Raw genomic sequence first — 144,179 nt, 5'->3', positions numbered from 1 at the left:
AGCTAACCCCCCTCCTCCTGTATATAGTTAACCCCCTCCTCCTGTATATAACTAACCCCCCCTCCTCCTGTATATAGTTAATCCCCCTCCTCCTGTATATAGCTAACCCCCCCTCCTCCTGTATATAGCTACTCCCCCTCCTCCTGTATATAGTTAACCCCCCTCCTCCTGTATATAGCTAACCCCCCCTCCTCCTGTATATAGCTAACCCCCCTCCTCCTGTATATAGTTAACCCCCTCCTCCTGTATATAACTACCCCCCTCCTCCTGTATATAGTTAATCCCCCTCCTCCTGTATATAGCTAACCCCCCCTCCTCCTGTATATAGCTACCCCCCCTCCTCCTGTATATAGTTAACCCCCCTCCTCCTGTATATAGCTAACCCCCCCTCCTCCTGTATATAGTTAACCCCCTCCTCCTGTATATAACTACCCCCCCTCCTACTGTATATAGTTAATCCCCTTCCTCCTGTATATAGCTAACCCCCCTTCCTCCTGTATATAGCTAACCCCCTCCTCCTGTATATAGTTAACCCCCCTCCTCCTGTATATAACTAACCCCCTCCTCCTGTATATAGTTAACCCCCCTCCTCCTGTATATAGCTAAACCCCCCTCCTCCTGTATATAGCTAACCCCCCCTCCTCCTGTATATAGCTAACCCCCCTCCTCCTGTATATAGTTAACCCCCTCCTCCTGTATATAACTAACCCCCCCTCCTCCTGTATATAGTTAATCCCCCTCCTCCTGTATATAGCTAACCCCCCCTCCTCCTGTATATAGCTACCCCCCCTCCTCCTGTATATAGTTAACCCCCCTCCTCCTGTATATAGCTAACCCCCCCTCCTCCTGTATATAGCTAACCCCCCTCCTCCTGTATATAGTTAACCCCCTCCTCCTGTATATAACTACCCCCCCTCCTCCTGTATATAGTTAATCCCCCTCCTCCTGTATATAGCTAACCCCCCCTCCTCCTGTATATAGCTACCCCCCCTCCTCCTGTATATAGTTAACCCCACTCCTCCTGTATATAGCTAACCCCCCCCTCCTCCTGTATATAGTTAACCCCCTCCTCCTGTATATAACTACCCCCCCTCCTACTGTATATAGTTAATCCCCTTCCTCCTGTATATAGCTAACCCCCCTTCCTCCTGTATATAGCTAACCCCCTCCTCCTGTATATAGTTAACCCCCCTCCTCCTGTATATAACTAACCCCCTCCTCCTGTATATAGTTAACCCCCCTCCTCCTGTATATAGCTAAACCCCCCTCCTCCTGTATATAGCTAACCCCCCCTCCTCCTGTATATAGCTAACTCCCCCTCCTGTATATAGCTAACTCCCCCTCCTGTATATAGTTAACCCCCCTCCTCCTGTATATAGTTACCCCCCTCCTCCTGTATATAGTTAACCCCCTCTCCTCCTGTATATAGCTAACCCCCCTCCTCCTGTATATAGTTAACCCCCCTCCTCCTGTATATAACTAACCCCCCTCCTCCTGTATATAGTTAACCCCCCTCCTCCTGTATATAGCTAACCCCCCTCCTCCTGTATATAGCTAACCCCCCTCCTCCTGCATATAGTTAACCCCCCTCCTCCTGTATATAGCTAACCCCCCCTCCTGTATATAGCTAACTCCCCCTCCTGTATATAGTTAACCCCCCTCCTCCTGTATATAGTTACCCCCCTTCCTCCTGTATATAGTTAACCCCCCCTCCTCCTGTATATAGCTAACCCCCTCCTCCTGTATATAGTTAACCCCCCTCCTCCTGTATATAGGTAATCCCCCTCCTCCTGTATATAGATAACCCCCCTCCTCCTGTATATAGCTACCCCCCCTCCTTCTGTATATAGTTAACCCCCCTCCTCCTGTATATAGCTAACCCCCCTCCTCCTGTATATAGCTAACCCCCCCTCCTGTATATACTTAACCCCCCTCCTGTACATTAAAGTTAAATTGCTGCAGAGACAAGAGCAGAAGGAACATGGCATGAGCGGCCGGCGCCGTGTGTTCAGTGGAGAGGGGAGGGGCCGATCCATGCAGCTAACCCCGGCTTCAGTATTGTGAGAGGAGAAGCCGATTCATTGGCTGCACGGATCCAGCCCCCTTCCTCTCTCCACTGAACACAAGGGGGGACGATCTAGCGGCGGCGCCGGCGGCCATTTTGCTGGAGCCAGCTGCTCCAAAAATGAAAAAAGCAAACATTCCCGATTTCCCTGGGCAAAATCCCGAATTGGGACAGCCTCCGATTGGGACGAGGGTCCCAAAATCGGGATTGTCCTGGGAAAATTGGGACTGTTGGCAACTATGCTGTCTTCAGTTCCAGCTTGTTCTTGGGGCATTTTCCTTTCAGTTTTGTCTTCAGCAAGTGAAATGCATGCTCAATCAGATTCAGGTCAGGTGATTGACTTGGCCATTGCATAACATTCCACTTCTTTCCCTTAAAAAACTCTTTGGTTGCTTTCGCAGTATGCTTCGGGTCATTGTCCATCTGCACTGTGAAGTGCCGTCCAAAGAGTTCTGAAGCATTTTGCTGAATATGAGCAGATAATATTGCCTGAAACACTTCAGAATTCATCCTGTTGCTTTTGTCAGCAGTCACACATCATCAATAAATACAAGAGAACCAGTTCCATTGGCAGCCATACATGCCCACGCCATGACACTACCACCATCATGCTTCACTGATGAGGTGGTATGCTTTGGATCATGAGCAGTTCCTTTCCTTCTCCATACTCTTCCCATCCCATCACCCTGGTACAAGTTGATCTTCGTCTCATCTGTCCATTGGATGTTGTTCCAGAACTGTGAAGGCTTTTTTAGATGTTGTTTGGCAAACTCTAATCTGGCCTTGCTGTTTTTGAGGCTCACCAATGCTTTACATCTTGTAGTGAACCCTCTGTATTCACTCTGGTGAAGTCTTCTCTTGATTGTTGACTTTGACACACATACACCTACCTCCTGGAGAGTGTTCTTGATCTGGCCAACTGTTGTGAAGGGTGTTTTCTTCACCAGGGAAAGAATTCTTCGGTCATCCACCACAGTTGCATAAAGAATTAAGAACAAAGATTTTATCCACCAATTGTTTATCCAGTTATTTTCTGTGGTCTTCCACGTCTTTTGGTGTTGGTGAGCTCACCGGTGCGTTCTTTCTTTTTGAGGATGTTCCAAACAGTTGATTTGGCCACACCTAATGTTTTTGCTATCTCTCTGATTGGTTTGTTTTGTTTTTTCAGCCTAATGATGGCTTGCTTTACTGATAGTGACAGCTCTTTGGATCTCATATTGAGAGTTGACAGCAACAGATTCCAAATGTAAATAGCACACTTGAAATGAACTCTGGACCTTTTATCTACTCCTTGTAAATGGGATAATGAGGGAATAACACACACCTGGCCATGGAACAGCTTAGCAGCCAATTGGCCCATTACTTATGGTCCCCTAAAAAGTGGGAGGCACATATACAAATTGTTGTAATTCCTACACCGTTCACCTGATTTGGATGTAAGTACCCTCAAATTAAAGCTGAAAGTCTGCAGTTAAAGGACATCCTGTTCGTTTCATTTCAAATCCATTGTGGTGGTGTATAGAGCCAAAAATATTATAATTGTGTTGATGTCCCAATATTTATAGACCTGACTGTATATGGACTTTTAAGGCCTTTTACATTTGACCAGGGCTTTTTTTCTCAGAGAATAGGTTCAGGAACTCCCCTTTTCAAGTCACTCCTTGTCTTCGCCCCCTATCCAACTCTAAGCACTGTCCTTTGGTTCCATCCTCTACCCACCTTCTTGTACGGCCCTTTTTAGAGAATACAGAACCAAGTATAATTTTGTGGTGCTAAGTAATTTGTATAGATTTTATTAATAAGCATTAAGATATACACCCTTCTTTCAACAATAGATCCTCCCTTTCAATAATAGACCCCCTACAACAAAATTACCCTCCAGTAACAAAAGATTCACGCTAGTAACAACAGAGCCACCCCAGCAACAATAGACCCCTGTCAGCAACAACAGATCTCTCAGCAGCCAACATCAGTAGACCCTCCAGCAGCCAGCAACAGTGATCATCAAAAAATAAAACCATGAGGTTTATCTGCTTTATCATGGGGATGACCCAGAATCCATCTACCTCTATACAGTAAGGCCTCATGTACACTGCTGCTGTTAAATTACATTTAGGAGCAGTTGGGCATTTTTTTCAACTGCTCCTGAACTCTCCTCTATGTTATCTTATCAGTACATGTACACAGGGTCGTTTATAGTGGTTTCTGGGCAGTTGCGTTTAGAGGCTTTTTTTGGAACCCAAAAAAATGCGTTCCAAAGCTGTGTTTAGAGGCATTTCAAACGCCAAACGCGGCTAAACACGGTAACTCGCGTTTAGCTGCGTTTCGTTTACAGGCGTTTTTCATTTTTGGTTTTTGGAAAAAAAACATTTTTTTCAAACGCTTCTAGACGCAAACGCGGCTAAACTCGACCAAATGCGGCATGTAAATGAGGCTAAACGGCCGTTTTTAGATGCTGGTTTCTAGCTGTCAAGTTAAATCATTCAGGAGAGGTTGAACAACGTCCCGTCATAGGCATCCGCAGAACTTTATTCGGGGGGGCATAATTTTCGGGTCACCCATGCACCGCCCCTTTTCAACAATAATGTCATTATCACATTATCATGATCAGAGACTGCAGACGTAGTACAGTCCCTAGGATAAGTAATGAATATTGGCCAACAGACCCTTTTTCCAGACCCAGCGAAACGACAGCAGTAATTCCTCCGGCTGGAAGATCGCTCACTCTGGGTTCCCGGGGGGCAACTCTGGTCAGTAGTGTAGCATGTCTGTACCCTGGTAGTGTCTCAGTCTTTCTCTCTCTGGTGGTGCTGGGCAGCATGGTTCTCTCTCTGGCTTCCGCCCAGCACACTCCTCGTTCTTGGTCCTGTAGCACTCTCTCCCTCAGCTTTTTTCCAGGCCACAGTCCCTCAATCTCTCTCTTGATCGAGCTGTAGCCTCCTCCCTGTGGAAAATGGGGCCGCCAATCTGTGGGGCTACATGTCCCATAATGCTCTCCTCTCCTAGTCTCCTTTGATTGGCCCTCAGTTATGGCCAATAGGGAAGGAACGGAGCGGGCAGGAAGCTGGGCGGGGAACCTGGTGAGAGCCGCCGTCTCTTCTCCCTGACAGGAGAAAGGGGGCGTGAGCGGGGGAAACCTCTGATAGCCCGCAGCTCGCCTTTCTCCTGTCACAGCGCCGCTGAGTTCTCTGCTGGACTGAGCAGGGAAAAGAGTCCGAAGTCAGATCACACTGATGGGTGGGCTTGACAGCACCTTGATGGTGTTACCCCACTGGCAGTTGGCACCTGGGTGCGGGCTACTCGCACCCCGATAGCGAAGCAACTGTACTGAATTTAAGATCCGATCCCTGATTTCAGGGGGGGGCACTTGACCCCCCTTGCCCCTACCTGCGGACACTCATGTGTCCCGTGTACATGAAGCCTAAGTCTAGTAAGTTATTTTGTGCAACCTAAGGCCTCATGCCCACGGACATTTTTACAGCCGCTTTTATGAGCGTTTTTTTGTGGCTTAAAAATGCCTCTTCATGTTAGTCTATGGCCCATGCCCACCATGGCATTTTTGAGCTCTAAATGGCATAGGCGTTTTTAAGCTGCAAAAAAAAAACAGGACCAGGGCATTCTGAGGCGTGGCGCTAGAGCTGTAAAAACGCCAAGTGTGGAAAAATGCGCAAAAACGCTGCATCGCCGTTTTTGTGCGTTTTTGAGCTCCGGCTTTTTAAGCTGTAAAAATTTTATTGGACACTGTAATCTCTGTAAAAACAGGAAATTCCTGTCTGGACATTATATTACCCAACAGTCCTTTGCACAGCCGTGTGACTGTGGGTATGACAGAGGAGAGACCAAAATAAGATGGCAAGTGCTGTGTCTCAGGTGGACCTGATTAATGCTTTTGAGGCCCATCCTGAACTGTGGGATGTGGAACATCCACTACATGAGACAATCAGAAGGATTGCCTCATCTATCTTCTGGACGACAGGATCCATACGAAAAACTCGGAAATATCACCTAAACGCAAAAAGACTCCAACAAACTCTCAAATGCTCTCTCCTCTCTCTCCTACCAAAATGGCACTGACACATACTCTATAACATATTTTATCTGATTTCTGTGGCATTGTGGGCAATTTGGGAGTGTAATATAGCTGAGAGATGTGTTTTTCTTAAAAAATGCTACTTAACACTAACGTGCAAAAACACTAATGCAAAACGCGGTAAAAATCTGTTTTTTTAACGCTGCTTTTTCCAGGCGTCGGTACTAGCTTTACAGCTCGTTTTTAAAAACGTCCGTGGGCATGAGGCCTCGCCTGAGATGCAGAACAGAGAAAAGTGTTGTCATGAAACAAATCCCCCCCAGGATCAGGATTAGTCACTGGTAACATGTGTACTGCAGGTAGGGAGGCTTGGGTGGGTGTAAAAAAGATGTCTGCTTGGCGACTTCAGACTGTAGGCTTAGTGTGGACGAGTGCGGGGTGTACCAATATGGCCATGACGGAAAACTGACGGGTCGCCTAATTTGATGGAACAACGAGGCTTGAATCTCAGAAAGTGTATATTTCCAGAACGAGGCTTGGATATCAGGAAGTGTATATTTCTAGAACGAGGCTTGGATATCAGGAAGTGTACATTTCCAGAATGAGGCTTGGATTTCAGGAAGTGGATATTTCAGAATGAGGCTTGGATATCAGGAGCTATAATACTCCAGAATGAGGCCTTTGAGCAGGCAATGAGCCCCCCATGGAGTGTTTTGCAGTTGCAGTGACTGCAGGAAAGGAACTTGGCGACCTTTGGAGGTACTGTGAATGTTTTATTGATTTTACAGAGAGCTGACCAAAGGCTGTTTTGTTTTTGTGAGGGTAGCACTGGTGAGCTGGAGTGACATGAGACCGGGGCACCAATGTAATTACTAAATCACACTGGTGTGATGCGGGAAAACTGCAAATCCACTGCGGGTTCCCACATCGCACCCGACTCGCAAGCCAGGCCGCACTGTCATATGCGAACTGCTGGGAGTGTCAACCCCCAAACATTATATATATATATATATATATATATATATATATATATATATATATATATATATATATATATATATATATATATATATTTTAGCAGAGACCCTAGGGAATAAAATGGCAATTGCTGCAATATTTTATGTCACACTGTATTTGCCGAGCGGTCTTTCAAATTTCAAATGCAATTTTTTAGGAAAAAATGCACTTCAATGAATAAAAAAAAAAACCAGTAAAGTTAGCCCAGTTTTTTGTTTTGTTTTAATGTGAAAGATGATGTTACGCCAAGAGAATCGTGATCTATCTTCTAAGCAAAAAAATTGTGATTCTCATTTTAGCCAGAATCGTGCAGCTCTAGTATGTATGCCTTTTTTTTTTTTTTTTGTTTGCTTTTTTCATTAACCACTTCTGGACCACCCGCCGCACATATACTACAGCAGGGTGGAACGGCTGCGCAAGCTAACGTACCTGTACATCCGTTCGTGCATTAGATACAGCGGTGAAGAGAGGCAGAACGGGCATCTGTCAATGTAAACAATGACCCCTAGCGTTAACCCCTTCCCTGCCAGTGCCATTTATGCAGTGATTAGTGCATTTTTATAGCACTGGTCATCAAAATAGTGTCACTTGGGGTCAGATTTGTCCGCTGCAATGTTGCAGTCCCGCTAAAAATTGCAGATCGCTGCCATTACCAGTAAAAAACAATAAAAAAAATTAAAAGTCCCTAAATCTTCCCCCTTTTTGTAGATGCTATAACTTTTGTGCAAACCAATATACGCTTTCTGCGATGTAGCAGAATACATATTGGCCTATATGAATGAATTAAAAAATATATATGTGTGTGTGTGTGTGTGTGTATGTGTATGTGTATGTGTATAATATATTTTAGCAGAAGGTAAAAAATATATATATTTTTTTTTTTTTCAAAGTTGTTGGTATTTTTTTGTTTATAGTGCAAAAAATTAAAAACCGCGGAGGTGATCAAATACCACCAAAAGAAAGCTCTATTTGTGGGGAAAAAAAAGGACATCAATTTTATTTGGGTACCACAGCGCAATTGTCAGTTAAAGCGATGAAGTGCCATATCACAAAAAACAGCCCGGTCATTAAGGGGAAAATCCTTTGGGGTTAAAGTGATTGTATTGTCCACTGGGTGACTTTTACCTACAGGTAAGCCTATAATAAGGCTTACCTGTAGGTAAAAAGAATATCTCCTAAACCTACACGGTTTAATGCCGCTTTAATCGTTTTACACCTTTAACATATATTTAGACGTTTCACATTGAAAAAAAAAAAAAAAAAAAAAGAAAATTACATTTATTTAATTTGTAAACTAACTTTTTCAATGCTTTCTACCATTACCGACAGCTGAAGTGTAAACAAGAGTTGCAGTAGGTATCGGTAATTGGTCAAGTCAAGCTTTATTGTCATTCTACTACACGTAAGAACATATAGTAGAGCGAAATGTTGTATCTCACAGGGCCACGGTGCTACATGGTATCGGCGATTACTAAAAAACAAAAATACCCTAATATAACTTGAGCCCACGTTCACATGGCATGCGATTTCATATGCCAAATCGGCGGCTATTGCTGGTGTTCTGCCGAGAAAGGTCCCCCGTCGGATAGTGTCTGCCCTGTACTGCGCAGCGCTTGCGCAGTACGGAGGACAAAGGAGACGCCGAAAGTCTCCGAACATGAACAAGCTGTTCATGAGCTGTACACGGCGCCTGCGCAATTAAGACTACATTGCGCCACACGATCCCGATGCTCGTGCAACTTTGCAAGGGAAGGGTGTAGGGGCAGATGCATACAGAAGAGGCCGCATGATGGGCAGAGCTGCAAAACCCACCCTGAAGTAGTAAGATTAGCTTTGAGTGGGGGCGCTCGCAAATAAGACCCGGACATCGATATCCACCTGTCCCTGCAGAGGGTTATATCTGCAAGCTCGTATGACCTCGTCACAGAGGAGGTCCAACAAGTGCGATAAGGGTACATCCATTACTCCTCTCCCGCAAATATCGGTGGCTTGGAAGTGTTTCTACATCTTTTCACTCTTCTATCCTGATGTGACACACCAAAGGAACGGTTCATCCCTTCATACACTTTGTTTTTACAAATTTGTCTCTCATGGACTGAATGTGGTGTTTTTCAAGCGATTGGGGGTCCTATCGCACGTTTGAACTTTCATTTCTTTTTTCTTTTCTCAATTTTTTATGGAGATGTATTATAATTTATAATTTTTAATTTGTTGTTTTGTCATTTCTTTGCACTGAAATACAAATACATAGCTCCGGGTATTATCCCAAGGAGCTTTTTAGTCGCAAACGTCACTATATGTTATATTCATAGTTTATATGTTTTTTTCACTTTATGGATATTTGAGGTATTTTGTTGCAGCTGCACTTTGTAAATTCTAGCATTTTTTATTCACTTTGTTTTGCTCATTAGCGCAGATTTTTTTTTACCTATTGTCTAGTTGTGTAAACACGCCCTGCAAAGATCTGCCCATTTGAGAAACCCACCCCCACTAGCAACGGGAGCGTGTGGCACACTGTACTCTTTATTGCGCAGGCGCCGTGTAGAGCTCATGAACAGCTGTTCATGTTCAGAGACTTTCTTCGTCTCCTTTGTCCTCCGTACTGCGCAAGCGCTGCGCCTGCGCAGTACAGAGTGGACACTATCTGATGGGGGACATTTCTTGACAGGACACCGGCAATAGCACCTTCCGAAATGGCGCAGCGCCACTCAGATTCCCAAAAGTAGCTCTGCACTACTTTTGGCAACTTCTAGAGCGATTTGAATAGACTTCTGTGCATGAACCCGCTAATGGTAATTTTTTTTTTTTTTTTTTTTTTCTTATTTCTTTACACATTACATTATTTTTCATTACATTTCTTTATTGATTGACGCAAAGAGTATTATGTCTTATTTTATTGCCATCTTGTTTGATGACCTAATGTTCAGGGGTTGTAAATCTTTAACATAAGAAAGTTCTTCAGAATCGTGATCTTTATTCTAAGCAAAAAAAATGTTAGATTCTCATTTTATCCAGAATCGTGCAGCTCTAATAATTACTGTGTAACTATGTATTGACTATACCTGGCCGATGCCCCTGGAAGCTGGAAATCTCTGTAGTAGACATCAATACTCCAATGATCTCCAGTTCCTTCCGGGCCCAGTGCTAGGTGGCTGCTTTGCTGCATTGTAAACACAGGAGGTCGAACGCTCAGCATTGGCTACCATTCAGAGAATGCTTTGCAAATTGCGTCCATTCTCTGATTGGATGAAGTGGAGCAGTGAGCCCTCATTCACACCTGTGCAAATTGTCATGCAATTTGACAGTTCCAAATCGCATGACAAGTCGCACCTCATTGTTGACAATAGAATCCTTCAAATTGCTGCGACTCAGAAAAAAGGTTCCTGCACCCCCCCCCCCCGATTTCTATAGAGTTAAACCAAAAGTATTGGGACACCTGCCTTTACACGCACATGAACTTTGAGCCCCCGTTCACGCCTATGCGAATTAGATGTGGATTACACCGCATCCAATTCGCAGGACATTTTAAAATACTTTCATTTGAATGCATCTGGTTCACATATGTATGCTGCATTCGCACTGTGCATTTCAGAAAAAACGCGTGCGTTTTCTGGGCATTGCGGTGCGAATTACAAGCACATTATCTTCTATGGAAACGCATCTGATGTTTACAGATGCATTCTGTTCTGAACACAAATTCTCTCCTTCTCCTCACTACACCTCCCCCCTCTCCCCCCCCCCCCCCCCCTCCCTGATCCGCAGCTAAAACGCAGAGGAACCTCTGAACAACTGATTTTTATCTTCGCAGTGAAACCGGAGCTTCAACGCAATGCACATGTATGAACCCGGGCTAAAGGCATCCGAGTCTAAGACCCCACGCACACACTACTAGATTTTCTGCAGATTTTTGTCTTTAGATTTACCAAAACCATATAATATGAGGTCAAACCTTAAGAGTTTAAATTTGTATGCAATCAGGCAGGCCCTTGCACGACATGGTTTTGGTAAATCGGAAGACAGAAATCTGCAGAAAATCTAATAGTGTGTATGGGGCCTCCGTCTGTAGTAGGGTTCAATATTGAGTTGGCCCACCCTTTGCAGCTATAACAGCTTCAACTCTTCTGGGAAGGCTGTCCACAAGGTTTAGGAGTGTGTCTATGGGAATGTTTGACCATTCTTCCAGAAGAGCATTTGTGAGGTAAGGCACTGATGCTGGATGAGAAGACCTGGCTCGCAGTCTCTGCCATAATTCATCCCATCCCATCGATAGCAAGCCTTTCTTGCATCAAAAGCTTGTAGTGCTAAGAACCGGGTAAGAGAAAAAAGCGCTCTGGGGGTGTGGCCGGCAGCTGAGGAGATGGCAGCCTAAGGAGAGAGCTCCGTGAGAATCCAGAATAATCCAGCGACCAAAAGCAACACAGAAAGGCAGCAAACGGTGATATCAATAGCTTAAACCCTCAGCTATCATCTGATACCAGTATGTTTAAAAGAAAGCTCGAACGGGGCCCCAAGAAGCTGATGGACTTTTTTTGCCTAGCCACGAGCTACGGGCCTCAAGATGGCGGTGCGGACTTCTCCTCACGGCACAGCCATGGAGTCAGAGTAGGCTCAGGGAACGATCACCAGCATCCTTCCCAGGAGCAAGCAGCAGATCCTCACCAAGCGGGACCCCTGTGCACAGCCCACAGAAGGCAACACAAAAAAGGTCAGTGGAGCACACATATCCGGGCGAACTGTGGGGGACATGATACTTCACAGGACAGTACAAAAGAGTTCATAGAACAAATGCATGACTTCCCCACCCTGGATCAGCCACTAACTGACACTATGATGAAACTATTTTCCGTTCCGGCGACGAGGAGAGAAGACATCCGAGTGAGTGAAAACACACTACACACTCAGTAGAACATGCCAGGCATACAAAACACCCCCCTTTACCCCCCGATTTCCCCCCCCCCCCAATCACCCCTCCCCCCCCCCCAATCACCCCTCCCCCCTTGTCACACTGACACCAAGCAGTTTTCTCCCCTCATCTTTCAGGACAGCACCTGGAGAGAGCGCAGCTCCACCCACTTTTCCCAGGAAACACTGCAGTCAGTTTTTTCTATAAAGACCGGACACTTCCACAATGGCCTCAGTTGTAGTGTTTCCTCTGCCATGGTGGAAGCGCTGCAGGGAGCCAGGGGTGTGCTGCGCTGTCTCCAGGTGGAGAGAGTTTGGGGCATACCGGTATTTGTTTTCTTTCTGTTTCACAGGCCAGCCCAGCTTCCTCCCTTTACGTGCGGGGGTTGCTCCGGCGTCCTCCCCTCTTCATACCCGGCGAGGGTCAGGCTGCTGGGGGTCCCCGCTCCTTCAGACCGGCGGCTAGCTTGGGAGGAGCGGCATCTCCTCTTCATTCCCAAAGCTCAGCCTTCCGGGTTCCGCATCACTACGGCCGGGGGCGGGACCTCGCGCGGCTTCCGGTTCCGGCCGCTGGAACGCAGGAGGGGAGGGCAGGGCTGACGTCATTTCCGGCCCTCGCAGCGACGAGTGGACCGGGAAAATTTAAAAACAAGCACCAAACGCCATTGCAAATCCTGACAGTATGGAGGAGGAACAATCGGTGGTGGCAGGAGCCACACAAGTCAGCCAGGCCCAGGTAAGCGGGGACAGCGTGTCTCTGTAACTTACTCTATGGGCATGTTTTAGTTCCCTCTTTGTTAAATTCTAGAAACTTTAAAGAGCCTGCAACACTCTTCCTGTGTATTGAAGCAGGAAGTAAGTGTGTTTTAAGATTGTGAATAGGGATGAGCTTCGAGTTCGAGTCGAACTCATGTTCGACTCGAACATTGGCTGTTCGCAAGTTCACCGAACAGCGAACAATTTGGGGTGTTCGCGGCAAATTCGAATGCCGCTGAACACCCTTTAAAAGTCTATGGGAGAAATCAAAAGTGCTAATTTTAAAGGCTAATATGCAAGTTATTGTCATAAAAAGTGTTTGGGGACCTGGGTCCTGCCCCAGGGGACATGGATCAATGCAAAAAAAAGTTTTAAAAACGGCCGTTTTTTCAGGAGCAGTGATTTTAATAATGCTTAAAGTCAATCAATAAAAGTGTAATATCCCTTTAAATTTCGTACCTGGGGGGTGTCTATAGTGTGCCTGTAAAGGGGCGCATGTTTCCTGTGTTTAGAACAGTCTGACAGCAAAATGACATTTTGAAGGAAAAAACTCATTTAAAACTACCCGCGGCTATTGCATTGCCGACAATACACATAGAAGTTCATTGATAAAAACGGCATGGGAATTCCCCAAAGGGGAACCCCGAACCAAAATTTAAAAAAAAAAAAATGACGTGGGGGTCCCCCTAAATTCCATACCAGGCCCTTCAGGTCTGGTATGGATATTAAGGGGAACCCCGGCCAAAATTAAAAAAAAAAAATGACGTGGGGTTCCCCCTAAATTCCATACCAGACCCTTCAGGTCTGGTATGGATTTTAAGGGGAACCCCGCGCCAAAAAAAAAAAAAAAAAACGGCGTTGGGTCCCCCCAAAAATCCATACCAGACCCTTATCCGAGCACGCAACCTGGCAGGCCGCAGGAAAAGAGGGGGGGGCGAGAGTGCGGCCCCCCCTCCCTCCTGAACCGTACCAGGCCACATGCCCTCAACATTGGGAGGGTGCTTTGGGGTAGCCCCCCAAAACACCTTGTCCCCATGTTGATGAGGACAAGGGCCTCATCCCCACAACCCTGGCCGGTGGTTGTGGGGGTCTGCGGGCGGGGGGCTTATCGGAATCTGGAAGCCCCCTTTAACAAGGTGACCCCCAGATCCCGGCCCCCCCCCCCCTGTGTGAAATGGTAAGGGGGTACATAAGTACCCCTACCATTTCACGAAAAAAGTGTCAAAAATGTTAAAAATGACAAGAGACAGTTTTTGACAATTCCTTTATTTAAATGCTTCTTCTATCTTCCTTCATCTTCTGGTTCTTCTGGTTCTTTTGGCTCTTCTGGCTCTTCCTCCGGCGTCCTCGTCCAGCATCTCCTCCGCGGCGTCTTCTATCTTCTTCTCCTCGGGCCGCTCCGCACCCATGGCATGGGGGGGAGGCTCCCGCTCTTCTCTTCTTCTCTTCTTCTCTTCTTCATTTTCTTCTCCGGGCCGCTCCGCAATCCATGCTGGCATGGAGGGAGGCTCCCGCTGTGTGACGGCGCTCCTCGTCTGACAGTTCTTAAATAACGGGGGGGGCGGGGCCACCCGGTGACCCCGCCCCCCTCTGACGCACGGTGACTTGACGGGACTTCCCTGTGACGTCACGGGGAATGCCACAGGGAAGTCCCGTCAAGTCACCGTGCGTCAGAGGGGGGCGGGGTCACCGGGTGGCCCCGCCCCCCCCCGTTATTTAAGAACTGTCAGACGAGGAGCGCCGTCACACAGCGGGAGCCTCCCTCCATGCCAGCATGGATTGCGGAGCGGCCCGGAGAAGAAAATGAAGAAGAGAAGAGCGGGAGCCTCCCCCCCATGCCATGGGTGCGGAGCGGCCCGAGGAGAAGAAGACAGAAGACGCCGCGGAGGAGATGCTGGACGAGAACGCCGGAGGAAGAACCAGAAGAACCAGAAGAGCCAGAAGAACCAGAAGATGAAGGAAGATAGAAGAAAGAAGAAGCATTTAAATAAAGGAATTGTCAAAAACTGTCTCTTGTCATTTTTAACATTTTTGAAACTTTTTTCGTGAAATGGTAGGGGTACTTATGTACCCCCTTACCATTTCACACAGGGGGGGGCCGGGATCTGGGGGTCACCTTGTTAAAGGGGGCTTCCAGATTCCGATAAGCCCCCCGCCCGCAGACCCCCACAACCACCGGCCAGGGTTGTGGGGATGAGGCCCTTGTCCTCATCAACATGGGGACAAGGTGTTTTGGGGGGCTACCCCAAAGCACCCTCCCAATGTTGAGGGCATGTGGCCTGGTACGGTTCAGGAGGGAGGGGGGGCCGCACTCTCGTCCCCCCCTCTTTTCCTGCGACCTGCCAGGTTGCGTGCTCGGATAAGGGTTTGGTATGGATTTTTGGGGGGACCCCACTCCGTTTTTTTTTTTTTTTTTTGGCGCGGGGTTCCCCTTAAAATCCATACCAGACCTGAAGGGTCTGGTATGGAATTTAGGGGGAACCCCACGTCTTTTTTTTTTTTTTTAAATTTTGGTTCGGGGTTCCCCTTTGGGGAATTCCCATGCTGTTTTTATCAATGAACTTCTATGTGTATTGTCGGCAATGCAATAGCCGCGGGTAGTTTTAAATGAGTTTTTTCCTTCAAAATGTCATTTTGCTGTCAGACTGTTCTAAACACAGGAAACATGCGCCCCTTTACAGGCATACTATAGACACCCCCCAGGTACGAAATTTAAAGGGATATTACACTTTTATTGTTTGACTTTAAGCATTATTAAAATCACTGCTCCTGAAAAAACGGCCGTTTTTAAAACTTTTTTTTGCATTGATCCATGTCCCCTGGGGCAGGACCCAGGTCCCCAAACACTTTTTATGACAATAACTTGCATATAAGCCTTTAAAATTAGCACTTTTGATTATTCATGTTCGTGTCCCATAGACTTTAACGGTGTTCGCATGTTCGAACGAACTTTTTTCCTGTTCGCATGTTCTGGTGCGAACCGAACAGGGGGGTGTTCGGCTCATCCCTAATTGTGAAGTGAATCTGTGGGGGGATTTACTGGCTGAGTGAAGGAGAGGGGTTAAAGTGTTAGCTCCTCCAGTTCTTTTTCAGCATGCTGTTTGTTTATAGGTCTATCTGCTTATGTATTTCAGAAGGCAAAAGAAAAGACCAAACATTCTTCTTTTTCTGTTAAAAGAAAATGTCCATCTTGTAAAAATGTGCTTAAAGAGTCCTGGGCAAAAGTGTTATGCAAAGGATGTATTGCAGACTTAGTGAAGGAGGAAACCACTCCTAGTGCACCTGTGATTCAGCAGGATTTGCTGAGCTCTTTTAGAAAGGATTTGGCTGATACTTTTGAGTCATTTAAATCTTACCTTGACAAACGTCCAGCTGCAGGCAGCTCAGTACCTCGTTCCCAGTCTTCTGTTTCTGTATACAGAGGTGACAGTGACTCGGAGGAGGAAAATCGTAGCGTGGCTACGGATTCTGAGGAAGAAGCAGAGGAAGAGAGAGAATCTTCTTCTTCTTCTTCTTCTTCTTCTTCTTCTCAATATAAATTGTCTCTAGAGGAGGTGGATGATCTGCTAAAAACTATCCACACTACTCTAAATATTACAGAGGATAAAACCCTGCTGTCGTTACACGACAAAATGTTTCAAGGCATGGGTGAAGTGAAGCACAGGGTGTTTCCGGTGCATAAGTTTCTGTCAGAAACAATTAAAAGAGAATGGAAGGACCCAGAGAGGGCCCCTTTCTTTTCTAAGTCCCTCAAATGCAGGTTTCCCTTTGAGGAAGATAGCACACAGGTCTGGAACAAAAAGCCTAGACTGGATGCGGCCTTCTCTCAGGTGTCAAACACCGACCTTGCGTTCGAGGACATGGGTATCCTCAAAGATCCCATGGATAAGAGGGCTGACTCCCTGCTGAAGAAAGCTTGGGACTCCACCCTAGCAAATCTAAAGCCAGCTATGGCCTCCACAGTGGTGGCCAGAAACCCAGAGCACTGGCTGGAACAATCTGAAAGCAGTTGGATATATAGCAGATGCTTCGGCTGAATCAGTTAGGATGTCGACCAGATCATCTGCGCTAATCAATTCAACGTGCAGAGCTCTATGGGTCAAGACTTGGACCGGGGATACAGCCTCTAAGACCAAGTTGTGTGGTCTACCCTTTGAAGGGGATTGATTTTTGGCCCAGGTCTAGAAGCCATTCTGGAAAGAATGGCTGATAAGAAAAAGGCCTTCCCCATTAAGAAAAAGGTGCTCCCTCAGGGCAGTAAAAATTTTCGTCCGTTTCGGAAAACCTCAGATACAAAGGAGACAGGCTATAAGAGACCTTGGAGGTCTCAGAGAGGCAGGGGCAAGTCAGGAGTGCTATTTTGCCCCCCTACCCAAAATACAAAGAGCCAGTGACTGGCCTCCGTCTGTGGGAGCAAGGTTACAGGCCTTCTTCCCACAGTGGCAGAGGATAACAGACAGTCCGTTTATCCTCAAGACGATAAGGGAGGGTTACGGACTGGAGTTTGCCCAACTCCCTCCGGTTCGGTTTTATATAACTCAGGCTCCCAGAGACCCAGAAAAGCTTACAGCAATGTCGGCAATTCTTCAGGAGTTAATTCAGCAGAAGGTGATAATAAATGTTCCCCCCAAAGAAGTGGAACGGGGTGCTATTCGCACATCTTTCTGGTAAAGCAGCCTTCAGGCAAGTTCAGATTAATCCTGAACCTGAAGATTCTCAACAGAGCGGTCAGGTACAAGAAGTTCAAGATGGATACGATCTTTTCGGTAAAGGGTCTCCTGACCCTAGACTGTTTTATGGTATCCATAGACCTGAGAGATGCATATCTCCATGTGCCTATAGCCCCAGCATCACAAAAGCACCTCAGATTTGCAATCAGGATGGAAGGGTCTATCATACATCTGCAATTCAGAGCTCTCCCTTTCGGGCTGTCATCCTCTCCGAGGATATTCACGAAGATTCTGGCAGAGGCCTTAGCCCCTCTCAGAATAGAGGGAATCTCGATTGTCCCATAATTAGACGATCTTCTATTATTTGCCAAAAAAAGGCACATATTAGAGAAGGATCTACAAAGGACAAGAAGTCATCTGGAGAGCCTGGGGTGGTTAATAAACAAGGAAAAATCGAACATGATCCCATCACAGGCAATAACGTTTCTAGGTTACACTATCGATTCCATACAGGAGAGAATCTACCTCCCAGAGGAGAAGATAGTAAAACTTCAGAATGCGGTAAAAAAGACCCAGACAAACCTGCCAATTTGTATCAGGGCAGCGATGTCCGTCTTGGGGCTCCTTACTGAAGCAATACCGGCAGTACAGTGGGCACGTTTACACGCAAGGGATCTTCAACAGACAATTTTGAAAAATTGGTCCTATGGAGAGTCCCTAGAAAAAATGATAACAATATCCCCCCGAGTTCAGAGGAAGCTCTGGTGGTGGAGGAGTCACTCCAATCTGGACAAGGGCCTGCTCTGGTGTTTTCCCCAGGAGAGGAGATTAACAACGGATGCGAGTTCCTGGGGTTGGGGCACCCATCTGGAAGGACAGTTGGCTCAGGGGAATTGGACGAACAGGGAGGCCAGGAGATCCTCCAGTTGGAGGGAGCTAAGGGCTATTCTCTTAGGACTATGGGCTTTTGAGAAAATAGTCCAGGGTCACCATCTTCAAGTGCTATCAGACAATGCCACAGCAGTGGCATATGTTACAAGACAGCGTGGCACGAGAAGCAGGGTCTTGCTAGCCTTGTCCGTTCAGATGCTATCTTGGGCGGAAAGCAACTTAAAGTCCCTAACAGCTGTACACCTAAAAGGAGAGCTGAATCTAGTAGCCAACTTTCTAAGCAGAGAAAGGATACTAGAGGCAGAGTGGAGTCTAAACAAGGAGGTATTCCAGAAATTAACAGAGGAATGGGGAACTCCTCAGATAGACCTGTTCGCATCCCACAATAATTCAAAGGTGAAGGCCTATTACTCACTAAACGGGCAAGATCAGGTGAAAGGATTGGATGCGCTGACACAACCATGGAACTTCCACTTGTGCTACGCCTTTCCCCCCTTTCAAATGATCCCTTTGGTGTTAAAAAAAAACTACAAAGAGAGACCACAAGTATGATCCTAGTGGCTCCTTTTTGGCCCAAGAGGCCCTGGTTTGCAACCATACAGAGGATGGCAATGGAACCACATTGGTTTCTTCCACTTCGAAAGGATCTATTAACCCAGGGACCCCTTCAGCATCCAAATATCAACCAGCTCAAGCTGACGGGGTAGTTACTGAAGAGCAGCTTCTAAAAAGAAGCGGCTTCTCCGATAAGCTGGTGTCAACCCTGCTAAGTAGCCGAAAAAAGGTTACCAGGGGTATTTATTTTAAGACATGGAAGCGGTTTAATTCCTGGTGCATGAGTAAAAAATGTTCACCACAGGAATTGCCCTCAATATTAGAGTTTCTCAATTAGGGCATGGAGATGGGGCTGGCAGCCAGTACCCTGAAGGTTCAGGTGGCTGCCTTGTCGGTGTTTCTCGAGAGAAAGTTATCTCAAGAACCATTTATAGTTAGATTCTTCAAAGCATTGGCCAGGCTTAGGCCGGTACCTTTCAGATCTTTTCCTAAATGGGATTTATCACTGGTGCTACAGGGGTTGAACAAAACACCTTTTGAGCCCCCACAGGAGGCGACTTTAAAATTATGGACGCTCAAGCTAGTTCTTTTGGTTGCAATTACCTCAGCCAGAAGAATAAGTGAGTTGCAAGCTCTGTCTATAATAGAACCTTTTTGTTTGATATTTCCAGACTGGGTAGTGCTGAAAACTGACCCGGGTTTCTTGCCAAAAGTCGCAACCTTCTTTCATAGGGTACAAGAAATAGTTTTACCTACTTTTTGTCCTACACCATCCAACTCTAAAGAGGAGGCTTTTCATACCCTGGATGTGAGAAGATGTTTACTTCATTATTTAGAGATCACGAGAGAGTTTAGGAAGACAAATTCTCTTTTTATTCTTTTTTTTCTGGATCGCGCAAGGGTCATTGTGCTTCCAAAAGTACTATAGGCAGATGGCTAAGAATGGCGATCAGTGAAGCCTACAAAGCTTCTGGGGCTGATCCTCCAACAGGGGTAATGGCCCATTCAACAAGGGCAATAGCAACGTCCTGGGTGGAAAGAGCAGGGGCCTCTCCAGGTCGGATCTGTAAAGCGGCCACGTGGACAAGCTTCTCCACCTTCACCCGCCACTACAGGTTGGACTTGCTATCAGCAGCGGAACAATCGTTTGGCAGGAAGGTCCTGCAGGCGGTGGTCCCACCCTAGAGTAAGTACTCTTTTATCATCTCCAGGTGCTGTCCTGAAAGACGAGGGGAGAAAACCCTAGTTAGACTTACCGGTAATGGTATTTCTCCGAGTCTTTTTCAGGACAGCACCGATGACCCGCCCTAATTGGTTTATAAACATGTGGTGTTATTGCTATGTTCTGCTTATCTAATTTCAGCATGGCTGGAGGTACTCTATGAACAACTGAGGCCATGGTGGAAGTGTCCGGTCTGTATAGAAAAAACTGACTGCAGTGTTTCCTGGGAAAAGTGGGTGGAGCTGCGCTCTCTCCAGATGCTGTCCTGAAAGACTCGTAGAAATACCGTTACCGGTAAGTCTAGGGTTTTTTTTATTTATTTTTTTCTGATTACTGCATGGTGTCAGTTTGTGACATTTACTGTGTTAGGGCAGTTAGGGTTAGCCCCCTTTTAGGTCTAGGATACCCCCCTAACCCCCCTAATAAAGATTTAACCCCTTGATCACCCCCTGTCGCTAGTGTCACTAAGCGATCATTTTTCTGATCGCTGTATTAGTGTCGCTGGTGACGCTAGTTAGGGACCTAAATATTTAGGTTCGCCGTCAGCGTTTTATAGTGACAGGGACCCCCATATACTACCTAATAAATGTTTTAACCCCTTGATTGCCCCCTAGTTAACCCTTTCACCACTGATCACCGTATAACTGTTACGGGTGACGCTGGTTAGTTCGTTTATTTTTTATAGTGTCAGGGCACCCGCCGTTTATTACCGAATAAAGGTTTAGCCCCCTGATCGCCCGGCGGTGATATGCGTCGCCCCAGGCAGCGTCAGATTAGCGCCAGTACCGCTAACACCCACGCACGCAGCATACGCCTCTCTTAGTGGTATAGTATCTGTACGGATCAATATCTGATCCGATCAGATCTATACTAGCGTCCCCAGCAGTTTAGGGTTCCCAAAAACACAGTGTTAGCGGGATCAGCCCAGATACCTGCTAGCACCTGCGTTTTACCCCTCTGCCTGGCCCAGCCCAGCCCACCCAAGTGCAGTATCGATCGATCACTGTCACTTACAAAACACTAAACGCATAACTGCAGCGTTCGCAGAGTCAGACCTGATCCCTGCGATCGCTAACAGTTTTTTTGGTAGCATTTTGGTGAACTGGCAAGCACCAGCCCCAGGCAGCGTCAGGTTAGCGCCAGTACCGCTAACACCCACGCACGCACCGTACACCTCCCTTAGTGGAATAGTATCTGATCGGATCAATATCTGAATATATATATATTATACTTCAGGTGGGTTACCCTCTTTTCTTAATCCTTGTTCGATCAAGGCACCGTCAAGGTGGACTCCCAAACTTCCACCATAAATGGATAAAGAAAAGACGTGGATCGATGCTTGATGCAAAAAGTGTCCTTTACTGGAAATTTTTCAATTACATAATCTTAAATGCAAGCCACTGTACAGTTCCGAGCGCAAGTCGCTCTTCATCAGGCTTTTCTGGCTGTGTGTGAAAAGCCAAACCACATCACATTCTCTTATCGGCACCCAACCTAGCTCACACATGTGTTTAACTAATTACTAGAGACAAGCTACTTGTACACATTCAAATAATTAACCTCTATTCTATAAACTATATATGTGTGTATGTGTGTATATATGTGTATATGTATGTATGTATGTATATGTTAATTTCACATGACTTATATGATTTTTTTGTTACCAACACATACCCGTATCCCGGTTTTATATATATACTCCCTAAAATCCATAAGGATAAACATTCTCCACCAGGACGCCCGATTGTATCGGGGAGAGACTCGATTTTTGTACCGACGGCCAAGTTATTGGACAAAGTGCTATCACCTTTGGTGAGAAATACCCCATCCTATATTAAGGACTCTGGTGACTTTTTGTCTAAAATTAGGGACTTACCACAAATCCATGACAAATTCATCCTTGTCACTTGGGATGTAACAAGCCTATATACATCAATTCCACATAGAGCCGGCGTTGAAGCAGCGATGAGCCTAATCAAGGACTGTCATGAGTACTCGGAAGCTCAGATCTCTTTTTTTGAAAAATTATTTAATTTGATTTTACATAACAACTACTTTCTTTTCAGGGATCAGTACTATGTGCAATTGACGGGGGTTGCTATGGGCTCCAATGTTGCCCCGCCATATGCATGTTCATTCATGCACGATTTTGAACAGAAACACATTTTTGTCAATGAAAGTTTTCGGAAACATTGCGCCACCTGGTGGCGCTATATAGATGACATTTTTGCTATGTGGCGGGGCAACATTGAATCACTCAAGGCCTTTGACGAGATTATCAATAGCTTTTCACCGAACATTCAGTTTAAAATACACATCGGTGGTGACTCGGTTCCCTTTTTGGATATACGGGCATATACTAAACAAGGACGGATTGAAACTGATATATACACCAAGCCCACTGATAGGAACCAGTTGTTAAGGTATGACAGTTACCACCCCCCCTTGTTTTTGGTTCGATCATTAGAAGCCAACTTCTCAGAGTGATGCGGATTGTGAGTGATAATACAATAAGGGATCAAAGATTTGATGAAATGTGCTGTAAATTTAAGGAGCGGGGTTATCCGGAAGGTTTGATTAGACAGGAACTAAATAAGATTCTGAAGCCCATTGGTAGTTATAATAAGAAAAAATATCAATCTGACAGACCTAGGATTCCATTTGTTTTCCAATTTAACAGTTACAGTGATAAGATCTTTAATGTACTAAGGAAACATTGGACAATACTAAAACGATCATACCCACAGATAGAAGAGTTTCAACAAACGCCTTTGAAAGCATACCGGCGCAATAAAACTTTGCGCAATTTTTTTGGTGCGATCTGAATTCAAACCTGATATTCAGGAGGAGAAAAGAACGACTTTTCTCGGTAACACAAGGAAGGGTTGTTACCCTTGTCTTAATTGCATCCAATGTAACCTAATGCTTAAGGGTAATCATTTTTTCCATCCATCGAAGAATAAGATAACTATAAATGGCTTCTACACATGTCAGTCATCATATGTGATCTATATCCTTATGTGCCCATGCAATCTCCTATATGTAGGTGAGACGACCCAGAAAATCAAAGATCGCATTGCGCAGCATCGCAGTACGATCCGTCATCCTCAGTCTGGTCTCCCTGTGTCGCGTCACTTTTCTGAGATGGGACATAGATACCGACGTACGATTTATGGTACTAGAAGAAATTCCTCGCGATAAAAGAGGGGGGGGGGGATAGGATTTTGAAACTAAAAAAATGTGAGGTTTGGTGGATTAACAAATTACAATCCTTCTATCCTGATGGTATGAACAAGGATTATGATTTATACTTGTTTGTATAGGAATTGGATACTGGGTATATAATGATTGTAATCATGGTTTGCATACATTGTATTCTTTTTAGATCGTTTGGAATGAACTCCCGTTGGGAATATTACATAGCAGAATATCAGCTGGAATCTTTGATGAGATCTGAGACACGATCAAGAATGTCATTATATTTATGATATCTGTTGAATGAGATTTATTTTTAAATATATGAGAGAGTTTATTTACTCCATAATAATATGATGATGGAAGATGATATACAATAGGATGAGTAATGGATGTAAATAATTTTTGCATTAGGGAATATAAGATAGTTCACCTTTATTGGGTTTATAGAATAGGGGTTAATTATTTGAATGTGTACAAGTAGTTTGTCTCTAGTAATTAAACTAACACATGTGTGAGCTAGGTTGGGTGCCGATAAGAGAATGTGATGTGGTTTGGCTTTTCACACACAGCCAGAAAAGCCTGACGAAGAGTGACTTGCGCTCGGAACTGTACAGTGGCTTGCATTTAAGATTATGTAATTGAAAAATTTCCAGTAACATGCCATGGGAATATGTGAAATTACACCCCAAAATACATTCTGTTGCTTCTCCTGAGTATGGGGATACCACATGTGTGAGACTTTTTGGGAGCCTAGCAGCATACGGGACCCTGAAAACCAAGCACCGCCTTCAGGCTTACTAAGGGCGTAAATTTTTGATTTCACTCTTCACTGCCTATCACAGTTTCGGAGGCCATGGAATGCCCAGGTGGCACAAACCCCCCCCAAATGACCCCATTTTGGAAAGTAGACACCCCAAGCTATTTGCTGAGAGTTATAGTGAGTATTTTGCAGACCTCACTTTTTGTCACAAAGTTTTGAAAATTGAAAAAAGAAAAAAAAAAAGTTTTTTCTTGTCTTTCTTCATTTTCAAAAACTAATGAGAGCTGCAAAATACTCACCATGCTTCTCAGCAAATAGCTTGGGGTGTCTACTTTCCAAAATGGGGTCATTTGGAGGGGTTTTGTGCCACCTGGGCATTCCATGGCCTCCAAAACTGTGATAGGCAGTGAAGAGTGAAATCAAAAATTTACACCCTTAGAAATCCTGAAGGCGGTGATTGGTTTTCGGGGCCCCGTACGCGGCTAGGCTCCCAAAAAGTCCCACACATGTGGTATCCCCATACTCAGGAGAAGCAGCTAAATGTATTTTGGGGTGCAATTCCACATATGCCCATGGCCTGTGTGAGCAATATATCATTTAGTGACAACTTTGTGCAAAAAACAAAAACAAAAATTTGTCACTTTCCCGCAACTTGTGTCAAAATATAAAATATTCCATGGACTCAACATGCCTCTCAGCAAATAGCTTGGGGTGTCTACTTTCCAAAATGGGGTCATTTAGGGGGGTTTTGTGCCATCTGGGCATTTTATGGCCTTCAAAACTGTGATAAGTAGTGAGGAGTGAAATCAAAAATTTACGCCCTTAGAAATCGTGAAGGCGGTGATTGGTTTTCGGGGGCCCCGTACGCGGCTAGGCTCCCAAAAAGTCCCACACATGTGGTATCCCCATACTCAGGAGAAGCAGCTGAATGTATTTTGGGGTGCAATTCCACATAGGCCCATGGTCTGTGTGAGCAATATATCATTTAGTGACAACTTTTTGTAAATATATATTTTTTTTTTTTTTTTTTTTGTCATTCAATCACTTGGGACAAAAAAATAAATATTCAATGGGTTCAACATGCCTCTCAGCAATTTCCTTGGGGTGTCTACTTTCCAAATAGGGTCATTTGGGGGGGGTTTGTACTGCCCTGCCATTTTAGCACCTCAAGAAATGACATAGGCAGTCATAAACTAAAAGCTGTGTAAATTCCAGAAAATGTACCCTAGTTTGTAGACGCTATAACTTTTGCGCAAAGCAATAAATATACGCTTATTGACTTTTTTTTTACCAAAGACATGTGGCCAAATACATTTTGGCCTAACTGTATGACTAAAATTGAGTTTATTGGATTTTTTTTATAACAAACAGTAGAAAATATCTTTTTTTTTTTTTTTTTTTTTTTTTTTTTTTCAAAATTTTCGGTCTTTTTCCGTTTATAGCGCAAAAAATAAAAATGGCAGAGGTGATCAAATACCATAAAAAAAAAAAGCTCTATTTGTGGGAAGAAAAGGACGCAAATTTCGTTTGGGTACAGCATTGCATGACTGCGCAATTAGCAGTTAAAGCGATGCAGTGCCAAATTGGAAAAAGTCCTCTGGTCCTTAGGCAGCATAATGGTCCGGGGCTGAAGTGGTTAAAACACCGATATCAGATACAGAAATTTTAGACACAATCAAATCACTCCCAGCACATCTCCTGGCAGTGATGGGTTCTCTGCAGAATACTATCAAACATTTGCAAAAATCCTTTCTCCGCATTTAAAAAAATGATTTAACTACACTGCCTCAACTGCCTCTTTTCCCAAGGAAATGCTGGAAGCCACAATTGTAGCCCTACCAAAACCAGGGAAGAAGCCGGACTGCCCACAAAATGTTAGACCTATTTCGCTGCTCAATACAGACTTGAAATTGTATGCAAAACTAATAGCTAACCGCCTTGCAACAGTAACCCCCCAACTAGTCAAAGCGGACCAGGTAGGCTTTGTAAAGGGACCTCAGTCTCCAGATAGTACATGTAGACTATATAATTTGATACACATAACAGAAATTTGTGGAACCCCCACTTTAGTCCTGGCGATAAATGCCAAAAAGGCATTTGAAAAGGTGCACTGGGGGTACCTAAGCGCAACATTGAATAAGTTTTTGGCATAACTGGTCTTATGTACTCTGCAATAATGGCTTTGTACACTAAGCCCTCAGCTAAAGTATTTACCTATAATGTTCTGTCAGACAAATTTTACATTACCAATGGTACCCGACAGGGCTGCCCTTTATCGCCCTTGATGTTCTTATTAGTGATGGAGCCCCTGGCGGAGACCATTAGAGCTTGTGATGCAATATCGGGAGTCAAGATAGGGGAATATTCCCATAAAATCAGGCTATTCGCCTATGACATTGTTTTAACACTAACTAGTCCGGCTTCCTCACTGGAAAAAGTTCAATCGATTTTAAGTGAATTTGGGTTAGCATCTTATTATAAGCTCAATTCAAACAAGTCTACCATCCTACCAATAGGATTGACCCGTCAACTAAAAGAATATCTCAAAGCAACACTTCCATTTCAATGGGCGTCTAACAATTTAACATATCTGGGGGTCACACGGACGTCGCCATCAACTTCCACATATGCAGCAAACTTTACTAAAATAGAAACTAATTATCTAAGTTCGAGTTGTCCTGGGTAGGGAGAATTGCAGCTCTGAAGATGATTCTTCTTCCCAAAATAATATACCATTTTAGAACTATACCAATAATTATACCTGACCGTTTCTTTACAGAAGTGGATAAACTATTTAAACAATATATCTGGGGTAAAAAAATGGCCAGAATCTCATATTCCCTACTAGGAAGGCATAAATCTAGAGGGGGGTAAACGTCCCCAATCTTAAAAATGACTACTTAGCGACCTGTTTAGATCAAATCAAAGCGTGGTTTGACCCACGGTCGGACAAACTGGTTCCGGATCGAGAAAGTGTGGTGGGAAACAAACATTTGCCTACCCTGCTGTTGTCGAGCTTGACCCATATGAAAATAAATTGTAAGGCTTTTCCAGCAATAGACGCCAATATATTAACATGGCGCAAATTACATACTATAGTACCACGAGAGGAAATAGATACTTGTACTGATTTCCCATTACAAATCTACGAATATATAATTCCTAATATGAATAGTCAACCATGGATCAAAAAGGGAATACTGACTTATAAAGAGCTGTTATCTAAACAACCTAATCCCACAACATTTTTACATATTCAAATCACATATCTTCACAAGAATAACCCAAATATATCTTATAACATTCATAGGGAAACTTGGTCATACTTGCTGTCTAGTCATGACAACCCCAAAGGGCTCTCATGGTTCTACAACATACTACAATTCAGTGGACCCTTTCAAAAATCTTCCAACTTGCAAAACTGGGAAAAAGAAATGGAAACTACATACACCCAGGGAGAATGGAGTAGTGCCATACAGTCTCACTTCCGATACTCCCACTGTGTAAACCATTGGGAAATTATGCTAAAAATGATGTATAGGACAAATTTAACTCCGGTCAGACTGGCTCAGATTTACCCAGGCTCTTCTCCCACCTTTTGGAGAGAGTGTGGGGAAAAAGGGTGGAATTTTACATATTCTATAGAAGTGCAAAGGAGTGAGAAGCTTCTGGAAAACAGTATTCTCCCTAATCACTAAAATCACAGGTCTAATCATTGTTCCATCACCACAGATGGCCATACTGAATATAGGAATACATAAAATACCCACACAATTTAGACCCATAGTAACACATGTTCTTATAGCGGCAAAAATAACTATTACCTCTAAATGGAAATCTTTAGAAGCCCCTAACCTATCTGAAGTAATTTACAGAATTAAAATGCAATACTTGTACGAAAGATACTTCGCCAAACGGTCCCAAAATTTAACCAAATTTACACTTCATTGGGATTCATGGATTGCGAGCTACCGAAGTGATGATTAGAGGCTTATCCTAACAATACTCATAGATTGGTATGGTACATGTTTCGTATTTGAGTTAATAAACTTGTTTGTTTTTTCTTTCTTTTTCTTTTGATTGTTCTGTCTCTGAGTCGTCGTTAGAGAAAACTTGATTATACAGAGATAAACAATTACATAGTCAAGATTAAATACTATAAATGGTGCGGCTCAGTACTCCATGGCGCAGCTAGTTCCCTTTATGGGGTGACTGGAGTGCTACAGCAGCACCGATAATGAAAAGTAGCAAGGCTCTAGGGCGCATGCGCGGAGTCTAGCGGAACGGACATGCATTGCTAGAGCTCCGCACTGCTGAGGAGAGGAGAAAAGGATAAAGCGGAGACGGCAGGCTGAAAAGGTACCCAATTGAACCTCTTTGCCCCTGGGAACAAACTGTGAAAGTTTGGGCAGGAAAGATGGTACTGGGAGGAAGCCGTGGCAAAAATAAAAATCACCTCACAAAGAGCTCACAGGTGCACACCGCATCTACAGCGGCACCAGTCACCTCACTATATACAGCATCAGTGCGCTCTCACAGACAGAAAATGTCACAGCAAGACTCTCCATTTGAGTCAGATACAGAGCAAATCCTCTCACAAAATTCTCCACAAGCCTCTTCAGCATCCCCAGTAATACTATTACAATTTTAAAAAATGCTCCATAAGGCTTTAAAACAAACTTCAGAACAAATAACAAACAGCCTAACTAAAGAAATAAGAGAGCTGGGAAACCGCACCGCAGCCTTAGAAATAAAAATGGATGAAATTGAAATTACAACTCAAGAAAATATAACAGAATTGGAAAACCTAAAAGAAGAGAATTTAATACTTCAAACTAAGCTCGAAGATTACGAAAATAGAGCCAGACGTTCCAACTTGCGCATAAGAGGAATTCCTGAAACAGTGACAGACTTGCAATCTACTATTACTGCTCTATTACAAGAACTAAAGCCAGATATCCCCATTGAACGTTTAGAACTGGACAGAGTGCATAGAGCCCTCACAGCCGAAAAAAAAAAAGATGGACCCCCACGTGATATAATCACAAAATTCCATTATTACTGGACAAAAGAACAAATATTAACTGCTGCAAGAGAAAAAAAGGAACTTAATTTTGAGGGTCACAATTATCAAATTTTTGCTGATCTATCCCAACTCACTATTACTAAAAGACACTCCATGAATCCCCAACTAATGGAACTGCAACGCCACAACATTCTGTATCAATGGGGTTTCCCCTTTTCTGTCAGATTTACTTACCAAGGTACAATTTACAGAAGCAGATCTGCAGATGAACTACAACAGACCCTTTTAAAATTAAATCTGACAGAACCCACAAGCAGCAATTCCCCTTCACGCAGAAGAATGGCGTCATCTTCACCTTCAAGCAGTACTCAGAAAATTTCAGAGCAAAATGTGAATTATCATTCTCACAAAAGAGGCTGTTATGCCACAACATCCATGGACCAAGAAGATTCAATGGACTGACAACATAAATCCTAGTTTCTCTTCATTATACTCAATTGAGAGATGGTTCTCTATAAAAAAAACCTGTAATTGTAACTGAATTTAACTTCATTCTGATAGTCACACACTATATGGAGTCATGTTACATTCAAGTTATATTTCATACTACTGCTGATTCCTTTAGCTTTAAAATATATAAATGTAATAAGGAAATCCTTATACAGTTATAATTTCTGGTAAAATAATAGATAAATTACTTTATAGGACAAATGTGAAAAAACGAATCCAGAAGTAATAGAAGCCTTTTCTTTTTTTCCTCAAAACATATATATTATTACCTAACTAGTTCCTAGAATTTTGTTTTTGTTTAATCTAATATCTGTCTCAATACAACCTCAAATCTATGAGTTAATGTATTTTAACCACTTCCCGCCCGCCCTATAGCGGATTGACGTCCGGGAAGTGGTTCTGTTATCCTGACTGGACGTCATATGACGTCCAGCAGGATAACATGCCTCAGCGCGCCACCGGGGGCGCGCATCGCGGCGATCGGTGGAGCGGTGTGTCAGTCTGACACACTGCTACACTGATCTTGGTAAAAAGCCTCCGGCGGAGGCTCTTTACCACGTGATCAGCCGTGTCCAATCACGGCTGATCACGCTGTCAATAGGAAGAGCCCTTGATCGGCTCTTCCTCACTCGCATCTGACAGAGGCTGGCTCTCCTGGCAGGGGGGGTCTGCGCTGATTGTTTATCAGCGCAGCCCCCCCTCAGATCACCCCACTGGACTACCAGGGATGCCACTAGGACCACCAGGGAAGGGGCAACGTGGATGGCCAGGTATGTACCCCATGGCCATCCACATGTGCCCAATCTGTGCCAATCAGTGCCCACAAATGGGCACTGATTGGCACTATTATGTCAATTATCTGCCCAGCAATGCCCAGATCTGCCCAGCAATGCTTTATCAGTGCCACCTGTCATTGCCCATCGGTGCCACCTGTCATTGCCCATCGGTGCCACCTGTCAATGCCCATCTGTGCCCACCTATCAGTGCCACACATAAGTACCCATCAGTGCCACACATCAGTGCCACCCATATATACCAATCAATGCCACCTACGAGTGCCCATCAGTGCCGCCTATGTGTGCCCATCGGTGCCACCTATCAGTGCCCATCATCAGTGCCCGTTAGTGCCACCTCATCAGTGCCACCTCATTGTTGCCACCTCATCGGTGCCCATCAGTGCCACCGTATCAGTGCCCATCAGTGCAGCCGTATCAGTGCCCATTATTGAAGGAGAAAGCGTACTTATTTACAAAAAAATTTAACAGAAACAAGGAAAAACTTGTTTTTTTTTCGAAATTTTTGGTCTTTTTTTATTTGTTGCGCAAAAAATAAAAACCGCAGAGGTGATCAAATACCACCAAAAGAAAGCTCTATTTGTGGGAACAAAATGATAAAAAATTTGTTTGGGTACAGTGTAGCATGATCGCGCAATTGTCATTCAAATTGCAACAGCGCTGAAAGGTGAAAATTAGGCTGGGCGGGAAGGTGTCTAAGTGCCTGGTATTGAAGTGGTTAAACAATGGCATATGATTAAAATATGTAATTGTTTACTCTAATAGGGTTAAAATCCCAAAATTATACAAATTATCTTAATCCTTACCAAAGCTACAAACAGTACCTTTTTTTTTTTTTTTAACAGAATTATTTAACCTAGAGTTATATTAATCATATACAATCACCCTGGGTTAACTAATTCTAACAATATATTATATCCTGCACTCCAATTATTGAGTCATCATTTTGATGCTTTCTTTATAGCACTTCTCTCCAGTAAGCGGAAGATCCATGTACCCCCATTAGCCTTCCTCATTCTCCCAAATATACTATGTGGGAGTATGACAAAGGTACTTACTCTCCTGAGAGAGATATTTACTCTCTTTCACGGGTAACTTGTGATTACTTGCAAAATATAATTTATACAATGTATCACTTAATCTCATATGTTTTTTTGTTTACTCTTTACTCCAGAATTCACTGGATTCTTTCCTATCTTTTCATCTCTTTGGTCCACACAGGTTGATCTGCGCAGCCAGCATTGCATAATGAAAAGTAAGTCAAAACTATTTAATCTGATACCATGGCACCATTGAATATACTATCCCTGAATGTTCAGGGAATAAATGTTCCTCAAAAAAGGACCAAAGCTTTCCGTGCTTTCCATAACAAGAAGGCTCAGATAGTGTGCCTCCAAGAAACACACTTCACCAAAGATTCTACACCAAAATATATATCTCCTTTTTATCCACAAATTTTCACAGCTTCAGCCTGTAACAAACAAAGGGGAACTCTAATTGCATTTCACCGATCCACACCATTCACCTTATCATCAGAAATTAAAGACCCAGAAGGTAGATACCTGATACTCATGGGCTATATAATGGATACTGCAGTCACGGTGATTTCCTACTACGCTCCTAATAAACAACCTACACCATTTCTCTCACATATATTACAAGTGATTAATATGCACAAAATGGGAACAGTGATAATGTGTGGGGATTCGAACCAGGTCCTCCTCCCATTTCTAGATAAATCACCTTTTACACCATCCAAAATAACCTCTAGATTACCTTTTTTCCCAACTTCTTTCCAAATACAATCTGGTAGATTTGTGGAGAGAAAGTAACCCAATAAAAAAAAAATCACTTATTTCTCACATCCTCATCAAACCTTTACCAGAATAGATCATATTTTTCTAACAATAGGATACCAGAAATTATTGCATCAGATATAATTCCGATTCCTTGGTCCGATCATAATGCAGTATACACTACTATAGCCTCAGCCATACCAAAAGCGCATGACCCAACTTGGTACCTACCGGACATAATGCTCAAACACCCAGTACATCAGAAGGCCGTTGAACAAGCTTTAAAGGAATATATATCAATCAATAATACACCAGACATTCCCCCAATAACACTGTGGGAAGCACACAAGCCTGTCTTGCGTGGTGTAATACAAAGACAAATGGCACTATTTAAACGGGACCGCAAAATTCTAGCAAAAAAGCTAGAACTAAATTATAATGCAATGCGGATGTTGTCCCCGCACTAGGGTGAATCTGTCCAATTATGAACTGGCTGTTGGTCTCCAGGAACAAAGAGCCCCAGGTGCTGGCTAATGCTAGTAAAGGCTGTGTGCAAATGGGAAAATCCGGACAGCCGTACTCCAGGAAATTATAATCCAAACTTTTTTTATTTTAAAATCAGGAACATGTCATACAGTACATCAAAGGCAGAGTGTACAGACAGGCAGCTTACGCGTTTCGCACTATATCAAGTGCTTACTCATAGCACTGAGCTATGTATGACATGTTCCTGATTTTAAAATAAAGAAGTTTGGATTATAATTTCCTGGAGTGCGGCTGTCCGGATTTTCCCATTTGCACACAGCCTAAATTATAATGCAGCCTACATATCATTCCAAGATAATCCATCTCAGAGTACAAAATCTCACCTGGAAAAAACTAGATTGGAATACGATCTATTTCTCACAGAATCAGTAGATAAATCCCTCAAACGCTTTAAACACAATTTCTACATGAATACAAACAAACCAGGCACATATTTGGCTCGTGCCATTAAATTCAAATAACAAATCTTTCAAACCTATACGTTTGAAATTATCAAAAGATGTTTATACTTGTAATCCAGTTAAAATAGTCCATACATTTCACTCACATCTTGCAACCTTATACAAGTCAAATAATGAATTTAATCCTACAGATGCTGAATCTTTTTTCTCAAAAATTACCTTACCTGAGTTGTCTCAGTATAAAAAAAAAACAGCTTGGAAGAGCCTATAACTATAGATGAAGTTACTAACGCCATTAAAGATCTAAAACTTAACAAAAGACCAGGCCCAGACGGATACTCGGCTTTATACTATAAAACATTTTCAGAAATACTCTCTCCTATTCTCACTGAAACGTTCAACAAACTTTTAGAAGGACATTCTTTTCGGCAAGAAACACTAATGGCAATTGTATGTATGATTCCAAAACCTCTTTCTGATGATACTTCCTGCGTAAATTATCGGCCCATTTACCTATTAAATCTTGATATCAAATTATTAGCAAAAGTAATAGCAAAACGCCTCAACAGTGTTATAGGAAAATTAATACATAGAGATCAAGTAGGCTTCATGCCAAATAGACAGGCAGGGGATAATGTACGCAGGGCAGTGTTATTGGCACATATTGCTAAAAAACAGAAAATCCCTTTTATGTTTTTTATCTCTCGATATTAAGAGGGCATTTGATACAGTATCCTGGCAATATATGCAATATTCGTTACAAAAATGGGGTTTTGGACCCCACTTCTTAACATGGATTACAGCATTATATAATAAACCCAAAGCCTATATAAAATATGCTGGATACAAATCTGATGCTTTTAATATCGAAAGAGGCACCCGACAAGGTTGCCCATTATCTCCCTTATTATTTGCCCTTATACTCGAACCCATTGCCCAATACATTAGAACAAACCAAACTATAACTGGCATTGAAGTAGGAGGTATTATACATAAAATATGTATATTTGAAGATGATATATTACTTTTTCTATCACCACAGGTTTCTGGTCCTAATCTAATGCCAGTTCTTGATGGATTTGCAGCCCTCTCCGGCCTTATGATTAACCCTAAGAAATGCCTAGTGCTCAATATTTCGCTCACAAACATGAAACTGATTCTGGCTAGGGCTGCAATCCCATTCACATGGGCAGAAAAATCAATCCCATATCTTGGAATTCAATTAACAGCATCTCATTCTGACTTATTCTCAACCAATTATCCTCCTATATTAAGACAGATCACAAATCTATTAAAACAATGGTCGCAACTTCCTTTATCCTGGATAGGAAAGATTAATGCAATCAAAATGACTATTCTACCCAAATTACTTTACCTATTTAGAGTTCTCCCTATTCCAATTCCTTCCTATTTTTTGAGATTAGTGCAAAAAAGAGCAACATCATTTATTTGGGGCTCCTCTAAACCACGTATACCTATACACACACTACATCTTCCCAAAAATAAAGGAGGCCTGGGATATCCTAATTTTACAAACTATTACAGAGCAGCTCATTTGGCCAGTCTCTCCAAATACCACGCAAAACAGGAAATCCCACTATGGGTATTTATAGAGGCTTCAGAAAGTGACCCTCTATTAATATCAAACTTGTTATGGCTTGAACCTAAAGATCGCTCCAAAATTCAGATTTCCCATAACTAAACACTTTTTATCTCTCTGGGATAAACTAAAATCCAAATATCAATTACAATCTCCACACAATCCTCTCCTTTCTTTTATCAGAAATCCGGCCTTTTATCCGGCATGGATCTACCCGAATTCATTTAAAGCTTGGACAACATCAGGTATTCAGACACTAAACGATTTCATGGCATTTAAATCATTCCTTTCATTTCCAACGCTTAGAGAAAAATATGATCTACCAAACTCTGAGATATTTAGATATCTCCAAATCAAAAATTTCTTTACACCATTCCTAAATGAGGATATACCATCATCCCAATTATCCATTTTTGAATCAATCTGTGCAAAAGATCCATTCGCTAAAGGAATAATTTCTTCCCTCAATAGTCAACTATATGCAGTCATAAATTTCAATAAACCTACTTATGTACAGAAATGGGAGGACCTGGGGCGTATTTTAGAAGACACGGATTGGTCTAGTATATGGCTCACATCTAAGTCATCTTCACCCAATATTTTAGCACTGGAGGCAAATTATAAAGTCCTAACTAGTTGGTACCTTGTACCCGCCAGAGTGGCTAAATATTCACCTAATACCTCAGCTCTTTGTTTTCGAGGGTGTCCAGACATAGGCACACATTTACACATATGGTGGACATGCCCAGTAATCCAAATCTTCTGGAAGGAAGTCTTTGTGATTGCATCTAAAATATTTAAAAGAATAATACAACCAGATCCATTCATAACTTTACGTAACCTAAAACCGGAATGGTTAACATTTTCTCAATTCAAACTTATGATTAGGGATGAGCTTCGAGTTCGAGTCGAACTCATGTTCGACTCGAACATTGGCTGTTCGTAAGTTCGCCGAACAGCGAACAATTTGGGGTGTTCGCGGCAAATTCGAATGCCGCGGAACACCCTTTAAAAGTCTATGGGAGAAATCAAAAGTGCTAATTTTAAAGGCTAATATGCAAGTTATTGTCATAAAAAGTGTTTGGGGACCCGGGTCCTGCCCCAGGGGACATGGATCAATGCAAAAAAAAGTTTTAAAAGCGGCCGTTTTTTCAGGAGCAGTGATTTTAATAATGCTTAAAGTCAATCAATAAAAGTGTAATATCCCTTTAAATTTCGTACCTGGGGGGTGTCTATAGTATGCCTGTAAAGGGGCGCATGTTTCCTGTGTTTAGAACAGTCTGACAGCAAAATGACATTTTGAAGGAAAAAACTCATTTAAAACTACCCGCGGCTATTGCATTGCCGACAATACACTTAGAAGTTCATTGATAAAAACGGCATGGGAATTCCCCAAAGGGGAACCCCGAACCAAAATTTAAAAAAAAAAATGACGTGGGAGTCCCCCTAAATTCTATACCAGGCCCTTCAGGTCTGGTATGGATTTTAAGGGGAACCCCGCGCCAAAAAAAAAAAAAAAACGGCGTGGGGTCCCCCCAAAAATCCATACCAGACCCTTATCCGAGCACGCAACCTGGCAGGCCGCAGGAAAAGAGGGGGGGACGAGAGTGCGGCCCCCCTCCCTCCTGAACCGTACCAGGCCACATGCCCTCAACATTGGGAGGGTGCTTTGGGGTAGCCCCCCAAAACACCTTGTCCCGATGTTGATGAGGACAAGGGCCTCATCCCCACAACCCTGGCCGGTGGTTGTGGGGGTCTGCGGGCGGGGGGCTTATCGGAATCTGGAAGCCCCCTTTAACAAGGTGACCCCCAGATCCCGGCTCCCCCCCTGTGTCAAATGGTAAGGGGGTACATAAGTACCCCTACCATTTCACGAAAAAAGTGTCAAAAATGTTAAAAATGACAAGAGACAGTTTTTGACAATTCCTTTATTTAAATGCTTCTTCTTTCTTCTATCTTCCTTCATCTTCTGGTTCTTCTGGCTCTTCTGGCTCTTCCTCCGGCGTTCTCATCCAGCATCTCCTCCACGGCGTCTATCTTCTTCTCCTCGGGCCGCTCCGCACCCATGGCATGGGGGGAGGCTCCCGCTCTTCTCCTTCTTCTTTTCTTCTCTTCTTCTCTTCTTCATTTTCTTCTCCGGGCCGCTCCGCAATCCATGCTGGCATGGAGGGAGGCTCCCGCTGTGTGACGGCGCTCCTCGTCTGACAGTTCTTAAATAACGGGGGGCGGGGCCACTCGGTGACCCCGCCCCCCTCTGACGCACGGGACATGACAGGACTTCCCTGTGGCATTCCCCGTGACGTCACAGGGAAGTCCCGTCAAGTCACCGTGCGTCAGAGTGGGGCGGGGTCACCGGGTGGCCCCGCCCCCCCGTTATTTAAGAACTGTCAGACGAGGAGCGCCGTCACACAGCGGGAGCCTCCCTCCATGCCAGCATGGATTGCGGAGCGGCCCGGAGAAGAAAATGAAGAAGAAGAGCAGAAGAGGAGAAGAGCGGGAGCCTCCCCCCCATGCCATGGGTGCGGAGCGGCCCGAGGAGAAGAAGATAGACGCCGCGGAGGAGATGCTGGACGAGAACGCCGGAGGAAGAGCCAGAAGAGCCAGAAGAGCCAGAAGAGCCAGAAGAACCAGAAGAACCAGAAGATGAAGGAAGATAGAAGAAAGAAGAAGCATTTAAATAAAGGAATTGTCAAAAACTGTCTCTTGTCATTTTTAACATTTTTGACACTTTTTTCGTGAAATGGTAGGGGTACTTATGTACCCCCTTACCATTTCACACAGGGGGGGAGCCGGGATCTGGGGGTCACCTTGTTAAAGGGGGCTTCCAGATTCCGATAAGCCCCCCGCCCGCAGACCCCCACAACCACCGGCCAGGGTTGTGGGGATGAGGCCCTTGTCCTCATCAACATGGGGACAAGGTGTTTTGGGGGGCTACCCCAAAGCACCCTCCCAATGTTGAGGGCATGTGGCCTGGTACGGTTCAGGAGGGAGGGGGGGCCGCACTCTCGTCTCCCCCTCTTTTCCTGCGGCCTGCCAGGTTGCGTGCTCGGATAAGGGTCTGGTATGGATTTTTGGGGGGACCCCACGCTGTTTTTTTTTTTTTTTTTTTTTTTTTTGGCGCGGGGTTCCCCTTAAAATCCATACCAGACCTGAAGGGCCTGGTATGGAATTTAGGGGGACTCCCACGTCATTTTTTTTTTTTTTAATTTTGGTTCGGGGGTTCCCCTTTGGGGAATTCCCATGCCGTTTTTATCAATGAACTTCTATGTGTATTGTCGGCAATGCAATAGCCGCGGGTAGTTTTAAATGAGTTTTTTCCTTCAAAATGTCATTTTGCTGTCAGACTGTTCTAAACACAGGAAACATGCGCCCCTTTACAGGCATACTATAGACACCCCCCCAGGTACGAAATTTAAAGGGATATTACACTTTTATTGTTTGACTTTAAGCATTATTAAAATCACTGCTCCTGAAAAAACGGCCGTTTTTAAAACTTTTTTTTGCATTGATCCATGTCCCCTGGGGCAGGACCCAGGTCCCCAAACACTTTTTATGACAATAACTTGCATATAAGCCTTTAAAATTAGCACTTTTGTTTATTCATGTTCGTGTCCCATAGACTTTAACGGTGTTTGCGTGTTCGAACGAACTTTTTTCCTGTTCGCATGTTCTGGTGCGAACCGAACAGGGGGGTGTTCGGCTCATCCCTACTTATGATCCAACTAATAACGGCTGCAAAACAAACAGTGGCCAAGGCAAGGAAATCCCCTACATTGGTACTAGCAGAAACAATTCAAAGAATGAATAACACAATGTCTCATGCCAAGATGGTAGCTATTGATCAAAACCAAATTCCAAAATTTGAAAAACTTTGGCATCCTTGGATAAAACAGTTTCTGTCAAATTTTAATGACTCAGTCTTTTTGCCATGGTAGCAGATTAAATGACTTTTATAGAGACATCCATTTTAAGGCTTCAGGGAGAAGCTAATGGATAATAAATAGACGAGCGGAACAACCTTGTGGACCATACCTCTGTCTTTCTATCCTTTTTTCTTCTTTTTCTTTCCTTTCCTCCAACTCACATTTAAAGCTCATTATCAGAATTTATTTGACCTATACACATATTACCTGTAAATAATATGTATAGAAGGTATAAATCATTTAAATACCTACAAAGGAAACTAATGTAATAATTTATACCTTTTATTTTAGGTTTATGTGAACCCAATATTTAATATTTGAAATTTCATGATACATACTTATACAAACTTTACTGTAAAACAATGAGCTTGCTTTATAGATCCTTGTAAACTTACTTCATGTATCTTTATATTATTGTATACTCAAACTTCTTTTGACAAGGGGAAAAAAAAAAAAAAAGGAGAAAGGCTCAAACAAATCGTTTGACTAATAAGTAACAAGATTCTTTTATGTTATTTGCCTACTATAATGATCTACTGTATCTTCTAACGACAATTCATTTGTCTATTATGTTCATGTTGTACAATTCTTGTTTTATTGTCAAACTCAATAAAAACATTTGAAAAGAAAGAATTTGATAAATGTTGGTGCGTTTTTCGATTCTGCCTAAAACATCAATTATGTTTTTGAGTCTTTTTTTTTTTTCAACACCATTGATGTCTTCCTTGATCTTCTGTAAATCCCGATTGCACACCATGATCTCCCCGATGAGGACGTGTGCGCTTGTGAAATGTGTTTCTTCTTCAATAACATTCACATCACCTAAAAAAAAAAAAAAAACCCACCATGTATTATAAATATGCAGGCATCTATCTATTACCTGAAGCTGTCGTCTCAGACACTCACCTGTTGTGGTCACTATTTTGTCCACTTCATAAACCTCTCCTTCCTCCACATCCTCTGGTTGTTGTTTTTTCCCTTCTTTAGGAGGTTGGGGGTCCCTGGTGACCTCAGACATCCCAAGTCTTTTCTCCCCTATGTGAATAAAATAAAGGTATACTTAGCACTAGGGATGAGCTTCGAGTTCGACTCGAACATCGGCTGTTCGCCAGTTCGCCGAACAGCGAACAATTTGGGGTGTTTGCGGCAAATTCGAAAGCCGCGGAACACCCTTTAAAAGTCTATGGGAGAAATCAAAAGTGCTAATTTTAAAGGCTTATATGCATGGTATTGTCATAAAAAATGTTTGGGGACTTGGGTCCTGCCCCAGGGGACATGTATCAATGCAAAAAGAAGTTTTAAAAATGGCTGTTTTTTCGGGAGCAGTGATTTTAATAATCCTTAAAGTGAAACAATAAAAGTGTAATATTCCTTTAAATCTTTAAATTTCGTACCGGGGGGGGTCTATAGTATGCCTGTAAAGGGGCGCATGTTTCCCGTGTTTAGAACAGTCTGACAGCAAAATGACATTTCAAAGGAAAAAAAGTCATTTAAAACTACTTGCGGCTATTAATGAATTGTCAGTCCGACAATACACATAAAAGTTCATTGATAAAAACGGCATGGCATTTCCCCACAGGGGAACCCTGAACCAAAATAAAAAAAAATGCGTGGGCGTCCCCCTAAATTCCATACCAGGCCCTTCAGGTCTGGTATGGATATTAAGGGGAACCCCACACTAAAAAAAAAATGGCGTGGGGGTCCCCTTCAAAATCCATACCAGACCCATCAGGTCTGGTATGGATTTTAAGGGAAAACCCGCGCCAAAATTTAAAGAAAAAATGGCGTGGGGTCCCCCCAAAAATCAATATCAGACCCTTAGTTGAGCACGCAACCTGGCAGGCCGCAGGAAAAGAGGGAGGACGAGAGAGCGCCCCCCCCTGAACCGTACCAGGCCACATGCCCTCAACATTGGGAGGGTGCTTTGAGGTAGCCCCCCAAAGCACCTTGTCCCCATGTTGATGGGGAGAAGGGGCTCATCCCCACAACCCTTGCCCGGTGGTTGTGGGGGTCCACGGGCGGGGGGCTTATCAATCTGGAAGCCCCCTTTAACAAGGGGACCCCAAGATCCCGACCCCGCCCCCCTCTGACAACATGGGAAAAGCCACAGGGAACTCCGGTGAAGAAGAGCAGAGGAAGAAGAAGATGGAGGGGGAGAAGAAGAAGAACACTGAAAGAACACCAGAAGAAAGAAGATGGAAGAAGAAGCCGAAAGAAGAAGAAATTAATAAAGGGCTTTAAAAAACCGTCTCTTGTGTTTTTTAACCTCTTTGACACTTTTTTTGTGAAATGGTAGGGGTACATTTGTACCCCATTACCAATTCACACAGGGGGGGGCAGGATCTGGGGGTCCCCTTGTTAAAGGGGGCTTCCAGATTCTGATAAGCCCCCCACCCGCAGACCCCCACAACCACCGGCCAAGGGTTGTGGGGATGAGGCCCTTCTCCCCATCAACATGGGGACAAGTTGCTTTGGGGGGCTACCTCAAAGCACCCTCTCAATGTTGAGGGCATGTGGCCTGGTACGGTTCAGGGGGGGCGCTCTCTCGTCCCCCCCTCTTTTTTTTCCTGCGGCCTGTCAGGTTGCGTGCTCGGATAAGGGTCTGGTATGGATTTTTTGGGGGACCACATGCCATATTTTTTTTTAATTTTGGCGCTGGGTTCCCCTTAATATCCATACCAGACCTGAAAGGCCTGGTATAGAATTTAGGGGGATCCCCATGCTTTTTTTTTTTTTTTTTTTTTAATTTTGGTTCGGGGGTTACCCTGTGGGGAAATCCCATGCTGTTTTTATCAATAAACTTTTATGTGCATTGTCAGACCGACAATTCATTAATAGCCGCGAGTAGTTTTAAATGACTTTTTTTCCCTTTTGAAATGTCATTTTGCTGTCAGACTGTTCTAAACACGGGAAACATGCGCCCCTTTAAAGGCATACTATAGACAACCCCCAGGTACGAAATTTAAAGGAATATTACACTTTTATTGTTTCACTTTAAGCATTATTAAAATCACTGCTCTCGAAAAACGGCCATTTTCAAAACTTCTTTTTGCATTGATACATGTCCCCTGGGGCAGGACCCAGGTCCCCAAACACTTTTTATGATAATAACTTGCATATAAGCCTTTTAAAATGAGCACTTTTGATTATTCATGTTTGTGTCCCATAGACTTTAACAGTGTTCGCGTGTTCTAACAAATTTTTTGCCTGTTCGCAAGTTCTGCTACGAACCGAACCGGGGGGGGTTTTCGGCTCATCCCTACTTAGCACACAGATATTTGAGGCAAGAAATAGGAATATGTAACATTGCTTCGAAGTGTCGTACAATTGTCTGTTTTGGTAGAGTTCAAAGCTGAAGACATTATTTTTTTTCCCTTTTACAAAGCTGGAATACTTACCTTTTTTGTTAAAGTATCACACATGTAGAGACCCCTAGTATCCCCTGTATGTGTGGGACACCCTAAAAAGTTTGTTCTGGTGTCCCACACTAGTGCTCCTGCGTCCAGATGTGTAAACAGCTTCCAATCTTCCTTCAAGGCTTCCTTCCACCTCAGCTGGGGCTTCTGACATCCAACCTGGGCCTTCCAGCCAGGAAGAAGTGGAGGAGCCCAGGTTGAGCCAGGTATAGCATTGTTCAACATATTTCTAGTGAAATAATTAATGATGTTAACTAGATGTTGTTATTGATCAGTAATTTCTGATTTTATAAAGTGTTTTACATATCAATAGACAATAGTAGCCACAAATGATTGGGACAAGAATGAAAAATGCTGGGGTCAGAATGATAGTCTTTTCTATTTATTAACATTCAATTTGAAACAGTCATGAGCTGAAAATTGTGTGATTGATGAACCAAAAACTAAAACTATGTCCCTTTTTCATACACAGCAAAGTCTCAGCCAGGAGGTGGCGGGGGTAAGTGGCAGCCAGGAGGTGGCCGGGCCCAGTAGCCTTCCCCAATCCCAGGTCCCTCCCCTCCGCCTTCCACAAAAAAGTCCCAGGAAGAGGAGTAACCTGGAGGAGGCAGCACTTGGCCTATTTCGGAAGGCTACTGCGGCCCTTAGAACCCCCCCCCCAATAATCAAGAGGACTATGCCTACATTTTGTACTCCTACTACTATTCTGTACTCCTACTCCTGGACCTCTCTGCTGCCTTTGATACGGTTGACCACCCCCTCCTCCTCAAAAAACGACACGCCTTTGGTCTCTGTGACTGTACACTTTGCTGGTTCTCTTCCTACTTCAACCGCACCTTTAGTGTTTCTTATAACTCTACTTCCTCCTCTCCTCTTCCTTTCTCTGTTAGGGTCCCCCAGGGTTCTGCTCTTGGACCTCTCCTATTTTCAATCTACACCGCCTCCCATGGCTTCCAATACCACCTCTACGCTGACAACACCCAAATCTATTTCTCTGCCCCTCAGCTCACTCCCTCTGTCTCCTCACGTATCACTAATTTACTATCAGATATATCAGTCTGGATGTCACACCACTTCCTCAAACTCAATCTATCCAAAACCGAACTTATAATTTTTCCTCCCCCATATGCCCCTTCCCCTGATCTCTCTGTCAAAATCGATGGCACAACTATAATCCCATCCCCACATGCCAAGGTTCTAGGTGTAGTCCTAGACTCTGAACTCTCCTTCAAGCAACACATCCAATCACTGTCCAAATCCTTCCGCCTCAACCTCCGCAACATCTCCAAAATACGCCCAATGACATACCAATGACACAACAAAGCTTTTAATTCACTCGCTGGTCATCTCTCGCCTCGACTACTGCAACTCCCTTCTCATTGGCTTACCTCTACATAGTCTATCACCTCTTCAATCCATCATGAATGCCACTACCAGACTCTTCCACCTTACCAATCGCTCTGTGTCTGCCACTCCTCTCTGTCAATCCCTCCTCTGGCTTCCGCTCGGCCAAAGAATTAAATTCAAAATTCGAACAGCTACGTACAAAGCCATCCACAATTTCGCTCCCAGCTACATCACTAGCTTAGTCTCTAAATACCAACCTACTCGTTCTCAAGACCTCCTGCTCTCTAGCTCCCTTGTCACCTCCTCCCACGCTCGCCTCCAGGACTTTTCCAAAGCCTCTCCAATCCTATGGAATGCCCTACCCCAATCTGCCCGCTTATCTCCTACTCTTATCTCCTACTCTATCTCCTACTCTATTAGCTTTTAGACGATCCCTGAAAACCCTTCTCTTCAGAGAAGCCTACCCTACCCCCACTGTATTTTCATTTTTTCCATCAGCTCATCCCCCACAGTTATTACATTTTTGTTTTCACTTGACCCTCCCTTCTAGATTGTAAGCTCTAATGAGCGGGGCCCTCTGATCCCTCCTGTATTGATTTGTATTGTAAGTGTACTGCCTGCCCTCATGTTGTAAACCGCTGCGCAAACTGTTGGTGCTATATAAATCCTGTATAATAATAATAATACATGGCAGCCTGCAATATGCAGGAAATGGAGGAGGGCCAACGCCTCTTACGTGAGGAGGTTATGTTACAAGCCCTAAATAAGGGGGTAGAGGGGTGAACTTACTTAGTGAGTTCAACCATGGTCCTCCTCCTGCTCCTCCACCGCCTGCCACAACTACAACACCAGAGCTACAGCCTGGAAGCAAACGTGCAAGTAAGACAAGAGAGTGATGGCCTGGGTTTGGTGTGGTCTGACAAAAGACGCAGGCTGTTGTAAGACTGCAGCCTGGGGACATATGTCATCTACTGCTGTTCCTGGACCGGATTGTGCTCACTATTATAAGGACTCCTCAGGCCACCAATTTTGACTGTAAAATAAATGATGTGTGCCCTGCGGTACAAAGGCTTTGCAAATTTCACCAGTTTCTCCAGCGTTGCCTTCCTCTTTATTTTGTTATGACCCATAATAAATGGCTATTTATTTTTCACAAATACTTGCCTATGTGTTTAACTTCAAAAAGGCCAGTTTGTGAGTAGGCAGGTACATTTAAAAAATACAAAGGGACACCAACACCAACCACCTTGAGGTTAAAAAATACAAGATGATAATAGTGTTGTGGTAACTTGACACAAAACAAAAGAAAAAATTATGGAGATCACTATTAAAAAAAAAAAAAAAAAAAAAAAAAAAAAAAAAAATAGATCTGGATTAACAAAAAAACACTATAACCAAAAATTCTAAACATTATTATGGAGATCTGACGGAAAAAAAAAACAATTATTCATGAGATCACGAGAAATAATAAAGAAATCAGGTTGTCAGAACTCTGTGTGTATATGAGCAGTAAAACAACTTCATTATTCTAGCATTCTAAAGAAGAGAATGTGCTGCATTAACCGCTTGCTGACCGTCTGCCGCAGTTATACTATGGCAGAATGGCACAGGCAGGCGAATCGCCGTCATGGTACGTCGGTACCATAGACGGCCACTAGGGGGCACGCGCGCCCCCTGCTCATCTACGGAGCCGATGCAAGTGCCCAGAGGTCTCTATCGCCGCCGGGCTCCCGCGATCGCTCAGGGCACACGGAGAACCGCGAGCTGTGTGTGTAAACACACAGTTTCCGGTTCTCTGAGGGGAGAACTGACAGATCCTCTGTTCATATGGGGTATGAACAGGCGATCTGTTAGTTTCCCTGCACAATCCACATCCCGCTTCAGTTAGAACACTTCCTAGGACTAACATTAACCCCTTCACTGCCCCCTAGTGTTAACCCCTGCACTGCCAGTGACATTTTTACAGTAATCAATGCATTTTTAATCGCACTGATCGCTGTATTAATGCCAATGGTCCCTAAAAAGTGTCCAATGTGTCCGCTATACAGTCAGTCACAATAAAAATCACTGATCACCACCATTATTAGTAAAAAAAAAAAAAAATATTAATAAAAATGCCATAAAAATATCTCCTATTTTGTAGACGCTATAACTTTTGCGCAAACAAATCAATACACGCTTATTGCAATTTTTTTTTACCAAAAATATGTAGAAGAATATATATCGGCCTAAACTGAGGGAAAAAAAATGTTTTATTAAATATTTTTTGGGGGGATATTTATTACAGCAAAAAGTAAAAAATGCGTTTTTTTTTCAAAATTGACTTTTTTTTTCAAAATTGACTTTTTTTTTTTTTTTTTGTTTATAGCGCAAAAAAAACCCAAAAAACGCAGAGGTGATCAAATACCACCAAAAGAAAGCTCTATTTGTGGGGGAAAAAAAGACATCAATTTTGTTTGGGAGCCACGTCGCATGACCGCGAAATTGTCAGTTAAATGGACGCAGTGCCAAATCGCAAAGAGTGCTCTGGTCTTTGGCCAGCCAAATGGTCCGGTGCTGAATCGGTTAAGGGGAGGAGCCGCTTTCCTAACTATCCGACGTTGGCGATCTCCCTGGCTGAGCTATTGTGTTCTGACAGGGGCCCCTGCCAGAACACACTGGTCAGCGCTCTAAGCCATTGGCTGAGAATGCTGATGGGGTGGCGATCAGCAGACCTTTTTCGGTCATGCCCCTTCAACAGAAGGGCCGAATGTCAGCCAATTTCTATTGAATCGGTCTATGCCACCTGACATGCGGCCCGTGTGTGCGGCCCTTAAAGGAGTTTTAAAGTCAGAAGTTTTTTTTTTTTTATCTTAATGCATTCTATGCATTAATATAAAACGCCTTCTGTGTGCAGCAGCTGCCCCAGCACCCCTAATACTTACCTGAGACCCATCTCTGTCCATCAACGTCCATGAGTGTCTCGGCCATCCGAGACACTCCCTCCTGATTTGGTTGAGTCAACAGCGGTACACACTGCAGTCAATCAAAGTTAGTCAGCCAATCAGGAGAGAGAGAGTGAGTGGGGCCGGGCCGCAGTTCCATGTCTGAATTAACACAGGAATCCTGTGGCTCGGCCCGGGTGCCCCAATAGCATTCTGCTTGCTGTGGGGGCACTCAACAGGAGGGAGGGGCCAGTAGAGCCGAAGAGGGACCTGGGAAGAGAGGATCCAGGCTGCTCTGTGCAAAGCCAACTGCACAGAGGAGGTAAGAATGACATGTTTGTTATTTTTATAGAAGAAAAAACAAGACTTTACGATCAATTCTGAATATCACTTGTAGATGTTGCTGATAATCATTGCGGAACCAAAATTTACGTTCTTCACTTGCAGAATATTGGAAACTTTCCCTGTAATGCCCATTTTAATATTTTATTCAGAGAGGAAATTCAGGAGAAAGAAATGCACCTAAATTAGTTTATCAAGCAGGGTTTTAAATGTGATTCTGAACAGGAAAACATAACCTCTCCGGAGGTGTTACCACTTGCTGATTGCATTGTTAATGCACGGATACTGGATTTCATCAAGAAAAATTAAAATGCATGCATTTTAATCCCTGACCACCACTGTACCATGTGCACATCCTCAGACCACCTCTGTATCATTCATGTCTGCATCCTCTGACCACCTCTGTACCATGTCCACATCGTCTGACTACCTGCTCTGTACCATGTCCACATCCTCTGACCACCTCGGTACCATGTCCACATCCTCTGACCACCTCCTCTGTATCCTGTCCACATCCTCTGACCATCTTTGTATCATGTCTGCATCCTCTGACCACCTCTATGTCATATCTGCATCATCTGACCACCTCTGAACCATGTCTACATCCTCTGACCACCTCTATACCATGTCTGCATCCTCTGACCACCTCTATACCATGTCTGCATCCTCTGACCACCTCTATACCATGTCTGCATCCTCTGACCACCTTTGTACCATGTCTACATCCTCTGACCACCTCTGCACCATGTCTGCATCCTCTGACCACCTCTGCACCATGTCTGCATCCTCTGACCACCTCCTGTACCATGTCTGCATCCCCTGACCACCTCCTGTACCATGTCTGCATCCTCTGACCACCTCCTGTACCATGTCTGCATCCTCTGACCACCTCCTGTACCATGTCTGCATCCTCTGACCACCTCCTGTACCATGTCTGCATCCTCTGACCACCTCCTGTACCATGTCTGCATCCTCTGACCACCTCCTGTACCATGTCTGCATCCTCTGACCACCTCTGTACCATGTCTGCATCCTCTGACCACCTCTGTACCATGCCTGCAGCCGCTAACCATCTCCTGTATCATGTCTGCAATCTCTGACCATCTCTTGCATAGTTGCCAACAGTCCCGGGACAATCCCGATTTTGGGACCCTCGTCCCGATTGGAGGCTGTCCCGAATCAGGATTTCCATAAGGAAAATCGGGAATGTTTTTTTTTTTTTTTTTTTTTTTTTTTAATTTTTGGAGCAGCTGGCTCCAGTAAAATGGCCGCCGGCGCCGCCGCTCGATCATCCCCCTAGTGTTCAGTGGAGAGAGGAAGGGGGCTTGATCTGTGCAGCCAATGAATTCGCTTCTTTAGCTGCACGGATCGGCCCCTCCCCTCTCCACTGTACACACGGCATCGGTGTCTTGCCAAAAAGTTCCCCAGCTCGGCTGTTTCCGCCAGCTCATACTGCGCAAGCGCTGCACCTGCGCAGTACAGGGGGTCATTACTTGCCGAGGGGAACTTTCTCGGCAGAACACCGGCCACTCCTGGATAATAGAGGGGGGGCTGCACTGAGGGGGGTCTGCACTAATAGAGGGGGGGTCTGCACTAATAGTGCCCGGACTCTGCCGGGGGCACCTGATGCGAGGACGGACTCTGCCGGGGGCACCTGATGCGAGGACGGACTCTGCCGGGGGCACCTGATGCGAGGACGGACTCTGCCGGGGGCACCTGATGCGAGGACGGACTCTGCCGGGGGCACCTGATGCGAGGACGGACTCTGCCGGGGGCACCTGATGCGAGGACGGACTCTGCCGGGGGCACCTGATGCGAGGACGGACTCTGCCGGGGGCACCTGATGCGAGGAGGGACTCTGCCGGGGGCACCTGATGCGAGGAGGGACTCTGCCGGGGGCACCTGATGCGAGGAGGGACTCTGCCGGGGGCACCTGATGCGAGGAGGGACTCTGCCGGGGGCACCTGATGCGAGGAGGGACTCTGCCGGGGGCACCTGATGCGAGGAGGGACTCTGCCGGGGGCACCTGATGCGAGGAGGGACTCTGCCGGGGGCACCTGATGCGAGGAGGGACTCTGCCGGGGGCACCTGATGCGAGGAGGGACTCTGCCGGGGGCACCTGATGCGAGGAGGGACTCTGCCGGGGGCACCTGATGCGAGGAGGGACTCTGCCGGGGGCACCTGATGCGAGGAGGGACTCTGCCGGGGGCACCTGATGCGAGGAGGGACTCTGCCGGGGGCACCTGATGCGAGGAGGGACTCTGCCGGGGGCACCTGATGCGAGGAGGGACTCTGCCGGGGGCACCTGATGCGAGGAGGGACTCTGCCGGGGGCACCTGATGCGAGGAGGGACTCTGCCGGGGGCACCTGATGCGAGGAGGGACTCTGCCGGGGGCACCTGATGCGAGGAGGGACTCTGCCGGGGGCACCTGATGCGAGGAGGGACTCTGCCGGGGGCACCTGATGCGAGGAGGGACTCTGCCGGGGGCACCTGATGCGAGGAGGGACTCTGCCGGGGGCACCTGATGCGAGGAGGGACTCTGCCGGGGGCACCTGATGCGAGGAGGGACTCTGCCGGGGGCACCTGATGCGAGGAGGGACTCTGCCGGGGGCACCTGATGCGAGGAGGGACTCTGCCGGGGGCACCTGATGCGAGGAGGGACTCTGCCGGGGGCACCTGATGCGAGGAGGGACTCTGCCGGGGGCACCTGATGCGAGGAGGGACTCTGCCGGGGGCACCTGATGCGAGGAGGGACTCTGCCGGGGGCACCTGATGCGAGGAGGGACTCTGCCGGGGGCACCTGATGCGAGGAGGGACTCTGCCGGGGGCACCTGATGCGAGGAGGGACTCTGCCGGGGGCACCTGATGCGAGGAGGGACTCTGCCGGGGGCACCTGATGCGAGGAGGGACTCTGCCGGGGGCACCTGATGCGAGGAGGGACTCTGGGGGCAGGCGACGTGGCTAGTGACACGCTCAGGGATCCCACTGATTCGGCATTATGGTGAGTTGAATGATTTCATTTTATATTACAATGTAATAATAAAATAATGGGATTCAATCATCCTGACACCATAACAACCATGGTGCCGGGGTGATTGAAGCGCCAACACCAGGTGTTTGGAGTATCTTTATCTGCTGATTATTAAACTAGAATACACATATTTTTATTGTGTAGGATCTGGGGCTGCTGTCCCATCATTCCCCCTCTCCCCCTCCATCCCTCTCCCCCTCCATCCCTCTCCCCCTCCATCCCTCTCCCCCTCCATCCCTCTCCATCCCTCATTCATCTCAGACTCTGAACACACACTCTTGAGCCACGCCCATTTAAGCCATGCCCACTATTTCATGTAAACACGCCCATTTTTCACTGTGGCGCGCCGCACTTGTATTTTTTTGCTAAACCATGCCTACAAATGAATGTCCCGCCCCCTAATTATTGTACGACTCCACCTACAGCCAAAAAAGTGTCCCACTTTTTTTTTTTCAAATGTTGGCAACTATGCTCTTGTCTTGTATCATATCTCCAGTCTCTGAGGGGGAGCCTAGAGAGGCATTGAAAGTTAGAACGTCCCCAGGATGGGGATTATGGGAGGAGTCAGTGTGGACTGTGGAGAAGAGACCATAGGATAAAACCAGATCCACCAAGCTGGATCCGACTGACTGAGCCCTGCATGGTGCACCTGAGAGGAGGTCAGTGACATCACCGTCAGGCCAGTGTGAGGGGGGGGGTCACTGATGTAAGGGGGGAGTGAAAACAATAATGTAAGGGGGCACTGATGTAGTACCCCCAGTACAGTACATCAGTACCCCCCCTTACATTAGTGTATTCACTCTGCAGAAGGTGGACTCTGGTCACCAGAGTGCCCCCCACATCAGAGTACCAGGTGTTCCCCTTTCCATTAGTCTGCAGGGGGAATTCTGCAGAACCTGATGTAAAGAGGAACTCTGATGTAAAAGGCAATGTTGCAGACCCTAATGTAAGTGGGAACTCTGATATAAAGGAGGCCAAAAACAATTCCATAGCTCATCTCACCAACCAGTCCGCTGACCAACCAAATTAACCTGTCTAACCGTCTGTTAAAAGCAGGGGTTTAGTTAGCACACATTTTGTGAAAGCTGCAAGGCCTCGTCACGGCACCCTGTGTTGCTTGCAGTCCTAACACTACAAATTTATAAGTGTCTCCATAGTGGAAGCACATGCATGGAATGGATAGATGTGGGGCACATGAGCCTGGAGGCAGCCAAGCCCCCTTAAAGGAACAGGAGTACACTGGACACCCAGCAAGAGCACGATGTCAGCGAAGGTGCCCAGTGTGTCCCCGGACCATTTATACGAACAGTAACAAAAAAACTGGCCACTGCCCCCACCTATAACTGACCAGTTTTTTTATTTCTGATGTAAAGGAGAATGCAGTGAACTCTAATAAAAGGTGGTCTCTGGTGACCAGAGTGCCCCCTTTACATCAGAGTTCCCCCTTAGATCATGATCTGCAGAATTCCCCTTTATGCCAGAGTTCCCTTGCACTGTAAGGGGGAATCCTGCAAACTCTGATGTAAGGAGGAACTCTTTGTTTTTGACATTTGTTAAACTTAAAGACTTTACTAATAGCACTAGCTACATGATTATAGTGTAGATATTGATCTTTGCATTGTTTAGCACTGAAAAGTGTCATTTTAGGTACTTTTGCAGTGTGATTAAAAAAAATTGTCTCTGTCAGTAAATTTCATGATTTTTGGCAGTAAAAAATTTGCACTGTTTGTAAACTTTGGCATCTTGCCAGTAAATTGCACTTCACGGGGGGGTTGGCAATACTGAATCCTGGTAACCAACTACAAGAAACATCTTACCAACATGGTTTTCTCCACCAAGTACTAAGTCGTATTTTGCATGGGGATCAAATACTTAAACTTACAAAATTAGCAGGGAATCAAATAATTATTTTCCCCACTGTATAATATTTGGGTGTTCTAAGTAATTTCCTAGCAAAAAATACAGATTTTTACTTGAAAACAACAAATGTAAAAAAAAGCCTGGTCTTAAAGTGTTTAAACCTTTGCAAACTTAGATGGCAATCATACCTCAGTCAGCACTATTCCCATGACTGCTTTATAAATATATTTATGATTATATTACAATAAAATGTAACCACCTTATTTCAAAAGAATATAAATAGAACTCAAACATTAAAGCTTAGTTGAAAGCAGAAATCAAAGAGGGGAAATTCAGCATTGCAGGACGATGGATTCCACAACATATAAACTCTATCATGTACATGGAATGGATTCCAGAAGTTTTCTGGATTTATATTTCTCTAATAAGGAGGATATGGTCTTTGCAGAGGATTTTTTAAAATTTCCAATGGAGATGCTTCACTATCAGTTCAGCACAGGTATGTACAGCTTATATTAATGTTTTTAACAAAAAAGACTAATGTTGTTAATAAATCTAAAGCCTCGTACACACGATCGGATTGTTGGACAACAGAGCGTCAGACTTTTGTCTGAAGGGCGTGTGCCGTGAACTTGTCTTGCAAACTAACGGCACACAATTGTCGGCCAACAAACACGAACGTAATGATGTACTACGTGGAATTTCAGCTCTTGAGCGCCACCTTTTGGGCACCTTCTGCTAATGTCGTGTTTGGTGAGCATTGATTCCAAGAATGCGTGTTTTGTACTTTGGACTTTTGGGTGACGGACTTGTGTAAAGACAATATGAAAATCTGACAACAGACCATTGTCACAGCGAAAATTTACTAGCCTGCCATCCAACATTTGTTGGTGGAAAGTTGGATAACCATTGTCTAATGGTGCGTACTAACGGTCAGATTTTAGGCCAACAGTCTTTCATCACACAATTCCCTGCCAAAAATCTGATCATGTGTACGAGGCTTATGAGTATCACCAGGGCCGCTGATAGAAATCATGGGGTCCTGTACAGCCTACCTGATGGGGCCCCCTACAGCTCCATCCCTGGTCCCGCCCCTGGTCCCTCCTTTGGCCCTGCCCCTGCCCCTCCCCAGACCCTGCCTTGAAACAAAGTCAATATGGCCAATGCAATATTGTGCTGCAGACAGTGCCACCCATGCCGCCAATGGCATAATGCAATTGGCAGCATGGGTGGCACTGTCTCTGCAGGCAGCACATGCATTATGGCATTAGCGTCATGGGTGGCATTGTCTACAGCATATTACAGCATTGGCGGCATGGGTGGCACTGTCTCTGCAGGCAGCACATGCTTTATGGGCCATAATGCATGTGCTACCTGCAGACAGTGCCACCAATGCCATATTGTGCTGCAGACAGTGCCACCCATGATGCTAATGCCATAACACATGTTCTACCTGCTGACAGTGCCACCCATGCCATATTGTGCTGCAGACAGTGCCACCCATCATGCAAAAGCAATAATGTATAGATGCTGCTGCAGTAGTAGTAGTAGTAGATCTTAAACCCCCACCCCCAAGCAAGTACACACCTGTGTAATTGTTAGCCGGGCCCAAGGAGTCACTTCTTCCCTGATCCTGCTGCTGCCTGGACTGTCCACAAACTATTACAGTCAGATGCGATGCCGATGCCAGCTGCTTCGCCTCACTGCTAATTCTCTCTCGTGGAGAGAGAGGAGTCACTCTGCGGCGCCAGGGGGACGGCATTATGGAGGATGCGCTGGCTGTGACTTGAGCCAGGATGAGGTGCGGGAGCGGAAGAGGCATTCTTGCGTGCCCGAAATATAAGAAATAGTCCCTCCCCTGCCACCACCTAGTCGGCAGTAAGATGGCAAAAAAAAAGTAAATGGTGGTGGGGGTTGGGGGATCGGGTGTTGGTGGGGGGACTCTGATCAGTCATGGCCGGAGGATTTTTTTCTTTTTTTAACATTAATTACTTAACTGTTCAGGTTGCTCAGGCCCCCCTGCTGGCCGGGCCTGGTACAACAGGGCCAGTTGTACTGGCCTATCAGCAGCCCTGAGTATCACTAACATACATAGGAGTCCCCATAGCCCTGTCCTCACAGCTTGCTATTTCTGGTAGAGACAGAATGCTTTATTTCTTACTAAAAAAATCACGCTGTTTCTATAAAAAAATGATTCACCTCACTATGGGCTCTTCCACATTTTGTTCTGTTACGACCTGCAATAGAAATTGGTTTGATTGATATTTTATATCACTGATGTACATGAGATTAAATTTAATTTGTAAATAAATAACAAAGATCAACAGAAAAAAATGTGTTTCCTCTGGCGCAACCAATCTCCCTCTGATTTAGTATAATTGGTTGAATGAAGTCTACTTTTGGGTAATTAATGTTCCTGAAGTAAGCAAGTCCAGGATAAGAGTTTAGACCAGTACCAATCAAGGTTGGGTTCTAGAAATAATTTTTAGAAACTTCTCCAGCGGGTTTTAAAAAACATTTTATTGTGAAAAGCTGTCTTGGGTGCCACTTCCATGGGAGGCAAACAACAACTTCAAGATTAAGCCTCTGTCCATTTACTTCATCCAATGGCACGATGAAGGGATGGAGAACTCCAACTTGAGGTGGAGAGGTCAACAGTGGCAGCCTGATCCAAAGAAGATTATTGTAAAACAAAATCATAAACTGGTACCACATTATATCACTCTTATGCTGCGTACACACGATCGGAATTTCCGACAATAAAACCATGGATTTTTTTCCGAAGGATGTTGGCTCAAACTTGTCTTGCATACACACACGGTCACACAAATGTTGTCGGAAATTCCGAACATGAGAACGTGGTGACAAGACGTACGACGAGCCAAGAAAAAGGAAGTTCAATACCTAGTGCGGCTCCTTCTGCTTGATTCCAAGCATGTGTGAGCTTTTGTGCGACGGACTTGTGTACACATGATCTGACTTTTCGACAACAAGCTCACATCGAACATTTCCCGTCAGAAAGTCAGACCGTATGTATGCGGCATTAGTCATTATATTATCGCTTTTTATTTATTTGCTTGCAAAAGGTCAATTCACAAACATTATCATATTTGTTTTCTATCTTTAAGGCCCAGTTTACACTTGTACAACTTGTCATGCAACTTTGGACTCCAAAGTCACATGCCAAGTTGCACCCCATGTTTTCCAATAATTACCGTTCATATTTGTGCGACTTAAGACTCATGCACACAGGGTGTTATTCCTGCTGCTTTTTAGGAGCGTCATGCATTTTTTTTTTTTTTTTACAGATTTAAAATGTCTTTCCATGTTATTCTATGTGTCCACGTAGGCTTTTAGGAGCTTTTAGTGGCATAGGCATTTTCAAGCTGCAAAAAACCCCAGGGCCAACGCGTTCTTGAACAGCAGCATTACAGCTGTAAAAACGCCTGACGTGGCTAAATGCATGGTAATGCTGTATACAGCATTAAGCCGCATCAAGTGTTTTTAAGCTGTAGTAATTGGATTTGGGAGTAGAAAATAGAAGAGGGCAGAGAAACGCTGCTAAACGCTAACGCAGCATGTAAGGGGGAATCCTGAAAACTGTGATGTAAAAAGGAACTCTGTGTGCATTAACACCACTAACGCCAATGCAAAACACTTGTAAAAGCGCGTTTTTCCTGATGTCGGTACTGGCTTTTCAGCTTGTTCTTTTTAACACCCTGTGTGCATGAGGCCTTAAAGTCACAGCGACTTTAAAGTAGTTCTCGTACTACTTTGGTCAGATTTTCATGCAACCTGAGGCCCATAGACTTCAATGTAAACCCTCAAAAGTCGCATGAAAATTGCACCTGCATCATATACATGTATGTGCGACTTTGAAGAGTACACGCAGTCACATGGTCTAAGCCAAAGGTGCAACAAAGTTGCACTCGTCCAACGTGGCATAAAAGTTGCATCAAGTCACACTGTAAAGTCGCAGTGGAAATCACACAATTTTGAAGTTGGAGCCTAAACGATCAGAACAGATGTAGAGCAAAGTGACTGTTTCTCTGCAAATGGCCCTCTGACCCCTTTATTCTCATTCATTCTCTCTCTCTCTCTCTCTCTCTCTCTCTCTCTCGATAATGTGACATATAATGGTGGCTGGCCTAGAAATCCCAGAGCCATATTATATATTGGTTGGGAACAATTTTTTTAAAGCTATTTTCATCTAGCACTGTCATTGAATGCCAAATGTTATAAAAGTGTGAAATCTCTTTTTTGGCAGCGAAATTAGTTTCGGGTAAGATAAGATCTGAATCTCTAATATTCCTCCAGGTCGAGTTGATGGTAAATTTTTGATTGACATCAGCATTGGTTCCTTCATTCACCTTCTTTATTCCGCCTCCAATTCCATCAAAAAAATAGTCCTATTAAAATTCCAAGAGAAATGTATCATGGAATTGAGCAGATGGCTACATGACCGTACTGGAGCATATGATTGGTCGCATACATCATCAGCCGCAGCTGAGTTAGAAGGAATGAGGTGATTTGTCCCCTTTCTAATTTGTTTAAAATACAAACTTTTTTATTTCATGTTTTTAGTCAGGTAACTTTAAAATATTGTATTTGAAAAGTTAAAATCTTTGTTTTCATCCAGCAGATGGAGCTTTCAGCTCTTTATAATGTTTTTATTCCAGCTCTTCTTATCTACTGTGCAGAAAAAGCCTATTCACATTGTTTAAAGTAGAAGTCCAGTCAAATTCTAAACTTAACTCTGCTCTCACCCCCATTCTAAAGCCATATACTAACTACTCTGCAAAGGAAGGATGTCTATGCTTGCCTATTCTGAGGGCCCTCTGGTCCGAACCGACTACGGATGCCCCATAGTAAGCCTATGGGTGAAGAGTAATCACCGCTCAAGGTCGGTCTCCACCTGTACCACCTCTACTGCACACTATCAGGTGCTGTGCATTACAGGCTTCACAGTAGAGGAAAAGGGTCTGGTTGGCCACACATCTGATAAAATCCTCTTAATTTAGACATATTCTGAAATAGACACTCCACAATGTACAATTGAGGGAAAATAGCACTAGCTGGTGTGCAATTTTCCCTCGATTGTACATTGTGGAGTGTCTATTCGGAATATATCTAAATTAAGGTGATTTTATTGGATGTGTGGCCGACCAGATCCTTTTCCTGTACTGTGAAGCCCACAACGAATAGGGCCAGCACCTGGTAGTATGCAGTGGAGGTGGTACAGGTGGAGACCAACCTTGAACGGTGATTACTCGTAACCTATAGGCTTACTATGGGGTATCCTTAGTCGGTTGTCCCTCCAATACACTGAAGCCGGCTCTGGGAGCCCTTAATGTGACCAACCAGACCATTTTCCTCTAACGTGAAGCCTATGGGTGATGTCTCCACCCAGGCATTGCAGCCATTGTCGGCGATCTCTCCTCTCCACGGAAGCCGGCTGCTAGGGAGATCATGTGACTGGACCAGAGCACCTTCAGAATAGGTACATATAGACATCTTTCCTTTACAGGGTAGTTAATATAGGGCTTAGAATGGAGGTGGGAGCAGGTTGAAGTTTATAGAGTATTTGATTGAACTTCTACTTCAATAGCTCAATCTGTAACTTATATTTAGAACTTGGATAAGTCTCTCCTTGGAGTTGAGCAGTTCCAGCTCTCTAGTTTTTCTGATAGACATCAGCTTGGGTGTCACCAATGCAGACAAAAGATTTCAAATGTGTTGAAGTCAATAGGGGTACGTTTTTTTGGTGGTCGCTTTTGGCCCTTTGATAAGGGAGGTGTAAATAATCCTAGCAGGCTTGTTTTTCATAAGCAGCTGGTATTGGCCCATTAACATGTAGAAGAGAAAAGTACAGAGATCTTGTACTTACTGTAATTGCTCATTTAACCACTTGCTTACTGGGAACTTAAACCCCCTTCCTGCCCAGGCCAATTTTCAGCTTTCAGCGCTGTTGCACTTTGAATGACAATTGCGTGGTCATGCAACACTGTACCCATATGACATTTTTATCATTTTTTTTCACACAATAGAGCTTTCTTTTTAATCACTACTGGGGTTTCATAGTTTGTTATAAAATTTTGCAAACAGGTAATTTTTCTCCTTTATTGATGTGCGCTGATGAGGCTGCACTGGTGGGCACTGATAGGTGGCACTGATACACTCGTAGGTGACACTGATAGGCAACACCGATAGGTGGCACTGGTGATGCAAAAACAGTGGGCACTGATTGGCAGCACTGGTGGACACTTATAGGTGGCACTAGTGGGCACTGCTTTGCAGTACTTATAGTACTAGTGGGCACTGGTGGGCACTGATGAGGCGGCAGTGCCTCTCTGTGTGAGTGACTGATGTCCCGTTTACAGAAGCCGGTAATCAGCTTTTATTTTCTCCTCAAGCTGTCAGCGTGAGGAAGAAAAGCCTATTACTTGCTTCTGTTTACATTACGTGATCAGCCACCATTGGCTGACAGCTGATCACGTGGTAATGAGCTGGAATCGCCCCCCTACTCCGATCTGTGATCAGCTGAGTCTCATTGACTGGATGAATAAGATAAATATTTATGCATATAAAAAGAGAAAGGTAATAGTAATTTTCTATAATGTAATATATATATTAATATTAATATATATATATATATATATATATATATATATATATATATATATATATATATATATTAAAACTGAGTTCTAGGCAGTGTGATAGTGGGGTGTTTAGCTCAAGTGGATAGATGCGTTTTTGTGCAGTGAGTCCACATCAGACAGGCATTTATAGTTAAGGGCCTTGTGGCCCACATTTATTAAAGGGAAAAAAACAAAACAAAAGTCCATCCAGAAATCCCATGCAGGGGTTTAACTTCATTAAGCACTCATAATTGAAAACATACCAAGCTACCTGGCTCTCTCTTGTCAGCAGTTCCTCTGCTTGCTCTCAACAGAGTTAATTCTTTCCAGCCCTCTGGACTCACTGGCTTCCGTTGTCTTCCGACTCTTAAGGCTGGCCAGCCTTTCCCAGTCCCTGGGCAAAGAATACCCCCTTACACGGGCTACAGTCTCCCACAGGGCAGACCACTCTCCAGACACAGGTTTGTCTTCAAACAGCAGCAGCAAGCTGCTCACACTCCACCTTCCTTCTCTCACCAGTCCCTCATTATATGGGCTGTGTGCACCTGGGCACACACCCTGCTGGCTATCCACAAGAGCCAGATACAGGGTTGGAGATCCCTTCCCACCCAAGACTCTGAGGGATCTCCAAACTACACAGCCCCATCTGGAAATTGTAAGATCCGGAGAAAGCTGCCAGAGCAGTCCTCTCCTTTTCAAACCTACGCTCTGTAGCTCTGCAATCCTCAGATATGCAAACTCTGTGTCCCTTTTAATCCCTTTTTCCCAGAGACAGGGACTCCCACTATTACAGCAGATATAAAAGACTCAGACTATCAGAGCTCTGTAATCATTTTAAATGCAAACAGTGTAAGTACCTAAACCCAACCTGTGTTCCGCCTCTTGCAGTCTCTGTATTACAGGACTGGAGTGTGAGAGGAAAAAGCAGCACATGTTCATGTGGTGATACAAGGAAGGAGCAGAGTGACAGACAGACAAGACCATCACTGTGCTGCTTCTCATATCACTGTCTGTCTGGCTCCCTGCTAATGCTGGATTTTATGGGGGGTGCAATGGGGATAGATGGGGGGAGGGTTATGGCAAGTGACACAAAAGTTCCCATGTTGCAAACAACCATTGGAAATTATAGTGCCATTTGTACTACAAAAAAAGATATGCAAAACACCAGAGCAAAATGTAATAATGCATTCAAGTGTTTGTTCACAAATGCCAGAAGTCTGCCAGGCAAAAATAGGTGAGTTGGAAGCTCTGGTGCACGAGGAGAGCTATGATGTAATCGGTATTGCTGAAACTTGGCTTCATTCCTCACATGACTGGGCTAATACAATTCCTGGCTATGCACACGTTCGGAGAGACCGTGTAAAAAGGAAAGGTGGCGGGGTCTGTCTCTATGTGAGAAGTGATCTCAAACAGAGTATGAATGAGGACTCAATTGATGGAGAGTGTGATGTGGATGAAGCATTATGGGTGGAACTGCATATAGATGTGCATAGTTAAGTTAATCATTGGAGTTTATTATAGACCACCCAATGTTAATGAGGAGATGGAGACTCAGCTCTTTGCACAGATGGAAGGGGCTGCAAGGGCTGGGACGGTGATAATAATGGGGGATTTTAACTACCCGGAAATTGACTTGAGTAGTGGCACTGCTGGATCAGTTAAAGGGCAAACATTTTTAATCTATTACAGGACAATTTTATGGTCCAGTTTATTGAGGCCCCAACTAGGATTGATGCTCTGTTGGACCTGGTAATCTCAAACCATGCAGACCTTATTACTAATGTTCATATAAAGTAACATCTGGGTAGCAGTGACCATGACATGATTTCATTTGATGTTAGCTGTAAGCAAAAAACACATACGGGAAAGATAAAAACACTTAACTTTAAGAGAGCAAATTTTCCAAGGATGAGGGCTACTCTCCAGGGCTTAGACTGGGAGGGAATATTGACATTGATAAACACAGAGCAGAAATGGGAATTCTTCAAAAAGACTGTTTGTGAACTCACTGCAAAGGATATTCCCACGGGCAATACGTTTAAAAGGCTAAAAATAAAACCTATGTGGCTCATGGCCAAAGTGAAAAGAGCTTTTAAAAAATATAAAAATGAAGGAACACTATTGTCGTTTGTTTAAATGTTACAAAAAATATAACAGAATATGTAAAAAAGAAATCAAGGATGCAAAAATTCAAAACGAACGACAGATTGCAAATGATGTGACAAACCCCAAAAAATTCTTCAAATATAATAATAGTAAAAAGGTCAGGTCTGAGCATGTAGGCCCTTTACAAAATAATCTAGATTGGGTGACTGGGGACAAAGAGAAGACTAATTTATTAAATACATTCTTCAGTTCTGTGTATACAAAGGAGCATGGGGGAGCTCATGTCCATAATGGGGATGGTATTGACACAGCCCCAAATGATCCACACTGGCTCAAAAGGGATATGGTCCAGAAATATTTAGACAGAATAAAGGTTGATAAAGCACCTGGACCAGATGGCATCCACCCACAGATCCTAAAAGAATTGAGCTCTGTCATTTCAAAGCCATTGTATCTAATTTTTAGGGACTCATTAATGACGGGAATGGTACCACTGGTTTGGCGTGGGGCCAATGTGGTGCCTATATTTAAAAAGGGATCAAAGTCTTTACCAAGTAACTATAAACCTGTTAGTTTAACTTCTATTGTTGGGAAGATACTGGGGATTTTATTAAAAGACCACATAGATGAGATCTTGCTGGAAAAAAAAATATTTTAAGCATCATATAGCATGGGTTCACGAAAGACAGAAGTTGTCAAACAAATCTGATTTCTTTTTATGAAGAGGTAAGTAAAACCTTGAACAGAGGGGTGGCTGTGGACGTGGTATACTTGGATTTTGCAAAAGCGTTTGACACAGTTCCCCACACACGGCTAATGTGTAAGGCAAAGTCTACAGGTTTGGAAATATCAGTTTGTAAATGGATAGAAAACTGGATAAAAGACAGAATTCAGAGAGTAGTCCTTAATGATTCTAACTCTGAATGGTCTAAGGTCATCAATGGTGAACCCCAAGGTTCAGTGTTGGGAACTTTACTTTTTAATACCTTTATAAATAATATAGGGTCTGGGATTAAAAGTACCATTTCAGTCTTTGCAGATGACACCAAACTATGCAGTGGAATAACGTCCTTACAGGATGTCTCCAATTTACAAGCCAACCTCAATGCACTGTCTAATTTAGGCAAATATGTGGCAGATGAGGTTTAATGTTTATAAATGTAAAGTTATGCACTTGGGGGCTAAGAATATGCATGCACCATACATACTACAGGGAGTACAACTGGGGAAATCCATAGTGGAGAAGGATCTGCGAGTTTTGGTAGATCATAAGCTCAATAATAGCATGCAATGCCAAGCTGCGGTTTCCAAAGCAAGCAAAGTCCTTTCTTGCATTAAGAGAGTTATGGACTCGAGAAAGAGAGATATCATTTTGCCCCTGTACAAATCATTAATAAGACCTCATTTGGAATATGCAGTTCAGTTTTGGGCACCAGTTCTCAAAAAGGATATCGAGGAACTGGAGAAAGTGCAGAGAAGGGCAACCAAACTGATAAGAGGCATGGAGACAATTTTTTTTTTAATAAAGGACTTGTCCCAAACTGTCTACTGTTATTTTTACTCTTTTGACACTTTTTTGGTGAATGTGTAGGGGTACAATGTAACTGATACGCATTCACATGAAGGGCCTGGTATGGACTGGGAGGGGGGGGATTCCACGCCATTTTTTTCTTTGTTGTGTTAACAGCACTTTTTTTAAATTCAGCTGTCAATGGGTTTCCCCGACTCATCGTTTGTTATGGACCCTGCAGCCCCGCTCCTTAACAACCAGCTTACACTGCGCCATGACAAAGCTTTGCCCAATCAGGGCATAGAATGCACTGTGCAGAGCTCAGTGCATTGCAGAGTGTTTGTTGGGGCAAACACCCGGCGAACACTCTGCAAATTCGGGTGTTTGGCGACCGGTCAAACAGGCTCGGGCCGAACTGTTCGCCCATCCGTACAAAAGGATATGGGACTTAGCCTCTACAAACTGAATCTCCCAGAATATCATGATTTCACTCCTCTGGCACAATAAATACTGTACCTACCTGAGCTTCTATCTATTCCCAATGTGGATATTTGGGCATCCAAAGGTATATATTTCTTGCACCATGTCCTCTTGTAGCCTCAAAATATTTGGCCTCTTGAAGGAGGAATTCTCTTTACCCAACCACAAATTTTTCGGTACCTACGACATACTTCAGGATCAGAACTTTCCTTGGGCACATTTTATCATCTGCTATGGGTCTGTCATATTAGTCAGGAGTTCTGGGCACAGGTGGTGACATTTTTGCAAGACACCATGGGCTCCCCACTGACCCTAGACCCTGAGCCGTGTCTGCTTGAACATTATTCTAATCCCGATATGGATAAGTTCACAAAAATGTATTAAATATGAAACTCCATTCCTAGCTAGAAAATTAAATACATTTCCTTATAAGCAGTTTATCTATGTCCATAGAGGCTGACTGTCCAAATACAACAAAATGTGGAATAGATGGTTGCAGTCGTAAGCAACATCTTGGTTACTTTGGAATATGTGTTTTTTGCCACATGAAGAATAATGGACCAACTTTTGTACTGCTTTGCCTTACGTTATGGTTGCCTAATAAAAGGGTCCTTTATTAATAAGCCACATACCTTCTATTGGTAAAATTCAATTGACCTTATCACACCTATGCTCCTGTTCCACTAACTGTTATTTGTACTCAGTTGACATGGATACCTTGTTTAGGAGTCAACCTCTTTGTTAGTGATTGCAATATTGTACTACACTGTCCATTGTACTGTATCGTGTTGAACTATTGGGAGATTCTTCCTTCACATGTACTTGTATTTGCCATCTTGTAAACAGTATGTTCTATATAATCTTCCATGTGTGATGATTTAATAAAGATCACATTTTTCAACAAGAACAAAAAAAAATAGGCAAAGCTCTATGGCCTAGCGTCTGTGCTTCAGAAACTCTTATGCCCTGTACACACAGTCGGACTTTGTTCGGACATTCCGACAACAAAATCCTAGGATTTTTTCCGACGGATGTTGGCTCAAACTTGTCTTGCATACACACGGTCACACAAAGTTGTCGGAAAATCCGATCGTTCTAAACGCGGTGACGTAAAACACGTACGTAGGGACTATAAACGGGGCAGTGGCCAATAGCTTTCATCTCTTTATTTATTCTGAGCATGCGTGGCACTTTGTCCGTCGGATTTGTGTACACATGATCGGAATTTCCGACAACGGATTTTGTTGTCGGAAAATTTTATCTCCTGCTCTCCAACTTTGTGTGTCGGAAAATCCGATGGAAAATGTCCGATGGAGCCCACACAGGCTCGGAATTTCTGACAACATGCTCCGATCGGACATTTTCCATCGGAAAATCCGACCGTGTGTACGGGGCATAAGACTAGATGTTATAGCCATAAAAGATGCTGTTTTCAGGTTTAAGTTCCAAATGTTGTGTAGTGCAGACCCCAAACCAGTCTCGCTGTTTGTCCCAGGTTATATTCCTTACTGGATGCATAGCAGCCAGGCACACAGCAGTTTTCAGTCTCGCCATGCAATAACCAGGCAGAAAGTATCTTTTTAGGGTTTATTGCCTGAAGAACTTAGAGTATAGGATGAGCCTTGGGATACTTCAAATCTAGTGCACACTTTAACAGATGACCAGTGGCAACAGGAGGGGGGGCGGAGGGGGGGTGGAGCCCCGAGTTGGTCCCCAAAAAGGCCTGGGTCTCTGGCATTGCCAATTCTATTATTAGCCCCGAGCCAGCGCGGGGACCGATCTGACCCCGAGCGCGGCCAAGTGACATAGCAGGTCCCGCCTTCTGGAGCCTGCAGTGCCTATGATGGATGTCCCACTGGTCCAAGATCGGGACCACGGGATGTGTGACATCCATCATAGGTGCTGCAGGCTCCAGAAGGCAGTAATAACAATGCGGCCGCCACTGCGCCGCATCACTGTGAGAAGATCTCCACTCGGGCGGGCAGCTCTCCTCTCCTCTCCTCTCCTGTCCTGTCATGGTTCTGGCTGCCTGGAGTGCCTGCTGTCCACTGTCTACTCTACTGTGATGAGCGCGGCGCACACTACAGCTGAACTGCAGGAGGAGGTCATGTCACCTGAAGTCTGGTCAGGTAGGTCATTGCATGTCAGTGTGTGTCAAGTAGGTCAGTGCGCATCAGGTAGGTCAGTGCGTGTCAGGTAGGTAACGCCCCCCCTCCCCGGTGCTGAGCTCAGACTTCAGGCTGAAGCCCCTGGTCTTTTTGCCATGTAGCAATGTCCCTGCAGATGACACACTCTAGTAGTAGGTAACTTCTTCAAGATAGACCTCAGTCTACCTTTGAACAGGGATTGGCTATGGCTGCATGAGAAGTAGTTGAGCCCAGGGCTGGTGCAAGAATTTTTGACACCCTAGGCAAACCTCATTTTGCCGCTCCACCCATGACTTCACCCCCTTTGCAATATGTGACCCACTTGATCATTACACACACACTGACCTACCTGACCATTACACACACACACACACACATACACACACACACACACTGACCTACCTACCTGACACATACACTAACCGACCTGACACATACACTGACCCACCTACCTGACACATACACTGACCTACCTGACCATCACACACACACTGACCTACATATCTGACCCACTTGATCATTACACACACTGACCTACCTGACCATTACACACACACACTGACCTACCTGACCATTACACATACACTGACCCACCTACCTGACACATACACTGACCTACCTACCTGACACATACACTGACCTACCTGACCATTACACACACACTGACCCACCTACCTGACACATACACTGACCTACCTACCTGACACATACACTGACCTACCTGACCATTACACACACACTGACCCACCTACCTGACCATTACACATACACTGACATACCTACCTGACACACACACACACCCACCTACCTGACACACACACTGACCTACCTACCTGACACACATACACTGACCTACCTGTCCATTACACACACATGCACACTGACCCACCTATTTGACACACACACACTGACCCACCTACCTGACACATACACTGACCTACCTGACCATTACACACACACTGACCCACCTACCTGACACACATACACTGACCTACCCGACTCCTATTTCCTGCACTACCCCCACACATAACTATATGTAGATAGGGAGGATCCATCCTCCTCCTTACCTCTGCTTCATCGATGATCACATCCAGGCTCTCCTCAGCTCTGGGCGGGCAATATTGCTTTAGTGCCCCCACCGGCCTGGAGGTCAGCTAACAGACGCTGCACCTCCTTGATGCTCCGATCTCCACCAAGCCCCGCCCCTCCCCTGCACACACAGCGCCGCTCCAGAGGGACAGGCTGGAGCAAAGAAGTCCCGGAGCGGCGCTGTGAGATTTTACTCTGTGAAGAGAGGGAACTGCGGGGCGCTCAGTGGGACACATTGGGGGATTGGAGGCATGCAGATGTGTTCCCGGGACAGGGGCGAGCTCACACTTGCCTTGAGATTCAGGGGGACAGAGGCCATGGCTGCGCCCTAGGGGGTATTGCGCCCTAGGCGACTGCCTACTCTGCCTAGTGGTAGCATCGGCCCTGGTTGAACCTGCAACCAGCAGAACCCAGAACAACCAAAATCCAATCCTGCTCCACTCTACAGAGGAGCCCAAAACTAAATTTACCTAAACCTATTAGCAACCTAACTAGGAGGGTGCTATAGTTGGTATCTTAAAAAACAACATTCAAATCCCACAATGTTACAAAGCTCTCCTATTAAGGTGTACTCATCATATACGTGTTATAATTACAATTGGATGAAGAGCCTATCTGGTTGCTGAGAATGCTGACACGGTCAAACTATGAACTCTCAAAGTATTGTCCCATAGATTCATATCCAGGCCACTTTGAAGAAAACTTAAATTTTGCTTTGCACCTGAATTGATTGGACTGAGTTTGTTTTCCTATGTGGTCTATGAATTTGTCCCAGACTCTGTATTAAATGCTATTTAATATAATCATTCCCTAGTAGTGTTATCCCCTGAAGGGCAATTATATTTACAAATATATATTTAAAAAATATACAAATCTTTATTCACATTTCTCTTAACACAGACCAGATGGGAAACACTTAAAAACATTAAAAATAAGATGTGTTGGATATGAAATATCATGATTTGGCAGCAGTCTTTGTGGGTATGTTGAGACAGATCACAGTATATAACCACAAGTACTGCAGTTTTCTATAATTGTACACACCTATTAGCCATCCATACATTGCTCATCATGCAACAACCGCCTATATCGCACAAAGGGCAACCAGGTGCGCAAAAGTGAACTAAATAGAAATATTCTGATGTAGTATCCCTCCAAGTTGACCACTGAGTATGATTTCAGATTTGGATGGTATAGTGGGAGTGGCTGTAAAGTCGTTGTATAAAGACCAGGTTTTGTTGATTTATACAGGTTTATCCAGCAACTGACTTGTAAGTATGGTAAGTTGTATTGATTTCATTGCAAAACAGTTTTGAAAAGTGTCCAGAGTACTCTTATCTGCATATAATGTTTTTAGCTACACAATCCACCTTACATGAAGAAACTATTTACCATTGATCTGAAGAAGGATCAAAGTTTCTAGAGGTAATTGCAATGGCTTGATTGTAACTACAGTTCAGTTGCGATAGGAAATCTGAATCTGAAAAAACAACATCATATAGGGATTATCTGTAACATTTCAGGTTCCCACGGTAGAAGCTTTCAGCGTTGTATCAATGTCCAAACTCTTCTTCAATAGAGATGGGCCAAACACCCCCCTGTTCAGTTCGCATCAGAACTCCCATACAGGGGAAATATTCTAACCCGATCGGTGAACCCTATTGAAGTCTAGCCGAACAGGAAAAATCAAAAGTGCCCATTTTGAAGGCTTATATGCAGGTATTTGGCCATAAAAGGGGTATGGGTGTCTGGGTACCACCCTGTGGGACATGATGCAATAAAATTTTTTTTTTAAAAACAGTTGTTTTTCAGGAACAGTGATTTTAATTATGCTTAAAGTGCAGCAATAAAAATGAAACATTTCTTTAAATATTGTGCCTGGGGAATCAATCCCCTTATGCCCCGTACACACGATCGGACACTGATCGGACATTCCGACAACAAAATCCATGGATTTTTTCCGATGGATGTTGGCTCAAACTTGTTTTGCGTACACACGGTCGCACAAAGTTGTCGGAATTTCCGCTCGCTAAGAACGCGGTGACGTACACCACGTACGACGAGACTAGAAAAGGCCATTTCAGAAACAAGCGCGGCACCCTTTGGGCTCCTTTTGCTAATCTCGTGTTAGTAAAAGTTTGGTGAGAGATGATTTGCGCTTTTTCAGACTCGTGGTTTTCAGATCGTTTTCTGCTGTTCAGTTTGTGCTTGTGGGTTTGTATCTGCTCTTCAGTGTGTGCAGTCAGTTCGCATTGTACTATTCAGTGCGATCTTGTCCGCTCGTTACTGTTTTTTAGGTCGCTCTTCACAGGCCTTGCTGTTCTTCAGTGCGTTCTGTTACTTTGTTCTGAGCAGCCGACCGTTTTCTAGCCATGATGCGTATACATACTCCTCGTAGAGTTCATGCTGTGCGGGGGCCTGGTGTTGGGGTCCTGACCTTGACACAAGTCCAGTCCATGAACAGGGTGGGGAGGAGTTCATGGACCAAGAATTGGTTGCTTCAGCGTGACCAGTTCTCTCATATGCCTTTGCTCTGTGAGATCCGTGAGAATAATCCTGATTTCAGGAACTTTCTCAGGATGACGGAACCCGTATTTCACCGTTTGTTGGCTTTGCTGACCCCCTATATTAGCAGGCATGATACCTGCATGAGGCAAGCCATCACTCCGGAGCAGAGGCTCGTCACCACTCTGCGGTACTTGGCGATGGGGAGAAGCCTGCAGGACTTGAAGTTCTCAACAAGCATCTCCCCCCCAGGCTCTGGGGATCATTATCCCAGAGACCTGTTCTGCCATCATACAGGTCCTGCAGAAGGAGTATATTAAGGTAAGATTTTTATCCTTTAATATCACATTTTATTGTATATAATGTTTGCTAATATATTGTATTTCTTTCCTCATTCCCTAATTACCATGATTGTAATATGCTGTGAATGTCCCCTTTGTGCTCATGCATGCTGGATTTTTATGTAATTATTTTTGTTGTCCTTCATACATATTTGCCTTCACTTACCTCCACAGCATGCTCTCCTGGCCCTATATTCACCTAATGTAGTCACTTAACAATGTATTTTATCAGCTCCATGGTAGTGCTTTACCCCAAACACCCCTAAAATGTTTAGAAATGTGATTGGTGCTTCAAATTCAGGCAGAGTGCCAGAGGCTTTTTTTGGGGGGTCCCCAAATCACTTTGAACCCTCCCTCCCCCCAACTGTTAAGTCAGCTGATACCAATTCTCTATCAATCCTCAATCATCTATCTGCTGACTTTGCCAAACCCATACACACTATACCCATCTCTTTTGTGCTCAGATTTATGGATGAATTCCCCAAAGCATGTAGTGCAAGGGCCTGCCTGTATACTTTCAAATGGTACTGTTTCAAGTTTCTGTATACTATTATTATCTTGATAGGTAATAGCAGAATTTCCAAATGTGCTAAAATGTGTACAATGTGTATTTATATCTTTGTATTATGACACTTCTTACCTGTCCAGTGGGCTGTCAATAGTGTAACTAAGGAGGGTCTGTTCAAAGTAATACACATTATATAGGCATTCATCTCTCAATGAAGTGGAGAGGGTTACCTGTCCAAGAGTGTCCCCCCCCCCCCCGCTATAATGTTAGAAATGGCCCATGAGAGGGGGGAGGGGGAATCTGATACGTGTACCTTATACTTTGGTCTTTAAAAATTCCCATAAATAAATGGTACCTTGATGTTGGCCAAGAATGTTTGTGTCTAATCTGCTTCCCATGTTTATGTGCAAAAAGACTATTTTTTTTTTTTTTACTCCACAGTTTCCTTCCACACCACAGGAATGGCAGACTGTGGCCTCCCTCTTTGCCCAGCGTTCCTCAGTGTTCAGCTAAAACTACAAGTTAGTGTAGTGCGACCTCTGCACAGTGTTCAGCTAAAGCTACAAGTTAGTGTAGTGCGTCCTCCTCACAATGTTCAGCTAAAACTACAAGTTATCTTTTTGCGAGCTCTGCACAGTGTTCAGCTAAAGCTACCTGTAGAAGGTTGGTGGTGGTCTCATACTACAGGCAGGCAGTTGATTTTGCTAGCTGCAGTATATATATATCTATCCCAGCTTAGTGCAGCTACAGGCCATTAGTATCCAAAAAAAAATATAAAAAAGAAATTGCGCTAGGTGCTAAACAAAAATGATGATAATATTAAAAATAAAACACCGTAAAGGAAATCCTGCAGCTAAAACACCACAACCCCAATACACGGGCACATGAAAAATGTATCAAAAAAGACAGTGTATCGCTGGACTAGTAATATAGGGAACATATACGTTATATAAACATGTAAATTATTATATCGTGACCTGAAGTTATCCGGTCATAAAATAAAAATAAATATAGATAAAAATAAAATAGTGAAATTAGAAATATATTAACTGGTGTAAATCCATACCCCAAAGGGGTGTATGCAAGAAAAATAAACGCAAGTACAAAATAGTGAAAATAAAGTTCAGAAGTGCAAAATAAAGTTCATAGGTGTCATAAGTGAAAAATAAATCCACAGAAAAGCTACTGCAGGGTGCGGGGTTACATGATCCACTGCTAGTGCAGCCCACCACCAGATGGTAAAGTTGGAGGCTTACCAGAGAGCCTGCGACCGCCCTTACTCAGGGGGGTCAAAACAGGCTTAGTAGCCCAGAAATATCTCACAATGGATTCCTTAAGCTGTCCTACCGATCTCCTCGCCAAACGGTTGATCTGCAGTGACGGGGACTCCAGTATTAGGGAGATAATCCCAGGGGTTCCTTCCAGCGCTTTTAACTGAAGTGGGATGTTGCTGTGGGTTGCTATACTTCATAAAGCATTGTCTGTAAGATCTTTCCAGTACCTCATCTAGGGTGTCCACATCTTCCCCCACACTGTTTTTCCTACAATCTTCTATCTCTTTTCTTCCTTATTCCTGCTATGCTAACACTCCAAGCCTCATTCTCACTCACTCATTCGTGTGGCGCGTCACGGCCCATAATTCACTGCGGCATTGCAGTGCATTGCTGGATGATGATTGGCCAAGCATGCACTATGACCCGCATGCTTGACCAATCACAGCGCCATACATATACATATACATACTGTATTCAGTTTAAATAGATCCGTTCCTGTTATCATCCTACTGACAGGCAGGCTTGTCTTGTTACAGTATTTACAGCTACCTGGAGAAAATTGCTGGTGTTCTTTTGATCCTATTAGTGCCACAGTCAGGCAGCTAGACTATTTACAGTTAGTGTAGTGCGTCCTCCTCACAGTGTTCAGTTAAAGTTACAAGTTAGTTTAGTGTGACCTCTGCACAGTGTTCAGCTAAACTACAAGTTAGGGTAGTGCGTCCTCCTCACAGTGTTCAGCTAAAGCTACAAGTTAGTGTAGTGCGTCCTCCTCACAGTGTTCAGCTAAAACTACAAGTTAGTGTAGTGCGACCTCTGCACAGTGTAAAGCTAAAGCTACAAGTTAGTGTAGTGCGTCCTCCTCACAATGTTCAGCTAAAACTACAAGTTATTTTTTGCGAGTTCTGCACAGCGTTCACCTAAAGCTACCTGTAGAAGGTTGGTGGTGTTTTCCTGATCCTATCACTACCGCAGGCAGCTAAATAAGCTACAAGTTATTTTTTGTGAGCTCTGCACAGTGTTTAGCTAAAGCTACCTGTAGAAGGTTGGTGGTGTTCTCATACTACAGGCAGGCAGTATATATATATATATCCCAGCTTAGTGCAGCTACAGGCCATTAGTATGTCTGGAAGGCCAACAAGAAGAGGCAGACAGTCACAAGCCAATAAAAGAGGGCAAGCAGGCTCTGTGTCTAGAGGCAACAGTGCTGGTCGTGGAGACGGTGCATCCTCATCAGCACGTGGCCGTGGGACACGATTGGCCTTTTTTTCGGCAGCTGGCCGTGTTGAGCCGCAACATGCGGAAGACTTGGTCGAGTGGATGACCAAGCTGTCCTCCTCCTCCTCATCCTCTCTCACCCATGCTCAGGGTTCTTTGTCTGGCAAAGCAGCTGCCAACGCGTCCTCTTCCCTCGGCTCAATGGCATCAGTGACTCCTTCCCTAGCCCCACCATGTCCTCCTGAGGAGTCCCTCGAACTGTTTGACCACAGTTTTGGGTACATGCTCCAGGAGGATGCCCAGCGTTTGGAAGGCTCTGATGATGATACTGAACTAGATGAAGGCAGTAACGTGAGCACGGACAGAGGGGGTGCCCAAGAAGGACAGCAATCTGGCAGTCATGCTCCCCCTGCTGCAGCATACTGCCAGGTTTGCTCCAGTGATGAGGAGGGAGGGGATGATGAGGTCACTGACTCAACGTGGGTGCCTGATAGGAGAGAGGAGGAGGCACATCACCAACGAGGCAGGATGCCCTCCAGGGGCCAGCCTAAGGGCAGCACACTGACTGCATCACACCCCAAAGCTCCGCATGTGCAGGGCGCTGCGTTATTCAAAAAGTTCTTTGGTGTGGGCCTTTTTTGAGACGAGTGCATCAGATCACACCGCTGCTATTTGCAACATATGTCTCCAGCGTATCTCGCGTGGCCAAAACATCTCCCGCTTGGGCACCACATGCCTGACCAGACATATGTTGACCTGCCATGCAGTTCATTGGCAAGCGTATCTAAAAGACCCACACCAAAGAACAAAGTGGACCTCTCCTTGCTCCTCATCAGCTAAGATCTCCAACCCCACTACACCTTCAGTCCTCTCTGAGACCTGCACTGAGAGGAATAAAGGTGTAGAATTAGGTGTGTCACAGCCAAGTACTTGTGGGCAATCTGCTTTCGGTATACCGACGTCAGATTGTACCAGGCAAATTTCCCTGCCCCAGCTGGTGCACCGCCGAAAGAAGTTCGCTCCCAGCCATCCACATGCCCAGTGGTTGAATGCTAGCTTGGCAAAATTGCTAGCACTTCAACTGCTGCCTTTTCAGTTGGTAGACTCTACCCCCTTCCGTGAGTTTGTGAAATGTGCGGTTCCTCAGTGGCAGGTACCCAAACGCCACTTTTTTTCTCACGGAAGGCGATTCCAGCTCTCTACCGGCATGTGGAAGGCAATGTCCATGCCTCGCTGGACGTAAGGTGCATATTACCGCTGACTCATGGTCCAGCAGGCATGGACAGGGACGTTACCTAAGTTTCACCGCGCATTGGGTGACTCTGCTGGCAGCTGGGAAGGATGCAAGACAAGGTGCAGTAGTGTTGGAGGTTGTTCCGCCACCACGCCTCCAAAATGCCACTACTAATGATTGTGACACACCTCTCTCCTCCACCCCCTCCTCTTCTTCTTCCTCTATGGCCTCTTCCTGTGCTTTGTCTTTGGAACCAGCGGTGCTCCGTAGGCGTTCAAGGGTTACACAAGTACGCAGGCAAAAAGATGCCATGCGGTGCTTGAGCTGGTGTGCTTGGGGGACAGGAGCCACACTGGGGCAGAGGTTCTGTCAGCTCTGCAGGGGCAGGTTCAGAGGTGGTTGACGCCACGCTAACTTAAGACAGGAATGGTGGTTTGTGACAATGGAACCAACCTCCTCTCTGCCCTCCGACAGGGACAAATGACCCATGTGCCCTGTTTGGCTCACGTCCTTAACTTGGTGGTGCAGCAGTTCTTGGGCAGGTACCCGGGCTTACAGGATGTCCTGAGACAGGCCAGGAAAGTCTGTGTGCATTTCTGCCGGTCATATAATGCCAGTGCTCGGCTGGCGGACCTCCAAAAGGAGTTTAACCTGCCCAAGAACCGACTAATCTGTGACATGCCTACCAGGTGGAACTTAATGTTGGCCATGCTGCAGCAGCTGCGCACGCAGCAGAGGGCCATCAATGAGTACCTGTGCGACTATGGCACCAGGACAGGGTCAGGGGAGCTTGTTTTTTTTTTCCCCACGCCAGTGGGCCATGATCAGGGATGCATGCACTGTCCTGTCACCATTTGAGGAGGCCACGAGGATGGTGAGCAGTGACAGTGCATGCATCAGTGACACTGTCTCCCTTGTCCACCTGTTGGAGCACACGCTGTGTGGAATAATGGACAGGGCACATGAGGCAGAACAGAGGCAGGAAGAGGAGGACTTCCTTAGCTCTCAAGGCCCCCTTTATCCAGACAGTGTTCCTGCGTGCCCGCCGATCACTCAGGAAGAGGAGGAGGAGGATTGCGTCAGTATGGTGGTGGAGCCTGGCATCAGCAGCAGTCTTTAAGGGATCAGTCCCAAGAAACACATGGACTTGTACGTGGCTGGGAGGAGGTGGCTGCGGACCATGACGTCCTTAGTGACCCAGAGGACTCTGGACCGAATGCCTCAGCAAACCTACCCTGCATGGCCTCCCTGATCCTGCAAAGCCTGCGTAAGGATCCTCGTATTCATGGTATCAAGGAGAAGGAACAATACTGGCTGGCAACCCTCCTTGATCCATGTTACAAGGGTAAGTTTGCGGACCTTATCTTACAGTTGCAGAGGGAGCAGAGGATGAAACATCTTCGGGAGGCCTTGCAGAAAGGTCTGTGCAACGTGTTCCCAGAGACTGGGAGGTTACAAACTCCTGTTTCTGGACAATGTGTTGCTGAGGCTTCGGTCAGTCAAAGAAGGAGCGGTGGAGAAGGTGGCCGTCTGACCGATGCGTTCAGACAATCTTTTAGTCTGCAGCCCCAAGGTATGATCGGTTCCAGCAACCATCGCCAGCGTCTGTTTTACATGGTGCAGGAATACCTAGGGGCAAGATCTGACTTGGACACCTTTCTCACCGAAAATCCTCTGGGTTACTGGGTCTTGAGGATGGATCCCTGGCCAGAGCTTGCACAGTATGCAATTGAGCTACTGGCCTGTCCTGCATCCAGCGTTCTTTCGGAACGCACATTCAATGCTGCTGGAGGCTTTGTAACCGATCACAGGGTGCGTCTGTCCACTGACTAGGTCGATTGACTGACCTTCATAAAAATAAATCAGTCGTGGATCTCCACCAGCTACCAAGCACCTGATGCTGATGTAACCGAATAATTTTTTTTGAAATCTCAGATCCCTTCAAAGACTGCCTATGCTGATGCTGAGTGATTATCCTCTTCCTCCTCAATGACCACGCTGATAGCTTGTAAGAACATTTTTGGTTCTGGGCGCCGCCACCAGTGCCTAAGGCCCAATTTTTCAGCCCCTGTTTAACAGGGGCATGTAATTACAAATTTTGATGCAATACTTTGCAGCAGGGCTCGTTCCTGAGTTCCAACTAGAGTATCTGTGAGGGGTTGCAGTGTTGTGGCACCAGCACCAGTGCCTAAGGCCCAATTTTTCTGCCCCTGTTCAACAGGGGCATGTAATTACAATTCTTGAACTAATATTTCACAGCAGGGCCCTGTGAGGGCTTACAGTGTTGTGGTAACAACAACACCTAAGGCCCAAATTTCTGCCGAGTATATAGGGCAGGCCCCTACTTTCAAACATCCAACTTACAAACGACTCCTACTTGCAAACGGAAGGAGACAACAGGAAGTGAGATGAAATCTACCCCTAGGAAGGGAAATTCTCTCCTGTAAGAGTTAATATGGGAAAAACATTTCTCCTTTCCACTGATGCTTTATCACCAATCCTTGTTTCACAAAAAACCCCAAATTTTCAAAAAACATTTGTCATTGGGACAAAAAGTGAGGTGAAATCTTCTGAAGAGGAGCACAGACAGCAAAACAAATGTCACAGGGGTGATAACCCTTCCCTATGTTTTCCAAAAAGCTTAAAATAGATTTTTTGGCTGGAGCTAAACACGTTAAAAATGTACCAGTTCAAAATTACAAACAGATTCTACTTAACAATAAACCTACAGTCTTTTCTCCCCTATGTCAAAAAAAAATGGTATACTTAGCACACAGATATTTGATGGCAGAACTATAAATATGAAACATTGCTTGGAAGTGGGGTACAATTGTCTGTTTTGGCAGAGTTCCAAGTTTCAATACTTTACCTGTCTTGTACAAGCTTCACAGATGGAGACACCCCTATAGTATACCCTGGAGCACTTGTGTGGGCCCCCTAATAAAAAGGGTGTTCTTGTGTCCCACACTAGTGCTCCAGCGTCCAGATGTGTAACCAGCTGCTGAGTGTCCTCTCCTTACACAAAATCTAGTTTGCATTTCATTCTAGTAACAAACACATCTACACAACCAAATTAGTTTTAGACAAGTAGGCTCTAAAAAATGTGGGCAAATGCATATGGCCAAAACAATGATGTTTTCTAGGCCGCACGAAAAATGTTTGATACGAACGAATAATGTGCCCATGAACATGAAAGTTCACATTTAGAAATGGATAACAGTTAAGAAAAGCACATGGAGCAGCACGAACGTAATAAACATAAAAAGAATAGGAACACAGCACAACTACTTACTTTTTTGCCGCACTCTCCGGATCTTTCTGTACTGCTCATGCTCTCTTAATTTGAGGTCCGACCACCACTTCCTGAGCTGATCTTTCGATCGTCGTACCCCAAAATTCCGGTGCAGACTCTTGACCACTTTCGCCATGATCTTGGCCTTTCTGACATTGGGATTGGGGTAAGGTCCATACGTCCCGTCATAGTTGGCCTTCTTCAGGATGTCGACCATCTCCAACATCTCCCCAAAGGACATATTTGATGCCTTAAATCCTCTCCTTCTGGATCCAGATGTTTCAGGCTCCGGGCTTCCCCCCCCTCCTCCTCGTTGCTATAATTAGCACGCACCTGCCGTGTCTCCGCCATGTGCTCTTCCCCCACTGCGCTGAACGAAAAGGGGCGGGGAATAGACTAGAAAGAACGTCAGGGGAGGGCGGAGTTACACACATGCACAGTGTGTATAAAGCGTAACACGCGTGCGTAGTACGTACGATCTGTGAGCGGAGGAAGGAGTATCAGAGGCGCCGATCGTGATAACAAAGGTAAGATCTAAACTTGGGCCTATACTGCTTCTAGATTGAGGCCTATATTGTAACCAGATTAGGAGAGTTTTGCCTGACATTAGGGTTTGTCTCGTGTTGTGTCTTGCAGATAAAATGGATGGCTTCAGTGACCACAACTTCCTCCCCCTGTTCATAGACAAGTACAGGAAGCTGCCCCGTCTGTGGCAGGTGAAAAATCCACATTACAATAATAAACAAAAGAGGCAGGCAGCGCTGGAGAAACTTCTGGAGTTGGTGAAGCCGGTGGTCCCCACAGCAACCATCCCCTATTTAAAAACCAAAATTGGTGGCCTGAGGAGCACTTATCTAAGGGAGCGCAAGAAGATCATGGATTTCCAGAGATCTGGAGCTGGAGCAGATGACGTTTATGTCCCCAGGCTGTGGTACTATGAGAGACTGCGATTTCTGTCAGACCAGACTGCAGCCAGGGAATCCCTCTCAACCCTTCCTTCCACTCTTCCTTCCACCCTATCTTCCACCCCAGCTGAGGCTTCCGATGTCCAACCTGGGACTTCCAGCCAGGAAGAAGTGGAGGAGCCCAGATGGAGTCAGGTATAGCATTGTTCTACAGATTTCTGGACAATAAATAAATGATGTTTACTAGATATTATTATTGATCACTAATTGCTGATTTAAGAAAGTGTTTTACATATCAATAGACAGTAGTGGCCAAAAATAATTGGGACAAGAATGAAAAATGCTGGGCTCAGAAGGATAGTCTGTTATATTTGTTAACATTCAATTTGCAACAATCATGAGCTGAAAATTGTGTGTGATTGATGAATAAAAAACTAAAACTATGTCCCTTTTTCATACACAGGAAGACATCAGCCAGGACGAGGCTCTGGAATGTGTCACACAGGAGGAGGCGGGGGTTAGTGGCAGCCAGGAGGAGGTGGGGCTAAGTGGCAGCCAGGAGAAGTCTGAGCCCAGTTGTAGCCTGACCGAATCGCAGGTTCCTCCCCTCCGCCTTCCATACAAAAGACCCAGGAAGGGGAGTCACGTGCAGAATTCAGTGCTCAGGCTCATTCAGGAGGCTTCTGCGTCCCTCAGAGCCACCCCCACTCCTGAAGAGGCCTTTGCCTGCATGGCTACCACCAAACTGCAGGCTATGCAGGAAGGTCAACGCATGCTGTGTGAGGACCTTATTTATAAAGTCCTAAGTAAGGGGGTGAGTGGCGAAATCACACCCAATACCCACCTGAGTGAGTTGGCCCATCCCCCTCCTTCTCCTCCTCCTCCTCCTTCTGCTGCCACAACTCCACCACCACAGCCACAGCGTGGAAGGAACCATGGAAGGAAGACCAGAGAGTTATGGCCCTGGGTTCAGTCTGGTCTGACAAAAGATGCAGTCTCTTGTATGACCACAGCCTGGGGACATAGATGTCATCTGCTGCTTTCCGTATCTCTGGGACTTCTGGATCAGACTGCACTCCCTTAGATATGGACTCCTCAGGCCACCAATTTTGCTGTAAAAGAATTGATGTGTTCCCTGGGGGTCCAAGGCTTTGCCAATTTCTGCTATTTCTCCAGCATTGCCTCCCTCTTTGTTTGGTTGTGAGCCCTTAATAAAGGAATTTTGGTTTCAATTATACTCGCCTATGTGTGTTTTCCTTAAAAAAAAAAAAAAAAACAGTTTGTTGGTGAGGAGGCAGGTACATTTCAAAATACAATGTGAAATTAACAAGGGGCACCAACACCAAACAATCTCATTGAGATGAAATAATACAAGATAATAGTAAAAACCAAAAAAAAGAAAAAAAAAAAAAAAACAGCCTTGAAAAAAATACAAACCCAAAAAAAAATTTAAACAGCCTTGAAAGAAAATTGTAAAAAATTAAAAACAACCAAAAAAAAAATTGGTCAGATGTGACAAATCAAAATATATTGAGGGAATCCCAATAAAGAATAAAGAAAGAAGTTTGTGAGAAGTCTCTGTGAATATGAGCAGCAAAACTACTTCATTCTTCTCACATTATAAAGATGAACAGAGTGCGCTGTATTAAACTATTTAAAACATTGCAGCGTGACGAAAGTGCTGTATCCATTCAGAACGCTAATTTTACCAGACCGAGCTGTTCCATCTCGGAATTTCTTCTGAGCATGCGTGGCACTTTGTGCGTCGGTACTGGCCACACATGGTCGGAATTGACGCGATCGGATTTTGTTGTCGGAAAATTTTATAGCCTGCTCTCAAACTTTGTGTGTCGGAAAATCCGATGGAAAATGTCCGATGGAGCCCACACATGGTCGGAATGTCCGACAACACGCTCCGATCGCACATTTTCCGTCTGAAAATCCGACCGTGTGTACGGGGCATTAATGTGACTGTAAAGTGGCATGGCTTATCTGTAGCATGCATAAAACATGCTGCAGCAAAAATGTAATTTCTTAAGAAAAAAAAAACGAGTTCAATCCCATTTAAAATGACTCGCAGTTACAATTGCTGGAACTCGGCCATGGAAAAAATAAATAAAAGGGCCTCATCCCCCAAACCATGGCCGGTGGTTGTGGGGATCTGCATATTGGAATCTGGAATCTGGAAACCCATTGACAGCTGAGGACTCATTAGATGTTAAGGACGCTGCGGCTGGTTTCCCGGCCCTGCTTCTTAACAACCAGCTTACACTGCACCCTGATTGGGCAAAGCTTTGTCCAATTAGGGCATAGAATGCACTGTGCAGCGCTCAGTGCATTGGGGCAAACACCCTGCAAATTCAGCCCAAACTCATGCTCAGGCCCAGAGCCAGTACAAGGGAGGGCAGAAGGGGCAGATTCCCTGGGCGGTACAATTTATTGGGGGTGGGGGGTCACAGCGAAGTGCGCTTCTAAAACAGCCGTCACTAAATGGCGGCCCGCGGTCTGAGTCCAGGTCGAGTGGCGCTTCTGCCCGGACCGCCAGGCCGCCAGTATAATTGTAAGTGTCAACAAGCGTTGGTTTGCTGGGACTGTGGGTTTCCCCAGCAACCAGTGACGCTGCGTGCGCCCGCCCCCTGCTCCTCACTGCAGGTCTCGGAGTTGACAGAAGACCAGCTCGCACTCACGGGCTGCAAGTAGGGGCATGATGTCACGTGCGCGCCCCGTGCCCTGCTACTCGTGGTTCCCTGGTCCTGGCTCTCCATATCTCGCAGCTTCTGCCCCTTCAGTATTTCAGTTGTGCCCTCCTGCATTTAAGTTATGTGGGCCACATGTTAACTAGTGATCACTAATGGACATATTTTTATTGTGCACACTGCTGGGCATATTTTGTTAAAGGTCATGCTGATGGGCACCTTTTTTTATGTTAAGGGGCACTCTGATGGACAAATTTTATTTCAAGGGGCACGCTGATGGGTATATTTTTAATATGCACACTGATGGACACATTTTGTTGTGCCCATCAGAGTTCCCCTTAACATAAAATGTGCCTATCACCGTGCATATTAAAAATATACCCATCGGCGTGCCCCTTAAAATAAAATGTGCCCATCAGAGTTCTCCTTAACACAAAAGGTGCCCATCAGCGTGACCCTTATTTTATGTTAAGGGGCACGCTGATGGGCATATTTTACTTTAAGAGCAACACTGATGGGCACATTTTGTATTAAGGGGCACTCTGATGGGCAGATTTTACGTTAAGGGGCACGTTTTGTTGTGCCCATTAGAGTGCCCTTTAATATAAAATGTGCCCATCAGGGTGCCCCTTAACATACAAATTGCCCATCAGAGTGTCCCTTAATATAATAATAATAAGTATATTCAGTTTGCCATCTTCACCCTGGGTACCAAATGGCCTTGTCCCAGCACTGCTTAGGCCGAACCGTTCGCCCATTCCTACCCTTCAATAAACATAATTTGTTGTTTACTCCCAGACTTTCAATAGAGTACCAAAAAAGTCTGCTGAAAAATTCAAGGAACTGGAGTGCAGGAAACCTTTAGGTCTAATGTCGCATACACACGAGCAGACTTCTCATCGGACTGAACTCCGAAGGACTTTTCGATGGAGTTCCAACGAAACGGACTTGCCTACACACGATCACACCAAAGTATGCTCATTTCGAACGTGATGACGTATGACCGGACTAGAAAAGGAAGTTCAATAGCTAGTAGCCAATAGCTGCCCTTGCGTCGCTTTTGCGTCCCCTGGACTAGCATACAGACTAACGTTTTTTTCGATCGGAAACGAGTCCATCGGAAAGATTTGAAACATGTTCTATTTCTAGATCCGTCAGAATTTTAGACAGAAAAGTTCCGAAGAAGCCCACACACAGTTGAATTGTCCGACGGATTTGTTCCGTTGGACCTTTGATGCCGAAAAGTCCAGTCGTGTGTACGCAGCATTACAGATTGTTCTGTGCTCAGAGAAAAATTGGCTTGGCCTCCTTCAGGATGGTATTGCATTTCATTCTCCCTTGCTTCTGAAAATAAAACACTACCATCTTGTTTGTTTGAATTTGAGTTTTCTTTCTCCTGATTAGAGAAACAAAGAAGTACAATGTTTGTCATGCTGCTCAAAGCTCCAGAATATTGAAGACTGTTACTATTTCTGACCTTGGCGATTTGCCCTGGACTAGAATATCCTGAAAATGAGCTCTGCAGCCTTGAGTGCTGACATCTGACATATTGTGATCCAAGTTCCCATGTCCAGCTGCTTTTGCAGATTCAATAGCAATTTGGCTTATCTAAAGTAATGATCTCCATATGCACTGGCTCAGGAAGCCTGTTTGAAAGCATGGAAATAAAAGCATGGAACACACGTGTCCTGTGCTTCAATAATAGAACACCACATTACTCTGTTACCTGCTTATTACACAATACCCCCACAACCACCAGACTAGGGTTCCTCATGAGGGACACCTTTAGCACCTGTGGTATGAGGAATTGAGGGAGGAGAGTTTCAGAGAATCTACCTGAAAAGGACCAAAGGAAGCAGTTAGGTAAGGGTAAAAATTGTAAAAAAAAAAAAAAAAAAATTCTTTAGTAATTAATTTCTTGCTAGGGACAGTAGCTGCATTCTATTACTGCATACCTCCCAACATTTGAACTTCAGAATGAGGGACACTGGAGGAGGGAAAAGATCTGTGGCACGCACAGTGCGCCGCGGTAAAATGCGGGCATGGCCAAGTGCTTAGCAGTGGAAGGGGCTTAAGGGATGTGGTTAAACAAAACACAGGTTTGCTTGTACCTATAAAATATGCTTTGATTGCTTTGTCTTTGCCTACCTTAAAGAAGAACTTCATTAAAATAGTCAGGGACTGCATAGCAACCAGCAACTGTTGAGACAATGAAGACTTTGGTGAGAAGTATATAATGTACAGTATTGCGTATATATAGTACAGGAGTGTGTAATGTACAGAATGCAGGGGTCAGGAGTGTGTAATGTACAGAATGCAGGGGTCAGGAGTGTGTAATCTATAGAATGCAGGGGGCGGCTCCATATATTCCCTTAAAGGGGTTGTAAAGGTTCGTGTTTTTTCACCTTAATGCATCCTATGCATTAGGTGAAAAAACACCTCGCTGTCATGGGCCCCCCAGCCCCCCTGGTTTTACTTACCTGAGCCCGTTCACCTGCTGTGCGTGTCCCCCGTTGTCCTCTTCTCCACTGAGTCTGGCCGTTGATTGGATAGATTGATAGCAGCGCAGCCATTGGCTCGCACTGCTGTCAATCACATCCAATGACATGGCCGCCAAGTGTATGACACCGGAGCATGCCCGCAAGCTAACCCCCTCAGGAAAGAGCTTCCCAGAGGGGATTAGCTTTAGCGGGGAGGAACCGAGACAGCTGCCGTGGGACCCCAGAACAGAAGGATCGGGGCCACTTTGTGTAAAACAAACTGCACAGTGGAGGTAAGTATAATATGTTATTTAAAAAAAAAAAACGAACCTATACAACCACTTTAATCCCATCCCGACTCCACCCACCACCCCGATCCATCCCTGATCCCATCCCAAATCTATCCATTCCCCTTATCTCATCCTGGCTCCATCCATCCCCCGATCCCATCCCGGCTCAATCCACTCCACGTCCATTTACCATCCTGATCCCATCCCAGCTCCAACCATCTCCTGATCCCATCCTGGCTCTATCCATCCCCCGATCCCATCCCAGCTCCATCCTTCTTGTCCCCCCTCATCCCATCTCCACCCTTCTTGTCCCCCCTTCATCCCATCCCAGCTTGATCTTTCTTGGTCCCCCCTCATCCCATCCCAGCTCCATCCTTCTTGTCCCCCCTCATCCCATCTCAGCTCCATCCTTCTTGCCCCCCCCCTCATCCCATCTCAGCTCCATCCTTCTTGTCCCCCCCTCATCCCAAATCCAGCTCCATCCTTCTTGGTTCCCCCTTATCCCACCCCAGCTCCATCCTTCTTGTCCCCCTCATCCCATCCCAGCTCCATCCTTCTTGGCTCCCCCTCATCCCACCCCGGCTCCATCCTTCTTGTCCCCCTCATCCCATCCCAGCTCCATCCTTCTTATCCCCCCCCATCCCATCCCAGCTCCATCCACCACCCCGATCCATCCCTGATCCCATCCCAAATATATCCATTCCCCTTATCTCATCCTGGCTCCATCCATCCCCCGATCCCATCCCGGCTCAATCCACCCCACGTCCATTTACCATCCTGATCCCATCCCAGCTCCAACCATCTCCTGATCCCATCCTGGCTCTATCCATCCCCCGATCCCATCCCAGCTCCATTCTTCCTCGATCCCATCTCAGCTCCATCCTTCTTGTCCCCCTTCCTCATCCCATCCCAGCTCCATTTTTCTTGTCCCCCCTCATCCCATCTCCACCCTTCTTATCCCCCCTTCATCCCATCCCAGCTTGATCTTTCTTGGTCCCCCCTCATCCCATCCCAGCTCCATCCTTCTTGTCCCCCCCTCATCCCATCCCAGCTCCATCCTTCTTGTCCCCCCCTCATCCCATCCCAGCTCCATCCTTCTTGTCCCCCCCTCATCCCATACCAGCTCCATCCTTCTTGTTCCCCCCTCATCCCATCCCAGCTCCATCCTTCTTGTTCCCCCCTCATCCCATCCCAGCTCCATCTTTCTTGTCCTCCCCCTCATCCCATCTCAGCTCCATCCTTCTTGTCCTCCCCCTCATCCCATCTCAGCTCCATCCTTCTTGTCCTCCCCCTCTTCCCATCTCAGCTCCATCCTTCTTATCCCCCTCATCCCATCTCCATCCTTATCCCCCCATCCCAGCTCCATCCTTCTTGCCCCCCTCATCCCAGCTCCATCCTTCTTGTCCTCCCCCAATCCCATCCCAGCTCCATCCTTCTTGTCCCCTCCCATCCCATCTCCATCCTTCTTGTCCCTCCATCTCAGCTCCATCCTTCTTGTGTCCCCCCCTCATCCCACTTGTGTCCCTCCTCATCCCATCCCATCCCCATCCTTCTCCCCCATGCCTCCCTCCTCTGCAAGTCTCACAGAAATTGTCACAGACCTGGCAATAGAGAGAGAGCACATTCAGCTGCAGGAGCAGGGGAGGTGCTGCTGGCAGAACTCGGGAGAGCAGACTCAGGCTGAGTGGAGAGAGAGGACATTCAGAGTAGGAGGGGGGTCTGCTGTTGGTGCTGGTGGGGGAACACTGGCAGGACTGTTGGGAGTGAGTCTATGCAGCTAAAATCCTACCTCAGATCAGCCGTGTTGTTGGGCCAGAGCGGTGTGCTGCTCCCCACCTCCTCCTCTGTGTACAGGAAAACATAGGAGGAGGAGGGGCGGGTTCAGTGCACTCCACTCTGTGCTGTGTGCCCAGTATAGATGCTGGTTGCTATAAAATGTGTTGCTCGCGGCATGCGGCAACCATGACAACCTGCACACGCCGTGGGCATTCCGGGACTCAGCCCTGTTTCGCGAGATTCCGGGAGAGGGACTGAGTTCCGAGACAGTCCCAGCCAATCAGGGATGGTTGGGAGGTATGTTACTGTGAGGGGAAAAAAAAGGATTCTGGTTCTAGGCAGAGTTCTTTTATTTATGGAGTAGTCAGTCTTGTAGCCCTGTAAGGTTTGGTCCATTAATATGCTTCCATGACATGCACAGGAAAGTACTATTAGGCAGGCTGCAAAAATTAGAAATGTATTTAGTCGAAGGTAAAATGTATTGAAATATAATCACAGTGAATAATCATTTACGAGAATGAACTTAAAGAGGAGGTCCAGCCCCCCCACGAAAAATGAAAAGTCAGCAGCTACAAATACTTCAGCTGCTAACTTTGAATATATGGACACTTAGCTGTCAAGGGAGCCTGCGGTGTTGGGTGCAGCTGCCGCCATTCTAGGTAAGGGAACCCAGCAGTGAAGCTTTTCTGCTTCACAGCCAGGTCCCCACTATGCATGCGCCAAGCCTGCTGTGCTTTCTAATTGGTCCGGTAGCGGAGGAAGGAGGAGGGGGCCGAACTTCCGAGAGATGGGGCCTCTGTTTTTTTTAGGGTGCTTTTATCACACTTTTTGGAGTTAATTTCCTAAAGACAAAGGACATTGCAAAGAAAGTTGTACTTTGCAAAGGAATTTTACCCTGCACTTAGCGAATAAGGTGAAGGTCTGCTGACTTCCATCATCTAATAACATGCAAGTAAAAATTTTATATTTTTAAATTGTCTTTGTGCTTGATTGGGCATTCTTTGCAAAGTGAAATATCACCTCATTCACTAAGCTCTGGGGAATAGGCCATTGCAAAGCGCAACTTCACTTTCAAAGTAAACAGTCTATTTGCCTTTAGTAAACCACCCCCATTGTCTTACCAGTTCAAGGAACAACAAGCAAACACAAACGTGTAATTTCAGTGACAAGCTTGTCCAGCAGCCCTCCAGAGGACCTAATTTAAACATGAAATATGACCTCCTATTGACTGCAATGTAATTTAATTTCAAAATCCTAGTGTAGCACCCTCCAGTGTGTGCTACTAGAAGGGAGAGTAGGCAAACTATAGTCTAGCCCAGGGATAAACCTGAGTCACTGGATCTAGGTCAGGGTTATTAGAGGCCAGGGCTGGGTGACTCATCCTAGCAACTCTCTGATGTCTCCACCCTGTTTCTAGAATGTTGGAGAATATTCTGGAAGATAGTGGGCAGAAGCTAGGAGAGTTTGCCTTGAATATTTAGGGGTCCTTAGCCAATCCCCAGGTTGGGGGGCTGGCAGGAAACTAATGAGCTATGCCGGCAAAGGAGTTGGGTGGCAGATGGAAGAGCAGTGTTGAAGAGAGTCTATCGGTAGCCCTTGAGGGACCCCTGCCAGGAGGGGCTTTACTTCGGGCTAGAGTTCAGGAAGCTGACCTGGAAGGATCCCACCACAGGAGGTGGTTGGAAGGACCCCAGAGAGGCAGTGAGAGCAAGGAGAGACAGTGGGTAGATCAACACAGTGCAGGGACAGACAAGGGGAGAGACTGCCAGCTGTAGCAGTGCTCTCTTAAAGACAGTAGTGTGCCAAGTCTTCATCCAACCTTGCCCTAGGGAGTCTCCATGTGTGTGTCAGTTGGGAGGACTGGGAAGAGAAAGCAGCCAGGTGAGCTAGCATTTCTGCAAGCAGTAGAACTGGGATGAGCCTCTACGAAGAGGAAGAAGGTTGTGCGAGATGCTTTTTACTCCACATTGAAAGAGAAAAATTATGTGGTCCGTGGCACCATCAGTAATTGGCCTCCATCCCAAATTTGGACAGAAAGAAAGAGAATTTTGGTCAGGGGGACTTTGAATGAGGCCAACCCTATATAGAGTAAGCACGTAGAATATAAAGCACAGTATTGCTTGTATAAGTTTATTACATAATATCCAACAAAAAAGGAGGTTTTTTTTTTAACTTTGAATGAGAGATGTATTACAAAAAGCAATCATTGCAAAGAACATTTTACTGTACCTTGTGAGATCATATACAGCATACTCAATGACAAAAAATGCATACAGAAAATTGCATAAATGCAAGGCATGCTAAAAACCACATATACATATTGACACCATGGTACGTTGACATATCATTGGATGAAGACAAGTCCTACACAACATAGGCCACTGGAAGGGCTGGATGGTATTTAAAAGTCTTGAGTGAAACAATGTAAAAGACATATAAAGTCATCTGCATGGACATCATACATCTATGTAGGACCAATGCGTTTCGTTCACTCCAACTTTACCAAGAGACAGTTCCTAGCTAGGGATGAGCCACCAGTTTGGTTCGCAGTAGAACATGCGAACACGTAAAAAATTTGTTCGAACACGCGAACACCGTTAAAGTCTATGGGACGCGAACGTGAAAAATCAAAAGTGCTCATTTTAAAGGCTTATATGCAAGTTCTTGCCATAAAAAGTGTTTGGGGACCCGGGTCCTGCTCCAGGTGACATGTATCAATGCAAAAAAAAGTTTTAAAAACTGCAGTTTTTTTCGGGAGCAGTGATTTTAATAATGCCTAAAGTGAAACAATAAAAATGAAATATTCCTTTTAAATATTGTGCCTGGGGGGTGTCCTTTGTATGCCTGTAAATTAGCGCACCTTTCCCATGTTTATAACAGTGCCACAGCAAAATGAAATTTCTAAAGTAAAAATGTCATTTAAAACTGCTTGCGGATGTAATGTATTGTCGGATCCTGGCAATATAAATAAAAATACCAAAAAAATGTTGTGGATGTCACCCCCAAAATCCATACCAGGCCCTTCAGGTCTGGTATGGATATTAAGGGGAACCCCACACCCAATTTTTTCAACAAATGACGTGGGGGGTCCCCCAGGCACTATATACTCAGTATATATACAGCAGTATATTTACTATACGACCTGCCCTATATACTCTGCAGAAAATTGGGCCTTAGGTGTTTGATACCAGAACTCTGTAAGCCTTCACAGTTACTATTGTTAGGTGCAGGAACGGGCCCTGCTGTAAAATATTAGATCAAAAATTGTAATTACATGCCCCTGTTAAATGGGGGCAGAAAAATTGGGCCTTAGGTGGTGGTGGTGGTGCCACAACACTGTAACCCCTCACAGATACTTTTGTTGGGCGCAGGAACGGGCCCTGCTGTGAAATATTATATCGAAAATTTTAATTACATGCCCCTGTTAAACAGGAGCAGAAAAATTGGGCCTTGGGTGGTGGTGGTGGTGCCCTAAACCAAAAATATTGTTGGAAGCTAGCATCAGCAAGATTGAGGAGGAATAGGATAGTCAGCATAGGCAGTCTTCAAGGGATCCCACGTCCATAGCAAATTCAATCAGTTACATCAGAATCAGGTGCTTGATAGCTGCTGATCCAAGACTGATTCATTTTTATGAATGGGAGCCTATCAACGGAATCTGTGGACAGGCGCACTCTTTGATCCGTTACAAACCCTCCAGCAGCAGTGAATGTGTGTTCAGAAAGCACGCTGGATGCAGGACAGGCCAGTAGCTCAATTGCATAATGAGCAAATTCTGACCAGTCGTCCATCCTCAAGACCCAGCAACCCAGTGGATGCTCTGTTTTGAAAAGTCTCCAAGTCTGCTCTTGCTCCTAGATATTCCTGCACCATGTAATGCAGATGCTAGCAATGGTTGCGTGAACCGATCAGACTTTGGCGCTGAGGACTGTAAAACTGTTTAAAGACATCGGTCAGCCAGCCACCTTTTCCACCACTCTTCCTCTGACTGAATGAAGCCTCAGCAACATGTTGTCCAGCACCAGGAAATTGTAACCTCCTGGGGTCTGGAAATGCGTTGCACAAACCTTTCTTCAAGGCCTCCTAAAGATGTTTCATCATCTGCTCCCTCTGCGAAGGCAAGATGAGCTCTGCAACCTTACCCTTGTAACGTGGTTCAAGAAGGGTTGCCAAGCAGTAATGATCCCTCTCCCTCCCTCTAATGATACCACGAATCCTAGGGTCCTTTCGCAGGCTTTGCAGAATCGGGGAGGCCATGCACCGTAAGTTTGCAGAGGCATTCGATTCTGAGTCCTCTGGGTCACTAAGGATCACATGATCCGTAACTACCTCCTCCCAGCCACGTACAACTCCTTGGATTTCTGGGGACTGAAAACCATTCCTTGAAGACTGCTGTTGAGTATTATCCTCTTCATCCATGCTGACACAATCCTCCTCTTCGTCTTCTTCCTGTGTGTTTGGTGGGCCCGCAGGAATGCTATCTGGATAAAGGGGGCCTTGAGAGGAAAGGAAGTCCTCCTCTTCCTCTCGCTGTTCTGCCTCAAGTGCCTTGTCCATGATTCCGCGAAGTGTGTGCTCCAGCAGGAAGACTAGAGGGACAGTGTCACTGATACATGCATTGTCACTGCTCACCATCCTTGTTACCTCCTCAAATGGTGACAGGACAGTGCATGCATCCTTGATCAGCAGCCACTGGCATGGCGAAAAGAAGCCAAGCTCCCCTGACCCTGTCCTGGTGCCATACTCACACAGGTACTCATTGATGGCCCTCTGCTGTGTGTGCAGCCGATGCAGCATTACCAACGTTGAGTTCCACTTGGTGGGCATGTGACAAATGAGGCGGTTGCTGGGCAGGTTGCATTCCATTTGAATGTCAGCCAGCTGAGCACTGGCACTGTATAACCGGTGGAAATGACCACAGACTTTTCTGGCCTGCCTCAGGAGATCCTGCAAGCCTGGGTACCTGCTCAAGCCGCTGCACCACCAAATTCAGGACGTGTGCCAAACATGGAACATGGGTTAAATGTCCCTGTCGGAGGGCGGAGAGAAGGTTGGTACCATTGTCGCATACAACCATTACTGGCTGAAGCTGGCATGGTGTCAAACACCTCTGAGCCTGCCCTGCAGAGCTGACAGAGTCTCTGCCCCAGTGTAGCTCCTGTCCCCTAGGCAGACCAACTCAATCACCGCATGGCATCTTTTAGCCTGACTGCTTGCATAGCCCCTTGAACGCATACAGAGCACTGCTGCTTCAGAGAACAAATCTGCAGAAGAGGTCATAGAGGAAGAGGAAGATGAGGGAGTGGAAGAGAGCTGTGGCAGAATCACTGCTAGCATTTTGGAGGTGGGGTGATGGAACAAGCTCCAACAACACTGAACCCTGTCCTGCCCATGCCTGCTGGACCATGAGTCAGCGGTAATATGAACATTACTGCTGACTGCCCTGTCCAACGAGGCCAAAACATTGTATTTCACATGCCGGTAGAGAGCCAGAATGGCCTTCTGTGAGAAGAAATGGCATTTTGGAATCTGCCACTGAGGTACAGCACGTTCCACAAATTCACGAAAGGGGGCAGAGTCTACCAGCTGAAAAAGCAACAGTTGCAGTGCTAGAAATTTGGCCAAGCTAGCATTTAGACACTGAGCATGTGGATGGCTGGGACCGAATTTCTTTTTACGGTTCAGCAACTGGGGTAGGGAAATTTGTCTGCTAAAATCAGATGGTGGTTACTGCTAGCAGATTGGCTGCAAGTACTTGGAACACCTATTGCTATACCTTCATTCCTCTCAGTGCAGGTTTTTGAGAGGACTGGAGATATAGCAGGATTGGAGATCCCAGATGAGGAGCAAGGAGAAGTTCACCTGATGTGGGTCTTTCAAGTGCTGTTGCCAATGGACTGCATGACAAGTCGTCATATATCTGGTCAATCATTTGGTGCCCAAGCGGCTGCTGTTCTTGCCACGCTTGATCCGCTTCAGACATAGGTTGGAAATAGCAACCATGCGGTCTGCTGCACAAGTGTTAAAAAAGGCCAAATGCGGCAAAACATTGTATTCCTTGCCACTGGCATTCAAATATTACAACCAAAAAGAGAATGGTTTCATAGAACAAAACAACATAGAAAAAATAGAAATCATTAGCATATCACAGGTAAAAAAAAACAATTTCACTTCAACATGGTACAACTGGATAGAATTTAAACAATCCTCTGCTTATAAAGCAGTAAATGTATAGAAACAGAGCCCACTCCTTACAAATAAAACACTTGAGCGTCTAGAGGGAACTATGAACATAACTTCACCCCACCCTTTTATACCCCAATCCCCAAGTTATATCTTTTTTTTTAATTTATCCACCTTGTTTCTTTCCTTTTTCCCTTTTAGTATTTACACAACTTAATACAAACTCAAATTAAAGCTCAGCACAAGCACACTGTTAGAAACAAATAAAAATCACAAATACTAAGTAGTTCCGATCCCAGCGCTCAAATGGAACAAATTCACTGCATTTTCAGCCACTATTATATCCAAAAACAATAAACAATAAAATATGCCTGATTTAAAATCAAACATTAACAGCACTTCTTATGGATAAAAAATATCCCAGGATGTAATAACATCTAGTGCATTAATCAGCATTCAGGCCCGCCCCCTTCTCTGCCCCGGAAGTAGATGTGCTGGTAGTGAGTAGCGTGACCCCGGCAAGGTTATGTGTGCAGCTCTGCATGTGTAGGGAGCCTGTAATGTATTGAAGTCTCTCCTCATAGACAGTAATGTGTCTTCCTTGTCATGGACTCTGGCAAAGCGGCATCCCCTGTTATTCTTGCATTTAACAAACATCCGTTCCATATTGTGCCTAACATGGAGAGCTGCTGTGATCAACAAGAGTGCTGCTGATACATGCTGCAAAGGATTATAACAGGTCCTGTTATGAATCCCCTCTGGTAAGCACACACACAAAGGGGTGAGCACGAGGTGGACTGGTGGAGGTTTAGCAGCTGAAAGTTTTCCTGCACTGGTGGATCAGAGGATTTCTGTTATTTACCTGTCTTCAATGCAAGGATTATATTGAACTGACATTAGGAGGAAAGGACTGATTATATCGCTCTATGTCTATTATAATAAGGGATGAGATACAAGCACACTGTTATGGACTAACTAAAACAAAGATCATAAACTTCTCTCATGACTTGTCAATACAAATACTGTATATGCATAAAATACATCTTTCTGTATTGTTTAAAATATATTGTTATTTTACTAAAAAAATATTGTTCAGATGTAAAATGTGATACATTTCCAATGATTTCTTAATGTGAACGTATGACCACTACAATGATATGTTGTATTATATTCCTATGTTTTTTTCCTTGTCAAAAGAAGTTTATTGAGTATACAATGTTATAAAGATACATAAAGTAAGTTTACAAGGATCTATAAAGTAAGCTCATTGTTTTACAGTAGGGTTTATATAGGTAAATATCATGAAATTTCAAATATTAAACATTGGGTTCACGTAAACCTAAATTAAAGATATATATCATTTCCTTAGTTACTTTTGTAGGTATTTAAATGATTTATACCTACTATACATATTGTTTACAAGTAGAGTGTATATAGGTCAAATAAATTCTCATAATGAGCTTTAATCGTAAGGTGGAGAAAAGGAAAGAGAAAGAAGAAAAAGGGTTGAAAGGTAGAGGTATGGTCCACAAGGTTGTCCCGCTCGTCGGTTTATTATTCTTTTTAGTTCTCTTTGAAGCCTTAGAATGGGTGTCTGTGTAAGTCATTTAATCTGTTACCATGGCAACAGGACAGAGTCATTGAAGTTTGACAGGAACTGTTGTTTTATCCAAGGATGCCAAAGTTTTTCAAACTTTGGAATTTGATTTTGATCGATGGCTACCATCTTAGCATGGGACATTGTATTATTCATTCTGTGAATTGTTTCTGCTAGTACCAATGTAGGAGATTTCCATGCCTTGGCCACTGTTTGTTTTGCAGCCGTTATTAGTTGGATCATAAGTTTGAATTGAGAGAGTGTTAACCATTCCGGTTTTAGATTAAGTAAAGTTAAATATGGATCTGGTTGTATTATTTTTTTAAATATTTTAGATGCAATCACGAAGACTTCCTTCCAGAAGGTTTGGATTACTGGGCACGTCCACCATATGTGTAAATATGTGCCTATTTCTGGGCATCCTCGAAAACAAAGAGCTGAGGTATTAGGTGAATATTTTGCCACTCTAGTGGGTACAAGGTACCAGCGAGTTAGGACTTTATAATTTGTCTCCAGTGCTAAGATGTTGGGTGAAGATGACTTAGATGTGAGCCATATGTTAGACCAGTCCGTGTCTTCTAAAGTTCGTCCCAGGTCCTCCTCCCACCTCTGAACGTAAGAGGGTCTATTAAGATTTGCTACTCCATATAATTGATTATAAAGTGATGAAATTGTACCTTTAGCAAATGGATCTTTTGTACAGATTGATTCAAAAATGGATAATTGGGATAATGGTGTATCCCCCTTTAGGAATGGTGTATAGAAATTTTTGATTTGGAGATATCTAAATATCTCAGAGTTTGGTAGATCATATTTTTCTCTAAGCGATGGGAATGAAAGGAATGATTTAGATGCTATGAAGTCATTTAGTGTCTGAATGCCTGATGTTGTCCAAGCTTTAAAAGAATTTGGGTAGATCCATGCCAGATAAAAGGCCAGATTTCTGATAAAAGAAAGGAGAGGATTGTGTGGAGATTGTAACTGATATTTGGTTTTTAGTTTATCCCAGAGAGATAAGAAGTGTTTAGTTATGGGATTATGAATTTTAAAGCGGTCTTTAGGATCAAGCCATAATAAATTTGATATTAATAGAGGATCATTTTCTGAAGCCTCTATAAATACCCATAATGGGATTTCCTGTTTTGCATGGTATTTGGACAGACTGGCCAAATTTGCTGCTCTGTAGTAGTTAGTAAAATTAGGGTATCCCAGGCCTCCTTTATTTTTGGGAAGATGTAGTGTGTGTATAGGTATACGTGGTTTAGAAGAGCCCCATATAAACGAAGTTGCTCTTTTTTGTACTATTCTCAAAAAATAGGAAGGAATTGGAATAGGGAGGACTCTGAATAGATAAAGCAATTTGGGTAGAATAGTCTTTTTGATTGCATTAATCTTCCCTATCCAGGATAAAGGAAGTTGCGACCATTGTTTTATTAAATTTGTGATCTGTCTTAATACAGAAGGATAATTGGTTGAGAATAAGTCAGAATGAGATGCTGTTAAATGAATTCCAAGATATGGGATTGATTTTTCTGCCCATGTGAATGGGAGTGCAGCCCTAGCCGGGATCAATTCCATGTTTGTGAGTGAAATATTAAGCACTAGGCATTTCTTAGGATTAATCATAAGGCCGGATAGGGCTGCAAATCCATCAAGAGCTGGTATTAAGTTAGGACCAGAGACCTGTGGTGATGATAGAAAAAGTAATACATCGTCTGCAAATATACATAATTTGTGTGTAATACCTCCTACTTCAATGCCAGTTATAGTTTGGTTTGTTCTGATGTATTGGGCCATGGGTTCGAGTATAAGGGCAAATAATAAGGGAGATAATGGGCAGCCCTGTCGGGTACCTCTTTCGATATTAAAGGCTTCAGATTTGTATCCAGCATATTTTATATAGGCTTTGGGTTTATTATATAATGCTTTCATCCATGTTAAAAAGTGGGGTCCAAAACCCCATTTTTGTAATGAATATTGCATATATTGCCAGGATACTGTGTCAAATGCCCTCTTAATATCGAGAGATAGAAAACATAAAGGGATTTTCCGTTTTTTAGCAATATGTGCCAATAACACTGCCCTGCGTATATTATCGCCTGCCTGTCTATTTGGCATGAAGCCTACTTGATCTCTATGTATTAATTTTCCTATAATGCTATTGAGGCGTTTTGCTATTATTTTTGCTAATAATTTAATATCGAGGTTTAACAGAGAGATAGGCCGATAATTCACACAGGAAGTATCATCAGAAAGGGGTTTTGGGATCATACAAACAATTGCCATTAGTGTTTCTTGCCGAAAAGAATGTCCATCTAGAAGTTTGTTAAAAGTTTCAGTGAGAATGGGAGAGAGTATTTCTGAGAATGTTTTATAGTATAAAGCCGAGTAGCCGTCTGGGCCTGGTCTTTTGTTAAGTTTTAGGTCTTTTATGGCGTTAGCAACTTCATCTATAGTTATAGGCTCATCCAAACTGCTTTTTTGATTCTGAGATAACTCAGGTAAGGTTATTTTTGAGAAGAAGGATTCAGCCTCTGTAGGATTAAATTCATTGTTTGTCTTGTATAAAGTTGTGAGATGTGAGTGAAATTTATGGACTATTTTAACTGGATTACAAGTGTAAACATTTTTTGATAATTTCAAACATATTGGTTTCAAAGATTTGTTAGTTGAATTTAATGCCCGAGCCAAATATGTACCTGGTTTGTTTGTATTCATGTAGAAATTGTGTTTGGAGCGTTTGAGGGATTTATCAACTGACTCAGTGAGAAATAGATCGTATTCCAATCTAGATTTTTCCAGATGAGATTTTGTACTCTGAGATGGATTATCTTGAAATGATATGTAGGCTGCATTAAAATTGAGTTCTAGTTTTTTTGCTAGATTCTTGCGTTCCCGTTTAAATAGTGCCATTTGTCTTTGTATTGTACCACGCAAGACAGGCTTATGAGCTTCCCACAGTGTTATTGGGGAGATGTCTGTTGTATTATTAATTGATATGTATTCCTTTAAAGCTTGTTCAATGGCCATCTGATGTAGTGGGTGTTTGAGCATTATGTCCGGTAAGTACCACGTTGGGTCATGCGCTTTTGGTATGGCTGAGGCTATAGTAGTGTATACTGCATTATGGTCAGACCACGGAATCGGAATTATATCTGATGCAATAATTTCTGGTATCATTCCTATTGTTAGAAAAATATGATCTATTCTGGTGAAGGTTTGATGAGGGTGCGAGAAATAAGTGAATTTCTTTTTCATTGGGTTACTTTCTCTCCATGAATCTACCAGATTGTATTTGGAAAGAAGTTGAGAAAAAGGTAATCTAGAGGTTATTTTGGATGGTGTAAAAGGTGATTTATCTAGAAATGGGAGGAGGACCTGGTTCGAATCCCCACACATTATCACTGTTCCTATTTTGTGTGTATTAATCACTTGTAATATATGTGAGAGGAATGGTGTAGGTTGTTTGTTAGGAGCGTAGTAGGAAATCACCGTGATTGCTGTATCCATTATATAACCCATGAGTATCAGGTATCTACCTTCTGGGTCTTTAATTTCTGATGATAAGGTGAATGGTGTGGATCGGTGAAATGCAATTAGAGTTCCCCTTTGCTTGGTACAGGCAGAAGCTGTGTAAATTTGTTGATAAAAAGGAGAAATATATTTTGGAGTAGAATCTTTGGTGAAGTGTGTTTCTTGGAGGCATACTATGTGAGCCTTCTTGTTATGGAAAGTACGGAAGGCTTTGGTCCTTTTTTGAGGGACATTTATTCCCTGAACATTCAGGGAAAGTATATTCAGTGGTGCCATGGCAATAGATCAAATAGTTTTGACTTACTTTTTGTTATGCAGAGCTGACTGCGCAGATCAACCTGTGTGGACTGAAGAGATGACTAGATAGAAAAGAAACCAGTGAATTCTGGAGTAAAGAGTAAACAAAAAACATATGAGATTAGATGATACATTGTATAAATTATTTTTTGCAAGTAATCACAATTTACCCGTGAAAGAGAATAAATATCTCTCTCAGGGGAATAAGTGCCTTCGTCACACTCCCACATAATATGGTTGGGAGAATGAGGAGGGCTAATGGGGGTACACAGGTCTTCCGCTTACAGGAGAGAAGTGCTATGTCAAAAGACATCAAAATGATGTTTCATTAATTGGAGTGCAGAATATAGTTTTTGTTGAAATTATTTATTCCAGGGTGGTTGTATATGGTTAGTCTTGCCCTAGGCTAAATAATTCAGTTAGAAAGGTACTGTTAATAACTTTGGTATTGATGAAGATAGTTTGAATTATTTTGGGATTTTAACCCTTTTAGAGTAAACAATTACATATTTTATTCATATGTAACTGTTTAGATATGTTAACTCATAAAATTGAGGTTGTATTGCTTCAGATTAGACTAAACAAAAACATAATTCTAGGAACTAGTTAGGTAATAATATATTTGTTTTAAGAAAAGAAAGAAAAAGCTTCCATTACTTCTGGATTATTGAACATATTTGTCCTAAAAAGTAATAAATCTATTGTTCTTACCTGATAATATATAACTGAACAAGAATTTCCTTATTTCACTTATATATTCTAAGGCTATATGAATCAGAAGTAATAAGAAATATAACTGGAATGTAACATGATCCCACACAGTGTGTGACTATCAGAATGCAGTTACATTCAGTTATAAATACAGGTTTTTTATAGAAAACCATCTCTTAGTATAATAAATGAAGAGATATCAGGAATTAGGATGTCAGTCCATTGAATCTTCTTGGTCCATGGATGATGTGGCATAACGGCCTCTTTTGTGAGAATGATGATTCCCATTTTGTTCTGAAATTTTCTGGGTGCTGCCTGAAGGTGAAGATGACGCCATTCTTCTGTGTGTGGGAGTGTTGCTGCTTGTGGGTTCTGTCAGATTTAATTTTAAAAGGGTTTGTTGTAGTTCATCTGCTGATCTGCTTCTGTAAATTTGTACCTTGGTAGTTAAATCTGACTGAAAAGGGGAAGCCCCATTGATACATAATGTTGTGGCGTTGCAGTTCCATTCGTTGGGGTTTCATGGATCGTCTTTTAGTAATAGTAAGTTGGGATAGGTCAGCAAAAATTTGATAATTGTGTCCTTGAAAATTAAGTTCCTTTTTTTCTCTTGCAGCAATTAGTATTTGTTCTTTCGTTCTGTAATAATGAAATTTTGTGATTATATCACGTGGGGGTCCGTCTTTCTTTTTGGCTGTGAGGGCTCTGTGTACTCTGTCCAGTTCTAAACGTTCAATAGGGATATCTGGCTTTAGTTCTTGTAATAGAGCAGTAATAGTAGATTGCAGGTCTGTCACAGTTTCAGGTATTCCCCTTATGCGCAAGTTTGAACGTCTGGCTCTATTTTCGTAATCTTCGAGCTTAGTTTGAAGTATTAAATTCTCTTCTTTTAATTGTTCCAATTCTGTTATATTTACTTGGGTTGTAATTTCAATTTCATCCATTTTTATTTCTAAGGCTGCGGTGCGGTTTCCCAGCTCTCTTATTTCTTTGGTTAGGCTTTTTGTTATTTGGTCTGAGGTTTGTTTTAAAGCCTTATGAAGCATCTTTTCAAATTGTAATAATATTACTGGGGATACTGAGGAGGCTTGTGGAGAAGTTTGTGAGAGGATTTGTTCTGTATCTGACTCAAATGGAGAGTCTTGCTGTGACATTTTCTGTCTGTGAGAGCGCCCTGATGCTGTATCTTGTGAGGTGACTGGAGCTGCTTTAGTTGCAGTGAGTGCCTGTGAGCTCTTTGTGAGGTGATTTTTATTTCTGCCACGGTTTCCTCCCAGTACCATATTTCCTGCCCAAACTTTCACAGTTTGTTCCCTGGGGCAAAAAGGTTCAAATGGATACCTTTTGAGCCTGCAGGCTCCGCTTTGTCCTTCTCTTCTCTCCTCAGCGGTGTGGAGCTCTAACAATGCATGTCTGCTCCGCTAGGCTCCGCCTCCTGCCCCTCTCCTATGTTTTTTTAATAAAAATTTGTGGGAAAAAAAAAAAAAAAGGCCCACACCAAGGAACTTTTAAAAGTCAGCGGGGAGTCAGCAGCGCCCTGCACCTGCGGAGGTCCTTAAACTGCCCCCTAGAGGACATCCTGCCTCATTGGAGTTGTGCCTCCTCCTCTCTTTTCTGTCACCCAAGTACAGTCAGTGACCTCATCATCCCCTCCCTCCTCGTCACTGGAGCAAACTTGGCAATATGCTGCAGCTGGGGGAACATGACTGCCAGTTTCTTGTCCCTCTGTTGCACCCCCTCTCTCTAGGCTCACGTTACTCCCTTCCTCAACCTGGGAACCATCATCAGAGCCTTCAAATCATTGTGCATCCTCCAACAGCATGTACCCAACACTCTGGTCAAAAAATTCTGGGGACTCCTCCGTGCATGATGGTGGGGCTAGGAAGGAGTGACCGTGGACAAGGAGCCGGTGGAATAGGCCACTTTGGCAGCTGCGTTGGAAGGCAAACTACTCTGAGCCTAGGTGATAGAGGATGAGGACGGCTTTGTTATCCACTCCACCAACTCTTCTGCATGTTGTGGCTCAATAACATGGCCAGCAGCAGAAACAAAGGACAAGTGTGCCCTACGGCCACCTGCAGAGGATGCACCATGTCCACGACCACCACTGTTGACTGTAGACACAGAGGCTGCTTGCCCTCTTTTAGTGGCCTGTGAGCATCTGCCTCTTCTTGGTGGCCTTCTGGCCTACACTGTATTAGCTACTGTGTACACCGCCTGAAGTGTAGTAGAAACTGTACACACTGTATTAGATACTGTGTACACCGCCTGCATTGTATTAGAAACTGTACTATGGCTGCACTGTATTATGTTTCTGTGTACACCACCAGAAGTGTAGTAAAACTATAAACACTGTATTAGATACTGTGTACATCACCAGAAAAGTAGTAGAAACTGTACTATGGCTGCACTGTATTGTGTACACCACCAAAAGTTTAGTAGAAACTGTACACACTGTATTAGAAACTGTACTACTAGTGCACTGTATTGTGTACTGTGTACACCACCTGAAGTGTAGTCGAAACTGTACACACTGTATTAGATACTGTGTACACCACCTGCACTGTATTAGAAACTGTACACGGCTGCACAGTATTGTGTACTGTGTACCCCACCAGAAGTGACATAGAAACTGTACATAGTGTATTAGATACTGTGTTCACCGCCTGAAGTGTATTAGGAACAGTACACCACCGAATGCACTGTAGATATAAGCTACACTGGATGCAGAGTATGTATGTGTATATATATGGGATGGGATCCCCCATCTTTGGCATATAGCCAGGAAGGTGTCAGGGTGAAGAGACCATTCCCCTGGGAACAACTGCTGGTGACTTAAGTAGTCCGCCTGCCAGTTCTCTAACCCTGAAATGAAGATTGCCGATATGCACGGCATATGCTTTTCTGCCCAGATTAGGATCTGGGTTACCTCTCCCTGGGCTGCATGACTCCTGGTGCCCCCTTGGTGATTGATATAAGCCACTGCTGTGGCACTGTCGGATTGGATCCTGACAGGATAACCCTGCAACCTGAATATCCAGGCCTTTAGGGCTAGGTACGCCGCACAAATCTCTAGAATGTTGATGGGTAAGGTCCCCTTTGTTTTGGACCATTTCCCTTGGACAGTCGTCTCTTCCAGAACTGCTCCCCAACCCGAAAGGCTGGCATCTGTTGTTACCACCTTCCAGGTAACTAGTAAAAAGGATTTCCCTTTCCACAGATTCTCGGGTACCAACCACCAACTGAGGCTCTGACGCACTATTGGAGACAAGCGCAGCGGTAAATCTAGCGCCTGGACTTTCTTGTTCCAGGCAGACAGGATACTGTTTTGCAGCAGTTTCAAATGAAACTGAGCATAGGGAACAGCTTCGAATGAAGCCACCATCTTTCCCAACAATCTCATGCAAAGGCGAATAGAAGGACCCTTCTTTGCCCTGACTACGTGAACCAGCTCTTTTATAGCACTGATATTTGCCTGGGGTAAAAACACCCTCTTCTGGGTTGTATCTATGACCAGACCCAAGCACTCTAGTCTTCCTACTGGTTTTAAATAAGACTTCTCTAGGTCGAGGACCCAACCTTGGTATTCCAGGTAGTTGACTGTGGTGACCAAGCTTTGGTCTAAGCGAGCTACTGACCAGTCTATTAAGAGCAGGTCGTCTAGGTACGCTATAACCGTTATACCCTGGGCCCTTAATCTGGCCAGAGGAGGAGCCAGGACCTTTGTGAACACCTGAGGTGCAGTAGCTACACTGAAAGGCAGAGCTACAAACTGAAAATGATGTTTTTCCACTTCGAAATGCAGTTATTTCTGATGAGCAGGAAAAATAGGTACATGCAGGTATGCATCCCTGATGTCTATTGATGCCAGAAGTTCTGGCGAGGACTTCCCTGTGGCATTCCCCGTGACGTCAGAGGGGGCGGGGTCCCCCGACGGGGACACAGGGAAGTCCCCGTCAAGTCCCTGTGCATCAGAGGGGGCGGGGTCACCGGGTGGCCCCGCCCTCCGTTATTTAAGACCCGTCAGAAGAGGAGAAGCATCACACAGCGGGAGCTTCCCACCATGCCATCATGGATGCGGAGTGGCCCGAGGAGAAGAAGGGAAGAAGCCACCGCGGAGGAGATGCCAGACGAGAACACCGGAGGAAGAACCAGAAGAAGAAGATGGAGGAAGAAACCGAAGGAAGATAGAAGATAGAAGAAAAAAGATAGAAGAAAGAAGAAGCATTCAAATAAAGGAGTTGTCAAAAACTGTCTCTTGTAATTTTTGACAGTTTTTTTGTAAAATGGTAGGAGTACTTTTGTACCCCCTTACCATTTCACACAGGGGCGAGGGCCGGGATCTGGGGGTCCCCTTGTTAAAGGGGGCTTCCACATTCCGATAAGCCCCCGGCCCGCAGACCCCTACAACCACCAGGCAAGGGTTGTGGGGATGAGGCCCTTGTTCCCATCAACATGGGGACAAGGTGTTTTGGGGGGCTACCCCAAAGCACCCTCCCAATGTTGAGGGCATGTGGCCTGGTACGGTTCAGGAGGGGGGGCGCTCTCGCGTCCCCCCCTCTTTTCCTGCGGCCTGCCAGGTTGCATGCTCAGATAAGGGTCTGGTATGGATTTTTGGGGGGACCCTGCGCCTTTTTTCTTTTAATTTTGGCGTGGGATTCCCCTTAAAATCCATATCAGACCTGAAGGGTTAATGTTGGTTCGGGGTTCCCCTATGGGGAATTCCCATGCCGTTTTTTTCATTGAACTTTTATGTGTATTGTCGGACCGGCAATTCATTAATAGCCGCGAGTAGTTTTAAATGACTTTTTTTTCCTTTGAAATGTCATTTTGCTGTCAGACTGTTCTAAACACGGGAAACATGCACCCCTTTACATACTATAGACACCCCCCAGGTACGAAATTTAAAGGAATATTACACTTTTATTGTTTGTTTTATTGTTTCACTTTAAGCATTATTAAAATCGCTGCTCCCGAAAAAAAACTGCCATTTTTAAAACTTTTTTTTGCATTGATCCATATCCCCAGGGGCAGGACCCAGGTCCCCAAACACTTTTTATGATAATACCATGCATATAAGCCTTTAAAATTAGCACTTTTTATTTCTCCCATAGACTTTTAAAGGGTGTTCCGCGGCTTTCGAATTTGCCACGAACACCCCAAATTGCCGATGACTCGAACTCGAAGCTCATCCCTACTGACAGGCATGGAAAGGCACGTGCTCTTGACATCCCCGGTGGCGACTTTAGACATAGCAACATTTTACTTAAAGGAGAAAACCCACAAGAATTAGAAAAATTCCTTAGGAATCTCCCTTACCTTATCCAGCTGCAGGGTTCTGTGGTAACAGACCCAATCTTCACCTCTCACTGTGGGCTCTGTATTGAAAACCTTCAGCGACTGGGCCCCCTTTTTTTTTAAAATGGGGGATCCACAACCCTGGGCCTGTAAAGCACCCAGCCTGGAATATGGCTGAAAAAAATACTGGATCCCGGGGTTCAACTCTCTAAAAAGAGAAGCGTTACAAGTAAAACCTTGTTTCTTCGGACACGAGGCCCGGGTACCATTCAATTTGGCCTGAAAAAAGCACTTTGAGTGGATCTGGTTGCATGGCTTGCTCCAGTAAGGAATATTCCAGTGGAGCTCAGCACAGCACATCTTTACCCGTGACCAATACCTAAGACACTGGGGAACTCCCTGTAGGGGGAGGGTTTATATAGGGAGTAGAACTTCCTGTTTAGGGTGTGCCATTGTCCATCACTTAAAGGTGGCCTATATTAACCACATAGTAACTACTATGGCTCTGTGTCCCGTGATGTACGATTAAGAAATATATATATACAGTCAGGTCCATAAATATTGGGACATCGACACAATTGTAATCTTTTTGGCTCTATACACCACCACAATGGATTTGAAATGAAACAAACAAGATGTGCTTTAACGGAAGACTTTCAGCTTTAATTTGAAGGTATTTGCATCCAAATAAGGTCAAAGGTGTACGAATTACAATAGTTTGTATGTGTGCCTCCCACTTTTTAAGGGACCAAAAGTAATGGGACAATTGGCTGCTCGGCTGTTTCATGGCCAGGTGTGTGTTATTCCCTCATTATCCAATTTATAAGGAGCAGATAAAAGGTGCAGAGTTCATTTCAAGTGTGCTATTTGCATTTGGAATCTGTTACTGTCAACTCTCAATATGAGACCCAAAGAGCTGTCACTATCAGTGAAGCAAGCCATCATTAGGCTGAAAAAACAAAACAAACCCATCAGAGAGATAGAAAAAACATTAGGTATGGCCAAATCAACTGTTTGGAACATCCTTAAAAAGAAAGAATGCACCGGTGAGCTCAGCAACACCAAAAGACCCGGAAGACCACGGAAAACAACTGTGGTGGATGACCGAAGAATTCTTTCCCTGGTGAAGAAAACACCCTTCACAACAGTTGGCCAGATCAAGAACACTCTCCAGGAGGTAGGTGTATAAAGTCAACAATTGAGACAAGACTTCACCAGAGTGAATACAGAGGGTTCACCACAAGATGTAAACCATTGGTGAGCCTCAAAAACAGGAAGGCCAGATTAGAGTTTGCCAAACAACATCTAAAAAAGCCTTCACAGTTCTGGAACAACATCCTATTGACAGATGGGTCCAAGATCAACTTGTACCAGAGTGATGGGAAGAGAAGAGTATGGAGAAGGAAAGGAACTGCTCATGATCCAAAGCATACCACCTCAATGAAGCATGGTGGTGGTAGTGTCATGGTGTGGGCATGTATGGCTGCCAATGGAACTGGTTCTCTTGTACTTATTGATAATGTGACTGCTGACAAAAGCAGCAGGATGAATTCTTAAGTGTTTTGGGCAATATTATCTGCTCACATTCAGCAAATGCTTCAGAACTAGGGATGAGCTTCGTGTTCGAGTCGAACCCATGTTCGACTCGAACATCGTATGTTCGGTCATTCGTCGAATTACGAACGATATGGGCCGTTCACGCCAAATTCGAGTGGCGCGTCACAGCCCATAATTCACTGCGGTATCGCAGTGCATTGCTGGCTGATGATTAGCCAAGCATGCATTACGACGCTGATGCTTGGCCAATCACAGCACCATCTGTACAGGGAGCTGTAATTGGCCAAAGCCAGGGTGGCTTTGGCCAATTATGGCTCAGGGGGTTTAGTACATGCCTCACACTATATAAGGCTACCTGCACGGCAGCCCTATGTAGTATGTTCCGGCGTTGAGAGAGAGATAGACAGAGAGACAGTGTCATTTGATTTAAGTTAGATAGAGTAGGCAGGCGAGTCAGTTAGCTGCACTTACAGTGTATTGTGTATATATATATACATCCTAGGTGTTGTGTGTGTGTGTGTATATGTATGTATGTGTGTATATATATATATATACACTGTATTCAGTTTAGCTAGATCCGTTCCTGTTATTCTCTTCCTACTGACAGGCAGGCAGGTGTTTTTACAGTATTTTCAGTTACCTGAAGAAAATTGCTGGTGTTCTTCTGATCCTATTAGTCCTATTAGCTACAGTATTTACAGTTAGTGTAGTGCTTCCTCTGCACAGTTTGCACCTAAAGCTACTTGAAGAAAATTAGTGGTGTTCTTCTTATCCTATTAGTACAGTACCGCAGGCAGCTGCAATATTTACAAGTTAGTGTAGTGCGTCCTCTGCTCAGTGTGCACCTAAAGCTACCTGAAGAAAATTAGTGGTGTTCTTCTGATCCTATTAGTAAAGTACGGCAGGCAGCTGCAGTATTTAGAAATTAGTGTAGTGCGTCCTCTGCACAGTGTGCACCTAAAGCTACCTGAAGAAAATTGGTGGTGTTCTTCTGATCCCATTAGTACCGCAGGAAGCTTTAGTATTTACAAGTTAGTGTAGTGTGTCCTCTGCACAGTGTGCACCTGAAGCTACCTGAAGAAAATTGGTGGTGTTCTTCTGATCCTATTAGTACAATACTGCAGGCAGCTGCAGTATTTACAAATTAGTGTAGTGCATCCTCTGCACAGTGTTTACCTAAAGCTACCTGAAGAAAATCAGTGGTGTTCTTCTGATCCTATTAATACCACAGGCAGGCAGCTACAGTATTTACAGTTATTGTAGTGCATCCTCTGCACAGTGTGCACCTAAAGCTACCTGAATTGAATTGGTGGTGTTCTTCTGATCCTATATTAATACCACAGGCAGGCAGCTACAGTATTTATAGTTGGTGTACTGTGTCCTCTGCACAGTGTGCACCTAAAGCTACCTGAAGACAATTGCTGTTGTTCTGCTCCTATTAATACCACAAGCAGGCAGCTACAGTATTTACAGTTAGTGTACTGCATCCTCTGCATAGTGTGCACCTAAAGCTACCTGAAGACAATTGCTGGTGTTCTCATACTAATAATACTTCAGGCAGGCAGTTGATTCTGCTAGCTGCAGTATCAGTATATGTACATCCCAGATTTGTGCAGCTACATCTCACTGCAGGCCATTAGTATGCCCCTGTTGAAGACCCCTAAGTCGAAACGCGTCGGGTTCATATACCACTCTCTATGTTGCCCATTTGTTTTTATGCATCGTGATCATGTTTTTATTTGTTTATGGTTGTTTTCTCAATAAAAACACCCTTTTTTACCTGTATATGAACCCGACGCGTTTCGACCTAGGGGCATAGGACTGCAGGCATATCCTTTTTGTCTTTACATTCACTGCATGAGGCCCAGCACCTCTAACCGTCCCCTTGGTGTCTTTTTGGAAACTCCCGATTCACGCTTTGGCTGTTCGGTGTGAGGACCCATCTGGTTGCCTTCGGAGATCTATGCAGACCACAACCCAGAGGATTGGAGATTCCAGACCTTCCATTCTATGTCATTGGTGACAAACTGCGCATGCGATTCCCTGTTGCTGACACGGGAATCCACGGGATCTGGTAAGAGTCTTTTTTGCATTTCTTCTTATTGGCTTATCCTGCTGGGAAGTCGTTTTAAGATGCAAGGTGACTTCTGACAAACATCAGATTACCACCACCCCTTGGAGTATCCACACCTCCTGTGCAGTTGGACATTCACACCCATCTACGGACGTTGTGTTTAACTCACCTCTGGCTAATTATTTTAGCACTATCTCACCATTACAATCACATCTATTTACCTTTATTGCACATGCGCTGCATTTTTCCATATATAAGTTCACTGTTTTTGTCAGACTGTATGCAGCAGCTCCCATTTGTCTTATTAGTTAGCGCGGTGTTTCACATCTATTTTGACATTAGTATGTCTGGAAGGACAACAAGGAGAGGCAGACAGTCACAAGTCAATAAAATAGGTCAAGCAGGCTCTGTGTCTAGAGGCAACAGTGCTGGTCGTGGAGACGGTGCATCCTTATCAGCACATGGCTGTGGGACACGCTTGTCCTTTTTTTCGGCAGCTGGCCGTGTTGAGCCGCAACATGCGGATGACTTGGTAGAGTGGATGACCAAGCCTTCCTCATCCTCCTCATCCTCTCTCACCCAGGCTCAGGGTACTTTGTCTGGCAAAGCAGCTGCCAACGCAGCCTCTTCCCCTGGCTCAATGGCATCAGTCACTCCTTCCCTAGGCCCACCATGTCCTCCTGAGGAGTCCCCCGAACTGTTTGACCACAGTTTTGGGTACATGCTCCAGGAGGATGCCCAGCGTTTTGAAGGCGCTGATGATGGTACCCAGCTAGAGGAAGGCAGTAACGTGAGCCCAGAGAGAGGGGGTGCCCAAGAAGGACAGCAATCTGGCAGTCATGTTCCCCCAGCTGCAGCATACTGCCAGCTTTGCTCCAGTGATGAGGAGGGAGGGGATGATGAGGTCACTGACTCCATGTGGGTGCCTGATAGGAGAGAGGAGGAGGAGGAGGCACATCACCAATGAGGCAGGATGCCCTCCAGGGGCCAGCTTAAGGGCAGCACACTGACTGCATCACACCGCAGAGCTCCGCATGTGCAGGGCGCTGCTGTCACGCGTTATTCCAAATGTTCTTTGGTGTGGGCCTTTTTTGAGATTAGTGCATCAGATCCCACCGCTGCTATTTGCAACATATGTCTCAAGCGTATCTCGCATGGCCAAAAAAAACTCCCGCTTGGGCACCACATGCTTGACCAGACATATGTTGACCTGCCATGCAGTTCGTTGGCAAGCGTACCTAAAAGACCCACACCAAAGAACAAAGAGGACCTCTCCTTGCTTCTCATCAGCTGGGATCTCCAACCCCACTATACCTTCAGTCCTCTCTGAGACCTGCGCTGAGAGGAATGAAGGTGTAGAATTAGGTGTGTCACAGCCAAGTACTTGGGAGCAATCTGCTATCGGTACACCGACATCAGATTGTACCAGGCAAATTTCCCTGCCCCAGCTGCTGCACCGCCGAAAGAATTTCACTCCCAGCCATCCACATGCCCAGCGCTTGAATGCTAGCTTGTCTAACTTGCTAGCACTTCAACTGCTGCCTTTTCAGTCGGTAGACTCTACCCCCTTCTGTGAGTTTGTGGAATGTGCGGTTCCTCAGTGGCAGGTTCCCAAACGCCACTTTTTCTCACGGAAGGCGATTCTGGCTCTCTACCCGCATGTGGAAGGCAATGTCTTGGCCTAGCTGGACAGGGCGGTCAGTGGTAAGGTGCATATTACCGCTGACACATGGTCCAGCAGGTATGGACAGGGACGTTACCTATCTTTCACCGCGCACTGGGTGACTCTTCTGGCAGCTGGGAAGGATGCAGGACAGGGTGCAGTAGTGTTGGAGGTTCTTCCGCCACCATGCCTCCAAAATACTACTAGTGGTGATTCTGCCACACCTCTCTCATCCACCCCCTCCTCTTCTTCTTCCTCCATAGCCTCTTCCTGTGCTGATTTGTCTTCGGAACCAGCGGTGCTCCGTAGGCATTCAAGGGGCTACACAAGCACGCAGGCCAAAAGATGCCATGCGGTGCTTGAGCTGGTATGCTTGGGGGACAGGAGCCACACTGGGGCAGAGATTCTGTCAGCTCTGCAGGTGCAGGTTTAGAGGTGGTTGACACCACGCCAGCTTAAGGCAGGTATGGTGGTTTGCGACAATGGCACCAACCTCCTCTCCGCCCTCCGACATGGACAACTGACCCATGTGCCCTGTTTGGCTCACGTCCTTAACTTGGTGGTGCAGCAGTTCTTAGGCAGGTACCAGGGCCTACAGGATGTCCTGAGGCAGGCCAGGAAAGTCTGTGTGTATTTCCGCAGGTCATATAATGCCAGTGCTCGGCTGACTGACCTCCAAAAGGAATTTAACCTGCCAAAGAACCGCCTAATCTGTGACATGCCCACCAGGTGAAAGTCAATGTTGGCCATGCTGCAGCGGCTGCACACGCATCAATGAGTAACTGTGCAACTATGGCACCAGGACAGGGTCAGGGGAGCTTGTTTTTTTTTCCCCATGCCAGTGGGCCATGATCAGGGATGCATGCACTGTCCTGTCACCATTTGAGGAGGCCATGAGGATGGTGAGCAGTGACAGTGCATGCATCAGTTGTAACTGTCCCCCTTGTCCACCTGTTGGAGCACACACTGCGTGGAATAATGGACAGGGCACTTGAGGCAGAACAGAGGCAGGAAGAGGAGGACTTCCTTAGCTCTCAAGGCCCCCTTTATCCAGACAGTGTTCCTGCATGCCCGCCGATCACACAGGAGGAGGAGGAGGAAGAGGAGGATTGTGTCAGCATGGAGGTGGTGCCTTGCACTCAGCATCAGCAGCAGTATTTAAGGGATCATTTACAGTCCCAAGAAACCCATGGACTTGTACATGGCTGGGAGGAGGTGGCTGCGGATCATGTCGTCCTTAGTGACCCAGAGGACTCCAGACCGAATGCCTCAGCAAACCTACGCTGCATGGCCTCCCTGATCCTGCAAAGCCTGTGGAAGGATCCTCGTATTCGTGGTATCAAGGAGTGGGATCAATACTGGCTGGCAACCCTCCTTGATCCATGTTACAAGGGTAAGGTTGCGGATCTTATCTTGCCATTGCAGAGGGAGCAGAGGATGAAACATCTTCAGGAGGCCTTGCAGAAAGGTCCGTGCAATGCGTTCCCAGAGACTGGGAGGTTACAAATTCCTGTGCCTGGACAACGTGTTGCTGAGGCTTCGGTCAGTTAAAGGGGGTGCAGGGGAGAAGGTGGCCGTCTGACCGATGCGTTCTTTTTTAGTCTGCAGCCCCAAGGTATGATCGGTTCCAGCAACCATCGCCAGCGTCTGTTTTACATGGTGCAGGAATACCTAGGGGCAAGATCTAACTTGGACACCTTTCCCTCCGAAAATCCTCTGGGTTACTGGGTCTTGAGGATGGATCACTGGCCTGAGCTTGCACAGTATGCAATTGAGCTACTGGCCTGTCCTGCATCCAGCTTTCTTTCAAAACGCACATTCAGTGCTGCTGGAGGCTTTGTAACCAATCACAGGGTGCACCTGTCCACCGATTAGGTCGATCGACTGACCTTCATAAAAATTAATCAGTCTTGGATCACCACCAGCTACCAAGCACCTGATGCTGATGTAACCGAATAATTTTTTTCAAAATGTCAGATCCCTTCAAGACTGCCTATTGTCAGGTCTCTCACTTACCAGACCGGAGAGTCCACTTGGGCAGAGGGTAGGCTCCCTTACGTATCCTACTCGCGGCCCCTGGTAGAGCACACAGGAGGCCCATGAGTGCGGAGTGGTATGAGAGTCTGTGTGTCCGTGTACCGGAAGCTAGCAGTCTTCAAACAGCAGATGATAATCAGTGGCACAGACAACAGATGCTGAGCAGGAGCTGGAGACAGGTTAGTACACAGGCTGGGTTTGGCAACAGGCGGGCAGCAGAGGTACAGAAGGAGCAGGCAGAAGCGAAGTCAAAACAGGCCGGGGTCAAATGCAGGCGGAAGTCAGGAGAGTCCAAAAGGCAAGCCGGGTCGTCAACAGATCAGGAACACAGGAATCATAGGAACAGGAAACAGGAACTAGGCACGGAGCTGTTGATCAGGCAGCATTGACCAGAGGGAGAAGCAAGCCTAAATAGGCTGATTGGCGCCAAACGCCGCGCTCGTGCGTGTGCCGTTATGCACAGGCGCCCGCGCACCTGCACGCGGCCAAGCGCACCCCCGGACAGCGGCATGCATACCAATGCCACCAGGCGAACGCATAGCGGCGCCCATAGGCGAATGCATGCTAACGCGAACGCGCATACGCGCCCGAGAACCACCGCGTCCGCCACGGCCAGCCAGCATGCCAACACCAGTGCCCATAGAAGCAGGTGCCCGAGCACCTGCAGGAAAGCGTGCACCAACGCGCCCTCGCGCGCGACGATGCCCAATCAGGTAAGCTCTCTGACAGTGCCCCCTCCTTAAGGGGAGACACCGGATGCCCAATTGGGCCAACTTGGAGGCATGTGAGTCCTTGAAAGCTCATAGGCGACATCATTAATTTTCCTCCTTAACAGGAAGGGACCCAGGAACTTAGGGCCTAGTTTTTTGGATGGACATGCCAGTTTCAGATTGGCGGTAGATAACCATACCAGGTTACCAGGTTCCAACACAAGTTCTCCACGCCTCTTCTTGTCAAACACCTTCTTATAACCTTCTTGGGTCTTGGCCATGGTATCTTGTAACAGCTTATTGTTCACCGAGAAGAAATTCAGGGTCTCAGATACTGCAGGAACAGAACATTCAGGTATTGATCCAGGTAAAAAGGTCGGATGAAAGCCATAGTTGGCATAGAATGGAGTCTGGTTGGTGGCTGAATGCAAGGAATTATTATAAGAGAACTCCGCAATAGGGAGTAGGGGGGCCCACTCGTCCTGGGAGAATGCGGAGAAGCAGCGGAGGTACTGCTCCAGCGTCTGATTCGTCCTCTCAGTTTGCTTATTGGACTGGGGATGGTAGGCCGAGGAGAATGCCAACTCAATTTCCAAGGAGCCACAGAGGGCCTTCCAGAATCTGGAGGTAAATTGGACACGTCGGTCAGAAACTATATTCTTCGGAACTCCATGTAGCCTGACAATTTCTTTAATAAACATATCAGCTGTCTCCGTGGCCGATGGGGTACCCTTCATTGAGAGAAAATGAGCCATTTTAGACAATCTGTCTACCACGACAAAGATGGAGGAGAAGCCTTCTGATAGGGGGAGTTCAACGACAAAATCCATTGAGATCATGCTCCATGGTCTCTCTGGGACTGGAAGAGGTTTTAACAGTCCCCAAGCTCTGGCCCGGCTGGTTTTGCTTCTAGCACAAGTGTTGCAGGACTCAATGAACCTTCTACAATCTCTGATGAGATGAGGCCACCAGAAGGTACGTAGTACCAGATCACTCGTTTTTCGTGAGCCGAAGTGTCCAGCTAACTTGTGATTGTGACACAGTTCCAATACCTGTACCCTTAGTTCTTCGGGGACCACAATCTTGTTTTCATGCCAAAATAGGCCATCCTTGGTACAGGCCCCAGCGGGTGGCATCTCCCCCATAGAAGCCCGTCTGATTCGAGAGATTAGATCTTCTTGAAGAAGCAAGAAATTCCCAGGGGGAAGGATGGTATCTGGAGGTGCGGTTTCTTCTGAATCATGGAACATTCGTGAGAGTGCGTCAGAATTAATATTTTTGGATCCAGGTCTGAAGGTGACATGGAACTGGAATCGAGAAAAAAAAAGTGCCCATCTGGCCTGCCGGGGTCTTAACCTCTTAGCCGTTCTCAGGTATTCCAGGTTTTTATGGTCCGTGTAGACCAGTATGGGATAAGCAGCACCCTCCAGAAGGTAACGCCATTCCTCTAAAGCCGCCTTAATAGCTAGGAGTTCACGGTCACCCACATCGTAGTTTCTCTTGGAAGGTGAGAGTTTTCGTGAGAAAAAACCCACAGGGTACAGAAGAGCTTTGGTGCCTTGTCGTTGTGAGAGTACAGCCCCTACCGCAATTTCGGAAGCGTCAACTTCTAACACAAATGGTAGAGCTGGGTTGGGGTGTTTTAAAATGGTGGCTGAGGTAAATAGAGCCTTGAGTTCCTCGAAGGCCGACTGCGCCTTAGGAGTCCAGCAAAACCGACTTCCTTGTTTGGTAAGTTCAGTAATAGGAGCGATTATCAAGGAGAACCCTTTTATGAATTTTCTATAGAAGTTGGCAAAGCCAATAAAACGTTGTACCCCTTTCTTATCAATAGGTGCAGGCCAGTCCAGGATAGCAGATACCTTTTGGGGATCCATCTTGATGCCCTCAGGGGAGATGATCAGGCCCAGAAACTGAATGCATTGAAGCTCAAACTCACATTTCTCAAGTTTTGCATAGAGCCCATGTTGCCTAAGTCGGGTGAGAACATTTCGCACATGCCTGCGGTGGTCGGTCAGAGAGGCGGAGAAAATCAAAATATCGTCCAGATAGACTATGACATAGAGGTCTAGGAAGTCACGGAATACGTCGTTGACAAAGTGTTGGAAGGTGGCTGGTGCGTTGCACAGGCCAAAGGGCATGACAAGGTACTCGTAGTGCCCGAATCGAGTACGAAAAGCTGTTTTCCACTCATCCCCTTCTCTTATGTGAATTAAGTTGTATGCCCCGCGGAGATCCAGCTTGGTGAAAACTCTTGCGGTTCCCAGTCTCTGGAATAGGGATGAGCTTCGAGTTCGAGTCGAACTCATGTCCGACTCGAACATTGGCTGTTCGCAAGTTCGCCGAACAGCGAACAATTTGGGGTGTTCGCGGCAAATTCGAATGCCGAGGAACACCCTTTAAAAGTCTATGGGAGAAATCAAAAGTGCTAATTTTAAAAGCTAATATGCAAGTTATTGTCATAAAAAGTGTTTGGGGACCCAGGTCCTGCCCCAGGGGACATGGATCAATGCAAAAAAAAGTTTTAAAAACGGCCGTTGCAGTGATTTTAATAATGCTTAAAGTCAAACAATAAAAGTGTAATATCCCTTTAAATTTCGTACCTGGGGGAGGTCAGGAGAGTCCAAAAGGCAAGCCGGGTCGTCAACAGATCAGGAACACAGGAATCCCAGGAACTAGGAACAGGAAACAGGAACTAGGAACGGAGCTGTTGATCAGGCAGCACTGACCAGAGGGAGAAGCAAGCTTAAATAGGCTGATTGGCGCCAAACGCCGCGTTTGTGCGCGCGCCGTTAAACACAGGCGCCCGCGCGCCCTAGCGCGCCCCCGGACAGCGGCATGCACACCAGTGCCACCAGGCAAACGCGTGCTAACGCGAACACGCATACGCGCCCGAGCACCACCGCGTCCACCACAGCCAGCCGGCATGCCAACACCAGTGCCCATAGAAGCAGGCGCCCGAGCACCCGCAGGAAAGCGCGCACCAACGCGCCCGGTGCGCGACGATGCCCAATCAGGTAAGCTCTCTGACACCTATGCTGATGCTGAGTGACTATCCTGTTATGCTGAGTGACTATCTTCTTCCTCCTCAATGATCATGCTGATAGCTTGTAAGAATATTTTTGGTTTCGGGGCACCGCCACCAGTGGCTAAGGCCTAATTTTTCAGCCCCTGTTTAACAGGGGCATATAATTACAATTTTTGATGCAATATTTTACAAGGAGGGTTTGTTGCTGCGCTCAACTAGAGTATTTGTGAGGGGTTGCAGTGTTGTGGCACCAGTGCCTAAGGCCCAATTTTTCAGCCCCTGTTTAACAGGGGTGTGTAATTACAATTTTTGGTGCAATATTTTGTAAGAGGGCTCATTCCTGAGCTCCAACTAGAGTATCTGTGAGGGGTTGCAGTGTTGTGGCACCAGTGCCTAAAGCCCAATTTTTCTGCCCCTGTTCAACAGGGACATGTAATTACAATTCTTGATCTAATATTTCACAGCAAAGCCTGTTTCTGCACCCACCAAGAGTAACTGTGAGGACTTACAGTGTTGTGGCACCAGCACTACCACCACCAAAGGCCCAATTTTCTGCCCCTGTTCAACAGGTGCAAGTAATTACAATTTTTGATCTAATATTTCACAGCAGGGCCCGTTCCAGCTCCCACCAAGAGTAACTGTGAGGACTAATGCCCCGTACACACGGTCGGACTTTGTTCGGACATTCCGACAACAAAATCCTAGGATTTTTTCCGACGGATGTTGGCTCAAACTTGTCTTGCATACACACGGTCACACAAAGTTGTCGGAAAATCCAATCATTTTAAACGTGGTGACGTAAAACATGTACGTCGGGACTATAAACGGGGCAGTGGCCAATAGCTTTCATCTCTTTATTTATTCTGAGCATGCGTGGCACTTTGTCCGTCGGATTTGTGTACACACGATCAGAATTTCCGACAACGGATTTTGTTGTCGGAAAATTTGATCTCCTGCTCTCCAACTTTGTGTGTCGGAAAATCCGATGGAAAATGTCCGATGGAGCCCACACACGGTCGGATTTTCCGACAACACGCTCCGATCGGACATTTTCCATCGGAAAATTCGGCCGTGTGTACGGGGCATTACAGTGTTGTGGCAACACCACCACCACCACCATCAAAGGCCCAATTTTTCTGCCCCTGTTCAACAGGTACATGTAATTACAATTCTTGATCTAATATTTCACAGTAGGGCCCATTTCTGCGCACACCAAGAGTAACTGTGAGGACTTACAGTGTTGTGGCACCAGCACCACCACCACCAAAGGGCCAATTTTTCAGCCCCTGTTCAACAGGTGCATGTAATTACAATTCTTGATCTAATATTTCACAGCAGGGCCTGTTCCAGCCCCCACCAAGAGTAATGCCCCGTACACATGGTCGGATTTTCCAATGGAAAATGTCCGATTGGAGCGTGTTGTCGGACACTCCGACTGTGTGTGTGCTCCATCGGACATTTTCCATCAGATTTTCCGACACACAAAGTTTGAGAGCAGGCTATCAGGCTATCAGGCTATAAAATTTTCCGACGACAAAATCCGATCGCGTCAATTCCGACCGTGTGTGGCCTTTTCCGACGCACAAAGTGCCACGCATGCTCAGAAGAAATTCCGAGACGGAACAGCTTGGTCTGGTAAAATTAGCGTTTGGAATGGATACAGCACTTTCATTACGCTGCAATGTCAAAAATAGTTTAATGCAGCGCACTCTTTTCTTCTTTCTAATGTGAAAAGAATGAAGTAGTTTTGCTGCTCATATTCACACAGACTTTTCACAAACTTCTTTCTTTATTATTTATTGGGATTCCCTCAATAGATTTAGATTGTACACTTTGTATTTGCAGGTGTAGGGGAGGGACCTGCATATCAAGCAGCCTGCTTGGCCCGGCCACCTCCTGGCTGAGACTTCCCTGTGTATGAAAAAGGGACATGGTTTTAGTTTTTGCTTCATCAATCACAATCCTAAATTATTAGTACTCCAATCTAACATCTAGTTAACATAATTGATTGGACAACCCTAAATATTTAGAAGAATGCTATACCTGGCTCAATCTGGGCTCCTCCACATGTTGCTACCTGGAAGGCCCAGGTTGGACGTCAGAAGCCTCAGCTGGGGGGGAAGGAAGTGTGGAAGGAAGAGTGGAGTGTGATGACCCGGGTTCAGTCTGACCTGACAGAAAATGCAGCCTGTCATAGTAACACAGCCTGGGGACATAAATGTCATCTGCAGCTCCGGATCTCTGGGAATGCTGGACCTTCTTGCACTCCCTTAAGTGCTCCTCAGGCCACCAATTAGGGCCTTCAAATAGAGGATGTCTGCCATGGGGATCACCGTCTTCACAAATTCCAACAAACTATCCAGCGCTGCCTTCCTCTTTGTTTGGTTCTTATAATGTGGGTGGTTTATCTCCCATAGACAGAGCAGCTCCCTGAACATATCATTGAATATGGCCATAAATTCATCCTCTCTAAAGATATCCATTTTCACTGCAAGACACAACACAAGACAAACCCTAATGTCAGCCTAAAGTCTACTAAACTTGTGCAAATACAGGCCTCAATCTAGAAGCAGTATAGGCCCAATGTAAAACCTTACCTTCGCTATCATGATCGGCGCCTCCGTTACTCCTTCCTCCGCTCACAGATCGTACGTACTACGCACGCGTGTTACGCTTTATAGACACTGCGCATGCGTGAAACTACGCTCGCCCCTGACATTCTTTCTAGTCTATTCCCCGCCCCTTCTCGTTCGGCGCAGTAGGGGAAGAGCACATGGCGGAAACACAGCAGGTGCGTGCTAATTACAGCAACGAGGAGGAGGAAAGCCCGGAGGCAGAAACGTCCCGATCCCAGAGGAGACGATTTAAGGCATCAAATATGTCCTTTGGGGAGATGTTGGAGATGGTGGACATAATGAAGAAGGCCGACTATGATGGGATGTATGGACCTTACCCCAACCCCAATGTCAGAAAGGCCAAGATCATGGCGAAAGTGGTCAAAAGTCTGCACCGGAATTTCGGGGTACAATGATCGAAAGATCAGCTTAGGAAGCGGTGGTCGGACCTCAAATTAAGGGAGCATGAGCAGTACAGAAAGATCTGGAAAGTGCTGCAAAAAAGTAAGTAGTTGTCTTGTGTTCCTATTCTTTTTATGTTTATTACGTTCGTGCTGCTACATGTGCTTTTCTTAACTGTTCAGTTTAAAATGGCAACTTTCATGTTCATGGGCACATTATTTGTTCGTATCAAACATAGTTCGTTTGGCCATATGCAATTGCCATCGTTTTTTGGGGCCTACTTGTGTGAAAAGAATTGGGTTGTGTAGATGTGTTTGTTACTAGAATGAAATGCCAACTAGATTCTGTGTAAGGAGAGGACACTCAGCAGCTGTTTTCACATCTGGACGCAGGAGCACTAGTGTGGGACCCCAGAACACCCTTTTTATTAGGGGACCCACACAGGTGCTCCAGTGTATACTATAGGGGTGTCTCCATCTGTGAAGCTTGTACAAGACAGGTAAAGTATTCAAGCTTGACAAAGGGCAAGAAAAATGCAACATCTTGGAACTCTGCCAAAACAGACAATTGTACCCCACTTCCAATCAGTGTTTCATATTTATAGTTCTGCCATCAAATATCCGTGTGCTAAGTATACCTACTTTTTTTACATAGGGGATAAAAGACTCAGAGGACACCCCTCATCCGAGGAGGCCACAGACACCCCACCTCTGGAAGAAGGTGAAATCCCCCAAAGCCAAGCAGAGCAGGAGGAGGAAGACGTGGTGGAAATTGTCACCACAACAGGTGAGTGTCTGCAACCACAGGCTCAGGTAAGATATAATACCTTGTTTTTTTGGGGTTTTTCTCTTTTTAGGGGATCGTGATGTTGTGGATCCAGATCCTGATTGGGGAGATCATGGGGTGTAATAGGGACTTGGAAAACATCAAGAAAAACATCAATGATGTTCTTCAAAAAAATAAGAACATCATTGATGTTTTAGGTAGAGTTTAAAAGCCCTCAAAATCCCTTTGTTTTTTGGTGTGCTACAATTTGACATTTTTTGACAAATATTAGAAAAGCCAAATTTTGAAGATGCACACAGTGTGTCAACATGTGCTATCTGCCATCACGGGAGATCAATGGACGTGTTTTGGGGGTGCAACCCCTTCCTCAATAATAAAGTAGTTGTGAGGAAGGGGTTGCACCCCCAAAACACGTCCCTTGATCCCCCGTAATGACAGGTCGCACATGTTGACATTCTTAAATTTGTGTGCATCTTCAAAATTTGGCTTTTTCTGGGGTGACTTCACCCCATCTAAACGCAATATCAAACACAGTTTGTAAATACTCATGTCTGATATTGCCTTCAAGTTATACCAAATGTGAACTTTGTAAGTTCAAGATTTGTGTCTTTCTTGTTGCTTTTAAACATGCCTGTTTTATCTTAAATGGACATTTCTCCTTTTTCTAATGTGACCCCAAAAATTGTTATACAACAAACATGTTGGTTTGTTTTAAAAACCTTTTCTAAATGCACATGTGATTGTGCTGGTATTAAAAAGATTGTTAATCAAGAATGTGTGGATTATTGTTTCAACGCTCCAACACTTTTGTGGTGCTCTAATTGCTGTTTTCTGTGACAATGGGTGTTAGTCCCTGAGGACAAATCCACTTTGCACTACAAGTGCAGTTTCAAGTGCACTTAGTGCAAAGTGTCTTTGCCTTTAGTAAATAACACCCAACAGTGCTTTGTAATGTTACACAATCACTCCATTTTCAGGACTCGCCACATTTGTGTCAGGGTCAGCTAAAACAAACACAAGCAGTAAATGTCACTAAAGCTTTTTTTTTTTTTTTTAGTTTTTTAGTTTTTTATTTTAAAAATGTTTTAGACATTGTCTGGCATATTGATGACCCCCCTACCCGCAAAGAAATCAAGGTATCTTAGCCGGACATCACGGGCATTTAGGGAGGGCAAGCCAGGACGGCCACTTTCAAGCGCCGTCAGGGTTGGTTCATTTTGAATTCCGGCTTCGGGCCCAACTGAGGCAGCATAGTTGGCAGAATGTTGCCGTAAAAAGTTGTGTAGAACACAGCACGCCAGGATAATATGATTCAGTTTGTACTCTGCCATATTTATGGGTGTAAGAAATAGGCGGAATCGGCTGGTCGTGATTCCAAACGTGTTCTCCACCACTCTTCTGGCTCTGGCCAGCCGGTAATTAAAAACCCTCTGGTCCGGGATGAGGGTCCTCATGGGGAATGGCCGCATAAGATGGTCCCCCTGCGCAAAGGATTCATCCGCAACGAAGACAAATGGGAGTCCTTCCACATTGTCTTCTGGAGGTGGCAAGTCCAAGCTGCCATTCTGGAGACACCTGTAAAACTCCGTCTGGGCAATGACTCCACCATCGGACATCCGGCCAATCTTCCCCACGTCCACATACAGGAACTCGTAGTAGCCAACACCACCGCCAATATCACAATACTATTGAACCCCTTGTAGTTGTAATAGTATGACCCTGAGTTGGGTGGTGGGACGATGTGGACGTGTTTCCCATCAATTGCCCCTCTGCAGTTAGGAAAGTCCCACTTTGCCCACTGCTGGGCAAAGTGGGAGGCCACAGTCTGCCATTCCTGTGGCGTGGAAGGAAACTGTGGAGTCAAAACAAAATCACAAATTAGTCATTTTGCACATAAACAGGAAAAGCAGATTAGACACAAACATTCTTGGCCAACATCAAGATAACATTTATTTGAGAGAGTTTTTAAAGACCAAAGTATAAGGTACAACTATCAGATTCCCCCCCCCCCTCATGGGCCATTTCTAACATTATAGGGGGGGAGCTCTTGGACAGGTAACCCTCTTGACTTCATTGAGAGATGAATGCCTAAATAATGGGTATTACTTTGAACAGCTCCTCCTTAGTTACACTATTGGCAGGCCACTGGACAGGTAAGAAGTGTCATAATACAAAGATATAAATACACACTGTACACATTTTAGCACATTTGGACATTCTGCTATTACCTATCAAGATAATAATAGAATACAAAAACCTTAAACAGTACCATTTGAAAGTATACAGGCAGGCCCTTGCACTACATGCTTTGGGGAATTCATCCATACATCTGACCACAAAAGAGGTGGGTATAGTGTGTATGGGTTTGGCAAAGTCAGCAGATAGATGATTGAGGATAGATAGAGAATTGGTATCAGCTGACTTAGCAGCTGGGGGGAGGGAGGGTTCCAAATGATTTGGGGACACCCAAAAAAAGCTTCTGGCACTCTGCCTGAATTTAAAGCACAAATCAAATTTCTAAACATTTTAGGGGTGTTTGGGATAAAGCACTACTATGGAGCTGATAAAATACATTGTTAATTGACTACACTAGGTGAATATAGGCCCAGGAGACCATGCTGGGGAGGTAAGTGAAGGCAAATATGTATGAAGGACAAAAAATAATTACATAAAAATCCAGCATGCATGAGGACAAAGAGGACATTCACAGCATATTACAATCATGGTAAATAGGGAATGAGGAAAGAAATACAATATATTATCAAACATTATATACAATAAAATGTGACGTTAAAGGATAAAAATCTTACCTTAATATACTCCTTCTGCAGGACCTGGATGATGGCAGAACAGGTCTCTGGGATAATGATCCCCAGAGCCTGGGGGGAGATGCCTGTCGAGAACTTGAGGTCCTGCAGACTTCTCCCCATCACTAAGTACCGCAGGGTGGCGACCAGCCTCTGCTCCGGAGTGATGGCTTGCCTCATGCAGGTATCCTGCCTGCTGATATAAGGGGTTCAGCAAAGCCAACAAACGGTGAAATACGGGGTCCATCATCCGGAGAAAGTTCCTGAAATCATCAGGATTATTCTCACGGATCTCATGGAGCAAAGGCATATGACAGAACTGGTCACTCTGAAGCAACCAATTCTTGGTCCATGAACTCCTCCCCACCCTGTTCATGGACTGGACTTGTGTCAAGGTCAGGACCCCAACACCAAGCCCCCGCACAGCACGAACTCTACGAAGAGTACGTATACGCAACATGGCTAGAAAACGGTCACCTGCTCAGAACGAAGTAACAGAACGCACTGAAGAACAGCAAGGCCTGTGAAGAGCGACCTGAAAAACCGTAACGAACGAACAAGAACACAATGACAAGTCACGCGTAGCTTGCTGCACGCACTGAAGAGCAGATACAAACCCACAAGCACAAACTGAACAGCAGAAAACGATCTGAAAACCACGAGTCTGAAAAAGCACGAATCGTCTCTCAACAAACTTTTACTAACACGAGATTAGTAAAAGGAGCCCAAAGGGTGCCGTGCTTGGTTCTGAACTGCCCTTTTATAGTCTCGTCGTATGTGGTGTACGTGACCGCATTCTTAGCAATCGGAAATTCCGACAACTTTGTTGGACCGTGTGTATGCAAAACAAGTTTGAGCCAACATCCGTCGGAAAAAATCCTAGGATTTTGTTGTCGGAATGTCCAATCAATGTCCGACCGTGTGAACGGGGCATAACTGTGAGGACTTACAGTGTTGTGGCACCAGCACCACCACCAAAGGCCCAATTTTTCTGACCCTGTTCAACAGGGACATGTAATTACAATTCTTGATCTAATCATTCACAGCAGGGCCCGTTTCTGTGCCCACCAAGAGTAACTGTGAGGACTTACAGTGTTGTGGCACCAGCACCACCACTACCACCACCAAAGGCCCAATTTTTCTGACCCTGTTCAACAAGGCAATGAAAATTACAATTCTTGATCTAATATTTCACAGCAGAGCCCGTTCCTGCGCCCACAAAGAGTAACTGTGAGGGCTTACAGTGTTGTGGCAATACCAACACCTAAGGCCGCAATTTCTGCAGAGTATATAGGGCAGGCCCCTACTTTCAAACATCCAACTTGCAAACGGAAGGAGACAACAGGAAGTGAGATGAAATCTACCCCTAGGAAGGGAAATTCTCTCCTGTAAGAGTTAATATGGGAAAAACGTGTCTCCTCTCCACTGATGCTTTATCACCAATCCTTGTTTCACTAAAAACCCCAAATTGTCAAAAAACATTTGCCATTGGGACAGAAAGTGAGGTGAAATCTTCTGAAGAGGTGCACAGACAGCAAAACAAATGTCACAGGGGTGATAACCCTTACCTATATTTTCCAAAAAGCTTAAAAATAGATTTTTTGGCTGGAGCTACACTTTAAAAATGTACCAGTTCAAAATTACAAACAGATTCTACTTAACAACAAACCTACAGTTCCTGTTTTGTTTGCACCACCTGTATACTGCTCTTCAGAGTATATAGGGCCTGGGGGCCCCACGCCTTTCCTTTTTTTAATTTGGGTGCGGGGCTCCCCTTAATACCCATACAAGACCCAAAGGGTCTGGTAATGGACTGGGGGGTGGGGGGTACCCATGCTGTTTGTCTCACTGATTTTCATCCATATTGCCAGGACCCGACATTACATTAAAGCCGCAAGCAGTTTTAAATTACTTTTATTCCTTTAAAAATGTCATTTTGTGCAGGGACTGTTCTAAGCACGGGAAACACGCGCCATCTTACAGGCATACTATAGACACCCCCCAGGTATGATATTTAAAGGAATATTTCACTTTTTTTTTCACTTTAAGCATCATTAAAATCACTGCTCCTGAAAAAACGGCCGTTTTTAAAACTTTTTTTTGCATTGATACATGTCCCCTGGGGCAGGACCCGGGTCCCCAAACCCTTTTTAGGACAATACCATGCAAATTAGCCTTTAAAAATAGCACTTTTGATTTTGAACGTTCGAGTGCCATAGACTTCAATGGGGTTCTAAAGTTCGTGCAAATTTTCGGTCCGTTCGCAGGTTCTGGTGCGAACCGAACCGGGGGGTTTTCGGCTCATACCTATTCAGAACTCATTGGACGGTGCTTCACAGTGCAGATGGACAATGACCCGAAGCATACTGCGAAAGCAACCAAAGAGTTTTTTTAAGGGAAAGAAGTGGAATGTTATGCAATGGCCAAGTCAGTCACCTGACCTGAATCCGATGGAGCATGCACTTCACTTGCTGAAGACAAAACTGGATGGAGAATGCCCCAAGAACAAGCAGGAACTGAAGACAGTTGCAGTAGAGGCCTGGCAGAGCATCACCAGGGATGAAACCCAGCATCTGGTGATGTCTATGCATTCCGGACTTCAGGCTGTAATTGACTGCAAAGGATTTGCAACCAAGTATTATAAAGTGAAAGTTTGATGGATGATTGTTAATCTGTCCCATTACTTTTGGTCCCTTAAAAAGTGGGAGGCACATATACAAACTGTTGTTATTCCTACACCGTTCACATGATTTGGATGTAAATACCCTCAAATTAAAGCTGAAAGTCTGCAGTTAAAGCACATCTTGTTTGTTTCATTTCCAATCCATTGTTGTGGTGTAGAGAGCCAAAAAGATTAGAATTTTGAATTATGGACCTGACTATATATATATATATATATATATATATATATATATATATATATATATATATATATATATATATATATATATATATATATATACACACACATACACATACACACACACACACACACACACACACACACACACACACACACACATATATATATATATATATATATATATATATATATATATATATATATATAATTTTATACGAGACTGTATACATATATTAATACACTGCCTGCACTGACTGAATATCGAGTAAACACTAACAATATATAGTCTATGCTACATGCAGGGTATATATATATATTTGACTGACTCTATATATCAAATACACTGCCACTAACTGAATAACCTGCCTGCTTAATCTAAATCAAGCTATCTCTCTGTCCACGCCAACAACACTACACACGGCCTCCGTGTAAGCAGCCTTATATAGTGTGGGGCATGGACTTAGTCCCCCTGAGCCATGATTGGCCAAAGGCACCCTGCCTTTGGCCAATTATGGCTCTCTCAGCAGAGCGCACTGTGATTGGCCAAAGCATGCAGGTCAGGTGCATGCTTTGGCCAATCATCATACAGCAATGCACTGCGATCTCACAGTGCATTATGGGGCGTTCCGCGACGCTCAAATTTTCCATGAATGCCCCATAATGTTCGCTGTTCGGCAAATGGACGCACACCTGATGTTCGAGTTGAACTTATGTTCGACCCGAACATCAAGCTCATCCCTATTTCTAGCCTGTAACGGGCTGTTGCTGAACTAACTAAAGACTTAAGTTCCCCTGGGATTGAACCAGCAGGAGCTGTACAAGGGAACCAAGTTTGTGCAGGTGGAAGGAAGAAGAGAAATCTGTAAATAGGGAGGAAGTTGTCCCTGGTTTTTATTGTTTGACATGTTCAAGTTGGGTATCCCATAATCCCTTACCCAGGGCCATCTTAATGCAAGGGCACTCCTGGGCACTGCCCAGGGGCCCCAGGTGCAGGGGGCCCCACAATAATCTTGCTGTACGTCATACTTGCCAACTGTCCCGGATTTGCTGGGACAGTCGTGCTTTTTACTAAACTGTCCCAAGATGGCCGTGTCCCGGGAAGCATCCCAGAACCTATACTGTGCCCTCCTGATCCTTATATTGTGCCCTCCTGACCCCTCCTGTACTGTTCCCTTCTGCATTCCCCACTGTACTGTGCCCTTTGTGTTGATTAGTCTTTGATTTATGGAATGTTTTCCTTTTTGTAAAATCAATTTTATTTAAAGTACTAATGAATATATGTTTAATTCTATAAACTATTTATACTTTATTTCTTGAAAGTAGGTGCGTAAATTGAGGAAAGCTGGTATGGGTCCCAGTTAGGGATGGGCCGAACACTCCCCAGTTCGGTTCGCAGCACAACATGCGAACAGGCTAAAATTTGTTCGAACACGCGAACACCGTTAAAGTCTATGGGACACGAACGTGAAAAATCAAAAGTGCTAATTTTAAGGGTTAATATGCAAGTTATTGTCATAAAAAGTGTTTGGGGACCTGGGTCCTGCCCCAGGGGACATGTATCAAAGCAAAAAAAGTTTTAAAAACGTCCGTTTTTTCAGGAGCAATGATTTTAATAATGCTTAAAGTGAAACAATAAAAGTGAAATATTCGTACCTGGGGGGGTGTCTATAGTATGCCTGTAAAGTGGTGCATGTTTCCCCTGTTTACAACAGTCCGAGAGCAAAATGACATTTCTAAAGGAAAAAAAGTCATTTAAAAGTGCGCGGTAGCGCCGGCAGCTATAATGAATTGTCGGATCTCTGCAATACAGATCGCGTCTCTGCAAAAACCAGACCCTTATCCGAGCACGCAACCTGGCAGGCCGCAGGAAAAGAGGGGGGGTGAGAGAGCGCCCCCCCTCCTGAACCGTACCAGGCCACATGCCCTCAACATGGGGAGGATGTCCCCATGTTGATGGGGACAAGGGCCTCATCCCCACACCCCTTGCCCGGTGGTTGTGGGGGTCTGCGGGTGGTGGGCTTATCGGAATCTGGAAGCCCCCTTTAACAAGGGGACCGCCAGATCCCACCCCCCCTGTGTGAAATGGTAATGGGGTACAAATGTACCCCTACCATTTCACAAAAAAAGTGTCAAAAATGTTAAAAAAAGACGTTTTTTGACAGTTCCTTTATTAATGTCTTCTTCTTTCCCCGCTTCTTCTTCCATCTACTTCTGTCTTCATTCGGTTTTCTTCCTCCATCTTGTTCTTCCCCCACCTCTTCCTCTTCTTCCTCCGATCCTCTGCTTCTTTCTTCGGTCTTCTCGTCTGCATCTGAAATGGTACCCCATTACCATTTTACACAGGGGGCGGGATATGGGGGTCCCCTTGTTAAAGGGGGCTTCCAGATTCCGATAAGCCCCCCGCCCGCAGACCCCCACAACCACCGGGCAAGGCTTGTGGGGATGAGGCCCTTGTCCCCATCAACATGGGGACATCCTCCCAATGTTGAGGGAATGTGTCCTGGTATGGTTCAGGAGGGGGGGCACTCTCTCTTTTCCCCTTTTTTTCCTGCGACCTGCTAGGTTGCATGCTTGGATAAGGGTCTGGTATGGATTTTGAGGGGACCCCCATGCCATTTTTTTTTTAATTTTGGAGCGGGGTTCTCCTTAATATCCATACCAGACCTGAAGGGCCTGGTATAGAATTTGGGGGGACCCCCATGCCTGGTAATGCACTGTGGGGGAATCCCAGGCCGTTTTTTTTCAATTACTTTTATGAGTATTGCAGAGACCCAACAATTCATTATAGCTGCCGGCGCTACCGCTAGTAGTACTTTTAAATGACTTTCTTTTCCTTTAGAAATGTCAAAATTGTGGAGAGAGAGACATAGCTCTCTCAAAAGAATGATGGGATTTTGGAGGGAGGTAGTGTGTCTGTTTAAAGGTGAGCAACACCAACAAGGGTTAATATAAAAAATATAAATTTATTGAAGAAAACAAATAAAAAACAATACAGCCAAAATACATATTGTGACATTAAAATACACTACATTAACTAACACTATACTAACTATGTATGTTTTTATATTTGAAATCATTCCTGTTCTATTATAATATCTGTGGTCTATTTTAGTGAATCACCATTTCCCCTATTTCAGTGTTTACCTATATGTTACCCTGGGGCAGTCTGCCACTGGTGGGGAGATTTGTGTGTCCCTGCACATAAGGGCGGAGTTTCTTTTTTTTGCCCTCACATCTCATCCACGCTATCAGCGTGTGATTGATGGCGCTGATGCACCGATCGCATTTGGGACCGATGCGCATGCGCATCTGCAGCGACGCCCGGACTGGAAGTGATGTCAGGGGTCGTACTCGACCCTTCACTTCCGGTGGGACCGTGTGTACTTAAGATGGCAGTGTCAGCTTTTCGCCGACACACGCATCTTGCTGTCAGAGCGGCAACTTCCACACCGCTGCTGAACTACCTCCATCGGATGTATCCCCATCCATATCACCTATTAGGTAAGAATTCACCTTTCAAATTCTGGGATTTCTCTATCATTATCCATTATCCATTCACTGGCTGGGAGGTTATCACCATCAAGTATTGTGTATGGTATTTTACCTACACTACTCTAATAATTTAAATATTAACTAATTGATTTCATCCTCTTTTCACTCGTAAGCAGTTAGCCCTAGCAAGTTGGAATGGATACCTTATATCTGCTTTGGATTTATTTGATTGCGTTTAACTAAATAAATCAATTAAATAAATTTAATAATTAATTGCAAATAATAATATATATATATATATATATATATATATATATATATATATATATATATATATATATATATATATATTTAAGATATCAATTATTTATAAACTTAAGATGTTAATTATTTATAAAATTCTTACTAGAATCTTTTTATGGCATCTTGTATTATGCATTATATGCTGTGTACACAGATGCTGTGATAATCATTTTTGAAGTCTCTACCCTATAAGTTATTATTTACATAAATGTGTCTCTAGACTGTCAGACTACTACATTTCTCAGCAACTGAATGGTTGTGCAATAGTGCGGTTTAGTGGTTCACTTTCTTTTATTAGACCAGGTGAGCATTTGTTACCTATATTCTCTCTACACAAATGTAATTTAACTGACTAATCTTTTTGGTGTTTTTCGAATTGATGATAGGATATGTATTACTATACTAATGGTATGTTTTATATTCTATGTAATCTAAATGAAATCAATAATGCATGTAGTGCCCTGATGAAGCGATAAGCAAAACATGTTGGCTGCTCCTGCATACCTATGTAAATTGATTTCATACACTAAGTTGTAATTTAAGGTCACAATATGAATTTTGGCTGTATTGTCTTTTATTTGTCTTCTTCAATAAATTTATATTTTTTTATATTAACCATTGTTGGTGTTGCTCACCTTTAAACAGACACACTACCTCCCTCCAAAATCCCATCATCCTTTTAAGAGTGCTATGTCTCTCTCTCTCCACAATTTTATCATAACTAGGGACTGGGAGTAATGTTCTGTTTCTGGAAATTGTCCAACTCTATATTCATATATCCTTCAGAAATGTCATTTTGTTCTCGGACTGTTGTAAACACGGGAAACATGCACCACTTTACAGGCATACTATAGACACCCCCCAGGTACAAAATTTAAAGGAATATTTCACTTTTATTGTTTTACTTTAAGCATTATTAAAATCACTGCTCCCGAAAAAACTGCCTTTAAAACTTTTTTTTGCATTGATAAATGTCTCCTGGGGCAGGACACAGGACTTTTAAAGGGTTTCCGTGGGTTTCGAATTTGCTGCGTACACCCCAAATTGTTCACTATTCGGCGAACGGGCAAACAGCCAATGTTCAAGTCAAACTCATGTTCGACCCGAACAGACAGCCCATCCCTAGTCCCAGTGCATTACTTTGCCCAGGGGTCCATGATGCTATTAAGACGGCCCTGCCCTTACCCTATCCAAGTTATCATCCCCTAATAAAACAACAAAAACATAAGCCAAATGTCTGATCACTGTGTCTGGCTACAGGAAGGAAATGCTGTGTGACTGGCTGTGCAGTAGTGGGGAACCCTGCAATTAGCAATTCCTACGGGGTAGGGCTACACTAGTATGACAATTTTATTTTAACTTGTCAAATTACAGTCTAACTGAATTTTGGCAGAATTGCTTATCACACCACATCACTGTATATTGAAATATTTATTGTAATGTCCATATTATGTTTTTTTTTTTTCTTTCAGAGGTCAACTTCAGGATAAAGAAATGCGCCTAAGGTCGTCCATCATGCAGATTTTGAAATGTGATTTTGAACAGGTAAACATAACTTCCCCGGTGCTACTACCACTTGCTGATTGCGTTATTAGTGTATCAATACTGGATGTAATCAGTAAAAATGAAGATGAATACATGAAGAATCTGGAGAAGATCATAAAGCTGCTAAAACCCGGAGGCCAACTGTTACTTTTTTCGCTATTAGATGCAACTTACTGGGTTGCTGGAGCAGAACGGTTCCATTGTTTTAAATGTAATGAGGAGTTTGTGAAAAATGCCTTTGTTAAGCTGGGTTTAGTCATTGATTACTGTGCAGTGCAGAGGAGACGCAATATCAGTGATATCATTGATTATAAAGCTTTTCTATTCATTGTAGGATGCAAAGGGGAGTAGATGATTGGAGCCAATAGTATTTATCTGGAGCCAAATAGGGCCAAAAAGAATTATTTAATGACCTACTAATGGCAGTCAGAAATCACAGCACCTGCGCTAAAGTCAGCCATGTTATTTTGCATCAATCTGTGCTAAATTGTGTTAACAAATATCGCTATCTTAATAAAGATCATTCTCAATATAAATGTGTGTTGACTTGTCTTGGAGCAATATTGTAAACCTTTTATGTATACAATATATCTTTTTATCTATTTATTGATAACCAACACATTTCAGGACATTTACTGTGTGCCTTTCATCAGAATATGGATAAAGATTATTTAAAAATACAATATCAAATACAGTGTATTGATAACATATTAGAAAACATAAAAAAATAACATTATCAGGTTCAATACCTAAACATTATTAAAAGTTTATAAGGAGAAAAAATATAGAAGGGATTAAATTGATAAGTGTTGAACAGGATGGCAGGGATGGGTCCTGGATGGCAGCTAGGGATGAGCGAACACCCCTCGGTTCGGTTTGCGGCAGAACATGCAAACAGACCAAAAATTTGTGCAAACATGCAAACCCCGTTAAAGTCTATGGGACTTGAACGTGAAAAATCAAAAGTGCTAATTTTAAAGGCTAATATGCAAGTTATTGTCATAAAAAGTGTGTGGGGACCCGGGTCCTGCCCCAGGGGACATGTATCAATGCAAAAAAAAGTTTTTAAAATGGCCGTTTTTCTTTATCATACATCACGAGACACAGAGCACCATAATAATGACTATGTGGGTTATACGCTTACCTTCAGGTGATTGGACACTGGCAACCAATAGTAAGACGGTTCCTCCCATATAACCCCTCCTATACAGGAAGTGCCTCAGTTTTTTCGCCAGTGTCTTGAAGGTGATAGTCATGGCTGTTGAAGCTCTTCAAGTTTCTTCAAAGAAATGTCCCACTGAGGACGTTATAATCGGATCCATTCGGATGGCTTACTAAGCTAAAGTGGATGGTACCCGAACCTCGGCTCAAGAACGAGGTATTGCTTGTAATGTGTCCTTTTTAGGCGCTGGACCCTTGTTAAAAGTTGGTATTCCTGGTCAACCTTGCCCAAGGAAACCACAAAGGGTGCTATACAGGTCCAGGGGTGTGGACCCCAATGTATGGGGGACCCGGTCCCTGAAGGTCCTTAGAGGCGCTACCCGCCATCATGGGGGAAGATTGGGCCTGGCAAGACAGGCCCTGCTGCTTGGGATGGTGAGTACTCCCCGTTGGGGCTTCATTATATTTATATATATATATATATATATATATATATATATATATATATATGTATTCCCCTGTTTATTTAGAACTGCTACATTTGGCCTTGATCCGTTGTCCGGGGAGGCCGTTTGGCGCGCTTTTTTAAAAGAAAAAAAAAATTCCTAGGAGGCGAGTGTGCATGCGCACCGCACGTCCATCACGTGCGCGCCGCCGGTGTGCGCGTGTGCCGCTGTCCACATCATGGCGCCGCGTGCATCAGGTCGGCGCATGCGCCGTGCGGCGGTGGGTGCCGGCCGCTGAGGCGCGCGCTCGATCCCATGCTAGGGTTTATAGCATGGAGCTCCTGGCGTGCGCGGAACGAATGTGGGCACGTGAATCGGATGGTCTTGGACAGTGGTGACAGGTTAAGGACTGGGTGTAGTTGTGGGGAGTACTCCTTGGTGTTTCTCGTATGTAAGCAATGTCTTCTAAAAGATGAGCAACAGGGAACAAGGCAAGCCCAGGGGTAAAGGTCCCTACACAAATAGCAGGAGACCAACCCCATACTGATGCGGCCTCAGTCTCTACTGAAGGACCTGCAGCTTCTGACCTGGCTGAGCCATTGCACTTGTCAGGCATAGTAGCCAATACTGATGTACCTGCCTCGGCTTATGTTACTAAGGATAATTTGGCATCTGCCTTAGCAGGCCTGGAAGGCAAGATAGCTAGATAGCTGGTATGATTGCTTCTGTAACACAGGGGGGAAGGAAACGCAATAGATCTCCCTCCCCTGAGCCTGGGCCAAGTGCTGAGTCACTGGAGCCCCAGGACTCTTATAGCCAGATGACTTGGAACCAGAATGGGCAGAGGATTCGGAGGAATTGGTCTTAAGAGACCAGGGGGAGGCTGAGGATTCCTCGAATGAGGATTCTGGCTCTGAAGAACCAATGTCAGCCTCCCATTCCCAAAAATTGTTTATCCAATCTCTAATGGAGATGGTACGAATTGGGTTTAAGTTACCTCCGGCTCAGGAGTCTGCACCCTCTTGTTCTACTTTGGGATCTTTGCGACCTAAACAAATTTCCCAAGCATTTCCCTTGCATCCGTTACTGGAGCAGGTAATTTATGCGGACTGGGAACATCCTGACAGGATATACTTCCCTCCCAAAAGGTTTTCTGTGTTATACCCTATGGAGGAAAAGTTTAGGAAGAAATGGAGCACACCCTTGGTAGACGCTGCCATATCTTCTGTGAATAAGAATTTAACCTGTCCAGTGGATAATGCCCAGGTTTTCAAGGATCCGGCTGATAAAAAGCTAGAGTCCTTATTAAAGGCCTCCTTTTCAGTTGCCAGTGCAGCAGTTCAGCCTGCTATTGTCAGCCTGCTACAGCAGTTCAGCCTGCTATTGCTATTGCACACGTGCGCGCCGCCGGTGTGCGCGTGCGCCGCTGTCCACATCATGGCGCCGCGTGCATCAGGTCGGCGCATGCGCCGTGCGGCGGTGGGTGCCGGCCGCTGAGGCGCGCGCTCGATCCCATGCTAGGGTTTATAGCATGGAGCTCCTGGCGTGCGCGGAACGAATGTGGGCACGTGAATCGGATGGTCTTGGACAGTGGTGACAGGTTAAGGACTGGGTGTAGTTGTGGGGAGTACTCCTTGGTGTTTCTCGTATGTAAGCAATGTCTTCTAAAAGATGAGCAACAGGGAACAAGGCAAGCCCAGGGGTAAAGGTCCCTACACAAATAGCAGGAGACCAACCCCATACTGATGCGGCCTCAGTCTCTACTGAAGGACCTGCAGCTTCTGACCTGGCTGAGCCATTGCACTTGTCAGGCATAGTAGCCAATACTGATGTACCTGCCTCGGCTTATGTTACTAAGGATAATTTGGCATCTGCCTTAGCAGGCCTGGAAGGCAAGATAGCTAGATAGCTGGTATGATTGCTTCTGTAACACAGGGGGGAAGGAAACGCAATAGATCTCCCTCCCCTGAGCCTGGGCCAAGTGCTGAGTCACTGGAGCCCCAGGACTCTTATAGCCAGATGACTTGGAACCAGAATGGGCAGAGGATTCGGAGGAATTGGTCTTAAGAGACCAGGGGGAGGCTGAGGATTCCTCGAATGAGGATTCTGGCTCTGAAGAACCAATGTCAGCCTCCCATTCCCAAAAATTGTTTATCCAATCTCTAATGGAGATGGTACGAATTGGGTTTAAGTTACCTCCGGCTCAGGAGTCTGCACTCTCTTGTTCTACTTTGGGATCTTTGTGACCTAAACAAATTTCCCAAGCATTTCCCTTGCATCCGTTACTGGAGCAGGTAATTTATGCGGACTGGGAACATCCTGACAGGATATACTTCCCTCCCAAAAGGTTTTCTGTGTTATACCCTATGGAGGAAAAGTTTAGGAAGAAATGGAGCACACCCTTGGTAGACGCTGCCATATCTTCTGTGAATAAGAATTTAACCTGTCCAGTGGATAATGCCCAGGTTTTCAAGGATCCGGCTGATAAAAAGCTAGAGTCCTTATTAAAGGCCTCCTTTTCAGTTGCCAGTGCAGCAGTTCAGCCTGCTATTGCGGCTATTGAGATTTGTCAATCCCTAAAGGATTGCTTTAAGAGGGTAGTAAAGAACATACCTCCCCAGGGGGAATCTGCTGAGGAGCTATCAGAGATCCCTCATGCCTTGTGTTTTGCGGTTGATGCTTTAAAAGACTCAATTCAACAGATGTCTTGTTTTGCGTTGTTATCAGTTCATATGCGCCGAGTATTGTGGCTAAAGAACTGGTCTGCTGAGACACCATGTAAAAGGCTACTTGCTGCTTTTCCTTTTCATGGAAAGCACCTGTTTGGCGATGATCTGGATAAATATATCCAAAAGATCTCAGGAGGTAAGAGCGCTCTGCTTCCTATTAAAAAGAAGGGGAAGCAGCCCTCTTATAAAATTCCTAATCCCCCAGGGCCTGGTGCCTCTTCCCCTAAGCGGTATCGACGGCCTCAGCCTTCAGAGTTTAAAAGACCACAGGGTCAGAAAAAGCCCTGGGCCCAAAAGCCATCCAAGCCCAGTTCCAAGTCTACATTGTGAGGGGCAGGCTTCGGCTGTTTGGGGAGGCCTGGGAGGAACTGGTTCAAGACAGATGGGTCATTTCCACTGTAAAGAACGGTTACAGAATAGAGTTCCGGGAGGTTCCCCCGAACCGTTTTCTACATTCAAGGGTCCCGGTGGATCCAGGAAAAAGAAGATGCCTATTCCTAGCTCTACACCATCCGCTGATGCAATGGGTAATCGTAAAGGTCCTGCACGAGGAAAGATTCAAGGGGTTTTACTAAAACCTATTCACCTTGCCAAAACCAAAATAAGGCCCATTTTGAACCTCAAGGCTCTCAACTTCTTTGTAGACGTCCGGTCCTTCTGCATGGAGTCGGTTTGCTCGGTCATAAGGTCCCTGAGAAAAGGAGACTATTTAGCATCCATAGATATCAAGGATGTGTACCTTCATGTGCCGATCTTCGGGCCACACCAAACGTTTTTACGCTTCACTGTAGAGGGCAGTCATTTCCAGTTTGTGGCATTACCTTTCGGTCTAGCCACGGCCCCCAGGGTCTTCACAAAGGTCCTGGCCCCAGTGTTGGCTTCCCTAAGATCTCAAGGAGTTTCCATAATAGGATATCTGGACGATCTACTGCTAAGGGAATGCTCTCGCCATACACTAATTCTAAACGTGTCAAGTACAGTGCGCGTCTTACAACGCCTAGGTTGGGTACTAAATTTGGACAAGTCGGCTCTTTGTCCGACCCAAGCCTTTGTGTATTTGGGTCTGGTCTTGGACACCGCCCAAGAAAAGGTGTTCTTCCCCCCTTTAAGGGTTGCCTCCATAGTGGAACTGGTACGGAAGGTGAAAAAAGAACTAGCCCCTTCTATTCGGCTGTGCATGAGATTACTGGGCAAGATGGTGTCATCTTTTAGCGCAGTGCCATATGCACATTTCCACTCCAGAGTGTTCCAGAACAGTATTTTAAAAACCTGGGACAAGTCAGTTTGAACCCTGGATCAGCCTATGGTTCTATCTCCACAGGTTCTATGGAACCTCTCTTGGTGGTTAAGAACCAGCAACTTAAAAAGGGGGAAGTCTTTCCCACCTGTAGCCTGGAAAGTGGTAACCACGGATGCCAGTCTTCTTGGCTGGGGAGCGGTCCTAGAAGAAGCATCTGTTCAGGGAGTATGGTCCCAGACAGAGAGGACTGTGCCCATCAGTCTACTAGAGATTCGGGCAGCTCGTCTGGCCCTGCGATTCTGGACGTCCAGGTTGCGAGGGCTTCCTGTCAGAGTCCAGTCCGACAAATCCACAGTAGTGGCATATATCAACCACGAGGGAGGTACCAGGAGTCGGGCAGCCCAAAGAGAGGTAGATCATATTCTAACCTGGGCAAAAAAACATGTGCCTTTTCTGTCGGCAGTGTTTATCCCGGGGGTGGACAATTGGCAGGCGGACTTCCTGAGTCGCCAGAAATTGTTACCAGGGGAATGGTCCCTGCATCCCGAGGTGTTTCTACAGATCTGCCGATACTGGGGGACCCCAGATGTGGATCTGCTGGCATCCAGATTCAATGCCAAACTGGACAGGTTTGTATCCAGGACGAAGGATCCGCTGGCTGTCGGGATAGATGCATTAGTGGTTCCTTGGGATCAGTATTCTCTGATATTTGCCTTTCCTCCAATCCAGATTCTGCCGCACTTACTACGCAGAATACGGGAGGAACGGAAGCCAGTGATCTTAGTGGCCCCAGTGTGGCCCAGGAGATCATGGTACTCGGAGTTTGTAAAGTTGGCAGTAGGGGAACCATTTGTCCTCCCTTGCCGTCCAGACCTGTTGTCTCAAGGGCCCATATTCCACTTTGATAAATGCTAGAAAATCAGTTTCTAGAGCTATCTATTATAGAGTATGGAAGTCATACATTTCTTGGTGTGAGAAAGGGAAATGGAACCCTCGTAGGTATACGATTGGAAGAGTTCTCGCCTTTCTCCAAACAGGATTAGACTTGCAGCTCGCTTTAGGGACAATTAAGGGACAGATTTCGGCCTTATCTGTTTTTTTCCAGAGACCAATTGTATCCCATTCTTTGGTGCAGACCTTTGTCAAAGGAGTAACACACTTGAGGCCACCGCTTAAACCGCCTTTGTGTCCGTGGGACCTAAATTTGGTACTTTCAGCCTTACAGAGTCAGCCCTTTGAACCTATTAGGCACATTCCGTTTGTCCTATTGACCAGGAAATTAGTTTTCCTAGTGGCTATAACATCGGCTAGAAGGGTGTCGGAATTGGCCGCCCTTTCTTGCAAGGAACCTTTTATGGTTCTTCATCAGGACAGAGTGGTCATGCGTCCTCGTCCGGATTTTTTACCGAAGGTAGTGTCCAAATTTCATTTGACTCAGGATATCATTTTACCTTCCTTTTTTCCAAACCCTAAAACTAGGGAGGAAAAGTCGCTTCACTCACTGGATGTGGTGAGAGCGATAAAAGTTTACTTGAAAATGTCAGCTCCTTTTCGGAAAACTGACTGCCTTTTTGTCTTGCCTGAGGGTCCTAAAAGCCGGCAACAAGTTCATCTATATCCAGGTGGATTCGCCAGACTATTGTCCAGGTGTATGGATTAAAGCGCAGGGTTCCACCCCGGGATTTGAGAGCATACTCCACTAGAGGGGTTAGTGCATCATGGGCAGTACGCCAGCAGGTGTCTATGGCTCAGGTTTGCAAAGCAGCCGTTCGGTCTTCAGTTCATACGTTCACCAGGTTTTACCAGGTGGATGTGAGATCTCAAAATGAGACTGTTTTTGGCCACAGTGTGTTGCAGGCTGCTTTATAATCTCAGGCCCGTCGGGCTTAGGGATAATGTGTCCCCCCCCCCCTCAGTTGCATTGCTTTAGGACATCCCACATAGTCATTATTATGGTGCTCTGTGTCCCGTGATGTATGATAAAGAAAAACGGATTTTTAAAACAGCTTACCTGTAAAGTCCTTTTCTTTGCGTACATCACGGGACACAGAGGTCCCTCCCCTCTTTTTTTGGGATCGTCATTGCTTGCTACAAAACTGAGGCACTTCCTGTATAGAAGGGGTTATATTGGAGGAACCGTCTTACTATTGGTTGCCAGTGTCCAATCACCTGAAGGTAAGCGTATAACCCACATAGTCATTATTATGGTGCTCTGTGTCCCGTGATGTACTCAAAGAAAAGGATTTTACAGGTAAGCTGTTTTAAAAATCTGTTTTTTCAGGAGCAGTGATTTTAATAATGCTTAAAGTGAAACAATAAAAGTGTAATATTCCTTTAAATATCGTGCCTGGGGGGTGTCTATAATATGCCTGTAAAGTGACGCATTTTTCCCCTGTACAAAATGACATTTCTAAAGGAAAAAAAGTAATTTAAAACTGCTTGCGGCTGTAATGTAATGTTGCCCCCCCCCAGCCCATTACCGGGCCCTTTGGGTCTGGTATGGATATTAAGGGGAACCTTGCACCCAAATAAAAAGGCGTGGGGCCCCCAGGCCCTATATACTCTGAACAGCAGTATACAGGCGGTCCCCGGGTTACAAACAAGAACATTTTGGGTTATTAGGGAAACAAGGATTGGTGATAAAGCATTAGTGGAGACACCTTTTTCCCATATAAACTCTTACAGGAGAGAATTTCCCTTCCTAGGGGTAGATTTCCTCTCACTTCCTCTTGTCTCTCTTTGTTTCTAAGTAGGAGTCGTTTGTAAGTCGGGTTTGAAAATAGGGGACCACCTGTATATACTATACGGCCTACCCTATACACTCTGTGGAAAATTGGGCCTTAGGTGTTGGTGGTACTAGAACACTGTAAGCCCTCTCAGTTACTCTTGGTGGGAGCTGGAAGGGGCCCTGCTGTGAAATATTATATCAAGAATTGTAATTACATGCCCCTGTTAAACAGGGGCAGAAAAATTGGGCCTTAGGCGGTGGTTGTGGTGGTGGTGGCACAACACTGTAAAGCCTCACAGATACTTTTGTTGAGCACAGGAGCAGGTCCTGCTGTGAAATATTAGATCAAAAATTGTAATTACGCGCCCCTGTTAAACAGGGGCAGAAAAATTGGGCCTTAGGTGGTGGTGGTGGTGGCACAACACTGTAAAGCCTCACAGATACTCTTGTTGAGCACAGGAACGTGCCCTACTGTGAAATATTAGATCAAAAATTGTAATTACAATACAGTGCAGCCATAGTGCAGTTTCTACTACTTTTCTGGTGGTGTACCCAGTACACAATACAGTGTAGTGCGGTGTTGCAAAACAAAATATACATCATGTCCAGAAGGCCACCAAGGAGAGGCAGACGCTCACAGGCCACTAAAAGAGGGCAAGCAGGCTCTTTGTCTACAGTCAACAGTGCTGGTCATGGACATTGTGCATCCTCTGCCGGTGGCCGTGGGGCACACTTGTCCTTTTTTTCTGCTGCTGGCCCTGTTATTGAGCCAGAACATGCAGAAGAGTTTGTGGAGTGGATAACAAAGCCGTCCTCATCCTCTGTCATCCAGGCTCAGAGTAGTTTTCCTTCCTATGCAATTGCCAAAGTGGCCTATTCCACCGACTCCTTGTCCATAGTCACTCCTTCCATCGCCCATCCATCATGCACGGAGGAGTCCCCCGAACTATCCGACCACAGTGTCGGGTACATGGTGCTGGAGGATGCGCAGAGATTTTAAGGCTCCGATGTTGGTTCCCAGGTTGAGGAAGGGAGTAACGTAAGCCTAGAGAGAGGGGGTTCCCAAGAAGGACAAGAAACTGGCAGTCATGTTCCCCCAGCTGCAGCATAGTGCCAAGTTTGCTCCAGTGACGAGGAGGAAGGGGATGAGGTCACTGACTCTACTCGGGTGCCTGATAGAATAGAGGAGGAGGAGGAGGCATGACTCCAACAAGGCAGGATGTCCTCTAGGGGGCAGCTTAAGTGCAGCCACCCTACTGCATCACACCGCAGAGCTCCGCAGGTGCAGGGCTCTGCTGACTCCCCGCTGATTTTGAAAAATTCCTTGGTGTGGGCCTTTTTGGACACGTGTGCAGCAGATCGCACCGTTGCTGTTTGCAACCTATGTCTGAAGCGGATCAAGTGTGGTCACAACAGCAGCCGCTTGGGCACCACATGCTTGACCAGACATATGACGACCTCCCCTGCAGTCTTTTTCCTGTATACTATATTTGAGATTTAATATCTCTCAGATATGATTTGGGTTAAATGAGAGTTCTTTGACCATGAGTGAAAGTTTTAACACAATAACAACATTTATTGGTGAGTAGTTGAAAGTCTATCTAATACACAACCATCTACCTATAGTCTACACCAAGGAAGAAAATATCAGGTTAAAATAAGAGAATTACATGAAGGAATACAGAGTATATTCCTGAAAACATTAATCTGCAAACATTTAGTTAAGTAAAATGCAGACCTTTACCATAAATACCCTTTGCACCAAGGTTCCATTCTGATGGTTGCTCTCCCATAAAAGTGTGTGTGTGTCCCTCCAATCTAGTCTGTGTATATCATTACATGCTGATGCCTCGTTGGTTGGCATAGCGTGGCTCTGATTGGTGAGCTTCCCTACTCCTGGTTAAGGACTGGCTACATCTCCAATCCCTATACTTTGCATAAGTCAGTCCCCTTTAATGCAAATCCTTGTGACTATTCTGAGCAGGAGCTTAACTTGAATTTTCCCATTGTTTGTATAAACAAGCCTATGCACGACCTGTCTGGTCTACCAGAGATTTCTGTGAAGATAATATGTTCCGCCCTACATAGATAAAAAATGATTTAAATATATTCATTAATAATAAATAAATTAAATATAAATTAAATATATTCATTAAATATAAATAAATTAAATATAAATTAAATATACTATAATAATATTACAATATCCGTTGGCAACAGCACTTGAAAGACCCACATCAAAGAAAAAGGCGGACTTCTCCTTGCTCCTCATCTGGGATCTCCAACCCTACTCCAGTCCTCTCGAAAACCTGCACTGAGAGTAATGAAGGTATAGCAATAGGTGTCCCAAGTACTTGCAGCCAATCTGCTAGCAGTACACCACCATCTGATTTTAGCAGGTAAATTTCCCTACCCCAGTTGCTAAACCGTAAAAAGAAATTCGGTCCCAGCCATCCACGTGCTCACAGTCTGAATGCTAGCTTGAATGCCAGCTTGGCCAAATTGCTAGCACTGCATCTACTGCTTTTTCAGCTGGGAGACTCTGCCCCCTTTCGTGAATTTGTGGAATGTGCTGTACCTCAGTTACAAGTTCCAAAACACCATTTCTTTTCATGGAAGGCCATTCCAGCTCTCTACCGGCATGTGGAAGGCAATGTTTTTGCCTTGTTGGACAGGGCGGTCAGAAGTAAGGTGTATATTACTGCAGACTCATGGTCTAGCAAGCATGGGCAGGGATGTTACCTTTCCTTCACAGCGCACTAGGTAACTCTGCTGGCAGCTGGGAAGGATGCAGGACAGGGTTCAGTATTGTTGGAGCTTGTTCCGCCACCACGCCTCTAAAATGCTAGCGGTGATTCTGCCACAGCTCTCTCCTCCACCCCCTCCTCTTCTTCTTCCTCTATGGCCTCTTCTGCAGATATGTTCTCTGAACCAACGGTGCTCTGTAAGCATTCAAGGGGCTACGCAAGCACTCAGGCAAAAAAAGATGCCATGCGGTGCATGAGTTACATAGTTACATAGTAGGTGAGGTTGAGTCCAACCTATGTGTGTGTGATTATATGTCAGTATTACATTGTATATATGTTGCGGTCGTTCAGGTGCTTATCTAATAGTTTCTTGTAACTATCGATGCCCCCCCACTGAGACCTCCGCATGTGGAAGGGAATTGCACATCCTTGTCACTCTTACAGTAAAGAACCCGCTACGTAGTTTAAGGTTAAATCACTGCTTAGGGGACAGGAGCCACACTGGGGCACCAACCTTGTCTCCGCCCTCCGACAGGGACAATTGACCCATGTTTCATTTTTGGCACACATCCTGAATTTGGTGGTGCAGCGGTTCTGGAGCAGGTACCCAGGCTTACAAGATCTGCTGAGGCAGGCCAGAAAAGTCTGTGGTCATTTCCAACGGTTATACAATGCCAGTGCTCAGCTGGCTGACATTCAAAGGGAATGCAACCTGCCCACCAACCGCCTCAATTGTGACATGTCCACCAGGTGTAACTCAATGCTTGCAATGCTGCAGTGGCTGTACACGCAGCAGAGGGCCATCAATGAGTACCTGTGTGAGTATGGCACCAGGACAGGGTCAGGGGAGCTTGGCTTCTTTTCGCCATGCCAGTGGTTAGTGATCAAGGATGCATGCACTGTCCTGTCACCATTTGATGAGGCCACAATTATGGTGAGCAGGGACAATGCTTGCATCAGTAAAACTGTCCCTCTAGTCTTCCTGTTGGAGCACACACTCCATGGAACAATGGACAGGGCACTTAAGGCAGAACAGTGAGGGAGGAAAAGGAGGACTTCCTTACCTCTCAAGGCCCCCTTTATCCAGATATTATTCCTGCAGGCCCACCAAACACACAGGAAGAAGAGGAGGAGGTGGAGGATTGTGTCAGCATGGACGTGGAGTATAACACTCAGCAGCAGTCTTTAAGGTATGGTTTTCAGTCCCCAGAAACCCAAAGAGTTGTATGTGACTGGGAGGAGGTTGTTACAGATCATGTGATCCTTAGTGACCCAGAGGACCCAGAATCGAATGCCTCTGCAAACTTTCACAGGCTTTGAATCAGGGAGGCCATGCAGCGTAAGGACCCTAGGATTCATGGCATCAAAGAGAAGGAATCATTACTGGCTGGCAACCCTTCTTGATCCACGTTACAAGGGTAAGGTTGCAGAACTCATCCTGCCTTCGCAGAGGGAGCAGAGGATGAAACATCTTCAGGAGGCCTTGAAGAAAGGTTTGTGCAGTGCATTTCCAGACCCTGTGAGGTTACAATTTCCTGGTGCTGGGCAACGTGTTGCTGAAGCTTCTGTCAGGTCACCTAAGACCAGGTGACAGATGCACACCATTGGGGTCAGGAGTGCACCACAAAGGTAGTGAGCCCTACGGCTGACTGCTGTGGATGGGAATCTAGGTGGTTAAGGAAGGCAGGTCCACTGGAACACCAACATGGATCCCACAGGGGCTAGAGCGTAAGATTCCCCAGGGCGCAGAGTCTAAGAGCCAGCAGGTGTTCACCAGAACCTCTAGTGGTGAGGATGGACTGGGCTGCAACTGGCTCCAGGTCGCGACCCCCAGGGTCTCCCAGCTCATGCCCACAGTAGGCTACAGGAGGAACGAGATAGTAGGGGAATAAGCCAAAGGTCGAGACGACTAGCAGACAAGGATAAACATAGAACACGCCAAAGGTCAGGGTGACAAGCAGGCAGGGATAGTCGATAACAAGCCAAGATCGTTAACTGGAATCAGACGTAGAAGATACAGCAAGATGCACACAGAAGCTAAACTATCAGGAACCATGAATCAGACCGAGACAGAAGTAAAGTTAAATCACACTTGTTTAATAATAATAAATAATAATAAGGTAAACAGAGTAAGCGTAGTCAAAACAAGTCAGAGTTCAGTAACTGGATCGAGTAGTCAGCCAAGCAAATGTCAGAGAGCCAGAGATAAACGTAGTAGTACAGCAAGCAGGATCAGGAGCCAGAAGGAACGTCAGCTGAGCAAGTCTTCAACAGGAACGCAGGATAAAGTCTCTGTGATGTTGACAAAGGCGAAGGCAGAGATCAAGTGAGCTGGACGACTTTAAGTAGGCAGGACTGACGAGCAGAATCAACAACAGCTGGGTAACTGTAGAGAGAGATGGGGGATGGCAATTAGCCGACAGCTGAGCAGCCAGCTCAGGGAAGGAAGGGCTGAGCCCAGCCCTGACAGTACCCCCTCCTCAATGACCCCCCCCCCCTCGGAGGACCACCAGGCTTGAGGGGAAAATGTCTATGGAAATCACGGAGGAAGGCAGGGACATGTACGTCCGAGGATGAGACCCAAGAGCGTTCCTCCGGACTGTACCCCTTCCAATGCACAAGGTACTGTATGCGTCCACGGAACCTACGGGAGTCAACAATGGATTGTACTTCATACTCCTCATGGTTCCCAACCTGTATAGGATGAGGACGTGGCACCAAGGTGGTAAAGCGATTGCAGACCAAAGGTTTCAATAAGGAGACATGAAACACATTTGAGATGCGCATATTAGGAGGAAGGTCCAAGGCGTAAGCCACTGGGTTAATCCTGCGAAGGATACAGAAAGGCCCAATAAAACGAGGTGCGAACTTCAAAGAAGGAACATGAAGTTGGAGGTTGCGAGACGACAGCGAGACTCTGTCTTCAACCTGATAGGAAGGTGCAGGCAGGCGTCTGCGGTCAGCATGGAGTCTGTACCTATCGTTAGCATGTTGCAAAGCCTCCTGAACTTGTGCCCAAGTGGAACTAAGACCACGGAGATGCTCCTCTAATGCAGGAATACTCTGCGGAACAAACGAGTCAGGCAACATGGAAGGTTGGAAACCATAATTCGCCATAAAACGGGGACAATCAGGAAGCAGAATTCAAGGCACTGTTGTGAGCAAACTCTGCCCACGGTAATAGGTCTGACCAGTTGTTATGATGGTCAGAAATATAGCAACGTAAGAATTTCTCCAAGGACTGATTGGCTTGTTCTGCAGCCCCATTAGACTGCGGGTGATACACAGAGGAGAAAACAAGCTGAATTCCCAACTGTGCACAAAAGACTCGCCAGAACCGGGAGACAAACTGACTACCCCTGCCCAAGACAATCACCTTGGGTAGTCCATGTAAGTGAAAGATCTCCCGAGCAAAATGGAAGCCAGTTCCTTAGAAGTGGGCAGCTTCTTAAGTGGAATACAATGACACATCATTGAGAACCGGTCAACCACCATAAGGATAACAGTGTTGCCTTGAGAGTTGGGTATCTCCACAATGAAATCCATTGACAGGTGGGTCCAGGGCCTCTCTCCATTGGCTATGGGTTGTAGGAGGCCCACTGGAAGGTGTCATGGAGTCTTAGTCTGAGCACACATGGAACAGGCAGCTACGAAGGCAGTTACATCAGCCCATAGACTAGGCCACCAGAATTGTTGGGAAATGGCCAAAATGAGTTGATTCTTCCCAGGGTGGCTAGCTGCCTTGGGAGAATGGTAAGTCTGGAGCATGGCAGTATGGAGACTCTCTGGGACAGAGCAGCAGTCACAAGGTTTCTCAGTAGGAGGACGGACCTGAGCAACAAGAATTTTGTCACCTAAAGGAGAAGTAAGACTGGTGCGAACCGTAGCCAGAATACGATCAGGAGGAATCATTGGAACCGGAACCGACTCCAACTTGGAAGTAGAGGAAAATTGTCGTGACAAGGCGTCAGCCCTTACATTCTTAGTACCGGGTAAGAATGAGACAATGTAATTAAAACTCAACAAGAAAAGAGCCCATCACGCCCTTCTGGGAGAGAGGCGCTTAGCCTCAGACAAGATTGTGAGATTCTTATGGTCAGTAAGAATGAGAACCGGCACAGTGGTACCTTCAAGGAGAAGTCTCCATTCTTTCAGGGCTAAAATGATCGCCAACAGCTCTCTGTTACCAATCTTGTAATTGCACTCTGCAGGTGACAATTTCTTGGAAAAGTAGCCACACGGATGCATAGCGCTCTCAGAGTTAGGACGTTGAGACAGAAGGGTGCCAACTCCAGTCTCAGAAGCATCAACTTCTAGGATAAAAGGCAACGTAGGATCAGGATGTGCCAACACAGGAGCAGAAACAAAGGCAGCCTTGAGACTCTCAAAGGCCTTAATGGACTCCGGAGACCAACTCTGTGGGTTACCGTCCTTTCTGGTCATATCAGTCAGGGGCTTGACCAGAGACGAGAAGTTATGAATAAACTTCAGATAATAGTTGGCAAAGCCCAGGAAACGCTGCAGAGGATGTAAACCCACAGGTCCGGGCCACTGTAGGACTGCTGAAAGTTTCTCTGGGTCAATTGAAAAATCAGCAGTGGAAATGACAGGAATTTAACCTGTTCACGATGGAACTCGCACTTCTCCAGTTTACTGAAGCACACGACAGACATCTGTGTGGTGGCTCTCCAGGGACTTGGAAAATATGAGGATATCATCGAGATAAACCACCACATATAACTGCAACAAATCTCGGAGGACATCGTTAATAAATTCCTGGAAAACTGCCAGGGCGTTACAAAGGCCAAAAGGCATTACGAGGTACTCATAATGGCCTGTTCTGGTATTAAATGCAGTTTTCCACTCGTCGCCCTCCTTACCCTGCACGAGATTGTATGCCCCTCTCAAATCAAGCTTTGTGAAAACCGTTGCTCCCTTGAGGCGGTCAAATAGCGGGTAGGCATTCTTAATCGTGAAACGATTGAGACCCCTATAATCAATACAAGGTCTCAGTTCACCACTCTTCTTCTTCACAAAGAAGAAACCAGCAGGAGACGAGAATTTGTGGATGAAACCCTGAGAAAGTGCATCTGCAACATACTCCTCCATGGCCTTATCCTCCAAGACTGACAAAGGGTAAACCCGGCCACGAGGGGGTATGGCACCAGGTTGAAGGTCAATTGCACAATCATAAGGCCGGTGTGGAGGCTAACTACCAGCTTGACCTTTGTCAAAGACATCGCTTAAATCGTGGTACTCCTCCAGCAGGGAGAAGAGTGAAGAGGTGCACAGGACCTTGGCTACCTTCTGGAAGCATGTCTCACTGCATTGTGGTGACCAGGAGAGAACCTCAGCACGGAGCCAATCAAAAGAGGGGTTGTGCCTCTGTAACCAAGGATAACCAATAACCAGCGTAAACCTAGGTGAGGAAATAAATTGGAATTGGATTATCTCATGGTGAAGAGCCCCTACGGCCATGGACAACGGAACCGTCTCATGAGTCACATGGGCAGGCTGTAGAGGTCTCCCGTCAAGAGCCTCAATGGCAAGTGGA

At 45.0% G+C, this 144,179-nt stretch overlaps 1 protein-coding gene across 1 annotated transcript; it reads left to right on the top strand.

Moving 5' to 3' along the window:
- Positions 1 to 51,891: 51,891 nt before the first annotated feature.
- On the top strand, positions 51,892 to 128,085 carry LOC141111251 (indolethylamine N-methyltransferase-like). The gene is made up of 3 exons (XM_073603393.1): positions 51,892 to 52,082; positions 55,901 to 56,108; positions 127,502 to 128,085. The coding sequence occupies exons 1-3, from the start codon at positions 51,932 to 51,934 to the stop codon at positions 127,923 to 127,925; spliced, it is 783 nt and encodes a 260-aa protein (XP_073459494.1). The 5' UTR covers positions 51,892 to 51,931; the 3' UTR covers positions 127,926 to 128,085.
- Positions 128,086 to 144,179: the final 16,094 nt, after the last annotated feature.

Source organism: Aquarana catesbeiana, linkage group LG10 (assembly GCF_042186555.1).
Source record: "Aquarana catesbeiana isolate 2022-GZ linkage group LG10, ASM4218655v1, whole genome shotgun sequence".
Taxonomy (NCBI): domain Eukaryota; kingdom Metazoa; phylum Chordata; class Amphibia; order Anura; family Ranidae; genus Aquarana; species Aquarana catesbeiana.
This window is presented reverse-complemented; position numbering and strand designations above follow the sequence as displayed.

Bases quoted from the DNA above. Each gene is read 5' to 3' on its own strand.
- LOC141111251 (XM_073603393.1), top strand. From the start codon at position 51,932: ATGGATTCCACAACATATAAACTCTATCATGTACATGGAATGGATTCC. The intron at 52,083-55,900 runs GTATGTACAGCT...ATATTCCTCCAG, and splicing joins TCACTATCAGTTCAGCACAG to GTCGAGTTGATGGTAAATTT. The intron at 56,109-127,501 runs GTGATTTGTCCC...TTTTTCTTTCAG, and splicing joins GCTGAGTTAGAAGGAATGAG to AGGTCAACTTCAGGATAAAG.